The sequence below is a fragment of the Gobio gobio genome (genome assembly GCF_949357685.1).
Source record: "Gobio gobio genome assembly, chromosome: 18".
Classification (NCBI taxonomy): Eukaryota; Metazoa; Chordata; class Actinopteri; order Cypriniformes; family Gobionidae; genus Gobio; species Gobio gobio.
Genome location: NC_137111.1, coordinates 45,611,593 through 45,744,644, shown reverse-complemented (window position 1 = coordinate 45,744,644; position 133,052 = coordinate 45,611,593). Strand labels below are relative to the sequence as shown.

Here is a 133,052-nt window from a genome sequence, read left to right as displayed (position 1 = left end):
AGAATGGTATGTATGGGCTTATCTAACTCTGGGGGATACAGTGAATAAGCTAAAGTCCCAAAAAGTCGGCATGTTCCTTTAAAGGGTTAGTTCACCCAAAAATGAAAATTCTGTCATTAATTCCTCACCCTCATGTCGTTCGACACCCGTCAGACCTCCGTTCATCTTCAGAACACAAATGAAGATATTTTTGTTGAAAGCTGAGGCTGAGAAAGGCTTCAGATAGGCCTCCATTGGCATTCAGTACATTTACACTCACAAGACCCCTAAAAGGCACTTAAAACGTCGTTACAAAGTCCATCTCACCTCAGTGACTCTACAATAATTTTACGAAGCGATGATAATAGTTTCTATGCGCAAAAAAAATCTAAATAACGCCTTTATTCAACCTCTTCTTGTCTTCCGTGTGTGCCTCCATGACGCATGCTCGAGAATATGACGTAGCGCCAGTGTTCGGGAATCCATGAAATGCACACTTTAGCCCCATTTTGAGAACTACGCCGAGACCTAAAGCACGATCAATGTAGAATTCAACAGCTTAGATACGCACGTCTTCCTCTGCTTGTAAACAAATCGCTTCTGGGTCATGTGTCCGAGCGCCGGATCTGCGTCATATTCTCGCGCATGCGTCGTGGAGGCACACACGGAAGACAAGAACAAGTTGGATAAAGGTGTTATTTTTTTTTTTTTTTTGCACACAAAAACTATTGTCGTCGCATCGTAAAATTATTGTAGAGCCACTGTGGTGAGATGGACTTTGTAACAACGTTTTAAGTGCCTTTTAGGGGTCTTGTGAGTGTAAATGTACTGAATGCCAATGGAGGCCTATCTGAAGCCTTTCTCAGCATCAGCTTTCAACAAAAATATCTTCATTTGTGTTCCGAATATGAACGGAGGTCTTACGGGTGTCCAACGACATGAGGGTGAGGAATTAATGACAGAATTTTCATTTTTGGGTGAATTAACCCTTTAAACTGACCTTATAGTACAGGGCTGTTGAATGCTTGATTCTGATTGGTTGACGAACGTTCTAAGGTGTTATTTTCATGGAAAACTATAGTAGGGAAAAATACTATGGCAGACAATGGTTGCTCTCTCTGCTTGGTTACAAACATTGTTCTAAATATCTTCTTTTGTGTTCAGTAGAACAAGGAAACTCATACAGGTTTGGAACAACTTGAGGGTGAGTAAATGATGACAGAATTTTCATTTTTGGGTGAACTATCCCTTTAAGGCCTAGTCCAGGTTTTTTTTTAAATATTTATGATGCCAAGGACCCCCAAATATGATTAAACTTTTATTAGGGACCCCCTTCCTTAAATCCATCTATATATTTTTATGCATGAAAAAACATTTAAACTGTTAGATAAGGAGTAAGTGTGCCATTAAAAAAACAACATATTGTTACCAAACTTAGATCAGCTATGCTTAATGTTGGATGTATAGAACATTTTCAATTAAACATGATTGTTATAAGCAACTTTCACAATAAATGTATGTAAGCAGCTTACATACTGCACTAAGAATACTGCCTTACAGGCCCAGTGAGCAAGATTAAGGGCACTATAGTGAGAAAAACTCACTAGAAAGATAAAAAAACAAACATATACGATTCTGGAAAGTATGTATATGGCAAGAAAGGAGAGAAACATTTAGAAATGAAACGGTTAGAATGTTCGGTAGACTTTAAATGTCCCGTTTTTCCAGATTTTTTTAAGCTTTGATTGTGTTTACAGTGTGCAATATAACGTGTTCATGTTTCGCGTGTAAAAAAAACAGTATTTTTCACACAATTTACTTATCTGTTTACCGCTGTTTTCACTGTCCTCAAAACGGCTTGATGATTTCCTTATTCTATGAAGTCCCTCCTTCAGAAATACGTAACGAGTTCTGATTGTGCCAGCGGTTCCCGTGTTGTGATTGGACAGCAGTTTAGCCCACGTTTGCTGGAAAGGTCCCGCCTCTTACCATAACGGGGAGATGAACGCGCTCAAACTACAGCCCCTGAAGGCCAAACAAAGGTGATTTGACTCCGGGATGAAAATAACAGCGTCTCGACGACATGGCGACAAACACACTCTACAAACGCAACCGAACGCAGCACTTCCTCTTCTCCACGAGGGAGCAACAAGACCACGCCCCCTTTTTTGCGTATTCTCGTGGGCGGAGGTTAGTCGACCAACGGTTCTACTGACGTCATTAAAGCAGGAAGTACAGGGATGTAGAACAAACTGGCCGTTTGCTGTAGGCTTTGAAAGGGAACTTCTGTTAAATAAAATATCTTGCTTGGCATTGAACTTTGAGCTTTATAATTTTACAGGTATTATTTATGCTTTAACAGCAACATTACACACTAACTAAAGTTTGAAAAATGGGATCAAGAAGAACAGGACCTTTAAACATTTTTGCTTCGTCTTTTTATTCTCTGAAATTTTCTGGGGACCCCAGTTTGAAAACCCCTGGCCTAGTCCACACGTACACAGGTAGTTTTTCCCCTCCTCCGTTTCAAAAAATAATTTCATCCACATGAAAACGCAAAACACGCTATGAAGCGCTGTCAAGAGCATGCCAAACCAACAGGTGGCAATATAACCCTAACCGTAAAGCCATGTTGGCCAATCAGAAGCCTGAAAAAAAGGGAATAAGGCAACAAGCCGGTTCTGACACAACAAGCCAAAATCTCTGGTTTCACCCATAGACAGTAAAAGAAATGGACACAGCGACCCCATAGACTTCAACGCAGAAAAGTGAAGTCAATTAGAAGCACTCACTTCCTGATGGCTGATGTACTGCGGCTTCTACGGGGCGATAGTGTGAGATACAAGGTAATGGAGCCTTTTATACATTGTCGTGTTTCTTTAGAAATAAACAATGGACAAATTGAGTCTTTAAACACCTCAGATGTAAAGTTATTCGCTGTCAAAGTGATGGCAAAATGAATGGGAGTCAATGGGATGCTAACAGCAGGTGATGGCTTGGTTAGCAATGGCTGCCCCTACACTCTAAAAAAAAAGGCTCGTAATCATAGGGGAACCTTTTTTAGTGCTATATAGCACCACTTTTAGTGCTTCAGTGGTTCTTCAGTGGTTCTTCAGAGGTGCTATATAGCACCTTAGTCAAAGAACCGGTGAAGAACCTCTGAAGAACCGCTGAAGAACCGCTGAAGCACCAAAATTGGTGCTATATAGCACTAAAAAAGGTTCCCCTATGATTACGAGCCAAGAACCATTTTTGGTGCAATATAGAACCTTTTTTTTTTTTAGAGTGTATGGAAGGTACGCTTTCCGGGGGCTGGATTACCCCTTTGGGTTTCACCGTCCACACGACAACACTGCAACCGGAGTTTCTAAAAATGTTCACCATGGCAGGAGTTTTAAAAAAAGTTCGGTTTCAGGTTCCAGATACTGCGTTTACGCGTGGACGAACGGCCAAACCGCATAGAAAAAAGATGCGGTTTTGAAAATACCTGTGTTCGTGTGGACAGGGCCTAAGGCTGCATTAATTTAATAATTTTAATAAATATAATCATTTACACTATCTTTTTATTGCATCCTGTTAATGAACAACAATACTGAGGTGCAAATAGTATTTATCTGTCAAAATAAAGTATAAATTGCATATAATTACTATTTACACTTATTGCAAAGAACTGCTACTTTTACATGGTGTAAATAGAATATATCACTATAGTGTAAATATCATCTATGGCTAAGAAAATATGTTATTTGCACTTAGTGTAAATAGCCGCTGCCAATATTTAAACGGCCTGGAGTCAATTATTCCTTACGAAAATATATACAAATGTACATCAAATGTTATATATTTAATATATCTTCATTCCTGTGATGCTCTGCTATTCAAAACGTATTGTTAAGATTTGATTTTATTTAAAGAAATTAATTATTGTATTAAATAAGGAGACATTACAAAGAGACATTTACACAATATTTTTATTTCAACTTTCTATTCATCAAAGAATCTTGAAAAACATGTATCACCATTTCCACAATAAATATGAAACCGTTTTCAACACTGATAATAAATCTTCATATCAGAATGATTTCTGAAGGATCATGTGACACTGAAGACTGGAGTAATGATGATAAATACAGCTTTGATCACAGGAATACATTACATTTTACAATATATTCACATAGAAAACAGTAATTTCAGTTTTTAATAATATATCACAATATTCCTTTTTTTTACTGTATTTTTTTAATGAAATAAATACAGCCTTGGAGAGTATATAGACTTTGAACATTTTCTGTTTTGTGAAACATACCTTTCTGTAAATTAAAAGGTTTGATTGCTATACATTTTTTAAAAATACAGTCTAAATAGTTTTTGCCATCACTGTGTTGTTTCTGAGAGGGGAACGACCTCTCAGAGCAGGCGGATCAATAACCGCATCAGACTCGACATATACACCCGATGTGTGTGAAATGAAGTCTCAGATGTTCACAGAGGATACAGTGAAGGTGGAGGCTCTGCAAGGACAAAGACCAGCCGTTTGGGGTCACATCAAGTCAGGTTTGGGGTAAAACATTAGATTAAGCCGAGTAAAAACACGCTGTCCGGAAGAAGTCGATAACTGTGTCAGTACTGGTTTGAGAGCCACGGCCAGACAGATAGCATCACAAGGGCATGTGATTTTTACATGATACGGTTGTCATGGCAGCGGCCTAGATCACACTAAGAGAGCGGAGCGGAGAGCTAGAGGAAAAAAGACGATTAAGACGAAAAAAAAAAACATTCTGGCCACTGACAGCATTATGTATAACAGATAAAACATCTGATTCTGAATAAAATTGGAGTGGTATTTGCCTGTGCAAAAGTTACAATGCCAGGAGGTTGCTATGTGGTTGCTAGGCATTCTGAGAGGTTGTTAGTTTGTTGCTATGCAGTTGCTAGGTGGGGATATTATGGGTTTTCTCACCCATTTGATAATCCTTTCTACCCAAATCCTGGGTTGAGCCTTTTGAGTAATTTTTTTTTCAGTGTTTGGGTAGTTTTTGTGTTACCCAGATCCTGGGTCAGACGTAACAACCCAGGGGTTGAGTTATTTATTGTGGCATTCGTAGGCTTTTTGCGACCTCTTCAGGAGAGAGCAGTGCAGCTCCGTAGTTTTTAATTTAGAGCAAGCAATGTCATAGTTACTTTGCCAATTAGTAAGTCATGAAATTCAGGTTGTTATATATACACACACACACCGATCAGACATAAAATGATGACCTAATATTGTGTTGGTCCCCCTTGTGCTGCCAAAATGGACTCCTCTAGACCCCTGAAGGTGTGCTGTGGTATCTGGCACCAAGATGTTAGCAGCAGATCCTTTAAGTCCTGTAAGTTGTGAGGTGGGGCTTCCATGGATCGGACTTGTTTGTTCTGCACATCCCACAGATGCTCGATTGGATTGAGATCTGGGGAATTTGGAGGCCAAGTCAACGCCTCAAACTCTTTGTTGTGCTCCTCAAACCATTCCTGAAGCATTTGTGCTTTGTGGCGGCGCATTATCTGCTGAAAGAGCCACAGCCACCAGGGAAAACCGTCTCCATGAAAGGGTGTACATGGGCTCAACAATGCTTAGGTAGGTGGGACGTGTCAAAGTAACATCCACATGATGGAGGTCCCAAGGTTTCCCAGCAGAACATTGCCCAAAGCATCACTGCCTCCGCCGGCACGCCTTCTTCCCATAATGCACCTGGTGCCATGTGTTCCCCAGGTGAGCCACACACACACACGGCCATCCACGAGATCCATTCCTCCATGGTCCAGTTCTGATGCTCACGTGCCACTGTTGGTGCTTTGGGCGGAGGTCAGGGGTCAGCATGGGCACCCTGACTGGTCTGCGGCTGTGCCGCCCCATACACAACAAACTGAGATGCTCTGTGTATTCTGACACCTTTCTATCAGAACCAGCATTAACTTCTTGAGCAGTTTGAGCTCCAGTAGCTCGTCTGTTTGATTGGACCACACGGGCCAGCCTTCGCTCCCCACGTGCATCAATGAGCCTCGGCCGCCCATGACCCTGTGGCCGGTTCTCCACTGGTCCTTCATGACCCTGTGGCCGGTTCTCCACTGGTCCTTCATGACCCTGTGGCCGGTTCTCCACTGGTCCTCCATGACCCTGTGGCCGGTTCTCCACTGGTCCTCCATGACCCTGTGGCCGGTTCTCCACTGTTCCTCCATGACCCTGTGGCCGGTTCTCCACTGGTCCTCCATGACCCTGTGGCCGGTTCTCCACTGGTCCTCCATGACCCTGTGGCCGGTTCTCCACTGGTCCTCCATGACCCTGTGGCCGGTTCTCCACTGTTCCTCCATGACCCTGTGGCCGGTTCTCCACTGTTCCTTCCTGACCCTGTGGCCGGTTCTCCACTGGTCCTCCATGACCCTGTGGCCGGTTCTCCACTGTTCCTTCCTGACCCTGTGGCCGGTTCTCCACTGGTCCTCCATGACCCTGTGGCCAGTTCTCCACTGGTCCTCCATGACCCTGTGGCCGGTTCTCCACTGTTCCTCCATGACCCTGTGGCCGGTTCTCCACTGTTCCTCCATGACCCTGTGGCCGGTTCTCCACTATTCCTCCATGACCCTGTGGCCGGTTCTCCACTGTTCCTTCCTTGGAGCACTTTTGATAGAGACTGACCACAGCAGACCGAGAACAGCCCACAAGAGCTGCAGTTTTGGAGATGCTCTGACCCAGTCGTCTAGCCATCACAATGTGGCCCTTGTCAAACTCACTCAAATCCTTACACTCGCCCTTTTATCCTGCTTCTAACACATCAACTCTGAGGATAAAATGTTGACTTGCTGCCTAATATATCCCACCCACTAACAGGTGATGAGATAATCAGTGTTATTCACAGTGTTACTCATGTATGATACTTGAAATTTTTCCAGAATGGCTATACAGCTGATTAAAATTATGCTGCATTATTTTCCTGTTTAACACTTTAAAGCTGCTTTGAAACAATCTACATTGTTAAAAGCGCTATATAAATAAAGTTGACTTGACTTGACTTGGCCTGTCAGTGGGTCATAATGTTATGCCGGATCGGTTTATATATACAGTATATATATATAATAAATACTACTTTCTGTAGCAACTCCAAGGTCAAGAGTTTGATTCCCAATTAAGGAACACATCCTCATCTAATGTGTCTTAAACAAAGAAGCAATACGACTGGTAAAACATGATGCAAAAAAGCAACAACAAGGTCAAGGGTTTGATGCATGTAAGAAAACACCCGAATGCACTATAAAAGAGTTTATCAAACGTCTCAATGCAATCCATTCATTCAAAAGTTAAAAGAGAGAGTGTTTCCAGTCATGCCAGTGAATTCATTTTGAGTGGAACTGAGAGCCACCAACCTCAGTCAAAGAAATCTCAGTCGATCAGCTGTATTATTATAGTCTTGCAGAAATGAGCAGTCTCAGCCATGGCCTTGACAACAAGCAGTTTCGGTTCCTTTAGCGCCAACCATAGGGAACTGTGCATGTGTTCAACAGTTGATGCCACATCCTGCTTCACACACACAAACACAAGCAGCTTCCTGTCGCTGGCAGCACCAGCTGGAGTTCACTGATAGCCGCTTTGTGTGTGCCACACCCTCACACACGCGTATTAATATTCTCTGACAGCAGGTACACATGCATGCATAAAAGCACGAACTGGTCTGTTGCCTTCATACTATGCAATATATTCAATATTTGATCAACGGTTTCTGTTCATGATCAGCTGATATATTATGTGCACAAGAGCTGAGTTTAGAAGGAAGTCGTTTGCATGTTCTCAGAAAGTTCTCGCAAGGGTTTTCCAGCATAACACTTGGCAGTGTTATATTTATTAATGTTCTCACAACATGCATGCATTGTTCAAGGAAACTTTTTCTCCCATTTAAACAAACTGGACATTTTTATAACTTAATGGGAACGTTAGCAATGTTTTGGTTTGCTGGTTCTGCCCCATATTCGAGGAACACTTGATAAAACATCTGTAATCTAATAGCTTGATTAAAACTGTGGTCACATGCACAGTTTCTATGAGACGAGTATGACGGAAATAACAATGTAGGCTCTTAGAGTCCGCAACCAGAATATCACTGAGAACTGACTTGTGCCAATAAGAAAGCACAGAGTAAGCACATGGGCAAAAATGAACAATGCTAGATCATTTGGTCTGTTGTAATACAGTGATCTGCAGGGACATCTAGTGGCCAAACTAAAGAACAAGGTCATGCATAGTTCATCTAATCTGTAATATTTTTGTTTTAATATATCGAGGCAATGCATCAAGAAAATGCTTTTTTCATTGAAAATGATTTGATTATCTAATACTATTTACATATCTTGTTTATAATGTTACTTGCATCACTGTCATAATTACATTTACTTACTGCTGTGTTGAATGTGTCGTAAACTCACTATAACGCATATATAACGTTATTTAAACGTGTCATCAATTTGTTTTTGCTCAAGTTCAAACGTCAACAAACATGTTGTTTACATGAAGGCTGTTGCATTATTAATTTCTCTCAAAACATATTGTATGATTTAATTTTATGATCGTAAGTAACTATCACCTGCTGTGCAAATGGGGCACAAATGACTGCAACATTAATATTTAATCATTTATGAATAATAAAATTACCATTAGCAATCTGCCCTTTTTTTTCTAAACATAAGGGTTGAGCTAAATTCACAATTGAATGGGTGTGAATTTGAAAAAATGATACGTTGGATTTACTTAATTTTTTTATGCCAACAGGTTCCATGTAATTAGGTTATGTTGAATTTAATTAACATTGTTTATTTCAGTAAACGTTTACGTAAGGTTAATTCAATGTAATTTAGTTAAATCAGGTTAACATTCTTAATTTTGTCCAAAACTATTCAATTTAATTATCCTAAAATTTATATAAAAAACTTACCAAAACATGTAATCCAGTTTCATTGATTTTTTGTATTTAGTGAGTTATTATTTTTACAACAGTTACAATACCTTTTACAAGGTCTTATTGGCTTGCCAGAAGATGGTTTTATTACATCCATGCGTGCACAAAGTATTTGTTTTTTTAATATTAAAACAACTTTAATTGTTATTAGCAGGTCCTCATCCCAAGCACATGCTCTACACTTCACCACAAGGGTAACCTCCAAAAACACTAACATAACACACAGTTTTAAATACAAAACATTAAGCATTAAAAAGTCTCTCCATTTTCTCATCTTGTTAAAAATGCATCAAATAGCACTTTATTTAAACATTTACTCTCCAAATTCAGCCCCTTTGCATGATGGGAAATGAAAGTCTTGTTTGATTGGGTTACTTGATTGAAACATGTTATTTCAAAATTAAAACATCAAGTTATGTCAAAGAGTAACGGTTTTAAGTCAGTTTAACATGAATCAATTAAATTTGAACTAGAAACCTGATATAATTGTGTTAAATCAAGATGAATTGCTTAAATAACCTTTAACCGAATAACACAAGGGCATTATCTGTCACAGACACGTCAGGTTCCACCCTCCACCAATCACAGCGCACTCCTTCCCCAGAGTACTGATCACCATCACCTGCACCTCATCACCAGCACTACAAGACTCACAACCACACAGCACTCCACGTCCGGTCTCGTTCGCATATACTTCAGGCTATGCTTACCTCAAGGACTCGACTACTGATGCTTACCTGTCTCCAGCGTGTCTCCTTCCTTCCTTCCGTGTTCCTTGTCTGCTGTGTGGGTGTGTTCCTGTCCGTCCCTCAGTACTCCAGCGATCTCCAGTCTCCAGCGACCTCCAGGCTCCAGCGTCCTTCCATCTACAAAACAAAAGACAGTAACTCTCTCACTCTCGTATCACCTTCTAATCTACCAACAACCGGTTTACTCACCTGCTCCACAACACCTGCTCTACTGTGGTCTAATAAACTACCCTTACCTGTTAACATCTGTGTCTGCCTCCTGTGTACTTATAACATTATCATTGTTAAACACAGCTACAATAAATTCAGGCAACATACAATGAAAAAAAATATTAATAATGCATACAAAAATATATGAAAGCAAACTTCAAGTCATTTAGGGAGTTTTGAGGCTCTCTTCACCTTTAAGTTGCTTTAAGGATTATTGGAATTTGAGTGACTGGAAGTGGAATTTACTAAAAGGCAATTAAAAAAATCTACAAATGTAATGCATTCTGGGAAATGAAGTTTTCTGACATGAATGAGGATGCGGCCTACGTTCTGTGTGGAAGGATGTACTTCCAACACATAAACACTCATACACAATGCCACATGTCAGCCAAGAGCAAAGAAATAAACCAGAACTGGACCTTATCTGAGCCACAACATCTGCATATATTAGTAATATCAGCCTTAATACGTCTGTTAAAGGGATGGTTCACCCAAAAATAAAAATTAGCCCATGATTTACTCACCCTCAAGTCATCCTAGGTGTATATGACATCCTTTTTTCAGACGAATACAATCAGAGTTATATATATAAAAAAAAAAGTCCTGGCTCTTCCAAGCTTTATAATGGCAGTGAATGGCTGTTTTTGTTTTGAAGTCCATAAAAGTAAGTTAGTAAGTAATAGCTTATAGCAACTTTCACAGACATGGAGGGGTCACAAAGTGCTGTACAATAAAAATAAAATAAAAGCAAATAAAACAGCAAGTATACAAATAACATCATATACCATAGAAACTTTCAGTAAAATATCCAAAAACCACAAGGCCAGTGTTATATATTTTGTTCAGTTGAGTACTTACAATATCCCAAATGTTTCCAACTCTTTGAAAGAGTTTTGAGAGGCTCTCTCGCGAGAAGTGAATCACACTTTCTCTGTGTTGAAAGGCATGCAATTGGCTGCTCACAGGTGATGTCACACTTTCATGTGCGTTACACAAACTCCGGATCAAAGCCTGAGTTGACAGAGACAGCTGATGATCAGCATCATGTTACCAACAAAGCCGGATTGGATTGGTTTGGTTTTGTTAACTCGAAACTAAACCCTGAGTTTGTTCAGCCACCATCATGGTACAGGCCCCAGGTGATGTTTGCTGACTATTGATGGTGTGTATATATAATCATCATAAAATAATTTGTGTCTCAAAAAAACATAAGAGTGTTGTGCCATTAATACATTTTGCAGTGCAGTCCAGCAATCAGTTAATATGAGGGATTTCAAACACATTGTGCATGACAAAGTTTTGAATTACTGCATCCTCCAGACATCAACAATGAATCTCAACAATGGTGACAATCAACAAAAAGCTTCATGCTGCAATGCATGCTGGGTGCCAGCGTAGTACAAAACTCCCAGCAAGAATACGCAACTGAACTGTCCTATTATTTTCTTCAATTCCTACTATTTGCTTTCTTGTGACTTGTTAGCTTGTTTTGTGATGTTCAGAGCTGATCTGTTTATCTGAATGTTCTGTTGATTGTCTCCATTGTTGATGTTTGTATGTTGGTCATGTGTCTCAAAGACTTTCTGTTCACCTTTTCATATACTGATGCTTTACATTTGTCACAGCAGCTTTATTAACAGTTTAGAAACATCTCAAACTTTGAGTAAATCATCAAGATCTGGTTCCACAGACAGGGTTTAGATTAAGCCAGGATTAGGCCTTAGTCCAATTAGGACATTTAAGTAGCTTTTATAAACATGCCTTAGAAAAAACATTACTGGTGCATCTTGAGACAAAACAAAATATGTCAGTGGAAGTTACTTTCAGTTAAAACATGCATTTGAGTCTATAAGCCTTATCTATAAGTCTATAAGTCTGTGAAACCAGGCACAAATTACATAAAAAACATAATTCAAATGTCATAAACATTCAACTCCTGCAGATTTGTTTCCCCTTCAATCTCTTTCTATAACAACATACAATTGCCTTTAAAGGTGCACTATGTAACTTTTCCCTCCACTGGAGGTCGCCTCTTCAAAACCAAGGCGTAGTTTGATGACAATCTCACAGCCGGTGGGAAAGAATCAGGATAGGACTCGGGCAGAAATCATGTTGATGTGTTTATTAACGTTACTGTAGTGAAGCAGAGCAGGAGCGAGTGTTGTGGAGCTGAGGAACCGCTGGAGCGATTGTTAATTAGATGAACGCAACACACACCTCGCGAGTAGCGGGACTTTTATTATGACACAGTCGCCGGCGCCACTTCCGCTTTTCCGGTCATGAGTGTGAGGTAACGCAGCTCTGATGATCATATTAGACACATCTGAGTGTGTTAATGATGTTATGACTAGGGTTGGGTACCGAACTCGGTACTTTTAAGGGCACTGACTGAATTACGTCGGTATTACGAGTACCGATTCACATTAAATCAATCGTACCTGAGAACGCATATTGTGAATATTAAACCGCAAAAAGACCATTTAAACACGAATCATGCATGTCTCTGTGCGAATGAATGCGTAGACGCACTGTTTACAGTCTATGGGTTTACCTCACACACACTCTCACTCAGATCCTCTCATATGAGGACATGAACGCACGAACGTCATCTCCAGAGCCACTGAGTCACTTCATGAGCATTTTACCGTTTCATTAAACACAGAGAAACTCAAATTCACGGCAAACCGTCAAAATAAAAGCTTGGCTAACTTGACAAATAAATTACTGTTGTACAGTAGAATTTAGATACGTCTCAATGTAATAATAATACTAACACTAATGTAATAATAATAAATTATCAAAACTTAATTTTTTTAATTTTTTAATTTTAATTTTTTATAAATTAAATTTTTTCTTCATGTCTTAATTTTAACCATACAAAGCTCAGTTGTGCAGCACTTTGTTTGACAAAAAAAGTTTAATTAAATTAAAAGATAAATTAAATTAATGTCTTATGTCTTCATTTGATAAGCCTACCATAAAATACATAACACATAATTTGTGGGAAATCTTTTCACAGAAATTAAATTAAAAAGAAAAAATTATAATATGGTTGTTTTTCTTAATTAAATGAAGTAGCCTACCTAGTTGCCTACTATTTACTAGTAAATATTACACACTCTAAACAAAAAGGTTCTACATGGCACCAAAAATGGTTATTGGCTCGTAATCATAGGGGAACCTTTTTTAGTGCTATATACCACCAATTTTGGTGCTTCAGAGGTTCTTCACCGGTTCTTTAACAAAGGTGCTATATAGCACCTCTGAAGAATCGCTGAAGAACCACTGAAGCACCAAAATTGGTGCTATATAGCACTAAAAAAGGTGTAGTAATCAAACATCACAGACAATGGCAGACAGCGACCAGGGCAGCTCTGGCATAATGTAAATAACACTTTTATAAATGACTTATAGGTTCTTTACAGTAATTTATGTAAACATCCCAAAAGTACCGAAAAAAAGTACCGTTGGGTACCGAATTTCAGGTACCGGTACCGATACCGGTTAAAATGTGAACGGTACGCAACCCTAGTTATGATGTTACTCTGTGCGTTCTCTCAGCGGCTGCTATGACACTTGTTCACACTGCAGTGAGAGTAAACCGTTTCTGCAGAATAAAACCAGAAACCGAAGGGAACGCAGATATGATGTCATCGACAGGCCACGCCCGCACACGTCCCAGTTTCTCGGTTAAAATAGTAATTTCTCACGATTTACAAATAGTTACAGTTGGGATATTGTAAGTACTCTACTGAACAAAATATATAACACTGGCCTTGTGGTTTTTGGATATTTTACAGAAAAAATGTTAATGCATCTTTAATAAAACACTATTGCAATTGTTGAAAGATAATTAGTTTAAGCCAAGGGTCAAGAGCCTAACTAAAACAAACATTGATCACCATCATGGTGACTTCAAATGCAACATTTTCAATAAACCATCAACATTATCTCTAAACCAATAAATTATTGATGAGAACTTTTGTAGATGTACACTCTAAAAAAAAAGTCTCGTAATCATAAGGGAACCTTTTTTAGTGCTATATAGCACCAATTTTGGTGCTTCAGTGGTTCTTCAGAGGTGCTATATAGCACCTTAGTCAAAGAACCGGTGAAGAACCTCTGAAGAACCGGTGAAGAACCTCTGAAGAACTGCTGAAGAACCACTGAAGCACCAAAAATGGTGCTATATAGCACTTAAAAAGGTTCCCCTATGATTACGAGCCAAGAACTATTTTTGGTGCCATATAGAACCTTTTTTTTTTTAGAGTGTATGATATAAATTCATTTTAACTGGTTTGTTATAAGTGAAGCTGGTAATGCTGTATTTGGAGTCGTTTAATCAGATGTTCTTTTATTCGCAGTTGATTTCATCTGAGGCTGTGGCTGAAAGTCAGTTGTGGTTGTTTCTGCTCGTCTCTTTTTGTGCTCTCTTCTTTCCTTCGGTAATTCAGCTTGTTGACAGGCTTATTAAGGCTAAGATTACTCTATATATTATATACAGATGTACATTTCACGTGTGTCAGGTGTGGACCAGATCTGGGTCGACACAATGTTGCTATCTGCCCGTAAGCCGAAGTTTGGTTTCTACTATCTAGACTAGGCGTACGATGCTTTTGGGAAATGCAACCCAAAATGAGAACCACACTCTTCTTCATTATCTTGTCATAAAAAATGACCTTCCAACCAACTGCAATTTGTTAAAATCAAACAAAAACATGCTTGTCTTTATACTGTTTTCATCAAAAATGGTAAAAACCTCCATTTTAGGTGATTCTGTACAAAAACAGCATCTCAGATTATTTTAGGCTACACTCTTAAAAAAAAGAGGCTCGTAATCATAGGGGAACCTTTTTTAGTGCTATATAGCACCAATTTTGGTGCTTCAGTGGTTCTTCAGCGGTTCTTCAGAGGTTCTGCACCGGTTCTTTGACTAAGATGCTTTATAGCACCTCTGAAGAACCGCTGAAGAACAAGGTTGCCCTATGATTACGAGCCAAGAACCATTTTTGGTGCCATATAGAACCTTTTTTTTTAGAGTATATATGCACTCAATATGAAAGTCTAAAGATCTTTAAAAAATGATTAATCTAAAGACTTTCTAAATGACTGAAACTAGATTTGTTGACAATCATAAATATATGAAGATGCACCTCATGACGTTACATTGTTTACTAACAAACTAGCCTAACTTTTTAATGCTTATATAAATATATAGTTATTATCATATATCATACTACAATTTTATACATCAAAGTACTATGCCTTTATAATTATTTTACCATGTTTCTGTCACATAACAAATTATACTATGGCACTACCATGATTTTTTGGATTACTGTGGTATAGGCCTGTACCATAATGTTATTCTTTGGTACACTGATGTAGGAGTCATGGTGTAGCCCAGGGGTGTCCAATCCTGCTCCTGGAGGGCCACTGTCCAGCAGAGTTTAGCTCCAACCCCAATTAAACACACCTGTACCTGCTAATCAAGGTCTTATTAGGCATATTAGAAACTTCCAGACAGGTGTTGAGGCAAGTAAGAGCTAAACTCTGCAGGGCAGTGGCCCTCCAGGACCGACTTTGGACAGCCCTGGTGTAGCCTATATATTTATTGCTATCATGGCACATTGGTGGAACCATGGTACTGAATGCTTACCATGTTCATGTAGGTTACTATTATTCACTATAGTATACACACTATGGTGATGAGACATACTTCTTGTAAGGGGGAAATCTACTGTGATTGGTGGTGTGCTCCGCCATGTGGTTGAATATGGGAGTGTGTGCGAGTGTGTGTGTAAATGGCTCCTCCTGCCACTGAAAATCGAAATCGGAGCTCTCGGACTGGAGCGCCTGGACAGTAAAGCTTTTTCTCCGGAGCCCAGACCAAGCAGATTCTAAGTGCAATGCACTTTAGGCTTTTATTTACATTTCCCGAGCGCAGCACAGTGTAAGGATACAGAGGAAAGGGCTGCAGCGGTGTGTGTTTTAACCAGAAACCCGTCAAATGAACTCCGTCAGAGCGACTAACCGCAGACCCCGGCGAGTGTCGAGGCCGCGCCCGGTACCGCCGGACAGAAACAACGCAGAAAGGGGTGAATATATCTCTAACAAACACCAACATGGGCTTGATTCACTCCAGTCCCTCGTCCTTTAGAAGGCTTGTGTAGATTCCTGCAGCATTCGTGCGGTGATTGTTGTATTGTGAGGTTATTTGTGTTAATGTTCATTCGTCAGGAAACACCGAGGCTTCTGATCCCTCCGCAGGCCGCGCTTTGTTTAACGGGGCTTGATTTGCTCCCATGTCTACTATAAAGCTAATCTAACGTGTACATTTTGACAATGCGTATTTCAGAATGAACTAGTCGTGATTTAAAATCTGACATGAGGCCGAATGGTGGCACTGACGTTTATAAATTTGTGAGAAATGGCAGCGGTCAGTTGTTTTACAGCCCTGTGATGGTTAGCATCTGCTGTTAGCAGCATAACAGCTAAGGCAACAAAATACATCACAAACCTGAGTAAACACCACTATCACAACCATTATTTTTTAGATTACAACTTAAACACTTTATTTTTGGGCATTTGCAGTGAATACACTTAGCATAACCAGAAGTACCGTGATAATACCATGTTTTTACCTTGGTATTTTTTATTTATCATGTAAATATCGTTGTACATGAATATGCTTTCTTTCAGTACAGTAATATACACCCATGCACCATGGTTTTTGGACTTTTACCATGGTAATTTCCTTTATAAAGATGTACTGTGGCTGTACCATTGATAATAACATTGTATTTTGATATATTGCAATGCAATTTGTGTCATATGGATTCTCAGGGTTGCACCATGGTACATGTACAAGAAACGTTTGTATTACCACATCAGGTCAAATATTGACTATATTATGTTGGATATGTTCTATGGAAGAAGCGTGGTACTCTCATGTAAATATCATGGTAATTATTAAGAGTAACATGGTATACCGTCAAAGCACAATGATTCCATACGCAATTTGTAAGGTGTATGATCAACACTGCTGCCAGGTTTTGTTTTGGGTATTAGCATGGTAATTTGTTTTCGGTCATGGTTTAACCATGGTATTCTTTGAAGTATGTAAGCTATGAGTACTATAGTATACACACATTATACTCTAATGTACTTCCAAATGCACCATAGTAAAAGTCATGGGATTACGTTTTTTGCAAGGGCTTCCTGTTGACTTTTTGCCTTGGTTTAATTGGTCAGCTGTGCTGGATGCTGTAAACTTGATGCCCTCGTTGACTTGTTTATTGTTGTTGGGGGTTGATTGGCTTGTTGTAATGACGAGTTAAGTTGACCCGCACGCCTCTGGTGTTGATAGTTGGGTCTTGAACCTGATGAACAGTGTTGTGTTGGTCCTGATCCGGTTGATTGATTGGTTATGAAAGATTAAGTGCCAGGTTGTTTGACCATCCAAATGTTTTGAAAGTTTGTCCAAACTCTGATGCACCTCTAGTCCTTTTGGCCACCCAGTCCAACAGCTGTAATAGTTTGGTAATTTGCTATGCAAATCTAACAGCAGGACACCTTGTTTGGGATTCAGGCAATCAAACTGGTTGTACTAACCACATCTTAACTTCTAATTAGAGTGTTGTCATGGGACTCGAGTGAGACTGAAATTGAGGGATGGTTTCAGCACATAGAGCAGCTCTGGGTATGTAAATGAATGGCTGCTGTCAGCTTATGGCAATGTTCTGTAATCAAGGTTGAGAGACAGGTGTTGCATTGAAAACATGCTTTAATCGGCCGCAGTTGTTGAGTTGGACACAAGCTACATTTTTAAGATGGGAATGTCATTTCATCTCTACGATAAAAGACAGTTGTCTTATGTTTTCCCATTTATTCAAGTATGCATTAGCAGATTCTTCTTACAAAATGTGGCAACTTATTGCGATTTTGACATTATTACATTGCGTTGGGGTGTCACGGTACCAAAATTTCAGTATTCGGTATTAATATTACATTTTGCAGTTCTTGGTACCAATTTCGGGACTCTTATAAAAGCTGTTGAATGAAGTACTTTAAAATTGTCTCGTTCAATCATCAGTTTCTGATTCAGTCGTGCATTTAAATGCAGTTGTCAATCCAGGAACTTTGCAGTGTACTTAGTAGCATGAAAAACTAAACTTGTATTCAGATTGTGAATGTGAATTAGGGGTGGGAGTCACCTGAGGCGATAATATCGCGATACTTAAACCATGATACGATATTGCAATTTTAAAAATGCGATATGCGGAGTATTGCATTAATATTAATACAGCTGTTTTGAGTGGCCGTGCGCATTTTACTTTCACTTTAGAATTGGCGCCAATTCGGGGGCGGCAGTTGCTTGAATGGTGGGTTTGTTGTTATTCTTATTGAAAAACACAACAACAAAACGGTGCAATGACAAAATAGGTGCTTAACTAACTGGAAATGCTACATTTGGATGATCATAAACAAGGTCGGAAATTAACGGGGGCTTGGGGCAAAAATGCCACCAAAAATGTATAAAAAGACAAAATAAAGCCCCTGTATAAGATCTTGATTTTAGTGTTTATCGTACATGATGTATAGTTAAAGCTGCAGTCTGTAACTTTTTTTTGTTCAAAATGTATATAATGAGCGAGTAAATCATGAACCCATTTTCCAAACCGTGTTTTTGTCTTATCCTGAATCACTACGGTACAGGAACTAGTGATGGCTCTACAACAATTTTGGCTTCGGTACGGTGCCACAATCTAATACCTGAGTACCGATATTAAATCGATACCGCACAGGATCTGAATTTGGCGCGGGTATTGCGCATAATTTTACTCACTCTCGCAAATTTGGAGTTTAAATAGCGGGAAATTAATACAAATGTTTATTATCAAATGAATCAACAAAGGTTATCACATCAAATAAGTCATTTGAAAACGCTCTTGTGAAAAGTATTTTAAGCATTACTTCCCTAGCTCTCAAAATGAGCAAATTGCTTCTGTCTTTAAAAGACATCGCACATGCACTATAAAAGCAATCTGTGTGCTCCGATTCAACACTTTAGTTTTCGTTTCGGGACAGCTGATGGAAATCACTGCCCACGTCTTTTGAAACCGTGCCAATTTGAAACATGTTCGCCAATTTGAACATGCGAGCGATTTTTATAGTATTTCGTAATGCATGTGATGGGAGCTCTTTAAGAGAGTTTTCTTTGCGCTCATACCAACAACAAACACACAAGCCTAAAGAGCTCGCACAATCCAAATTAAGTTGTTTTTCCTTAGTCAAATACACACAAAATGATGTCAATGTCCATCATTAGTGAGTAGTCACAAACACAGCCGTTTGTCTTACGCGAATGTAAATAGTGCAATAGTAGCCTATGCGTGCACATATTATGAAATCTACACATCATTGGTTGAAACGAACGCTGGAGATTTCATTATATTTAAACGATACGATCTTATATATGTGCGTTGATCAGTGTGAAAAGAAAATTAAATGTCTAATTAGATTGTTTGATTTATGCACTCACCTGTCGATCTCTTAATTTCTTACAAGTCAGGATGGGCAAGTGACAGATGCTTGGCAAGGTTTGATGGTTCTTCATCAGTTTTATAAGCAAAGTTCCAAATTTCACGTTTACTCCTGTCTTTATTCATTAGTTTTGGGCGTGTTGAGTGAGATTCAACTGATGTTTTCATTTAGTTCTATGTTGCCACATTTGCCGGTTTCACGTCAGTTTGGGTAGCGCGCTGCCACATAGTGGTGAACTTCGGAACAGCAGCATGTACCAAAATGAGCAAAATCATGATATCGTACCGTTTGAAACAATATATATATATATACTGGTATTTTACCAGTACCGGTATACCGCGCATCCCTAACAGGAACGCACTCAGAGTAAAGGCCGAGCTCAGTATTTTGACTGAATAATACGGTTTCTTTCCTGCAAAACCTTAGTATACCTCCTGAACACTTTCCATATAAGGCACACGTCTCACTGTATCATTGCATGATACTTTTGTAAAGTTTTCGCTGATCGCCATTCATTGCCATTATATGGAGGCAGGACTTTTTTTTTTTTTTTTTTTTTTTTTTGCTTTTGAGGTCCGAAAAAGATAGAAAGGCATTGGAACGACAGCAGGGTGAGTAAAAGATGGCTTTATTTGAATTTTAGGGTGAACTATTCTTTTAATTAGTTAACCTTGTTGTAAAGTGTTACCTAATAAATATATATATATATATATATAAAAGCTCTTATAATGGTTAAAATACCCCTGAAAATTAAATTAATTTAAAGAGGCAAATATAACCCTGTAATGAGAGTTATTGATCAGAAAGTGAGCTAATTTGTTGTATTGCAGTGCGCAGCTGACAAATCAACACGTAACTAACACACAAACATGGACAAAGAGGTCCTCGTTCAGAAATATGCGAGAATGCGCTTCCGGCTCACACATCTCACTCACCTATCGCTGTTAGTTTTGTGAGCCAGCATTTTAACGTCATTAAGCATTTTAAAAATGTCCAACAACGGGGATTCCTGGAGTGTATGACGGCACAGTAACCCGTTACTGTCATTTATTTATCCTGTAAACAGGCTATACGGAACATCTTACAATTATATTCAATTACACGCTGTTATCCCTTTACAGTTGCTTCTCTCATAAAATATGCAAATTACATGTTGACTTTTAAACCTAAATTTAGCGCCCAACAGCAGATATTTCAGCTAAATTAATGTTTTTGCACTGAATATTAATTGTCTCCCTCTCTTCTTCTTTCTGTCTGTTTGACGCGCATCATGCGCGCCCCCGCTGGCACTCGTCCAGTGAAGTTTGAAGTTAACCACAGACTGTCAGGACGTGCTTTCATGCAAAATGGAAATTCTCACATGAATTAGTAGCATTTACAGATGAGGATATAACCACAGTTCTCTATATAGATCAGTGAATATATAACCTGTAAAATGAACGTTTTGCGCTGAGGATGCACACGCATCTGTCAAAGAGCATGGCAGGGTATGGTAAATGCTAATGCATTCACTTGAAGCTTAAAATAAAGAATTTCATGTTTTGGGCGCTTGGATCATGTATCTTTCCCACAGCAGCTCTCTCTGTTTCCTCCACTATTTTTAGATGCATTTTGTCCATAGAAAAGCGTTATTCAGTGCTGTACTGGTGGAAGTTTGTGGCAGACCTGACTAATCGATAATGAGAATCGTTGTCGATGATTTTCATTATTGATTATTATCAGCTGTACTAGTTGTTGCAGCCCTAAAGACAACGTCTATACAGCAATAAATAGTAAGTGCATTTTCTTAATTTCTCCAGAACCGATAGCATCAGAGCTTATCGATACTGTGGTCTTTCATAATTTAGCATTGGGGCTCATTTGATACCGGGTTTCGGTACTAAGGCTGAACGATTTTGGAAAATAATGTAATTGCTTTTTTTTTTTAACCAATATTTGCGATTTAATATGCAATTTATTTTTTAAGCGTTTTATCTTCTGTATTATATTTAACAAAGACAAACAATAAATCATTGTATGGTCGGCACTAGTGTTGTCACGATACTGGAATTTCTAACTTCGATACAATACCTAAAAAATGTATCGATTTTCGATACCACGGGGAAAAATACGCTTGGATGCTGTCAAGTAGATATTAGTAGATATAATTTAGTTTTTTGTCTGTCTATTGAAAGTCTAGGCAATTCAATTTCTTCAGAAGAGATCACTTTATATGATAAAGCTTTTAAGCTTTTTCTCATATATAAACGTTGATCAATTACCATTACAATTATCTCACAAATATTTGCTAACTAATTTTGTTGCAATAGCTTACATAAAGCACAAGGAAGCTTGATTTCAAATTGAATTTAAAAAGACGAGTAAATAGTAATAAAATAAGAACAAATAAACAAATTACAAACAATAGCACTAATAAATTAGACTGTAGGTCTAACAGTATTCAGGTAAGAAACTGAATTTAAAAACAAAACATAGTAATCAAATTTAAAATAACATTGGATAATCTTTATTGTAAAAAATTGAATGCAGGGAATGAGTAGATGTGCAATCCTGCCCGAAATTCAGACCGGTCACACCAACACTAAGACGCTGTCCGTGTTTAGAGGGTCAACCGGACTGAATGAGAGGAAGCGGGTGCAATTAGTAGATTTGGTTAGCATGTTGATTTACGGTGTGCGCCCCTAATATTTTCAGTTGGGGGCCACTGTGCTCATAGTGAAAAAAGTTAGTCTGGAGCCCAGGAATGACCAACAAAATATTAGATTGATTAAACATAAACTGTTCTGTTGCGTAGCGTGCCATGTGGATGCTTCCTCAGAGCTGACTGCTTTATTCTCGTGTGTTTTATTACGTTTTATCATATCGCAAATGCTATAAATTTTTTCAGCCCTATTCGGTACCCATCCCTAGTCCTAATTAGGGGTCGACCGATATGAGTTTTTCAGGACCGATACCGATTATTACAGATCAAGTAGACCGATAACCGATATTTTGAACCGATATATGTGTCAAGTGTAAAAATTTAAATTGATGTCAAAATTAAGAATAAAAAGGCCTCTGACAAAGCCTCCCTTTAAATTCTTTTACCATATCTTTTAATTGGAAGAACTGTTAATATTAACATAATTATTTTCTATAAATCTACATAGCCTAAAAACGGTGACTATTGCACATCAATGGATTAAATTAAAAACACACACACACACACACACACACACACACACACACATATATGTGTATGTATGATGTGTGTGTCATTTAATAATGTTGTAATATGCTATATTTAGCATTTTATTTGCTTTATTTATACCCCAAATCGCATGTAAATCACACAACCCGTAGTCTAATTGTGTTTCTTGATTATCTTTATTTTTTATGTGTAGAAACTTTTGTTTGACTGTTTATCACGGAGCTAAAAAACGTACTCGGTTACTTAACGTAACCTCGGTTCCCTGAGATAAGGGAAGGAGTACTGCGTCTTTAAGACGCTATGGGTAGGTTCTCCTACTCTCGAATATACTGAAGTAATTGTAAAATCACGCAGTGCTACTGCCCAGTCAAAACAGTGTCGAGACATCTCGCACGCTATTGGCTGGCCAGTGGGAACTGCATGAACCAATGGCAGAACAGCGTAATCTGAGCGAACCAATGGGCACAAAGCCCGCGAAGCTGAGCGCAAGAGCCCGCGAAAGGGGCATATAAAATACGCTGTAACTGTCAAAAACGTCAGGTTAAATCGACTGAAGCGACGATCACCCGAGTCAGCGCCATAGCACGGCCGTCTACGCAGTACTCCTTCCCTTATCTCAGGGAACCGAGGTTACGTTAAGTAACCGAGTACGTTCCCTTTCGAACGGTCAGTTCGTACTGCGTCTTTAAGACGCTATGGGAGCCTATTTAATCCCGCCGTGCTATGATAAGCGCAGTGACATGTACTCCCTCAAGTTTGAACACTTATTAGAAAGGGCTCAAGACTAGAGTTACTGACACATCATTTATATTAATAATATATATGTACACACGTCTTATACTACTGGGCTCATAGAGGCCGGTAACTATAAGGAATGTGTAAGCATTGAAGCATATGAAGGCCCCAATGCCAACTTATGACGGGGACGGGCTTACAAGGCCGTCTGATATTCATTAGGCCGTCTTAGTATTTTTATACAGCGAAGACTTGTGCCTGCAGTGCAGGGACATCCAGACTGAAGAATCTGGTTAAAGTAGATGGTGAGGACCAACCTGCCGATCTACAAATGTCACCCATAGAAAACTCCACTAGACCACGCCCAAGAGGAGGCCATGCCTCTGGTGGAGTGAGCTTTGACACCTATGGGGCATTGGAGGCCCATAGTGTCATATGCTAACGCTATCGCGTCCACTAGCCATCTGGCTAGGTTTTGTTTGGTGACCGGAAGTTCCCTAGTTCGGTCACCAAAACTTACAAAGAGCTGCTCCGACTGTCTAAAGTGGGAGGACCGCTCAATATATGCTCTAAGCGACCTAACAGGGCCGAGCAGGTGTAACTGTCTCTCATCCTCCGAAGTGGGGAGGGCAGAGAGAGTGATTACCTGTGCTTTGAACGGTGTTGAAAGCACTTTAGGTACATAACCATGCCCTGGTTTGAGGATGACTTTGGAATCGCCTGGGCCAATTCTAAACATGACGCGTTCACAGATAACGCTTGAATGTCACTGACACGCTTAACAGATGCCAGTGCTAGTAGCAGGGCAGTTTTCAGCGAAAGTGGCTTTAATTCAGCCGTCTGCAGCGGCTCGAAGGGAGGTCTTTTTAGTGCTCTTAGGACCAATGAAGGTCCCAGGATGGCACCGTAGGAGGGAGAAGGGGGTTAAGCCTCCTGGCTCCTTTTAAGAATTTTATGACCATGGCGTGTCTGCGTACTGATTGGCCAGCTATAGGCGTATGAGATGCGGCGATAGCTGCCGTGTAGACTTTGAGTGTGGATGGAGTGTGTCCTGCATCCAACATCTCTTATAGAAAAACAAGAATTTGTGATATCTCGCATGGCACTGGGTTATAGTTCCTGAATGAACACCAGTCAGAGAACACTGACCATTTAAGGGCATAGAGACGTCTAGTAGACGGAGCTCTAGCTTCACTGATGGTGCTCAAGACACTCACTGGGAGGTTCTTGAGCCCCCCTTGAGTTGCCAAACATGTAACGCCCACAATTTTGGGGTGGGGGTGCCGGATTGTCCCGTTCGCCTCAGAAAGGAGATCTTTCCTTAGGGGAACTGGCCATGGGGCTGCTGATAGTAACTGAATCAACTCGGGAAACCTGATGTGGGTTCGCCAGAGTGGAGCTACTAGCAGGACTGTGCTCGCATTCCCTGATCCTTTTTTTTTTTTAAATCTGGGGAATGAGCGGTACTGGTGGAAAAGCATAAAGTAGGCAGCTGGGCCATTTGTGGGCCAGCGCATCCTTGTTCTTTGAAAAATAGATTGGGCAATGACAGTTGTCTTCGGAGGCGAAGAGGTCGACCTCTGCCCTCCCAAAAACACTCCATATCATTTGAACCATTTAGGAATGGATGGCCCATTCCCCCGGGGACACGAGGCCCCTGGAGAGCATGTTTGCTCCCTGGTTCAGTCTGCCTGGCACATGCACTGCTTTTAGTGAATGTAATTTGCCTTTTGCCCATAGGAGGAGATGTCTGACCTGTTGGTTGAGCCATCTCGACCTGAGCCCGCCTTGGCGGTTTATGTAGGAGATCACAGTCGTGTTGTCCGTGCGGACTAGAACATGGTGACCTGAGAGACGTGGTAAAAAAGTCTTGAGGGCTAGCACTACTGCCAGCATTTCTAGGCAGTTTATGTGCAACCGTGACTCCGTGCTCGACCATGAGCCGAAGGCCGGTTCGCCCTCGTACAGAGCGCCCCAAACTGAGTTGGAGGTGTCCGTGGTGACCACCATCCGTCTGGAAACTGTTTCCAAGTGACCACGGGGCCAGGGATTTGACACAGCCGCGGCCCACTTTGATCCAAAGCTGGCCTGAATGCCACGCTTGGGAAGGAACCCGTGATTTCAGCCAGTACTGCAGGGGGCGCATGTGCTTCATACCCAGCGGAAGTACTGGAGAAGCTTTTGCCATTAGGCCTAGCATTCTCTGAAATTTTTTAGGGGTGTGTAGGTTCCCATTTTGAATGAACATGCAAGCTGCTGTGTAGTCAGAGCGCGTTCGTCCAATAGCCACGCCCTCATTTGGGCTGAGTCTAAAATCGTTCCCAGGAAGGAGGTTCTCTGCCTGGGAAGCAATAAGCTCTTGGCTGTATTTATTCTGAGACCCAGGCATTCTAGATGGCTGAGTAGCATAGATTTGTGAGATTTTATTTCTTCCTCTGACTGGGCCAGTATGAGCCAGTCGTCGAGGTAGTTCAGAATGCGCATTCCCGCTTATCTTAAGGGGGAGAGAGCTGCATCCATGCACTTCGTGAAAGGACAGGCCAAATGGCAGGACTGTGTACTGATAAGCCTTCCCGTCGAACGCGAATCTCAAAAACGGTCTGTGACGTGGGATAATTTGGATATGAGAGTAAGCATCTTTCTGATCCAATGAGAAAAAACCAGTCCATCGGGCAGATTTGCGCGATGATCTGTTTTAATGTCGGCATTCTGAAAAGCCTTTTGATAGAGCCTTGTTCAGGTGTCTGAGATCTAAGATGGGCCTGAGGCCGCCATCTTTTTTTTTTTTTTTTTTTTTTTTTTTTTTTTTTAACTCGCCTTTATGGCGGTAGAATGCAGGGGAGCACGCATTAAAGCGGACTCGTAGTTTACATTCATTGCATGAAAAACATTCAGAACAGTATTTTTCTCCCTGACCGGAACAAAAACGGGCCGAGGGGAGAGATGTGACACTGTGCGGACAGCACTTATGTGTAGCGGCACACACCTGTAGTGGGCGCATGCTCTACATATAGAGCGCTCTCGGCGTGAGCAGTAATCTGTTAGAACAGTGCTTATGTGCAAGGTGCATGTATTTTAGTAAAGTCATTGTTAAAACACAGCGTTGATGTGCAGGCGAGCGTGTTTGACAACAGGCTAGTTGACTGCAATATTTACATCTCCAGTCGCCTGAACCGAGGGGATTGAGAGAATGTAAAGTAAGTCTGTAGTGGTAATCCGGCCACTGCAGGACTTTTGAGTGGTTCTATAGCGCTGAATTAACAGTGCTTATATGCAGGGGTACACCCTATGTAGGGGACACACTGCCTGCAGTCATAACAGAGGAAAGAACTCTTAATTGTTTATTAGGATCACCAATAATACAGCGTTCTGTGTACAGGCGTGCATGTTTTATAACAGGCTCGTTTACTGAGAGAAGTGGTTGAAGGCTTGGCCGCCATTCACTAAATTGAGACTCACTGAGAAACCTGTGAGAGCTGGGCTCGAACCGGCAACCCTTTGTGCGAAGTACACCGTAACAGCAGAGGGCGCGGCTATGACGTAAGTCGCGCTCTTGACGGTGTTTTCAGTGTGTGTGGCGTGCGTGTTTCATAACAGGCTCGTTTACTACACTGTTGAACCTTTCCAGTCGCCTGAATAGGGGACTGAGAGAAGTGGTTGAAGGCTTGGCCGCCATTCACTAAATTGAGACTCACTGAGAAACCTGTGAGAGCTGGGCTCGAACCGGCAACCCTGTGTGAAGTACACCGTAACAGCGGAGGGCGTGGCTATGACGTAAGTCGCGCTCTTGACGGTGTTTTCAGTGTGTGTGGCGTGCGTGTTTCATAACAGGCTCGTTTACTACACTGTTGAACCTCTCCAGTCGCCTGAATAGGGGACTGAGAGAAGTGATAGAGTGAAAAAGACGCAGGGCTTGGCCGCCATTCACGACGCCATTATGCGCTAGACAGCGAGGCAGCAATGACGTAAGTCGCGCTCTAGATAGTGAGCGCGCTGGGAGAGAGAGAGGGGCGCACGCGCTGCCGCTGAGGAAGCGCGAGCTGCAGTGACAACAGCCTGTAGCGTAAGGCGCGCTCTCAATATCTCCAGCAGTCTGAGAGAAAGTAATGCAGGAAACTCCACTCCGGCATTCTCTGTCCGCGGCGCTTCTTAGCGCGGCCCGAGTGAGAGAAGAGGAAGAGCGAGACATTGGTAATAGTGCGGATTCGTCTTCCTCATTGCCGCCGAATGAGACCAAGCCCTCGGCGTCGAGCGGAGGGAGCAGGTCCGATCGAGGGAACGTCACAGGGGAAACGTCTCTCTGAGGTGAAGACGAGTCACGCGGGCACTGGGCCGACGTGAACTCGCTAGCCTCGGTATACTCAGCCCTCTGGCTCCGCCGTTCTTTCCCGCCGAGGCTTCGGGCGGAAAGGGGAACGGGAGAGCGCGAGGGCCGGGGTCGCGCTCTGAAAAGAGCGCTATCCGCGAACGGAGGGAGGAAATAGGCATACCCTCGCAGTGAGAGGGCAGCCGGACCCGGTGAGAGCAGCGTCCGCGTGGGCCTTGCCCAGACAGATCACGCACCCTTCGTGGTTATCCTCCTAGTGCAGGTAAGTACTGCACACAAGTGATATGTTTTTCTCAGTATTGTACAAAAAGGATACACCGTAGTGTTTCACCAAAGAGCGCAGGGGAATGGCGTGACAGCTCGCGGGATCGCTGGCGATTTGAGCGCGCTGAAATACAGCAGTCCGCTGACTCTCGCAGGACGTCCGGGCTGGTTAGTTCGCTATTCCGCTGCAGGCTCGTCAATTCACGGTGAAGGTGGTGTAGTTCGAGTTTATCAGCGAGGACCGTAGATCGTCGCTGAAGGAGATTAATCTGACGTTTTTGACAGTTACAGCGTATTTTATATGCCCCTTTCGCGGGCTCTTGCGCTCAGCTTCGCGGGCTTTGTGCCCATTGGTTCGCTCAGATTACGCTGTTCTGCCATTGGTTCATGCAGTTCCCACTGGCCAGCCAATAGCGTGCGAGATGTCTCGACACTGTTTTGACTGGGCAGTAGCACTGCGTGATTTTACAATTACTTCAGTATATTCGAGAGTAGGAGAACCTACCCATAGCGTCTTAAAGACGCAGTACGAACTGACCGTTCGAAAGGGAACAGGATGTGTACAGGACAGCCAGAAACGTGCCATGTGACATGATTGACAGCTATTCAGAATGAGAGAGCGCAGAGATCACTGACGCAAATCTGGAGACCGCTCATCAGATCGCATAATTCAGTGAGAAATGGTAGAAATATTTTGAACAAAGCAAAATTTCTCCAAATATGCACAATTTTTGAGTACAAGCCCTAATGGACACTGTTCAGTGAAGCTATGTGAACACAAATAACCCGCAGCGGCAGCAGACATGAGTGAATTCATTCGTGTTGATAATCTATTCACAATATAACGTTAAGATGGCCGAATAGCGAGCAGCTAAAATAGGTTTTAGTTACACTTGCAACGATGTGAGGCTATTTTCAACTCTCATGCTGTTGTTCCAAGTAGCTAAACTCCTTTAAAGCTATCACTGCAATGACGGACATTGACTGGGAATTCACAGTATAACTGGAAACGGGGTTGCTTGTCATTAAATAGATTATATTGAGGTGTTTTGCAACTTCAGTGTAGTGATCTCCGTGCATATGGAATTCTGGCCGTTTGTTGTGGTAGCGGAGAGGAGCGACGGTATCGTTAACGGAGTCCCAGTTATCATCAAGAAGAGACTAACGTTACGTGGATACAGCGATCTCTTCAAAAGGTATTTGAAGTATCTGATTGAAGATGGAGACGATCGTTAACTCATGTATCACTACAAGTTGATAGTGATCACTGCCGCCTTACCTTTGCGTGATCACTGCGCAGCTCCTGTTAGCAAGTGCTTTCGGTGTGAGAGCGCAACATTTTCAGTGCCTTCAACCTTCCACGTTGATTGGCCGGACTCGTGACTCCCAACAAATCAAATGGGTGATGGGCGGGCATTAGTCTAGGTCACAGAGCGGTGCGCTCTGACAGAGGTGGCTGGATCAGAGCCAGATTGCGTGCATTTCAAAATTAAATTATTTTATCGGCACATCGGTTTTGAAAATGACCGATAACTAGGGTTGGGAATCGTGAGAAATTTTCCGGTTCCGGTTCCGCCTAACGATTCCGGTTCCGATTCCGGTTCCATTAAAATTATTAAACAAATAGTGGTAAAGGAAAAAGGCACAATACGCAACTCAAACAATCCATTTTGTGTTTATTAGGGATGTGACGGTGAGGAAATTTTCCCACCGGTTAATTGATGTGTGACCACACCGGTAATACCGGTATCACCGGCGGAGGCTTTTAAATCTAAAGTAACATGCACACGACCGCTCTGAACTGAAAACGTGCCAGGGCGCGCACACCGTGAATGACAGCTCGTCTGTAAATGCGCGCTCTATGAGGCCATGGGCGCGTCTCAATCAGTTCCCTAGTTCAGTAGTCAGGGCACTGATCAAGCATTGATCAGTCTGATTGAGATGCACGCCATGAATGAATAACAGTTCGTCCCCTTGTTTATACTCGACGCGCCCGCACGAGCGCGAGGGTGCGCGCGGCAAAAAATAAATGCGCGGAGCGCGGAGGCTCGCACTGCGGAGCCAGGCGAAAGTAAACAATGCGCGCTCTGTGCGGCCGTGCACATTTTACTTTCAGTTTTGAATTAGCGCCAATTCGGCTGCGGGTTGCTTGAATTGTGGGTTCATTAGCCTATTATTTTTAATGAAAAACACAACAACAAAACAAATGACAAACTCCCTTAAATAGGCGCTTTTACGTTTCGCTTTGAAACCAAATCTTCCGCGATCATCTCAGTCAGCTCCTCACTCTAAAATCTGATGAATGACTCCTGCCGCTGCCGAGACTCACGGTCGGATCCTGCTTTATTAAGCAGATACGTTCAGTTTTTATTTGTATTGTCTGTTCTCTAACTGAACTAAATTATTTTATTACTATAAAAAAATCAAAAAGACGGGGGGCGGTGCCACGGTGGGCAAGTGATGTAACCGGTGTTGAGTCTGGACACCGGTAACACCGGCAACACCGACTATCGTAGCAAGCCTAGTGTTTATACTTTCTCTAAAATTAATTTACAGGTTGGCAATGTCAAAAAAGTCCTGTACTGTACATATATTACAGTATTAATTAAGCCATTCTTGCAACACATTTTTTTCAAATGAACACCTCTGAAATTGTCTTATTACATTTTATCTCTCTGTCTCTGAATAAAACCAAGTTATAAATTATATTTATTAGTTATATTTATTAATTAGTTGTATATTAATTTAATAGTAATTCAGTTATTCAGTGAACTTGTAAATAATAAATTGCAATTCAGCATTACAAAGGTAATTGTGCCGAAACGCTTACCTAAACCATGGTGACTCAACGGTTGACAAATATATATATATAGGCCTTTCACTATAAATCTGGTATAAGCCCTATGGCTCTGTGCTGTAGCAAATGTTTTGTCAAATTGCTAGTGCAGCCTCCTTTGCATGTTATTAACTTTTCACATGTGTTACATTTTGCTTCATTATCATTCATTCTTTGGAAATGAATCCATACTTGTGACTTTCTCTTCGCCATGCTGGTGGTTAACGAGAAAATATCTGACGCAAAACCGTAAATGTGTAGCGCGAGGGCTTTCAGGCTGAACTGCGTTGCACTCCTGGAAGCGGCAGGCAACGTAATTAATATTCATGATGAGGTGAGCCAGGGTTGCCAGGTTTTTACAAAAAAAAACACACAATTGCACAATCGCTTCAACCCGCGGACATGAAACACAGCCCGCGGCAACAGTGGAAAGCGGGAAAACCACGGACTTGGCAACACTGGCTGTCACTCGCTATGAAAGGATACGCTTCCAGCGCTTCGCACACACATTGCACCAGAACCGTTTTCGGAACCGAAACTTAGGAATTTTGCGCTGTTCTGGTATTTTTCAAAAATCTGTTTCGGTTCTGCATAAGAACCGGTTCTCGGTTCCCAACCCTACCGATAACCATAAAAATGCTTAATATCGGCGGCGATAATCGGCCACGCCGATAATCGGTCGACCCCTAGTCCTAATGCCCCGTACTTCCCATATCTTACCACCATAATCCAAAACACTGAGATGATTAACAGAAGGTCTTCTCATAGCAGGTGCTTCACCTTCCGGATTACTTCCTGGAAAACGTTAAAAAGCTGAATTTACTGTCGTGGTAATACTCCAGGATGTATGTTTTTTGTCAGATGTGTTTATGGCATTGGAGGTGCGCTACAGTTCTCTCCGGCCACATCTTTGGGGGTTGTGAGTAGCATGAATGATGCTACAGGAACTCTCACAAGGCATGTTAAGGTGAGTCTGGCACGTATTTTTATTTGGCCGGCTCCACTGGGGCACTGCGAGGGAATGCTTGGAAATAAGCCGGAATGTGTCTGTCTTACGAAAACTGGGTCAAACTGCAGAGCTTTAAAACCGGATGGGCCAGAATTGGACAGAGAGATACCCATAACTTAGAGGGTGTGTGTGGTGTTTAGTGACAGCAAAGTTTGCAACCGGAGTTTAGGAATTCTTGCTTAAATCGGGGCATGGAGTTCACACTAGGGGATTGGTAACTACTAGTTAGATGTTTCTTCTGGTTCCCAGTGGTAGTCTTTTGTGTTTCCACCGTTGTTCATGGCACTAGCAAGGTCATGGGTTTGATTCCTAGGGAATGCATGAACTGCAATGCAAGTCTCTTTGGGTAAAAGCATCTGCCAAATGTGTAAATGTTTATCAATAACTCTTAATTTCCATGCAAACTCAATGTAATAATAATGAGTTTGCTGCTTTGATGAACCAGTGAAGCTCACAGGCTTCATTAAGCCAATCTGATAAGATCTAAACCCCATTCGCCATCTATTCATGTGTGTCCTGTAGGGGGTCATGTGTGTCTTTGAAGCTTAGTGGCTGAAGTCTGAAAAGAATATTAATGAAAGGTGGGGCGATCCTGTATTGTGATTCAGACGTTACAGATTGTTTAAGCGCTATTCAGTGAAGCTTAACATGCTGTCAGGCGTATTCCCAGCGTGAGACTTTCTGAAGAAAAGGGACTTTGATAGAAGCTCTTTTAGTCAGTAGGTTAAGTGGGATTTACTTGATTACTCTCTTTTTCCCTTCTGGTTTTGGATGAATGGATTTACATTATGAAATGTTGCTTGAATAGCGAAACGAAACAAAAAGTTTTTATTCCATTTATAAATGGTTATTTATTATGGCAAAAATCTGACTCGCTTTGTTTGTCTAGTCACATGACCTGTGCATTATCTTTTTTCACCTTTTCAGTACTAATTATGTGGTAGCGTGTTATGGGCTATATGACATGTTATAGCCCAATATGACAGCGCTACTGAAGCACACACCGCCGCAGACGAGCCGCTGTGTATCTCTTCATCAAGCTAACGCACACACTAACGAAAGTAAAGTCGCAGGTGCTCAACATACAATCATATTCATTAAAAGTAAAGAAACTGAATGATCTTACCCAGGGTGGCTGGTGGATGCCCAATTTTACCAGCCAATTTTTCCGGAATTCAAATTTATAGAGATGCTCCGATCAGCATTTTTGGGGCGATTACCGATCACCAAGATCATGATCTGCCGATTGCCGATCACAGAATCGCAGGGGAATGGCAATCTTTTATCTATAATCTTGCAGAGTTTGCACCATTTGTAGAAATGAAACTAACTCTAAATTAACTGAGTCAAGATCTTGAAGAACCACCAAGTGTTTATTTTAGAAAATGAGATCACTTAAGGCTACTGTAGGCCATCTTTCTCAAATAAATGTATATAATTATCTCACCTAAATATTTGATCATGCAGTGCATTTTTGTTTTTAAACATTTTTTTCAGGTAGGTCTAACATTAGTATTGAGGTAAGAAATACTAAAGACATTTAATAAGGAATCAAATGTAAGTTAATATTGGTCTTCCCTGAATAAATTAAATTAGATTAATCCTTACACTTAAGGTTGCAAAAGTTAGTCATTCAAGAGCAGTGAGTGATTTTAAGGTAAAATAAAAATGATCATCCTATAGGCTACAGAACTGATAGTATTTCATTTCAAAAGTGCATGCATGTTCTTCTTTAGGCTACAAAAAGAAGTATTTCGGCTTTGTCACAAGTTAGTCTGTTTCGTTCTCATCCGATCCAACACGTGAGAAGCTGAGCTGAACAAACGCTCACTATCTGCTCTTGTGTAGGGCGCAACATTTTTGACCCGAAGTAGGGATGGGCAACAGTGGTCGAGTAATCGAGTACTCGAACGTGACAGCGATCATCGATCATGAGAACGATGATCGCCCTGACTTAAAAAAAATATTGTCTCTTTTTTATTGGTTATTGGTTATTGAGGTAAGAAATACTAAAGACATTTAATAAGGAATCAAATGTTAATTAATATTGGTCTTCCCTGAATAAATTAAATTAGATTAATCCTTACACTTAATGTTGCAAAAGTTAGTCATTCAAGAGCAGTGAGTGTCATAAAGGTTCATCAAACAACACAAGACAAAGAGAAACTCAGAGACAGCAGCAGTTTATTCGACAGCTGTCACTTTAAGAGTGAACACGGATACGGTTGCAGTTGCACAAACGTTCACTCGCGAGTCACGACGGGGTTTACGTGCACACTCGTCAAGACGGTCATTTAGTACATACATTTGTGTGTATCTGACCATTTCAGCGCAATTTGTACTCGCAAGCTTTTTGTGAGATGGCCTGTGTGTGTGTGTGTGTGTCTCTCCAGACCGTGCGCGCGAGTGCGGTTTGAACACTGGCAAGACTTAAAAATAAATGCAAATGATAAACTTTAGTGACGATGCGACACTGCCTCTATTGTGCAAAGTGGCAAATCCTGTGTCAACTGTGCAGCTGGATTTTAGTGCAGATGCGATGCGCTGATGTGAAGCCATTTGAGCATTATGAGAGGGAGAGAGAGAGCGCGCGCACGCGGTGATTCACGTGCACTGTTTGTGAACTTACGTCCCACAGAAAGTTTTCAAATGACTGCGTAAGTTATTTAATATAGAAATATGAATTGTACCTCACCTTCAGCATTATAATTATTTTACCCGCGCTGGAAAGAGAATGAGACGGTGTCGCTGCATATCATGCCCTCGCTCTCACGGCAGGTGCGGGTTTATGTGTCGTCAGCATGCGATCAGTTCATGAGATCGGCCTTTTTGGAGACCGCCGATCAATCATCCCAAAGCGATTATCGACCGATCGAGATCGGTTGCCGATCAATCGGAGCACCCCTACAAATTTATAAATGAACGTGCACTAGCATAGTATGGGGTGAATTCAGGTTGATTGGGACACTTTTCCCCCCAGTCATTTCAATGGCAATATTGTAAACTATCTGATGCACACACAATACTCAAATATAGACTATATCTCAAACTGGCTGTCAAAGTTTGAGATAAAATGTTCCAAATTTAACATCAAGAGTGCAAGAACAAAATGTATGCAACTTAAATGAAATCCTCAGGAGTCAGGATTAGTCTAAAAATGCAGGTTAAACTCACAGCACAACCGCCAGTCATGAGCTGCTCACGTGAACACTGCGCTTTGCTTTCTTTTCTTTTCGAATTGTTTCGTAATTGTTTAAAAGAGGACATTTCAAGCTTTCTAAGAAAATAAGCAGTACATTATGATCGGTTAGTGATGTACCGATCATGATTTTACATGGCCGATTCCGATACCGTTTTTTTTTTTTCAGAAAACTGGCTGATTCCGATTAGGGCTGTAATCAACCAAAGAAAATCTTGGTCGACTGAAGTCCTGAAATTTTCGACTAAAAATCGACAAAAATGACGTTAGGAAAAACGTTAAATTAATTAGCTGCGCACTGTGCGCAGTACTTGGTAGCCTTGTTGTCTGCCTAAATTAAAGGTCCCCTTCTTCACGATTCCATTGTTCAAACTTTAGTTAGTGTGTAATGTTGCTGTTAGATCATAAATAATACCTGTAAAATTATAAAGCTCAAAGTTCAATGCCAAGCGAGATATTTTATTTAACAGAAGTTCCCTTTCAAAGCCTACAGCGAACGGCTGGCTTGGACTACATCCTGGTACTTCCTTCTTTAATTACGTCAGTAGAGCAGTAGAACAGACTAACCTCCGCCCACAAAGAAACGCGAAAAAGGGGGCGCGGTCTTGTTGCTGTCCCACGTGGAGAAGCGGACGGTCGCGTGGAGAAAAGGAACTGTTGCGTTTGAGTGTGTTTATCGCCATGTCGTCGAGACGCTGTTATTTTCATCCAGGAGTCAAATCACCTTTGTTTGGCTTTCCCAGGGACGCTGTAGAGATTATTGAACGCATACATCTCTCCGTTAAGAGACGTGACCTTTCCAACGTGCGCTAAGCTGCTGTCAAATTACAACACAGGAACCGCTTTCATGTGCGCTAAGCTGTGGTCGAATCACAGCACAGGAACCGCTTGCACAATCAGAACTCGTTACGTGTTTCTGAAGGAGGGACTTTATAGAACAAGGAAATCACCAGCCGTTTTTAGGACAGTGACAACAGCAGTATACAGATAAGTAAATAGTGTGAAAAATACTGTGTTTTTTTACACGCGAAACATGAACACATGTTATATTGCACACTGTAAACACAATCAAAGCTTCAAAAAAACACGAAGAACGGGACCTTTAATTATAAATAAACATAAAAAACTAGTAGGCTATTTGCAGTATATTAAATAGTTTTTGAGCTGATTATTTTGCACTGCAATGAGTCTGACACACGAGTCTGTCGGCTCTGACAGCGTTGCATCACGTGCATCTGCGCAATATCATAGCCTATGACTTCCGAAAATATAGTACTATATGTTGTCAACTAGATATATCATCACAAGAACTTTTGAGGAATATGCAACATAATTTAGATAATTGTTTTTGTCATATGTATTATAATAACTGACAGACAGTATAATTCCAGCCGCTCTGTGCAGCTCGAACATATAACGTTAGGAGCTCAGCTGAGCGGCTGAAAACACGAATAGACTATTAACTTAAAGCTTTTACTCTTAAACACAAAAGGCACGTCCACTTTAATAAAAAAGTAATATTTATTAAACAAGCCAGATCAAGAGCAGAAAAAATTAGTACTCACAATTAAATAAATAAAATACAAGAAAACTAGCCTTCTTCAATCTGTCTCTCTTCTCCAGCGGGTTGGGCTAATCCAAAAGAAGTGGAAACAATGGGGGTGTTCTGAAGACAGACTGTTACCTGTGAAACAGGGGTGCTCTGAAAACACCCCCATTAGCAATTAGTGCTTTCCACCTGATGAAATGAACGCGGCGCGGCAAAACTGATGAAATGAACGCGGCAAAACTAATGAAATGAACGCGGCAAAAAATTGACCAATCAGAATTTTGGTCGAGCCAGAACGTATCGACTAATAATCGACTGGGAGATTACAGCCCTAATTCCGATACCGATTTTCTTTTTTAGAAAGCAGACAGCTTTTGCTGTTTCCTCTAGATTCCAGAAAATACTGGAAAAAAGTATTTTTGTCTGGATCATGTATGCAAGATTTATTCAAATAAATCTGAATGGAGGAATATGACCGTTTGTATGTAATTTCCGCCTTTGTATTTAGACCACTGTATGTGGGTATGGGAAGCGTTTCAATTTGGGTAGGCCAAATCCAGACGGCAATCCCAAAAATGGTCCCAGTGGTTAAATTACATGGTAATGATGCATATATGGGTAAAATGTTGTTTTAAGGACTTTTTTAGATGCTGTATTGGCACGCTGCAGGACACTGCTGGATTTTATTCAATAATAACATCAGTAATCCACAGAATGAAAACTTGAAATGCTGGATCACCTGAGTGTGGATGATCTTTGTTTGGACACAGCATGCTGTCTGTTGTGTTGAACTAGTTGGTGGGACACCGTGTTTGTAGTGGTTACTGGACTAGTAGCCCTGGAGAGCCCCCAGTGCAACCAGAGCAACAGCGCTGCGTTTGTGCAGGATGTGTGTCATTCACAGATGATCCTCCGTGCAGAATGGCATCCTACTCACCTGAAGGTAAACTAGATTTACTACAGATTATAATGCTTTATAAATAGCAACCTCCCATAACATGCGTAGTATGATAAAGAGCGTGTCGTGTTACAGCTGAGCATGTGTTTGGTGGCAGTCTAGTGCTGATATTGATGCTAATTTGAAATGTGGTGTTTGGATGACCATGATTATGACTTTCACCATTTGATGCCTCTGAGGGATCTTTAATCGCGCTGTATTTAAATCAGCAGTTTCCCTCGAGGTGTTAGTGGTGGATATTATAAGTATTGCTTTAAGTGTCTACTCATGCTCTAAATACACAACACATAATGTGCATTGAAAGCCCAAGTGAAGGTATTTTGATTTTTGACTCGTAGTGTACGGATGCTGCCTGATCTTGCTTGGCTCTTTGAGTGTAACGTGACATTTTATTTATTATCGAATGTCAGACTGTCTTGGTGTTATTGATGAGAGTGACGCTAAATTCATGTGAATCGCTTTGTACCTCAATCCTGCCCTTTGTCCTGACGCTCATCTCAGTGTATTGAGTTGCAAATGTCGCTGTTGGATTTGTAAGCTAATAGCTGATAGTGAAACATGTTAATTGTCTAAATGCTCTGAAAACTGAACTTGGCAATCCACAGTGCACATTTAGAAATGCATTAGAACAAATACATTAGACTTTGCCACTGAGGTTGTTGTTTGGTGTTATTTTTCGCTTAGGAAATCAGTGACCATCATCATGAACAAAATGTCTCTTAAAGTCGGTGTGAAATGGAAGTTGAGAGCGTCCTTTTCTCCTTATTGTGACGTATATCCGAGTGAAACAGCTTCTGAAATTAGAAAAAAATGTAGGGCGGGGCTTGATTTCGTCCTTTGAGAATTGGTTGGATCGCTGGATGTTGGGCGTTGCTAACAAAAGAGGCAGATTTGAATGCCAGTTTTCACTCACGCAGTTGTGGAGGAAAAACTCGATCTATCTCTTAAATACATTTCTTTTCTCTTTAAATCTTTTCTACATGTTACTGAGCATATTTCCTCACTTTTCGCTTCACTGATTTGTAAGCTCTCTGATCACTGTTAACCTTTTTTTCAGATAAAAAAAAACTATAGATGTTGCCTTTATTATATTTTTGTTAAATTTTTATGGTAATTATGTAATGTAATGTAACTATTGTTTTAACAGGATACTAAATATTAATCACAATGATTAATTATACAGTGAACATTTCAATATGCCTTTTAAATGGGGTTTCTGCATAACACTATGCATATCAGGATACCTAATAGGGCTGTATTTTCTACGTTTTTCTATTTGGATTAAAAAAAATCGATATTTATTTTAATAATTTTATTTCACATCCTGCCCAATGATGTCCTAAAAACAATGTTGATATTGAAGGCTTTAAACAAATACAGTGAATGTAATGTAGGCATGTATTAATATATTTTTTTTTTAATTCACTGAACTAAGAGTGAAAATTAAAAAACAAGCATATTAGCCTATATAAATGATTACCCAATTATAATAGTCTCTTTCATAAAAATATACATACTTGTAGGTTTAAAATTCTACATATGGCACTAGGGCTGGGTGATATATCGCAAGACATTGCTACTAATTATTAATACGATTTACTACTAATCAAGGAACCGGCTTTACTGACGAGATGCGCCTAACAATGTCATGCGATATATCGCCCAGCCCTAGATGGCACATTGTCCAACAACAAATATTTTAGAAATATGTATACTTTAGTCAGAATTATTGCAGAATTAAGTCTGAATTTTAGCGGAGATTCACATGCAGAAGGGCCCGTCCTCTCCTGACAGCAAAATGGACATATTTGCATGACTTTCTAACATTAACAGATGGAGAATATCCCTGTGATATGTAAGTTAATGCACTGAGGAAAGCATCGCATTTCAAACGCATTAAACACCGCAGGTGTCTGTCTGTCTGTCAGCACAAGTATCTCTTAGAGCGTCTGACAGGGCGAGCTGCTTTAAACTATACGTGTTAACTATATCTTACCAGTTATTTTAAAGCCCTTAATATAAAGCATGGGTCATGTTTAGGACAAATAGTATCATGCGTTTTCCCTGCATCAGCTCACTCTGCGTACTCCACTATTCAATTGTGAAACCAAAATTAAATGAACAAAGGTCTATCAAAAATGGCCCAAGCTAACAGAACAAAACTTTAACGTAACTAGGGATGGCTCGATACCACAATTTTGGCTTCGGTATGGTACCACAATCTAATACCGAAGTACCGATATTAAATCGTTACCATACAGGGTCTGAATTTCGATGGGGGTATTGCGCATAGTTTTACTCACTCTCGCAAGTTTTGTGTTTATGAAGCGGGAAATTACCGCAAATGTTTATTATTAAATTAATCAACAAAGATTATCACATCAATCAGTCATTTGGAAACTTTCTTGTAAGTAATTTCAGCATTACTGCGCGTCTCCATTCTCTCAAAATTAGCAAATTGCTTCTGGCTTCAAAAGACATCGCACCTGCACTATAAAAGCAATCTGCGTGCTCCGATTCAACACTCTAGCTTCCGTTTCGGGAGAGCTGACGGAAATCACTGCCCATGTCTTTTTAAACCTTGCCAATTTGAACATGCAAGTGATTTTATAGCATTTCGTAATACATATGGGATGGGAGCTAAGAGAGAGTTTTCTTTGCGCTCATGCCAACAGCAAACACACACACACACACACAAGCCTAAAGAGCTCGCGCATTCCAAATTAAGTTGTTTTTCCTCTGTCAAATACACACAAAATTATGTAAAAAATGTCAATCTTTAGTGAGTAGTCACATAAACACAGTTGGTTATGTCTTTCGCGGATGTAAATAGTGCAATAGTATGCGTGCAAATATTATGAGGTCTAAACGTCACTGGTTGAAACAAACGCTGGAGATTTCATTATATTTAAACGATACGATCTTATGCATGTGCTTTAATCAGTGTTAAAAGAAAATGTCTAAATTAGATGGTTTGATTTATGCACTCACCTGTCAATTTCTTAATGTCTTACAAGTCAGGAATTAAGTGACCGATGCTTGGCAAGGTTTGTTGGTTCTTCAGCAGTTTTATAAGCAAAGTAATTCCAAATTTCACGTCTACTCCTGTCTTTATTAATGAGTTTTGTGCGTGTTGAGTGAGATTCAACTGATGTTTTCATCTTGTTCTGTTGCCACATTTGCCGGTTTCACGTCAGATTGTGTAGCGCGCTGCCACCTAGCGGTGTACTTCAGAACAGCAGCATATACCGAAATGAGCAAAATCATGATATCGTACCGTTTGAAATAAAATATATACCGGTATTTTTCCAGTACCGGTATACCGCGCATCCCTAAACGTAACACAAATGCAGCATATTGAAATGAAAACCACTCTTACCATTTTTCTCGAAAACTGTATGGCTACTAAACTGCAACATGGGATCTATTTACATAATCCATCCTTCAAAGTTTAGGCTAATCCAGGTTATTATGCAGAAAAAGGATCGCATCAACTGTGGATGGCTTCAAGGCTGTCCTCTGCTCGATGGTCCTGCCAACAGCGCTGAAGTTGCGCACCAAGCCACATGTAGCCTAATAATATGCAATATGCACGCACGTGTTGTGCGCTGGTTGCGCGTTGTCACAGCTACATAAACAAATTTCTTCGCACAGGAAGACGGATGTTAGGGTAATATTTTTTATTTATTTTAATCACAAAAACATCAGGTTAAAAAGGCCTATTGGCTACCTACATAATAAGCTGTTTTAAATTTCAAATGTTCAATGCCTTATCGCGCTGACGTGACCGAGCCCGACCCGAACCCGAACATTATTTCTAAATATCTGTCCGAACCCGTCGGGCTCGGGTCGGGTATCCATCCCCTACAGTGGACTAAAGTAGGGAATAGTGATTGAGGGTTTAGGGGGCGATTTCGGATTCAACCAAAGTCAAGAATAGCACAAAGGTGAGCGTGTCGTGTATAAACACGTCCCCAAACGAACGAGTCGCGCGCGCACGCGGAGCCAGACGAAAGTATAACATGGCTGGTAAAACAAGTTTGGTGGGGACGACAGTCTTGCAGACGACATTGGTTGTTGTTTACTGTACCACAAACCACAGCTTCATAATTAATGGAGAATAATATGACTAATTCACACACACACAATCACTGTCTCATTAATGCATTAAAATAAATGTAAGGTAGGCCTACTGTGCTAATGTATCTGTATCTGATGTAGAGCAAACAGAAATCTGCTCCATAGACAATAACTGCTGAAAGTGAGCGGTTTGAAAGTGTTTTAAAATCACAAAGAAACACATTTTTTCATTAGAAAAAAAAAATCCTTTAAATAGTAGTTTAATAGTAGATTAATAATAGTTGAACATATTTACAATACAAACCTTATCAGTGAACTATGAGGGCCAAAAAAAAAAAGTTCAATTAATCAAGATTGATTTTAGGTCAAATCGTTCCAGCCCATTATTGTAGTGTCAATATGTTACCATCAGTGGTTAAATTGGCTTTTGTAGGGAGGGGGAGCCCTTATTTACGGTGAATGGTCATTCAAAATCGCGCCGGAAAAATACTTAATGTGTTTTTACACCAAAGGGGCTCTTTTTCCAGTATTACTGTGTAAGTTAGAGTTGAGTTATTCAAACAAAGAGAAATACTTTACAGTTCGCTTAGGACCATAAGCAGGTTTTTTTTTTAAATCAGTGAAGTCCCAAATTTGAGGTAGTTAGGGGGGTTCGGCCCCGAGAAAAATTTGATTTCTCTGATCTACATTATGTGCATTTTTAATAAGTTTGAAGGCCAAAAAATGAATAATAAATAGCTTGTCAGTGGGCAGTAGATTATTTGACAATACTCCCCTAAAGATGAGTGTCCCTGAAAAGGGTTGGGAACTTTTTTTGACCAAAGAGCCATTTTTTTTTTTTTCATTTTTGTTAAATGCATTTTTCCAAAAGAGCCACAATCAAAAATTATATAAAATTATTATTAAAAAGCTTTTTTTTTCTTCCAATAAAATGTCAACAATAGTAATTATTAGGTCCACAACTAAAAACAAACAATTATGCAGCAAACAATAAATAAGTTGCAATATGGAATTAATTGTGCAGGGCTCTCACTGTGAGGTTGACCAAATGATGAGTATAAATCCTCTTCGTGTGTGTGAATGCCCACAGTGCTTACATCTACTATGTTTATGTGAATACTCGAATACTTTTGATAGCCTATATTTCTGTGTTTATTTGGCCGTTTAGGCGCGCAACCGAAGACAAAGGCTAGAATGCTTGTCCGTTTGTCCGTGTTGCGCTCGGAGCGCGCGCAGCATCCTGTCAGTAATTCAGTTGTCTTTCGTGACTTATCATGCTTTTATTATTTATTTTATCATGACACTCGCGAACAGCACTGAACACAACTTGAATATTATGATAAACTTGTCATTAACTTCGGTAGGCTGCACAACAAGGGAATTGTAATTGGCTGCTTTTTTCTGCAGAGAACGGATCTCTGTTGATTCGTGTGTCTAATCTTTTTATTGATCATGTTAGTAAATGTTAGATATGTTGGTAAAGTGTGAGAGACCTGGCGAGCCATAGGTTCCCGACCGCTGCTCTAGCCGTTCGCGGATGTCCATGGTAACTCACTGTTAGAATTGTGACGGTTTTACCTTGATGGCTGTGGGCGCGGTGCTGAACCAGAGAACGCAGCGATTAATGCCTTATGGCATCTGATAATTCCATATAGCCTGTATTTGTCAGGAGACGAACAATAATTAAAGTCTAATAATAATATTTCGTGCTGAAGGAGACGGAGCTGAGCTCCAGCAGGGTGTGTTGTGGACCTGAGGAGGCGGAGCTGCGCTCCGGTGCGCTCCGGCCCAATTTAACCTCTGGTTACCATGATGGTGTTTTGTGTTTGACACCGTGCATCGCTTTTATATTATTTACTTCAGCTTCAGGAAAAAGAACTAGTCATGTGACTTTCTCTTTACCCCCTTTGTTTTTAAGGTGGTTGTAAGTGTATTATAAAGTAAAAAAAAACAAAAAACGATTTTAGTAAGTTGGTATATTAGTTAATGAAAAATGCATTTAATTTAAGTTAAATATGTTAAACTTAAAATGTTGCTTACGGCATCTGCCGTATTTTACATGTATATTAAATGTCAATTTTTTTTTACAGGTTCAGCCAATCACTAACTGTAAAAGATTTGCTTTTATGACCCTTAATTTTTAGCAAATCCAGTAACTAGCTCTTTCTTGAAAATTAATTTTGTAGCTTGGACTGCAACTATTATTTTGATAATCGATTAGTTTGGCCGGTTATTTCTTAGATTAATCGGATAAATAATTTTATTTTTATGACAAAACATTCACATCCTGCCCAATGCTGTCCTTCAAACAAACAAGCTAATGGAATGCTATATAGTAACCTATATAGTGAATATATCTATGCTATACATTATATGAAGCATTAACTGTATTTTTCTTTTTGAAGTGATTCCAATCATATTTCAAGCAATTCAAAATCATCATGGTGAACAGTGCACATCTGAAGTGTCTCAGCTGAAGGAAATAATACATTATTTATCAGCTTTAGTATATCTTAATATATATTTCTTATTAAACATTACGCTAATGCATTCGCTTGAAGCTTAAAATAAAGAATTTCATGTTTTGGGTGCTTGGATCATGTATCTTTCCCACAGCAGCTCTCTCTGTTTCCTCCACTATTTTTAGATGCATTTTATTAATAGAAATGTGTTATTCGGTGCTGTAATTTGACGTGACTGGTGGAAGTTTTCCGTGCACGGTCGGCAGATGTGGCTAATCGATAATATAATTCATTGATGATGATTTATTATTACTTGTTGCAGCCCTAGTTGTAGCACACTGGTAACTTGGAAAAACGTGCTAATCAGAGTGATGTTTGCATTATTGAGAAGGCTCATTTTTGTGTCCAATATTCATAAGACAGTCTGTCAACGGATATTTAATTTAATCACGAGTCTTCTGCTTTGGCTGCTCTAATTTTTCATGTTTTTCCAGAGCTCTTGTAAATGTCATATTAGAGGACATGTGGTGTAGAGGCTTGTTTGCTGCATGACATTGTGATGAAATGTGTTTGAAATCCCTTGTTAGTCTAATCATCCGTTTCACAACAGCAGTTAGTTTCACTTTCAGTTCAGGGAAACCTCATTTTGAGACCGTCCAAAAGGCTTCAGCAGGCCAACATACACTCAAGTCTTCACCCACTGCTTTGTTCACAAGGTTGGGTTTAAAGACGACATGATATCAGAATTAACCCATTTAACTCCCTTCAATTGTTCCTTTTCTGATGCACATCTTTCATTTCAACAGTAATACAACAACTGTTTTTCTTGCTAAAGGATCTTAACTAATACCTGATGGTGATTAGTCATTTTTGGCAGTCTGCAGTTTTGTAATGACTGCACAAGTTTCATGTCTTTGTTCTCGTTTGATGAAGTAAAAAATATTTTGTATCTATTGCAACCTCTTTATGCAGTTTTTGTGCTTCATTTGACTTAAGATCTGTCTGTTGTACAAGTCAGTGCTAGAAATGGAGAATAAATGGAGACGCCTGCAGAGATGCTGTCCTGTATGTGACCTCCATCAGAAGGGAAGGGTTACCATAGCAATGACCATTGAGAATATTACTGCAATATTGTGCTGTTGCAAGTGAGTGTATTGTCAGATGTGCCCTTTAGAGATCGCATCAATTATGAAGCCTTTTCTACTGAGAATTGGGACAATTAATGGACTAGTTCACCCCAGAAACCAGTATTTACTCAGCCTCATCTTGCACCAAAACTGTATGTCTTTCTTGCTTGTCGGGACGCAGAGAGAGAGATGTTTAGTGGAATGTGCATGTTGTGTTTTTTCCTTGTACAGTGAAAGATGGTGACCACGACTGACAAAACAAAATTCATATCGTAAAATTATTTGCTTGACTTGTGCACTATATCCCAAGAAAGTCTCTTTGTTTTTGTTGTAATGATCATAATGATGATAATGAATAATACTAATTTGCTCATATTCAGAAATGATTGTTGGTCTTATTAAATGGTTTAACTAATTTTTAGGGTTGGGTACCGAAATCTGTACTTTTATAGCCTGGCTCCGCCCTCCTACGTACTTCCGCTTAATTTTCATTTTCCTTCAGTACTCCGTCTGGGACTGCGGTATATTCTTAGGTTTTCTCCGAACAAATTTTTACCAGTCCAATCAGCGAACAGAGGGAGTGTCTGAGAACGATGACGCTAATGTCGTGCGCTAGTTTGAGATGTAGTTCAGTAATGGCGGCAAAAGATGCGAGCGAGGCCGCTCATTCCGTTGTGGCACCGCTGCCGAATATCCAGAAGTTAAAGCCGGAGCAAGAACAATCTTTGCTGAGTTTTGTTGGTGGCCATGATGTTGTTTCCCGGGAAAAGTTTGATTTTCCAGCTCGCTCCGTTAGTGGTGAAGGAGTTGCTGAAGCCCCGGTAATTGTTTCTCATGGGGTCGGAAGGTATTGTCATCATTTACAGCGGCTAGTCAGTGATTTTATTGCCGTCCGTCTCCCACCACCAGCGAAAAAATCCCCGGCCGAATTACCGACTTTTTTAGACAAACACCAAGGTCGTATGGTAATTTAATTGCTCTCCGAATCCACATCTCTGAGTTTTCGAGAATATATCACATCAAAATTCACTGTTTGTATCCTTTTTGACCCCTGCAGAGCACCGTGCGGATGCGTTTCGCCGTCATTTGGATGCATTTCTAGACTTGTACTTCTTTTTAAATGCTGGCAAGTATTTTCAAGAGCAATATATTTCATCACCGCTCAAAAAATAAAAGGAAGAAAAGCACGCAAACATTTGAATTGGGCCGTTATTTACGGCAGCATTTATTCTCATCATACCAAGCATATGGTTTTTTATTTACAGCATACAATCATGTTACGGACCACGTGAGCAGCGCGTTCCCCATCACAAAACTGAATAAATCACAATCCGAATGCACAAGGTTTTATCACTGAGGTGGCTGCACATTTATTTTTACGGACTTCCATGTGAGAAATAAAGGCGAACGGCGCATGACATGCGTCACGACCAAACGTTAGCGATTGGTTATGGCAGATCCAGAGCGGCTCTGGGCAGATCCAATAGTTTTAAACTTCAACAGAGTACCGCCTTCAAGGAAGTGAACACTTGTCAACGGAGAGTGGCCAGACTCTCTGAACAAATGAAATGTATGAGAGTCTGGTAGGCCCAGGCTAGTACTTTTAAGGGCACCAACCGAATTATGTCGGTACTACCGAGTACCGATTCACATTAAATCAATCGCTACCAAATTTCGGTACCTGAGAACGCATCGGGTGATTATAGACTAGTGTCTGTGAATATTAAACCACAAAAAACCTATTTCAATACGAATCATGCATGTCTCTGTGCGAATGAATCGCGCGGTTTAATTTACCCCCCGCTCTCTCTCACACACACACAAACAGACACAGAATTGCGAGTGACGGTCGCATGTTTCCATCTCTGCTGACTCATATGAGGACATGAATGCACGAACGTCATCTCCAGAGCCACCGAGAGTCACTTTATGAGCATTTTACTGTTTCATTTGAGAAAAACTACCGTCATATCATAAAAACACAGACTAGTTTATTCTCAACCCGCTCATCAAGCACCGCGCCGACCCACTCCGCCCTGCCCACCACCACAAGTCAATTCTCAACCTATGGGAAACACTGCATAGTATGTCATACTTTTCTCATTCAGTGTTTAATGCTTATGCTTTATTATGTGGGATACTATATAGAACACATAGTTTGCGAACACACAACATATGGCTTGTAAACGACTGGTAATCACGTTTCTACTCATCAGTGATGATGGTCAGTGATGTGTGAGACATGTTTGCAAAAGTGTCCACAATGTCACACATCGTATGTTTGACCATCAGCATAAAATTTGGCCCTTGTTGCATTTTTCTTTCTAACCAAGAAGGTTGCATACAATGCCGTTTAAGTGTGAAGTACGTCTTCACATTTCTTTGAGTCAGTCAGACTAAAAAATATTTATTTTAGTAACTAGGCTAATACCGCTGTGATGTCTATGGTTACCTATTTCTGAAAAAACTCTGCTTTTATGTTCTATCAGCATTCTCTGAAATGAATCTAATGTTTCTATTTGAAGAGGTGGCGTTCGACCCGCTGGAGTCTGGAGAGGAAATACAGTATGTGTTTGGGCTGCGGCAGCGGGGCGGCTCTGTCTCCGGTTTCAGGCCTGTCATCAAAGGGATGCCACACGGCTAATTCACCCCGGACTGGCCCATTCAACCTCTGCCTCTTTTGACCCGCGTGTGGCATCACCTGCTCCATTTGCTACAGCTGCCGAGGAGATCAGCCGTGTGTTTTTTGGAGGAGGTCACGGCCTCTCCACTGCTTTGCTTTCCTTCTAGGGCTGTAACGATTTGACCAAAAATAAAAACCTCGATTAATTGAACATTTGACCTCGATTACGATTAATGAACGATTATTTTGCTCTTCTTCTTTTTTTGCCCTCATAAGGTTTTGAGTAAGTTAACTGATAAGGTTTGTACTGTAAATATTTTCTACTATTATAAGGTGGAATTTTTTTTTTCTAATGAAAGTGCATTTCTTTGTGATTTTAAAATACTTGAAGGAAACGGTTCACTTTCAGCAGTTATTGTCTAAGGAGCAGATTTCTGTTTGTTGTACATCAGATACAGATAAATTAACACAGTAGGCCTAAATTACCTTTATCTGAATCAATGCATCAATGAGAGAGTGATTGTGTGTGAATTACTCATACCGTCTCTATTCATTATGAAGCTGTGGTTTGCACTTACTGCAAAGGTATTAAAATATATGCCTATAACGGTTGAGTTTCTGAGCTACTTTAGTGACTTTACTAGTCACAGGACAGCGTTGAGACTGCGTTTCTGCGCGCGATCTTCGCGTGATGTGTGAGCTTCTGTCTGAGGGTTCGTTTGTCACAATATATCAGGCATTAGTTCAACATAATACACATCTGATGGCCGGAACTCGCTTTAATGTTCAAACTGGCAGGGCTTAAACCACATACAAATGACAGCTTCGTGAGGACAGGTGAAAGAGGTCTGCCTTAAGGGCGCGCATGTCGTCAGAGACGCGACACAGCTCTCTGTCTCACAGAAAAAAGCTGAGCACTGAACGGATACGTTTTCCGTATTGTTGTTTTCGAATAGTGCACAATCGCTATAAATGTTGAAACTGGCAAGCCTTTAAACGCATGTACTTGACAAACTTTATGAGCACGAAAGTGAAAGCGATCTGGCTTCAGGGCTTGCGCGCGCTGTCTGTGTGTGTGTGCGCGCGCGTCAGCGGTAGGCTATATGAAGAACGGCAATTAACTTACCTGTATAAACTGTGTAAAACATGCAGTTACTATAGTGATTCTGGGCATCTATAAACACAGATAACCGCTCCTGCATCTGTGTGTGCCTGCAAACTGCACTTGATGTGACTGACGGGGCGGAGTCACGTGAAAACCGAAATAACCGACATGAGAAAAATACGTCGGTTAGAGGTTCTGAATGTCGGTTTCGGTTATTTTTCGATTAATCGTACAGCCCTATTTCCTTCCCAACTGTTTTGCCACTGCCTTACAAGCCTTTCATACAGTGGCTTGATGAGATTTCAATATGCCGTTTAACTCCGAAGTCCAAGTAGTTCCACCTTTTGCTGATCTGAGCGTTTATCTCTGGAAGTGCTTCAGGACGAGGACCGCAGTGTCCTTAATCTTTCATTTGGCTTGATTTATTCAAAGTCGCTATTGTTTGAGCTGTGATTGTCACTTTCACTGACACTTTGGGTGTCTGATTACTGGGAACACATGAGAGCTACAACAATTATGCAAATATTGATTATCCATTCATTCACCATATGGTGACTTAGATGCGTTTGAGTACAGAGGAAATGCATTCTGGGGCATTGAGGCAAGACCCTGGGAATTGATTTAGTAAGAGCGCATGCTGTTTTCTTTATTCCTAATGACAATCTTATACTAGCGAAGAACACAACAACAAAATCCAGCCTCTTGGATTCTGGATGTTAATTTCCCTGGCGCTATGTGATTTATTTTGCCTGACATTGTTGGGAAAGTTCGAGTTTTACCTCAAGTAGTAGTGCATAAAGACTTTTTGTTGGTGCATCAGATGCATACGTTTTCCCACTGTATCTTTAATTCCTTATTATCTGGCATGATCTATCCTAATTTTGCATGCTATATAGAAACGATAGTTTGTGAATGAAATGCCGCATAGGCTTCTGTCCAGAAACGTTATTAAATAATAGTATAGTTTGCAAGTACAATCTTATTATCTGAGCAGTTTTTCCCTAAAACATGACTGTCAAGTTAGAGATTTGCTTTTATGTGGATAAATTCCCACTTTATACGTGTGCTTTGAATTTTTTTTATCCACTGTGACCATTGGTGTTGATGTTAAATGTATAGGTGTGTTTTTTTTTTTTAACGAACTGTATATGTATTTCTCTTTTTACAGATGAGGCAGATCCTGCCGAGATGGTTGCAGAAGAATCCGGTCAAGGCGCTCAAAATAGTCCGTACCAACTTCGAAGAAAATCTCTGTTACCGAAGAGAACAGCTTGTCCAACAAAGACCAACATGGAGGTGCGTAAATGCTGCTCAACATCATATTAGCATGTTGTATGTAGGGCTGGGTGGTATATTGAGTTTGTACAATATATCGATATATCATTTAGAAACGATATGGAATGAGTGTATGCGCGGCAAACAGACAAAGCTTAATAGAATAGGAACGCACTAATTCAGACTAAAATATACATATTTCTAAAATATTTGTTGTTGGACAATAAATGTGCCATATGTGGAAGTATATTTTTATGAAAGTGACCTTTATAATGGGGTAATCAAATGTAGGCTAATGCTTTTATTTTCATTTTTAGTTTAGTGAATTATTAATTTTGTTTTTAGATTGTCATGTTACAATGTTAGAATGTGACGTGATTTTAAACCCCTTTTGGCACATAATATTTGGCATAGCCTACATTACATTCACTGTATCTGTTTATAGCTTTCAATATCAACATTGTTTTTAGGACATCATTGGGCAGGATGTGAAATCAAATTATTATTAAAATAAATGCAGTTTTTTTTTTTAATCCAAATAGAAAGACGTAGAAAATACGGGATATAGACTTTCATCGGACGCGCGCGCGTTGCGGTTATGCGCCTGGCCCGAAGTTGTCTTCTGGTCTGTGTTTGTTTATCGGTCTGGCAAGGGGATAGTATGGCGCACTACTCAGTAGAAACACATTTTTGATGTATTATTCTTGGATAACATGATATAAATATTAACGATCAAGCAGAGAGAATATGACACCAGCGCAAAAACAGTGTGTGCGACTCACCAAAAAGCCTTAAATCTTCATAAATCATAAAAAGCTTCATAAATATCCAGTCATACTAGAACAGCGTCTAATGTAATTTAGACTGTATGTCTAATGTAATTTACTTGTTATTTATTTAGCTTGTTATCAGAAATAATCTACTCTAGAGGTAACCGTGATCATCAGGACACAGCGAGTTTACATTTGTTCACATCAAGTGTTCGCCATCTGGATAAATTATCGGATTTATGTTTCCCGCAAAATATTTAAATGTGCCTTTATTACGGAGTGCAAAACAACTTTCGCTTTGTCCTCTATTAATGGCATTGAGCATGTGATTTTTTGTGATGCATTAATATACGATCAATATCAAATAGGGTACTTTATTTACAAGTTAACTTTCCCAACATTAATCTTATGTTATGAAACAAAGAAACATGTTATTCCGATGCATTGCATGATTGAAGGCGAGCGTGCAAGCACTTATTGATACTGTACAGAAAATGGCATTACACGGTCCTTAAAGGGTAAGTTCACCCAAAAATGTTAATTCTGTCATTATTACTCGCTCTCATGTCGTTCCAAACCTGTAAGACATTTGTTCATCTTCGGAACACAAATTAAGATATTTCTCTTCTTCTCTACGGTCTTAAGGGTTGGGGTCAACATGAGGGTGAGTAATTATTGACAGAATTTACATTTTTGGGTGAACTAACCCTTTAAGGGGGGCGTTTCCCCCACTCTATATTACAGACAGAAATAGGAGATTATTTATAATAAACATGCTGAAACAATAAAAACATGTAAATTAAGATAATGTTGCCCAATTAAAATGAAAGATGATAGCGCATAAGAAAGATAACGTAGCCTCTGTTGTTATTGATTCTTTGTGGACATCTACCGGAAGTTAAGTTTGGGCCACAAAAGCGTGCATGCGCTCTAACGTTTGTTTATGTTGTTGCCGTTTAAACCGTATATATATATATATATATATATGAGTGTATTGCCTTTCAACCAATTTAGTTTGAAACAACAGCAGTTTTAATGCATAGGACCCTATGAAATTGTTTTATTTTTCATGAATTTATTATATATTTTAGTAATTAAAAAGCATGTCTAAAATAATTTGAAATAATGAAACTTGTACAATTTAACATCAATTTATTTAAAGTTGATTAAAAAATAATTGTCTGTAATTGTTTTATTTTTCTCAATCTTTGTTTGTGTTTAAACATTGACTAATTAAATTAATAAAACTACATTTATTTTTAATAAAAGCTCCCTGTGGAATGTTTTAATTTTTGCGCTTTAATATTCACAGACATTAGTCCATATTGCGATTTAGATTAATTGAACAACCCTACTTTTAAAGAATTAATCCAAAATTTGCCAAATTCCATGTCATTACACATACTTCTGATTCAATTTATAAGACTGGATTCTGCTATATTGGCCAAATCATAGATTCCTGCATGAATGAAATAAAAGCAGTTCAGCATGATATGTTTTGCTGTAACTAACAGGTGAAAACTCTTCTTGTTCAAAGGGTGCTTCCACATCAACAACAGAAAACTTTGGCCATCGGGCAAAACGTGCCAGAGTGTCGGGAAAATCACAAGATTTGCCTGGTAATGGACTCTAGACTTGATGTTGCCTGCAGTTGAAATGGAGTGATATCAGCTTTAGATGACTTTTCATTAACGCTGGTTCTCTTCCGCCCCAGTCACCCCAGCCGAGCAGTACCTGCAGGTGAAGCTTCCGGACGAGGTGGTCCTAAAAATCTTCTCCTATCTGTTGGAGCAGGACCTGTGCCGAGCGGCTTGTGTGTGTAAACGATTTAGTGAACTAGCCAACGACCCCATCCTCTGGTAAGTTAGATGTTTGGTTTTCTCAATCATCAAAACAGCATTTTATAGCCAAAAAAGATTAAAAATGTTTAATGCAAGATATATAAATGCACTCATTTTCGTCAATCAGAATTAATCCAATCCGATTTCAGATTCTGAAAGTTCGGTTTATATGAAAGTTCCAGTGGGATTTATTCATATTCATTTACATGTATTCCAAATAAAACTTCCAGAACCAAAGAAAACCACAGTTCATAGGACACGAGACATAAAATAAACATAAGCACATTTGAATAATGTGAATAACTTATGTAAATATGTGCATCATGGCACTTTTTTTTTTGCATCTGATTGAGAAAATAGTCACATTCAAGCATTTGCATACTTTATTTCCCCCCCTGTTGATCAGATTACTTCAGGTCTACACAACCCCTTTCAGTTCGATCGATTTGTGGTGTTTACATGAAGGCTTTTCTGTCCGATTTAGCCATTAATGCAATTATAAATGGATTATTTGGGTGAAATTTCATCAAAAATATAAAAGAGTTCAGCATGAATGTGTTTTGTATGTGCTGTAACTAACAGGTCTTCTAGTTCAAAGGGTGCTTCCACATCAACAACAAAACTTTGGGCATCGGGCAAAAATGTGCCAAATTTTGTCAATCGGAATGAATCCATTTTCAGATTGTGATATTTCTGTTTATATGAACCCTAAACGTTCCAGTGCAATTCACATATTCATTTACATGTGCATTACATGTATTCCAAATAAAACTTCCAGAACTGAAGAAAGCCACAGTTCATAAGACATTAGGTTTGTCCGACTCAGAACGCAGATTTTGGTGCCACTTAAATTCAAACGTACTTTCGTGCTTTGGCTGACACGAGACAGAGACACACACACACTCAGCATTCATCACACATCGCAACTATTCAGTGTTTTCAAACACATCATGTTTATTTTAGGTTCCAGACATTTAAATGCACATACGTACTAGCAAAGCATACACACTTATGTCTAAGGAAGCGGCAATAACAATCCTTTCAGACAGTTATAATTTCTTATTTATATAGGATACACATTATATAGTTTACTCTATTCTTCTCCCACTTCACCGGTCACTTACTTTCATGTATTTCATGAGACGAGGATGAATTTATGTGATGTAAATCCGACATATCCGATTCTCTGAGGCGCAAGCTAACATGGCGGCGCCCATCGCGCATTATAGATCAACTAACATGATCATTATAAAGGGTTTTAAATGACAAAACACATTCACTTACACATTTGAAAATCAGAATATCAGATAGTTCATGACATGGTTAACAAGTTTGTGAATATTTTGAATAAAAAAGAAAAAACTAAATAAAAGCGATACATCTGTCATACAGCACTATCGCGGCTGCTGTGTGTGACGTGAGAAGCATGATGCGTCGCCATGGAAACAATAAGGCGATACGTTCTAAAAATATTTAGCCAGAGAATATGGTCATATTTCTTCAAAATAAAGCTGAACCTTGAGGCTGGTTTGTAGCAGACCAAGAATAGAGACGACTGCTCTTACCAGTACTGTAACTGTTATTTAGTGTTAAATTAGGCCTGTTGTAGTTGGGTTTGGTGGCTTAGGTTTTACGGTGAATTTGTTAGGTAAATTGTGTTTTGTATCTATTTATATTTATATATTTACGTGTGCTTTAAAGGGTTAGTTCACCCAAAAATGAAAATTCTGTCATTAATTACTCACCCTCATGTCGTTCTACACCCGTCAGACCTTCGTTCATATTCAGAACACAAATGAAGATATTTTAGTTGAAAGCTGATGGCTGAGAAAGGCTTCAGATAGTCCTCCATTGGCATTCAGTACATTTACACTCCCAAGACCCATAAAAGGCACTTAAAATGTCATTACAAAGTCCATCTCACCACAGTGGCTCTACAATAATTTTACGATGCGACGACAATAGTTTTTGTGCGCAAAAAAAAAATCAAAATAACACCTTTATCAAACTTGTTATTGTCTTCCGTGTGTGCCTCCACGACGCATGCGCGAGAATATGACGTAGCGCCAGCGTTCGGGAATCCATGAAATGCACACTTTAGCCCCATTTTGAGCACTACGCCGAGACCTAAAGCACGATCAATGTAGAATTCAACAGCTGAGATACGCACGTCTTCCTCTGCTGGTAAACAAATCGCTTCTGGGTCATGTGTCCGAGCGCCGGATCTGCGTCATATTCTCGCGCATGCGTCGTGGAGGCATACACGGAAGACAAGAACAAGTTGGATAAAGGTGTTATTTAGATTTTTGCGCACAAAAACTATTGTCGTCGCATCGTAAAATTATTGTAGAGCCACTGTGGTGAGATGGACTTTGTAACGACATTTTAAGTGCCTTTCATGGGTCTTGGGAGTGTAAATGTACTGAATGCCAATGGAGGCCTATCTGAAGCCTTTCTCAGCCATCAGCTTTCAACTAAAATATCTTCATTTGTGTTCTGAAGATGAACGGAGGTCTTACGGGTGTCAAACGACATGAGGGTAAGTAATTAATGACAGAATTTTCATTTTTGGGTGAACTAACCCTTTAAACCAGGGCTTAAAAACGGAAAAAAATATCAATCGGTTCACTCCGAGCAGAATCGATATTTTAGCGTTTCCGTTTTTGCGTTCCACATTACTGTTCCGAAAACGGTTTGATTTGAAAAAATACCGGTTAATAACGTTATTTTAATTTAGCCTATACTTTAAACAAATATGTATAAATAAAGACTTTCACTCAAAAATAAGATAACACATGATACTTACACTTGAACATTTATTTCATAACATTGTTAAAACCACAACAGAAATACCTGCATTAATTACAAAGCATTAACAGCTGGAAACATTTTAATGGACCGTTAGACAATCGAAAGTGGCCCTCTTATGCCTAATTCTTTTCAGAAGAGTGATAACATTCTTTGTACATAACTTTTTTTTCCAACACGACTTTAAAATTACATGAATAAAAAATAAATAAACTGGATAATTGCTCTTTTAATTCACCGTCAACTGCTAATTTCAAAGCAAACACTGCATCACATAATCAAATTCAGTCGGCTAATAAAGCTCGATCATTTAATGCAATATAACATTGTAAAACTACAACAAAATTTATACCATTTAATACGAAGCATCAACAGTCCATATCGAAAACAATGACCTGCCCTGTATTGGCTACCTGAAAGACTAGAAAAATGTGCGATATTGCTAGTACTTGGACAGGCTTAACGGAATCCATAAACTAGCCTAAATCAGTCTATTTGATCTTAAAGTCTGTACTACTTTTTTAAACGTAGGAAAAGAATGTCCTCCAATACCTGCGCATTCATTGAAGACCTCATTGGGGAAAGAATGTACTTGAGGCATGAAAATGCGCGCTCTACAATGACTTGCGTTACTGGTAGATTCATAGATGACTGACGGATTCACGCTTGATCCGTCAATGTCACATGCTGTACTACTTAATTCATGATTGGTCATTGCCAAATTACAATATTAAAGAGAACGATAAAATAACGTTATTAACCGGTTAATGGTCATTTCAAATAAATGTTTCTGTTCAGAACGATTAAAATTGATTTTTTTTCGTTTTTGTTCCTGTTAAAGAGCACCTATCATGGAATTTTGAAATTTACCTTTCATGTAGTGTGTAACATAGATCTAAGTGAACAAAAACATCCTGTGATAGCTTGAAATATGACAGTGCACCGTATATATAGTTATTTTCTTTCAAAAGTAAGAGTCGACTCGGAGTCATTTTTAAGAATCGTTAGAAGACCGAAGCTTTTTCTCTGACTAGATGACGTCAACTTGTCAAGTTATTTGAATACGATACGCCCACTTATTGCGCTCCAAGACGCCAGTGAAAACTAGAAAACATCATGGCGACGAGACGCTGTGTTCTGAAGTGCGACTCAAAAGCAAACTTCTTTCATCTGCCCAAGGATGAGCATTTGAAGACTAAGTGGCTTGAAGACAAACCATACATCGTCGCGATTGTGTGTTTATTAGTCGTCAAATGTATGTTTCGCGATCTCAGGAAGCTTTTATTATGGACTTCTATTATGGCACATGGTTCTTCTTCGTCTGTCTGTACCATACATGGACTACATGTGCACAGAGCGCCCTCCGGCTGCCAGGATGAATTGAAAACAACACATAAGAGACTCAATCGCTCATGATTAGGATACATCTGCCCATTTTGAGGAAGTATTGAATAAAAAATACTCCTCTGTTTAGAAATTTGACACAGACATATGAGAATCTATCAATATGTCTCCTCATCTGCACACTTTTGAACTAAAAGCCCTGAGGGATGTTGATTTGTCGCGAGTCTTCGTGAGGAGAATAGAGGAGTTTTTTTATGAATGAGATCAGCTGAGGCTCATATTACAATCAAACAGTACCGACGCGGTTTTCATATTCATAACTCCTGACACATATTAACAAATTACTGTCACTATAAGACTTTGATGGGCGTTCCGTTTCCGAAAATATCTGCACAGACTAAACCAATCACAACTGACTGGGTCATCGGACCAATCACCGCAGATTAGCGTCACGTAAAGGCGGGGTTTTGAAAAGTGAATCACTAAAGGAATCATTTGAGAATCGCTGTCAAAACAGGTAAAAATAAATGCATATTATAAGAAAACTAAAGTCTTTTTTGTCATTGCATGCATGCAAAACTGTTGTTGGGGACTTCTAAAACAATATTTGGAACATTTTAAATGCCATGATAGGTGCTCTTTAAAATTTCATTCGTTTCCGGTTTTCGTTCCTTGAACTGGTTTAGAGCCCTGCTTTAAACTTTTAATAAATTGTTCAATTTAAAGGATTAAAAAAATGCAATCAATAAAAAGCCATTCTTTAATGTCATCCACTGTTGTTTTGTGGCTTTTTCTTTTCTTTTGTTTTTTTTAAGTATCGGTTCAGGCACCGTTTAGGCACCAGTACCGTTTTAAAAGTATCGGTTTGGCACTGGTATCATTAAAAACCCAAACGATACCCAACCCTACAAGACATGAGACATAAATAAACATAAGCACATTCGAAAAATGTAATACACACGTAAATATGTGCATCACGAGACAGCGCATGTGCGCAAGTTTTTTTTTTTTGCATGCGATTGAGAAAATGGTCGCATTCAAGCTTTTACATGCTTCATTTCCCCCCTGTTGATCAGATTACTTCATTATTTCTGATCGAAATGTCATTTGTGTTGAGCTCAGTCAGATCGATTTGAGGTGTTTACATGAAGGTTTTTCAGTCCGATCAATCCAATTATTAATGGATTATTCTTGATTGAAATGTCATTGACAAAAAAAAGTTATGAAAAAAGCCTTGATTTACTTTCCATTTTCCCTGATATCCACCAATACAACAATACAGTAGTAATTCTCTACTTCAACAATTTAATAAATGCCTCATGGAAACTTCTTCGAAAAGATTTGAGTGATTACTCGAATGAATCACCGTTTTGAACCATTTGATTGAATCAGCCTTTTTGAACTGATTCATGGAAAGAATCAATTTTAGAAGCTCTTGAAGTTTTTTCTAAGAGTGTAGTGTTTTTGTAAGGGTCATTGATCTTGATTCTTCTCATCTGGTCTGCAGGAAGAGACTCTACATGGAGGTTTTCGAGTACACGCGTCCCATGATGCACCCCGAGTCTGGGAAATTCTACCAGATCAACCCAGAGGAGTATGAACAGCCCAACCCCTGGAAGGAGAGCTTTCAGCAACTGGTACTATTCCCCTGATTCATTTATGTGATTTGGACTCATCATTTAGCATTTCGAAACCCTTTCCATGCTCTCTCTGACCTTTTACAATTAAACAGGCTATTTTTGTAATTCTCATTTGACTGCAAGTGCTCGCTCTGAGGCTGTTAAATATTGTGTATTTAATAGCCTCAGAGCAAGCACAACACCACAAATCTGTGAATGAGTGATTTAGTCTTTTCCCCCTGAACCCAAAAGCGGACAGATGGTGTCGTAATGTGATAATTAGGGAGATCTTGATGTGTCAGTAATCATTAGTTTCATCTCTGAGCTTTATGAGAGCATATTACTGAAGAAACACAGACTGACGGATCCCTGACCTTTGTGTTTGCAGTATAAAGGTGCTCATGTGAAGCCGGGCTTCGCAGAACATTTCTACAGTAACCCGGCCAGATACAAGGGACGGGAAAACATGCTGGTAAGTTCCGGACCATCTGTAGATGGATTATATGGTTTGTTTATTCATTATATGGATGTTGTCATACCTTGTAAACACCCCTGAACTGTGGTAAAATCACAGTGACAAATAATTGCTTCAAATGTGGCTCAATCTTTATTTTGTAATGTTGAGTCGGAATGATTTTTGCAATTTTGCTTTTAACTCTTTCCTCAGTATTACGACACCATTGAAGACGCTCTGGGAGGGGTTCAGGAAGCCCACTTTGACGGTTTGATATTTGTCCACTCTGGGATCTACACAGATGAATGGATCTACATTGAGTCGCCCATCACGATGATCGGCGCTGGTATGAGAATATATGTGTGATTATTTAAGAACATTTGGTGGTCAGTAAGATTTCTTAATGTTTCTGAAAGAAGTCTCATGCTCACCAAGGCTGCATTTATTTAATCAAAAATACTGAAAAAACAGCAATATTATGAAATATTATTGCAATTTATAATAACCGTTTTCTACTTGAATATATTTTCAAATGTAATTTATTTCAGTGATGCAAAGCTGAATTTTCAGCATCATTACGCCAGTCTTCAGTGTCATATTAGCGATAATCAGAACCGATTTTTCAGGATTCTTTCATAAATACAAAGTTAAAAAGAACATTATTTATTTGAAATGGGAATATTTTGTAACATTTATAAATGTCTACCACTTTCCAATTGAATGCATCCTTGCTGAATGAAAGTGTTAATTTACTAAAAAATTATTGACCCAAAATCTTTGAATGGTATTGAGATTTTCTTCTGTATAACCTAAATTTTAATCGTGCATGTGCTTTTGCAGCTCCAGGGAAAGTAGCAGATAAAGTCATCATCGAGAACACTAGAGATTCAACGTTTGTGTTCATGGAGGGGTCAGAGGATGCGTATGTAGGATATATGACAATAAAGGTGAGTTTCTTCATATTAGGATGGTTAAGGACTATCTCGGCTAAATATGAAAGTCCTGTAATCATTTACACACCCTCATGTCGTTCCAATCCTGTATGTTCTTCATGCACGGGAAAACAAAAAGACTGTGTTGTAAGACTGTGATATTAAAATACCAAATTCATCAAATATCACCTTATTGATGTTGCATACTTTGTACAGGCAAGCAAATGAACACAGAATATTAATGCAACACGAGGTTTCTCATTAAGTGTTTTTCCCATCGAAAACAATTATAAAGAAAATGCGTTGCGTTCATATTCTACTCGCCTGTATATAGTATGCATCATCAAAAAAGTGTAAACTGAGTTTAATATTTTAATATCACTGTTATCGTACAATAAAGGGTTACTTCAGTGATTTATCATTAAGCTTTGTATCAGTAGAAACCAGATAGTATAATAAAATTATGGTACGTTCCCCCCTCATGTCCCCCTGAGACGAGAGAATTATGCATTTTATTTCTGGAAAAAATCCTCAGATGACGCAAATCTAGTCATTTTGCGTCATCTGAGGATTTTTTGGCCAGAGGCTAGAGACTACAGGAGCTAGTTCCACATGTTATCAACCCGCCCATAGGGGTGGGATCTCACTCACAGAATGTAAATGCTCACGGCTGTTCGGATCGGGCATTAATAACGGAGCGGTGCAGAGCAAAGTGAGTGTTTCAACTTTTCAATGAATTCCTATGAAAGTTAAGCTTCCATATGCGATCTGAAAACGCATCAGACTGGACACGCGTCATGAATGACTGCCACGCTTACCTCAGCTCTGCTCAGCTCTTCTCGTGATGCATGAAATCTGACTCCTGCTGCGCTTGTCCCGGGATTATCGTTCGGCTCACTCACACTTTATTGAAAAGACGCATTCAGTTTTTAACTGTAGTGTTTATTCTCTAACTGAACGAAATTATTGTATTACTATGAAAAACAAAATGACGGTGGGGACAGTGCCGCGGGGTGGGCAGGAGATGTAACCAGTAGCCGTGGCTTTGGGACTGGCCTTGTTGGTCGGCAAAGCAAGTGCATTCTGGGAGTTGTTGTCTTTCATCCACATGAGACAAATACGTTTTCTGTTTTTTCTCAGTCTAGAAGGCACCAAATTCAAAAATAATTTCACATTTCTACCACATAAATGACCCAGTTTAAATACATATAGATACATATACATTAAATACATAAATATCTTCCCAGTGCTGAAGTATCCCTTTAAGGCACTTTAAGGGTGGGTTGCACTAATGCAGATTCCTTAGCCTGGTGTCAGTTCATCCCTTTAATTCTAACAGTCTTTCTACGTGGTTAAAGGGTTAGTTCACCCAAAAATGAAAATTATGTCATTAATTACTTGCCCTCATGTCGTTCGACACCCGTAAGACCTCCGTTCATCTTCGGAACACAAATTAAGATATTCTAGTTGAAATCCGATGGCTCAGAAAGGCCTCCATTGGCACAATGGCACGGTTCACTCTCAAGACCCTTAAAAGGTACTAAAGACGTCGTTACAAAGTCCATCTCACTACAGTGGTTCTACAATAACTTTATAAAGTGACGAGAATAGTTTTTGTGCGCAAAAAACCCCTAAATAACGACTTATATCATGATGACCGATGAATCAGTGAGTCGATTCAGCGGTTTGAATCGCCAAAGTCACGTGATTTCCGCAGTTTGGCGGTTTGACACGCGATCCGAATCATGATACGACTCACTGATTCATAACGCTTTGAAGCTTCATGATGCATTATTTTGAAACCGTCATCACTATATAAGTCGTTATTTAGGGTTTTTTTGCGCACAAAAACTATTCTCGTCACTCCATAAGGTTATTGTAGAACCACTGTAGTGAGATGGACTTTGTAACGATGTCTTTAGTACCTTTTATGGGTCTTGAGAGTGAACCGTGCATTGTGCCAATGGAGGCCTTTCAGAGCCATCAGATTTCAACTAAAATATCTTCATTTGTGTTCCGAAGATGAACGGAGGTCTTACGGGTGTCGAACGACATGAGGGTAAGTAATTAATGACAGAATTTTCATTTTTGGGTGAACTAACCCTTTAATCTGTGTTTAAAATTAAGTGGTGCAACACAACTCAATTTAAAGTAAAACCCATATCAGCAAATCCTTGATTAGTGATAAACTCTGCTTAATTTAATCCTTATTGGTGCAACTCACCTATAAGTGTTTTTCACGTTAAGTGTTTTAAAAACGTCCCGCTGTTTTTAGCGATTGATATACTCTGCAGCAGGTGCTGTATATGGATCACAAGTGCCCAAAACTTGCATCTTGTTCACAAATTTAAAAAAAATTGACAGGCTTGTGCTGCAGTTCTATGGCTGTTTTGCCCTCCAGGGCTCCGCCACAGTCACGTGACTGAAAACTATTAATATAATGTGTGTGTCTGTTGCAGTTCAATCCTGATGACAAATCAGCTCAACATCACAACGCTCATCACTGCCTGGAGATCACCGTCAACTGCAGCCCCATCATTGACCACTGCATCATCCGCAGTACCTGCACAGGTGACCACAGCTGACTACTTTCTTCCAAATTAATTGGTTTTCCCTCCATTTATATGATTTTTTCTAATGTCATAGGACGCTGTACCCTGTACATAAGTTCAATGAAACGCTTACTTGGGAGCTTCTCGCATAGCAAGAAAACATAGTGTGCAAAAAGTTAATTTTACATAGACAATAGACTTAAACTACATAAATGCAGAACGCAAGAAACGTGCTTAAAGTGTATATAGTGCTGTATGCACATGAATGCATAATTTATGTATATAATATACACATACTCAATTTATCCAGAATCGTGCAGCTCAAGTAGTGTCACGATTCTGAGTAGAAACCTAAACAAAAAGTATGTAATTTACAAGGAGTTCTGACAAAATGTCAATTAATGAAAAAATATTTAGTTTTATTTTTTTAATCGGTTCAGTGAATGATTCAATGACTTATGGTGCATTTACACGGGGTGTCGGCGTAAACACTTCGCATTTACTTCGAATAGGTGAAGTCGTGTATTGCCGAACTGAATTGTGGGTTCCGTTGCGTTCCTTGCGTTTTTTGCGGCAGAAGTTGAAAAATGTCCCACTTTTGAAGCGTCAACGCAGGCGTCAACCAATCAGATCGCCTATGCAAATACCCTAGCATAGACGCTAGCCAGTTGCGTTCATGCAACACCAGAAGAGTAATGTGATTGGCTGTTGTCGCTATGACGGTCGTGTCAGCACCAAGCTTCAAACACGCCCTCCGTTAAGCGTTGACGCCAATGCCCTGTGTGAATGCAGCGTCACTCAAAGACTCAAGTTGTTTCTTTATTGGATTAATCAGTGTTTTTAACACATCTCTTGAATGAATGATTCAATGCCAAATACAACATTTTCACTTGTCGCCACCTACTGGTGTAACAATGTTATTGATTCGATTTAAAGCGTCAATTTACTTTCAAAGCATTAATTTACTCTATTTTGATCTCTACTGTAGACATCAGTGTTTATATCTGTAAACGTTTATGTCTGTATTTCTGTGATATGAATATTTGTAAGAGAAATAACGTTGAAAAGTCTGTTTGTGAGGCTGTTTCATACCTGTACATGACAGCTTCTCTCTCTGGCTCAGTGGCAGCGCAAACACAGATCTGAATGTTCGCTGTGATCGTACTTGTCAAAGGTTTTAATATACATATACAAATCCATGCTGTCTAGGTGGGTGTTTGAATCGAGATCCCGATCTTTTAACGATTAATCATGCAGCTCTACATACTACTACTATTACTACTAATAATATATTGCATGTTTGTAATATATTCACTCAATAGTGAATGTCCAGAAGTCAAGCATCATCATTACTATGGCTCATAATTGTGGTTCGAGTTTTTTGCGTTCCACTGCACTGCTTATTAATTGCTTTTCCTGAGTAAACGTGCATATGCACCTCAAATCTTGTGCATTTAGAGATTTTGAATTGCATTTGTATTTCTGAAACCCCTTCTGTCGAGTGTCTGATGCTGACGGTGGTGTGTTATCTGTGTGCAGTGGGCTCTGCAGTGTGTGTGAGTGGCCAGGGAGCTTCACCCACTATCAAACACTGTAACATCAGTGACTGTGAGAATGTAGGGCTCTATATCACGGACCACGCGCAGGTAATATGAAACTCTGTCCTGAATATACCGTCAGATTGGTCCTCTGTAGCAGATGAATCACTCCATCGCTTTCTCTCTCTGTTTGCTCTGCAGGGCATTTACGAAGACAACGAGATCTCCAATAATGCTCTAGCAGGGATCTGGGTGAAAAACCACGGCAATCCCATCATCAGACGGAACCACATCCATCACGGCAGAGATGTCGGGGTGTTCACGTTTGACCACGGCATGGTAAAAACCCTTTGTGTCTGTGGTGTTGTTGTTGTTTTTCTCTTAATCATCCACAGACTGATATTAAACATAAAGTCATGAGGGATATTCAGAATTAAACAGTTAGCAAACAATTTTAGTATTATTTATATACTATTATATTATTTATTTTTTAGTTTACTTGCTGTTAGTATTTTTATATATATATATATATATAAAACATTTATTTATTTAGCATTTATTTATTTAGCATTTATTTATTTATTTAGCATTTATTTATTTATTTAGCATTTATTTATTTATTTAGCATTCATTTATTTATTTAGCATTCATTTATTTTTTATTTCTGTTTTAGTAATGTTGGTACTTAAAATTATTTAATTTCAGTTTGTTTCCTAGGTAACATTTCTTATTTTTGTTGATCTAATATTTATAAATATTTTTTTTTTCAGCTCCATTTTCAATTAAATTATTTTTATACTATTGTAGTATTATTCATATTTTGAATTGGCTTTTATTATTTTATATTTTCAGTTTTCATTTAAATTCTAGTTTCAGTTTGTGTTATTTCTATTTAGCTTACATTTATTTGTTTTAGTTTTAGTACTTCAACTTGTTTTATTTAAGTTTAAAAAAATGAAGTTCTAATATTTTATGTATTTTTTTTTGGTTTTATTTTCAATGAACGAAAACAATTTTTAATAGTTGTGGTTAATTATTGTTATATGATTAGTTAATAACAACACTGGAATGGGATACTAACATAATGGATATGATCATAAAATGATCCTAGTTTTGTAGTTTACAGAAAACTTATACTTGTACTTATACGTATACTTGCACAGCATATTGCATTTCAAGTGAGAGTAGCATGTGATTGTGAACATGGCAAAAACACTGCTGCAGCTCAGTTGAAGTGTGTTTTTCGTGACTCTCTGGCTCCCTCTGCAGGGCTACTTTGAAAGCTGCAACATCCACAGGAACCGGATAGCAGGTTTCGAGGTGAAGGCGTATGCTAACCCTACAGTAGTGCGCTGCGAGATCCATCACGGACAGACGGGCGGCATCTATGTGCACGAGAAGGGCCGGGGCCAGTTCATCGAGAACAAGATCTATGCAAACAACTTTGCGGGTGTGTGGATTACCTCAAACAGCGACCCCACGATCAGGTGAGCGAGTGGTTTCTGAAGTCTAATCATATCCGGGCATACTGTTCTTGCAAAACGATAACCTCTCTTCCGACCAATCGCAGGGGTAATGCCATATTTAATGGCAACCAGGGTGGTGTTTACATATTCGGCGACGGCCGAGGTCTCATCGAAGGGAACGACATCTATGGCAATGCTTTAGCTGGAATCCAGATCCGGACCAACAGCTGCCCGATCGTCCGGCACAACAAGATCCACGACGGACAGCATGGAGGCATCTATGTGGTGAGTGCACAGATGAAAACATCTACCAGACATGTTCATGGTTCACTGATGTTGGTTGATGGTCATATGACATGCAAGTAAACAAAATAGCTCATCTTTTTTAGTAAATGGAGTACACGATGCAAAAAGTGCTACTGGGGTATAAAGCCTGTATCTCAGTGCTCTTTGGATGTGGGACAGTTCAACCTGTTTTATTTATTCATGGCTATAACATTTTCAAAGCGTCACATTTTTACAATTTCAGTACCGACTTGGTATCGCGGTCGGTACTTTTGACAACACTAATATATATATAATATTTCTTAAACATAATATATTATTAGAGACAATATTTTGGGGAAAAAAACAATTATAGCATCAAAAAGCTATTAATCGCATCCATAATAGAAGTTTTTGTTTACATAATGTGTGTGTACTGTGTATAATTATTGTGTGCATATATAAATACACACTCATGCATGTGTTGTACAGTATTTAAGAAATTTGTATATTTATATATAAAATATATATACACTACATAGTTACATATAAATATTTATTAATACATAATAATTATACACAGTACACACACACACACACACACACACACACACACACACACACACACACACACACACACACACACACACACACACACACACACACACACACACACACACACACACACACACACACACACACACACACACACACACACACACACACATATTATGTAAACAAAAACTTTTATTTTGTTATTTTGGATGCAATTAATTTATTTGACAGCACTAGCAATATTTTATATATATATATATTGAATATATATAAAAAATGATAATATACTATATCTCTTTACATAAATACTATTTTCTACTTAAAACTATCATTTCGTTATTTTTACTAACCCGAATAATGACTTGTCCGCTAGGTTGCACGTGAGGGGGAAAAAATAGGTTCCTTCCACGTCGCCATTTTCGCAGGGGATTATAAACGTTTCTTCCTTTCGTTTGCTTATAATTAAGTCTATTATAACTATTCACATCCTTTACTGTGGGAAAGTATAAAGAACACTGTAGGACGAATACCTTTTTACTTCAAATTTTATTTAACACCGTTTGTTCTTGTTATTAAACTTGGTAATGCGCGTCAAGTTTTGTTTATTTGAATAGCGCATTTCACACACACACACACATACACATACACACACATACACACACACATACACACACACACACACACACACACACACACACACACACACACACACACAGACACACACACACACACACACACACACACAAACACACGCCGGTGATTTTAGTTTTGTTTTCTCTGGCAGTGAATAATCAAACATTGCCTAAATGTCTTGACCTTGTGGAAGATAAAATTCGCTCTTTAGAACTTTTACAACAAGTGTTGCTTTGCAGCAGGAGAACACATGAAGATGAAGATATTCGAGAAGGTTTCTATCCAGCTTGTGTTCCAAAGCGCAGAGCGGTATATGACGCATCTTTGCGGGGAAATAGTAATGATCAAATATTTTTCTAACTAATATTTAATTTTCTTATATTCTTGAGGTAACCATTATTTACTGAAAATCGTTTAAATGTAAGGCTGTGTTGTTTCACTGACGGAAGTGCTTAAATAAACAAGCATGCTTATGGATGTTTCAGCCTCAAATGATTTCAAAATGTAGGCTATATATATATATATATGGCATAGATTACAGTATTTAACCCTCAGAGCCCGACGGCATCGCCCACGACGTCACACGGCACCTCCGATAAATATCTATATTATTTCATGAAACTTTTATCGATTTTCTTACCGTTTTTTCCAGCAGAAAGCTAACGAGCTAGCCATCACGGGGGTGTCTTTGGTGTCTTTGTAGCCTTTACAGAAGGTTTTCTATCCAGCCTGGAACATGTGCATCTTTTTGGAGTTGTTCAGCAATAAATCAAAACGCTTACATCCAAGATATATCCACTTGATGTCCATAATTTATACATTTTCTGTCATTTTTGCCGCTAGCGCGATGTTAGCTGCCATTTTGGATGAGGGTTTGACCAATGACAGGCTGATCCGTCATCCACGTTGGTGTGCGTCATTACGCATAAACCACAGCTCTGTTATTGTGGAGAGAGAGACGCACGGCTAGTGTTGAGGAGAGAGAGAGAGAGAGATGCGCTGCAGTTTTTAGTAGTTTTGTGGAGAAAGTTTGAGGAAAAAGTTTGAGGAGAAGTTCCTGATAGGAACTGTTTTGAGGCTTGGCACCAGTAAATATCCAAAATCCAAAGAGGCCAAAAGCGCCTGGACTTTTTTTGGAAAAATGTAAATAGTTTTGGTTCTGTATAAGTTATCATGTTTATTCCTGAGTTCCAGGACTCCAAAGACTTGAACAAACTGTTTTCCAGAGGAAATATGCTTAGCTTTTATTTATTTGTGTGTGTTTTCAATAAATATTTGAGTGATTCAATTTCCGTTTTATGTTTTCATTTGTATTTATAGTCCCATAACTTATTTTATATTCAGGTGACATCAATGCAACACAAATATACTGACAGAGCAACTTGTCTTGAAAAAAAAGAGGTGTGTCAATTGTCTGTGCACAACAGGGTTGATGTTTTACAAGCTTTTTTAGTACATAACACCAGGCGGAAAATTAATTGTAAAAATACCCTTAGGTCTTAAAGGGTTAAAATAGCATATGCATTAGTTACATTCTCAGTTTAATTTACAGAGCAATCCCTGCTAAGTGTTTAGTTTAACTAATACTATAGAAGAGGATTAGTGTGTGTCGCACTCACAACACACTCGTAACGGGGGCGTGGCATCACGATGGACGATGATTTCACCCGTCGGGGTGATAAAAGTATAAAGTATTCATTTTTATTTTGCCTCATTTGTTTTATTTTAATGTTACATTAGATTTAACAGCATGAAACTGAAGTTGCGCTAGTCTTTTCTTTTCTATAGTGACGTATATCTCAGTGAACCGGCTTTTCGAACAAGAACAAATGTAGGGCGGGGCTTGGTTTTCAATTGATTGGATGGTTGTGGTTTGCTATTGGTGGATCTCATGTGAGTGACAGGTAGCCCCGCCCTCATCATCAGAGAAGAGATGGAAGAGAGAGGGGAAGTTATTCTGATTCAAGATTACAAGGGCATACGGAAAAAAAAATGGTGTACACGGATAAATAATTCATAGTAAATAATGCAGTATCCTATAAAAAAAATAGGAATTGTCAATTTTGATTTCATGGTGACTTTAATTAGTAGCTTTTTATTTACATTTACATTTATGCATTTAGCAGACGCTTTTATCCAAAGCGACTTACAACTTGGGGGTACAATAAGCGATTGGTCGTGAAGAGTCGAGTGAGCGCAACAAGTGCCTGAAATACTTGGTCCGTGTACATTTCTCAGTGTAGCACAGGTTAGAGTAGGGCAGGAAAGAGGAGGAAAAGAGGAAAGGAATGTTTTTTTTTTTTTTTTTTAGGAGGTTAAGTGCTCACGGAAGAGATGAGTTTTTAGTTGACTTTTGAATGTTGTCAATGAATCGGCATTTCGGATGGCGGTGGGCAGATCGTTCCACCAGCTGGGAACATTGAATGAAAATGTTCTGGAGAGGGATTTTTTGCCTCTCTGTGATGGTACCACAAGCCTTCGCTCCTTAGCTGAACGAAGGCTTCTGGTGGGGGTGTGACGACGTAGAATCGAGTCAAAGTATGCAGGAGCTGAGCGCGTGGTGGCTCTGTAGGCAAGCGTCAGCGACTTAAACTTGATGCGAGCAGCGAGTGGTAGCCAGTGCAGAGAGATGAAGAGTGGTGTGACGTGGGTCCTTTTGGGCTCGCTGAAGACCAGACGTGCCGCTGCATTCTGGATCATTCGAAGTGTTTGGATCGCAAAAGAGGGGAGTCCAGCCAGAAGCGCATTGCAGTAGTCAAGTCTATCAACTCTGCAGTTTATCAACTCACGAACCCCTGTTTTAGTCATAACTAGGTTGGTCACCAAACCACCGGTGTAGACTCATCGTCCCTGATTTCTCATCTCTCTCTCTCTCTCTCTCTCTCTCTCTCTCTCTCTCTCTCTCTCTCTTGTTTGGCAGCATGAGAAGGGTCAGGGAGTGATCGAGGAGAACGAGGTGTACAGCAACACACTGGCCGGTGTGTGGGTGACCACGGGCAGCACACCTGTGCTCCGCAGAAACCGGATACACAGTGGGAAACAGGTGCGTACTCTGCCGTCCCCTGTATTGATCTGCAGTCAATCTGTGTGACCTGCTTCCAAATGGTCTCGTGCAAAGATTACCATTTGGCATTTCATGGCTCAAAAGATCAAACATGGCATAAGCATGACCGGTGGCATTTGGGACGGACTAGTTCTCAAGATAGCAGTCTCTTGATCTTCTGGCAGCGATGCATTAAATGTGTTTTTGTCCGCAGGTGGGCGTTTATTTCTATGATAACGGTCACGGTGTGCTAGAAGACAACGACATCTATAACCACATGTACTCTGGAGTTCAGATCAGGTGAGTGGCATCATTGTATCACAATTTCAGGTTTATGAGACTTTCAGCACCGTCATGCAGGGCTGAGAGATACTTGAATTTTATTTCAGTTATGAATTTCATTTTTAGTTATGATTTTGGCTTTCAACTAATATGATAATTGAGACGCAATGATTATTGTGCCAAATTACATTTCGCAATGATGCTCTAAAACCGAGTTTTCCGTGATGAAAGGGTGGGAAACATGGGCGCATTTATTCCTCCTGCATCCTGTACCAGGCCTGTGTGTCTCATTTGCTCTGATTCTGTTGCGGTTGTCAAAAGTGGAAACATTAAATAAAATGTTTCTTGCACTTTTTAAATTTTTCCAACACTGGTGGCACTTTATTTTTGCCTGTTTGTGTTTCTGAATGATATTGCTAATGATATTTTACCAGTGCAATTTGAAGCACAGAAGAGAGCAGTGTTCAATATTAGAGACATTTAGTTAAGTAGACACTATTCATGTGAATAAACATAAAATGTGTTATGAGATTTCTGATTTTCTGATCCGGGGGGGTTTGCGTTCATTGACTGTTGTTATTTATCTCCGTTCAGCAGGAAAAAGCACTTTAGTTGCTAGTAATGTTGAAATGAATGTATTTTCAGAGCAGATTTAGAGATAAAGGCTGCGTTCACACTGCAGGGCTTAATGCTCAATTCCGATTTTTTGAAAAAATGCAATTTTTTTGCAAGGCCGTTCACATTTCCAATTAAATGCGACCTTTTGTGATCTCCTGTGTGAACGTGAAATGACCCAGAAGTGACCCGCATGCGCAGAAGAGTACTCAACGGCCAACGACGTCACTTGTTGTTTACGGAAGTAGCCAAATATGGGTGTCAGCATTGGAGTTCGTTTAGCTTTATTAAAGTTATTTTCGCAACGGAGCCAGCACCATTACAACCTTCTCATGTTAAGAAGAAAATTAAAAAAGAGGAGGAGAGCAAGGTTTTTGGCCGTTTTGTGGAGCAGTGGTAGCAACGTCGGTACAGAGAAACGTGTGTGTGCGGAGTCGCAGCCAGGAGTGGTGGGATACTGATGTGAGTGGCTTTACTGATACCGAATTCGTCAGTAACTTCAGAATGACCAGATCCACCTTCAATTATGTTTGCGAGCGCCTTCAACTAACTTTGTCACGGGAAGAGACACGTCTGCGGCGGCCCATAACAGTGCAGAAACGCGTTGGAGTTGGAGTGTATTGGCTAGCGACAGGTGCGTACTTCTTCTTTTATTGGCGGTTAGCAACTATTTCTTGTGCATTACCGCCACCACTGGACTGGAGTAGGGAACGGGAGTTACAATGATGAAGTTTGTCGCGTATCAACGACGTGCGGGTCGGATACATGTGACCTGGCAGTTCAGACTGAAGACGCATTTCAAAAGATCGGATATGTATCGGATTTGGACCACATACCCAAGTGGCCTGGGTCGCATTTGAAAAGATCGGATCTGTGTCGTTCAGATTGTCATGAAAAGATCAGATACAGGTCGCATAAGGGCAAAAAAAATCGGAATTGGGTCGTTTCAGCCTGCAGTGTGAACGCAGCCTAAGACATTTTTAATTCATCATATTTTTGTCAGACGTGGTTACTGGTTGAATTGAGATATTTTGTACCAAAGCAACTTAAAGGACATAACAGAACAACAACAAAATTAGATCAATTTTGTGAAGGATTACCTATGTTTGCTTTAACAATATGAACAGACATGTTTTGTCCATATGAGAACATATTATATTTTGTTCAATTAAGAACAAATGCTATCTACACTAATTTTTTTAGTCTGGCAATAAACATAAATTATTGTTTTTAGGTATATAATTGTCCGGACCTTGGGTTCATTTACTGGACCTCAAGCAATTTTAGTTGAAGACCCCTGCTCTAAACTTTCAACATATTTTGATGTATTGAATAATGGTTTATAACATGACTTTTTAAGAAAGTATGACATAAAATAATGATTTTTTGTTTTTATTTTTGTAGAACTGGCAGCAATCCCAAAATTAGGAGGAATAAGATCTGGGGTGGACAAAATGGAGGAATTCTTGTTTACAATTCAGGTAATATTTCCGTCATTACCTTTTGATGTCTTGATTGATATAAAGGCTGATATTTGTATTTTGATCTGAAAAAATAAGCGTCCTCTGAATCTATTCTCAGGTTTAGGCTTTATTGAAGACAACGAGATCTTTGACAACGCCATGGCTGGGGTTTGGATTAAGACCGACAGCAACCCCACACTCCGCAGGAACAAGATCCACGACGGGAGGGACGGAGGAATCTGTATATTCAACGGAGGACGAGGTGACGGTCTTGTTCATTATGTCTCATTTAATCTCATACCCTCATAATGCTAATGCGGTCTCGTTGAGCAATGCAACACTGCACTACATTTCTCGTTATTTATCTAAATATATAAAACTATGCTCGTGAGAGAGAGACCCAGCGTGTGAGTGAGTGAATCAACGGTTTCAGTTTCAAAATATCTCAAAAAGGATAGATGAGAGTACTGGGTGTTTATTCGCTAGAATCACTCTCCGTACTGTGAACAGCCAAACAGGTACACTATATTGCCAAAAGATTTGGGACGCCTGCCTTTACATGCACATGACATCCCGTTCTTAATCCATAGGGTTTAAAACTGGGTTGGCCCACCCTTTGCAGCTATAACAGCTTCAACTCTTCTGGGAAGGATTTCCTCAAGGTTTTGGAGTGTGTTTATGAGAATTTTAGGCCATTCTTCTAGAAGCGCATTTGTGAGGTCAGACACTGATGTTGGATGAGAAGACCTGGCTCTCAGTCTCCGCTTTAATTCATCCCAAAGGTGTTCTATCGGGTTGAGGTCAGGACTCTGTGCAGGCCAGTCAAGTTCCTCCACACCAAACCGACGCTTATGGACCGACGCTTCGTCCACTGGTGCGCAGTCATATTGGAACAGGAAGGGGCCGTCCTCAAACTGTTCCCACAAAGTTGGGAGCATGAAATGTCTTGTTATGCTGAAGCATAAAGAGTTCCTTTCACTGGAACTAAGGGGCCAAGCCCAACACCTGGAAAAACAACCCCCATGCCATAATCCCCCCTCCACCAAACTTTACACTTAGCACAGTGCAGTCAGGCAAGTCCCGTTCTCCTGGGCAACCGCCAAACCCAGACTCCTCCATCGGATTGCCAGACAGAGAAGCGTGATTGGTCACTCCAGAGAACACGTCTCCACTCCTCTAGGGTCCAGTGGTGGCGCACTTTACCCCATGCTTTGCATTGCACTTGGTGATGTAAGGCTTGGATGAGCTGCTCTGCCATAGAAACCCATTCCATGAAGCTCTACGCACTGTTCTTGAGCTCATCTGAAGGACACAGGAGTTTGGAGCGCTGGAGCTCTTGACTCTGCAGAAAGTTGGCGACTTCTTTGACCCTCAGCATACGCTGACCCCGCTCTGTGATTTTATGTGGCCTACCACTTCATGGCTGAGTTGCTGTTGTTCCCAATTGCTTCCACTTTGTTATAATCCCACTAACAGTTGAGCATGGAATATTTAGTAGTGAGGAAATTTCACAAATGGACTTATTGCACAGGTGGCAACTGATCACGGTCCCACACTTGAGTTCTCTGAGCTCCTGAGAGCGGCCCATTCTCTCACAAATGTGTGTAGAAGCGTCTGCAGGCCTAGTGCTTGATTTATATGTGGCCATGAAGTGATTAAACACCTGAATTCAATGATTTGGAGGGGGTGTTTTTTGGCAATAAGTGTATGTCTGCCTCGTTTGCATGTGATCCGATCAACTAAAACACATCTTAATACCAGGTGTAACCTGGGCCAGAGGTGCCACTTGGTTATAGTCAGGTAAACAACACATTGCGGCGTTAAGTCTGTGGAAGTGCGTCTGGTTTGTGTCAGGCTCCAGTTCGCCTGGCTGAGAACAGACTGTGGCTCCAGAAAACATGAACCATTCTGGTAGAAAAAGGCTAACATGCCTCGTTCAGGTCAGTCCAAATCCAATTTTTGTGCATATCCGATTGGAATCTGATCAACGGCAAAAAACAGATCTATTTTGCGCTACATTCATATGTGGTTTGAAATTGCATTTCTGCAAACCCATTTCCGTCTGACCGTTCGAAACTGAGTTCTCGTGGTTTGTCACTTTCTCACGCCACGTAAACATGTCCGGCGTCGTTGTAGGAAACGGCTGAAAGTCGCTGCTGTTGAGCCAGTCGAGCAGAAAATGACACTCCCAATGGATACATTTTTTGAGACCAGCAGAGACGACAGCAAGGAATAAACATCCGCTCCTGTGTTTCTGCCACTGCCTCAGAAGACGCGAAGGTTACATATAGTCATCATGTAAATAAGACAACATCTGTATTGCAAAGCCCTTCACATCACTTTTGTTGATTTTAGCCTTCCGTCATTGCAGATTTGAGCACTTCAGCATTATGATGTTGAGTTTGTGTTGTAGGGCTGTTGGAAGAGAACGATATCTTCAGGAACGCCCAGGCGGGAGTCCTCATTAGCACTAACAGTCACCCTGTGCTGCGCAAGAACAGGATATTCGACGGATTCGCTGCTGGTAAAGCCATTTTTGTCACCCCCCCCCCTGTCTCTGTCTCCCATTCATGCATTTCCCATTTCTGTATTAGCAAATATGCACATTTCAAATGGGAAAAATTTACATAAGCGCTCTGTACATATTTTTTTTCAGAAAAGCTTTTCCTTTATATATATATATGCACACACACACGCATGCATGCACACACACACACACACACACACATACACACACACATACACACACACGTACATACAGAGACACACAGACACATATACATACATTCGTACACACACACACACACACACACACACGCGTACATAGATACACAGACACACACGTATACATACATACATACTCACACAGACAGATACATACATACATGCATACATACACATACATGCGCATGCATACACACATACATACACACACACACATGCATACATACACACATGCATGCATACACACATGCATGCATACACACATGCATACATACACACATGCATACATACACGCATACACACACATGCATGCATACACACACACATGCATACATACACACACATACATGCACGCACGCATGCATACATACACACGCATACATACAAACACGCATGCATCCATACATGCATACATGCACACATACATACACGCATACACACACACATACACACACACACACACATACATATGTATATGTAATGCACGCATAATATACGCATGTATACATAAAAATCATACACCGTACACACACACACACACACATAAATTATGTAAACACTTTGCATGCGATTTAATTGCTTGACAGCAGTAGAAATGTATATAATGCACTATTCTGTAAATGTCATAATTTTTTGTTTTTATCACTTGTTTTGTTAGGATTGTCAGCCCTGTTATTATGATTTTCTATAGTAAACTTTTTCTGGATATTTTCATAAATTGATTTTTATAGATTTGGCTTGAAATGACTTTAACAACACTATTAAAATCTTCAAGAAATGTATGACACTTTTCAAAACTGAAAATGATTTTTCATAGAAACGTGTAGATATTGTAATGCTAATAGTGGCTAACCTCTCTCTGTTGCAGGCATTGAGATCACAAATCACGCGACGGCAACATTAGAAGGCAATCAGATTTTCAACAACCGCTTCGGTGGCTTGTTTCTCGCATCTGGCGTCAACGTCACGATGAAAGGTAAACTCAAAACATGAAGAATTTGCTCAATGATCCAGTGAAGCTGAAACTAACTGCGTTCCCCTTTAATCCTCTCTCCAGACAACAAAATCATGAACAATCAGGACGCCATTGAGAAAGCGGTGAGCAGAGGTCAGTGCCTGTACAAGATTTCCAGTTACACCAGCTATCCAATGCACGATTTTTACAGGTAACGCTCCTCGGGAACCTCCATTTGAACTGTTTGCGTGGAACTTGAGCGGCTCTCTTTCTCACTGCTGTGTTTTTCCGTGCAGGTGTCACACCTGTAACACGACAGACCGCAACGCCATCTGTGTGAACTGCATCAAGAAATGCCATCAAGGGCACGACGTAGAATTTATTAGACATGATAGGTCAGTCATGCCCTCGAAATCTTACTACGAGCTTGCTTTACTAAAATATCATTTTCTCTTAAAGGAACACGCCACTATTTTTGAAAATAGGCTCATTTTCCGTCTCCCGTAGAGTTAAACAGTTGTTTTACCGTTTTTGAATCGATTCAGCCGATCTTCGGGTCTGGTGTTAGCACTTTTAGCATAGCTTAGCATAGATAATTGAATCTGATTAGACCGTTAGCATCTCGCTCAAAAATGACCAAATAGTTTCAATATTTTTCCTATTTAAAACTCGACTCTTCTGTAGTTACATCGTATACTAAGACAGACGGATTTTCTAGACCGATATGGCTAGGAGCTATACTCTCATTCCTAACTTTGAGCCGTCCCATGTGATATTGCACAGCGACTTTTCATTTTCCGATGATCTTAGTAAACGATGTAACTTCAGAAGAGTCAAGTTTTAAATTGGAAAAATATAGAAACTCTTTGGTCATTTTTGATAATCAGATTCAATGATCTATGCTAAGCTTTGCTAAAAGTGCTAACACCAGACCCGGAGATCGGCTGAATGGAGTCGAAAACGGTAAAACTCAACTGTTTAACTCTAGGGGAGATGGAAAATGAGCCTATTTTCAAAAATAGTGGAGTGTTCCTTTAAAAGAAAATAAAGCCTTTGGAAGTATACATCATGATGTCAGTGTTTGTTGTACTGTTAATCATTTATGCTGGGAAAAAAATCCAATAATGTCAATTTATTTTTACTGTTATAGATGGTTTTCATTATGATGACATTTGTAGAGATCATGTGCTGAAGTGCACAATTAAAAAAAAAAAAAAAAAGGCCATTAGATTATTTTATTATGTAATTAAATATGTATACAGGTGCTGGTCATATAATTAGAATATCATCAGAAAGTTGTAAAGTTGTATCATCAACAAAACTTGTATATTTATATTAATTTATTACACACGGACTGATATATTTCAAATGTTTATTCCTTTTAATAATTTTGATGATTATAATCATATTTATAAATTAATGTCATCAGTCATTCAAATTCTAAATAAATAAAAGGATAATTTATTAATTTTAATGAATTTATGGGATGTATGGTAAATAAGTAAATTATCCAATTATTTAATTTTAATTTATGTAATTATTTATAAATTATGAATTAATATAAATCTTTTAATTTATAAAGCGCATACAAAAACAACTTTGGGTTGACCAAATTGCTGAACATAAAATGACATTAAGAACATAGAAAACAAAATATAAATTGTTTATGTTTGGATATTTTACACACACACACACACACACACACACACACACACACACACACACACACACACACACACACACACACACACACACACACACACACACACACACACACACACACACACACCAATCTGCAATAATTTTACTTAAGATAGTTATGATAAGCCAAAAACTAGGTAAGTTAGCAACAAAATTATGTATATAAATTAGGGCTGTCAAAAGATTAATCGCATCCAAAATAAAAGTTTGTGTTTACATAATGTGTGTACTCTGTTAATTATTATTTTTAAATACACACACAAGCATGTATATATTTAAGAAAAAAATATTCTTTTTATATATAAAACATATATTTATATATATTATAGATTATATAAATGTATATACAGTATAAACATGCAAATATTTCTTAAATATATACATGAATGTATGTGTATTTATATATAAATAATAATTAACAGAGTACACACATATATTATGTAAACAAACTTTTATTTTGAATGCGATTAATCTTTTGACAGCCCTAATATAAATATAATTATCCTCCAAACATTTTTAAATAAAAGTATATGGTCCTACAGGCATTTTATTATAATTTATACAATTAAGAAACTATATATGAGACCACTTAACATCGATTTCTCTCAATTTATTCAAGAGCTGTATACATAACATTTTGTTGCTAACTTGCCTTGTTTTTGGCTTATCATAACTATCTTAAGTAAAATATTTGTCTTGTATGTATCATCATGACAGTGTACATTTATATGCAGATTAAAAAGATAACCAGACAAGATAATTGTATTCTATATCAATCTCTTTTATATCCACATCTTGTAGTAATTGAATGTGTTTGTCTCTGCAGGTTTTTCTGTGACTGCGGCGCAGGGACTTTGTCAAACCCTTGCACACTAGCCGGAGAGCCGACCCATGACACGGACACACTCTACGATTCAGCTCCTCCTATAGAGTCCAACACACTGCAGCACAACTGAAGCAGAGCCGCCCACCACAGACTCTGTGTGCTCAGTCCAGTGCAGATGAGATTACACGCTAGAAATAATTCAATTTTATATATAAAAAAAAAACTCTTTGAAAAAGAACGCATTGTGTAAACGTGGACAGAGAAAACATTTCTATTTAACAAATGCAAACGGTCAATCCTGTTTCTCCCGGCCGTTGTTTGCAAGCGGTTGCTCTCGGACTCAGGATTTATGGGACGACGGATGGCAAGCGCGTTTGAGCCGCACGGACCTAGAGCGTATAGACTCACAATGCTTCCCATGATGCACCTGTTCTCCAAGCAGCCGTCACCGCACTCTTGTATATGTACGGGGAAAAAAAATGACCCAGCACTTCAGTTTTGGTTTCGTTTAGTTTTTTTAAAGACTGAGTTATGGAGGTTTGATTTTAATGCTCTCTCATGTAGTTTTGTATTTTCAAGCAAAAATCTTAAATGTACTTGAATGTCTTTTTATTTTATTTTAAGTATATTAATTTTGGGGTTGTTTATACCTTAGATTGCTGTATTTGTTCTCATGTCGCAGGATGTATGTTCTTTCTGTGAAAGAGATTTGAGGATAAAAAAAAAAAGAAAAGAGAAAGAAACACTAAGTATTCTCCAGCAATGTTTTGATTTTAAAAGGAAAGTGTCCAAGTGAAAGATATAAAAGGTTTTTCACCAGGATGGTGGTATGGATTTGGCCCAAGTGATTTAAATAATTATCCCCGCCCCTTTATCCTGATTGGATGATCTCAGGATAGATTAAAAAAAGAAGAAAAACCCTTGCGAAAGCATGGCTTTCTCACGCCGTTTCACTCCGAATGCCGCGTGTGAGCCGAAGTGACATTGCTGGAGATTTTTAAGAGGCTTCTTGCTTATTTGAAGCTCTGATGAATATCTGTACAGTTTTTTTTGTGCTTTCCCCCCCTCCATCCAACTGTATTTGGTGACTGTGGGTTCTCATACAGCCTGAATTGTATGCATGTTCCATGACATCTAGACTTAATATATTGTGAAGTACTCAATAACCATTATGTAGCTGGTAGTAATTAATCAAAAGTTTAATTTCCTAGTCAAAGAGGAACGTGTTACATTTTTAAAAATAAACTTTATTAGATCATTTCAGTAGTGAGATGCTTGCTTGCTTTCTATGTGCTGAAAAATAACTAGAATTGTGAACAGAAACACTCAAAACGAAAGGTGTCCCGCCCTCACAGGCTGCCGGTCATCTGGAGCAGTGATGTGAACAGCTCGCGGTCAGCGCTGGGGTCTTCAGCAAATGAGCACAGTTTCCTGTCAAAACACACAACAATGTAAATAAAAGCAAATCTCCAACGCATACTCGCATTCAGAGGTTTGGAAAATGCATTCATACAGCTTTTATATTATCAAAATGCAATCATTTTATTAGGGATGAACATTTTTGCCGAAAACAGATCCGATAAATCCACATTTTTATATTTTTCAGAGCCACATTACAAAAACAAGCCTCACCATTAAAATCCATTCTCATAATTCTATGTAGCCTATATGATAGATGCACATGTTGAACTTTTTGAAGTGATTCCAGTCATATTTCACGCAATTAAAAACCATTATGGTGAACCTCTGAAGTGTCTCAGCTGAAGGGGAAATAATACATTATTTATCGGCTTTAATATATGGGCCAAATTTTTATTTTCCGGGGGATTAATAAAGGCCTTCTGAAGCGAAGTGTTTGTGTATGAAAAATAAGTCCATAGTTAACTTTATACACTAAAATAACTACCGGCGGATTCCCGTACGCATCGATCTACAGCGAAAGAGTAACCCTTGACCAGAGGTGTCAAAAGTATTCGCATTCATTACTCAGGTAGAAGTATAGATACTGGGGTTTAAAAAGACTTCTGTAGAAGTTGAAGTATCAACTCAAGCTTTTTACTCAAGTAAAAGTGTAAAAGTAACTGGTTTCAAAACTACTTAAAGTATAAAAGTAAAAGTAATGTAAGTGGAAAAAATGCCATTAAAGGGGTAGTTCACCCAAAAATGAAAATTGTGTCATAATTTACTCAAATTGTTCCAAACCTGTATGAGTTTCTTTGTTCTGAAGATTGAAGAATTTTTGTAACCAAGCAGATTATATGCAACCATTGACTGCCATAGCATTTTGCCCCTACTATGGCAGTCAATGGTTGCTCTATCTGCTTGGTTACAAACATTCTTCAAAATATCTTCAGAACAAAAACTCATACAGGTTTGGAACAACTTGAGGGTGAGTCAATGATGACAGAATTTTCATTTTTGGCTGAAGTATCCCTTTAAGGACAAAAGATTAGGCCGCGCCACAGTGCATACCCCACCTCCTCAAAAAAAAAATTTCTGAAGGCCATAATGACTATAATGTTATATTAAAAAGTTAATGTTGAACATTTTTAGATGCACTTGGCTACGCGTTTCAGCCGCATATATTCCCATTGAAAATGAACGCATTTTAGGACAATGCAAATACATTAAAGAACCATATTGTGTACTACTGAGCATTAACCTGTTTCATGGAGTGGAAGATTTGATGACTAGTTGCCTATAAATATTGTAAAGGTGCAAAAAGTCAAAATTCAGAGGCATGTTATCAATAACCATTTTTTTGTGTGATCAGTGTGGCCAGATTGGGTCAAAAATTTCCAGCCCAAAAACCTCACCAAATGTACATTTATATATATTTTTTAAAATGGTTATTGATAACATGCCTGGTTATTGATAACAAGTTTGCACCTCTTACAATACTTATAGGCAACTAGTCACTCCAAGAAAAAAAACCAAAACTTTAACTGCCAAAATAATGTGATTATTTTATTGCCATACCAATCAATGTTGATAAGTAAGTTACCATTTTATCTCCTTAAAGCATAAAAAAAATCCCAGTAAAACGGTTCAAATATGACTATATGTCCAGGTAGAAACTGTCAAAACAGCAATCCCTTAGAAAAAAACAAGATTTTCAATGTCAACAGTAAGAAGCCAGTTTACGTGCAAAAAGTGCCCAATTTAGAGATTGGAAAAAGCTATGTAATTAACAGGCATTTCACACGTTAATGCACACACCAATGTCAAAATGCGTAATTCATTTATACTGTACAATAATCCGTCAACAAATAAATAACAATGCGCTTACCCTTGTGTTGCACTTTGCTTTGACAAAACTACAGTATGTCTTTCGTGAAGTATATTGCACATGCACTTAGCACAGTCAAGACGGATTAATCGTTGATTTGAACCTCTTTCAGCAGCTGTCGGGGTTGCTAGTGTGGGATTACAAATTTTAGAAAGTACATTGCATTTAGGATTTTAGGTAAAAATTATGATGTCAGATGAATTAGTCTGCTACGCAAATCTCCCAGACCTGTTTTACTGACTTCAAAGGCTCTAACAAGAGTCTCCTTTCCTGCCAGAACTGTTATTCTCTATTGTGTTTTAAATGAGTCAGAGCCCACCTTTTGGGAGCCCAGACTTTAATGGCTTTTTGGCCTGGCTAGTATCAGCATACGAATAGGTTTGCTGATTCAATGGGACTGGTAGGGATTTCATAGTAGGGTTTGTCTTTTACCTACACAACATATGCATTTCCTTTGTTTGAATGTCTCCTCCTCTGCTGTAGAACCACTTCCCATGAAATGTAGATAAATTGCATTATCTTGTGCTGTGAAATCAGACTGTTTTCGGACGACCTGCAGCACAGAAGGTTCTCATTAAAAGAATAATTCTGTCTTGATCCGACGTCTCCTGGTCTATTCTTCAACAAACAACTGAAGTTCACAACAGATGGTGCCGTGACCCGGATGGAGAAAACGGAAACTCAAAGAATTTTAAGCTCAAAGAACTGAATCTTGAAACTTCAAGCCAGCTTCCTCCAGATTGAAAACTTCAAGCTCCAAAGAGATCTCAATGCCTGACTGAGTTACAGACTGAATCTTGAAACTTCAAGCTCAAAGATCTCAACAAAGCTGACTGAGTTCCAGATTAAATTTTTCTGTACAACCAACGATTCGGTGAGTTTCACTCCATTCAAAGAACCAATGCAGACCAGTACAAATGTGTTTTTCCTCTGCGCCGTTCAGAGAAGTAGTTAACAAACAGCTGTAGGTTTTGGTTAACTAAGTTACCCTCTAAAAAGATTGTTTTAGAGATGAAAGTTACCCTCTGTTTTCAGGCAGGCAAGATTAGCATTCAAAAGCTAATAGTTGTTTAGCCTTTGTTTTGGCAGGGAAGAATTGTTCAGCCTCTGTTTCAGGCAGGGAATATTAGCATCACAACCTAATAATTGTTTGCCTCGTCATAGAGAAGGTTAGCATCACGTGCTAATTTTTGTGTTTGTCCTCTGTTATCCTCTAAAAAGATTGTTTTAGAGTTGAAAGTTACCCTCTGTTTTCAGGCAGGCAAGATTAGCATTCACAAGCTAATAGTTGTTTAGCCTTTGTTTTGGCAGGGAAGAATTGTTCAGCCTCTGTTTCAGGCAGGGAATATTAGCATCACAACCTAATAAGTGTTTGCCTCGTCATAGAGAAGGTTAGCATCACGTGCTAATAATTGGTTTGCCTCTGTTTTAGGCAGGGAAGATTAACATTCAGTTAATATTTGTTTTGTCCTCTGTTTTGCTAAAAAAAGTTAACAATAGTTGAGTTGTGTTAACAAGATTGTTTTGTCTGCCTCTTCATAGAGAAGGTTAGCATCATGTGCTAATAAGATTGTACCCTCTGTTTGCAAGACAATAGAGAGAAGTTTTTTTAGTGTTTGTTTGTGGTAACAGAAATTCACAAAATGTTTAGGAAAAGTACTAGACAGATTACATCTTTTTGGACAGATAGTGAATTCAAGTCTTTGTTATCAGAGCACATGGACTCCATCGTGACTGAGCCAGTCAGATTGAATTTAACAAAGAAATTTGGCATTGATGCAGACAAAGTATGGTCAATTGAAGATTGTAAGAAGGTACTAGGAGAAAGTCTTCGCAAGAACAATGTGAAAGGTATTATCTGTTGTCACAGAGAATTTGGTTTAACACTAGCTACAGAACAGTCTAAGCGCAACTTAGAGCTAGAGAAACAGATCAAAGAGCTCCGTACTAGATTATCTTCTGTGACTAAGGAAGTAAACCGCAACAAAGATGCAGAAAAAACTGATGTGGTAGAAGTTAGTCAGCCTGATAACTATTATCCTGACTTAAAAGCTTTCTTTGAAACAGATGTAGCCATCCAATCAGTAACTGATGAGCCTGTAGATTCAGTGCAGGTTTGTGGGGCTAAGAGATCTCAGGGAACTGAAAGTGTTACTCACAACTCTTCTCTTGTCCAAATACAAACTGTTGTCAAAACATCTTTGGGTCCTAAGGATATTGAGAGAATTGCTGAAAGTTTGCCATCAGTGCAAAGAAATTTTTCTGAATTTAGAAGGGCATTGTTCAGTAAAATGCATCTTTACGACATGTCGTTGCCGGAAGTCACACAGCTGATGTCACAAATTCTAACTGAATCTGAATTCAACAATTTTGAGTCTGCTGTTACTTCCGAACTGCAACATGTCAGTAAAGGCGATTTGAGAGAAGGTGTTTTGAAAATCCTAAAGAATATCTTAGGACCCAAAATCAATTGGTCGAGAGTTACTAGCTGTGTACAAGAGAAAGAAGAAACTGTGAGTGAATATACTGAGAGGTTCTGTCAGGTAGCTGTAACGTACAGTGGAATAGTGGATGATTCCGAAAGTGTGTTAGCGGACAAAGGAGCTCTAATCCGAATTTGGGCAGATGGTCTTGTAGCTGAGTACAGAACAGCCTTGCCATTCCTAGATATTACGTGGGCTAAAAGAACTCTCAGAAGTAACCTAGAAAGTTTAGCTATTTGGGAAAGAGATTCTGATGTCAAAGAGAGAGTAAGAATTGCAGCAGTTTCTGTTAAGGTCAACTCAGAGAAGCCAAAGAAACGCAAAAGTCCTAGAGAAGCCAGTTGTTCTTACTGTGGCAAGCACGGACATTTTTGGAAAGAATGTAGAAAAAACAAAAAGAACTTTAAAGAAGTTAACAAGGTTAATCAGCTTCTGCTTAGCCTGCTTGATATTCTGAAGCAGCCCCTCCCCTCCTCGTTAAACTTGTGGGGCAACTTGATACAGTGTTAACCATTTGGGCTGTGGGTGCTTAATTTCCCCAGTAGCTCACAACAAAGATGCTCAGCCTTTGTTTGGGGGACATTAAGTAAGACTCACAGCCTTAAATGTTATGCCACAGAATATTGCAATCAGACAACCATCCTCTGTTAATGATGTCTATTAGGACTGATGTTTCACTGGAGAATGGAAATGTGCCAATTTTCTCACATACTCTACAGTGTGCACACAACACAGGGACAGAATAGGACACGGACAAGTGAGGTGCCCTGGGAAGAACTGAACGCAACATGCGTTCGGGGGTGAACCCAGGGTGAAGACACTACCTCATAGGTCTTTCCCGATTTAGTCCATCCTTTCCTCACTGGTCCATAGGTGTCAAACAAATTAAGAAATAGGGAAAGAATGATACGACAACAGTAGACTCTGAAAACGATAGAACCATAGTATTTAAACTGCTACAACCGTAGTGTTTTGAAGAAATACTGCTCTCTGTTTTTCTGTTTTCTGTCTTACAGTGTGCAGATAAAACTTGATGGCTGTCCCCAGATCCATATGCAACGACAGTCTCATCTGCATATGAAGACCCAACCTCCAGGAAACAACTAGATCAACTGCAGAGACTACAACCAACAAAAAAGAAAAAATACACAACGCAGAGAATAATCTACGGGAACTTCAGTCTTCCATCAACATGATCAAGATTGCCTTGCTACTAATCATCATGGCCATCGCACAAAGTGTAGACTCCAGAAACAACATATTCTTAGAGCTGATGAATATGTCAAGAAACACCTTGTTTGCTGGAAAGAACGTTTGCATGCCACACCTGCCTTCAGTAGGAGCAGGAATCCCATGGGTGGCACATGATGGGAGGAACGTCTGTATATAACATCCTGCTCAGCCAAGTCAATGGCATGTGCACCCTGGTTCTCTCCTACCACCAACACAGAAGATGGCTGCATTCAAGGACTCACTTATGCGCAAACATGGTGGTCAAGGACTCTTGAACAAAATCCAACAAGACATTCTTGATCTTTCAGCAAAATTACATCAGATGACTGAAGATAATTCTTCATGGTTCGGAAACCTGTAAGGTCAACAAAGATCTCACAAGGACTGTTCCAACCACAAAAGAACATTGCCCGTAATGAACTACACGGACCCTAGTGGCATGTTTGTTTCTGTGGCAGCATGTCATTCGTCACTACAGACAATCAACACAGAGCAAGTGAAATGTGCCTGTAACTTTTTCCAAGTTACATGACTGGAAGATGGGGCATATGTTAACAAACATAAGCTACAGAATGGACTGATGAAGGTTTAAATTTGTATTATGTGGGAGTTATTAGAACTCCCAAAGGGGGGAATTGTGGGATTACAAATTTTAGAAAGTACATTGCATTTAGGATTTTAGGTAAAAATTATGATGTCAGATGAATTAGTCTGCTACGCAAATCTCCCAGACCTGTTTTACTGACTTCAAAGGCTCTAACAAGAGTCTCCTTTCCTGCCAGAACTGTTATTCTCTATTGTGTTTTAAATGAGTCAGAGCCCACCTTTTGGGAGCCCAGACTTTAATGGCTTTTTGGCCTGGCTAGTATCAGCATACGAATAGGTTTGCTGATTCAATGGGACTGGTAGGGATTTCATAGTAGGGTTTGTCTTTTACCTACACAACATATGCATTTCCTTTGTTTGAATGTCTCCTCCTCTGCTGTAGAACCACTTCCCATGAAATGTAGATAAATTGCATTATCTTGTGCTGTGAAATCAGACTGTTTTCGGACGACCTGCAGCACAGAAGGTTCTCATTAAAAGAATAATTCTGTCTTGATCCGACGTCTCCTGGTCTATTCTTCAACAAACAACTGAAGTTCACAACACTAGTTGCAGATGTCCTAAGTGTGTGTATGATGATGGACAGGAGTCACGGTTATATTTAAAGAGTCTTCGAGTCACAGGTGTAATTCACGTTTGAGAGTTGAGTCACTCTCCCACTCTTTACTGTAGATACAACTTACTGTGTATTTATGCCACTGGCATAGCGATCACTGGAATATACAGCTACGAGTTATCGCGCTAAAAACCCGGCTAAAGTCATGAATGAGGCTGAGCACGTCTGCCTGCTGATTGCTGATTGGCTGAAAGTGCGTGCTCGTCGGCGAGAACCCGCCCTATCTGGCAGCATGGTGTGTGATTTGTGCAGGTGCAGGCGTGATTGATCGCCTACAACCCAATAGGGTGTCGGAATGGTTTGTGTTTATCCTTCTCATCCAACCACAATCATATTCACTCTGTCCGGATGGCGCGATTTATCTGGATAGTTGTTGTTTTTTAATGACAAGCCGGAATGAAAACATGCCGAAATGGAATAGGAGTAACGAGGCTATTTTTAAAATGTAAGGAGTAGAAAGTACAGATAATTGCTTGAAAATGTAAGGAGTAGAAGTAAAAAGTAGGCTGAAAAATAATTACTCCAGTAAAGTATAGATACTCAAAATTTCTACTTAAGTAAGGTAACGAAGTATTTGTACTTCGTTACTTGACACCTCTGCCCTTGACGCATGCGTATTGATGAGGAAAGAGGACAGAGCAAAACAAAAGTCGAATTGCGTACAGCTTTCCGCCGGAAGTTAGTCATTTAAGTCTTTAAAGTTTTAAATATGGATTTTTTTCGTACACAAACGTGCCACTTCACTTCAGAAGGCCTTTATTTACACCCCGGAGCCGTGTGGAGCAGTTATATGATGGATAGATGCACTTTTTATGGACTTCAAAAACAGAGCAACTATTACTGCTATTATAATGCTTGGATTGGCCAGAACATTTTTAATATAACTAAATTTTATTCGTCTGAAAGAAGAATGTCATACACACCTCGGATGACTTGAGGGTGAGTAAATCATGGGGTACATTTTTGGGTGAACTATCCCTTTAACTACTACCTTACTAACTATTAAAGGATTAGTTCACCCAAAGATGAAAATTCCTTTGTCCATGAAGTCATCCGAGGTGTATGAGACATTCTTCTTTCAGATGAATAAAATCTGAGTTATATTAAAAATGTTCTGGCTAATCCAAGCATTATAATAGCAGTAATAGTTGCTCTGTTTTTGAAAAATGCATCTGTCCGTCAAATAACTGCTCCACACGGCTCTGGGGTGTTAATAAAGGCCTTCTGAAGCCAATCGATGCGTTTGTGTAAGAAAAATATCCATATTTAAACATTTATTTCATTTTTTTTCTATGGCTCTGCATCAGCCGTCCCCGTGCCATCACTTCTGGCGAATAAGGTCGAAATACATGCAAAATACCGGCGCGATCATAGATATATATACATAGATTCCTCATTAGTGCCTGCACGGATCGGTCGAATGAGGCATCTACGTATATATACACATCTTCGATCCCGCCAGTATTTTGACCTTATTCGCCGGAAGTTATGGCGCTGGGAAAACTAGATGACATTCGTCTGATAAGAGGTAAAAAATATAACAAATACTGTTGGGTTTCTCGCAGAAACTGATCGTTTCGTGTCTTAAGACATCAATGTGTCGCCACGAGCCGCATGGTTTAATAAGGATTCGTATGTCTGTGTGTTTTTACTCTCATTGCTCTCATCCTCTAAAATATCCCCATTGACATGCATTATACGACTATCACACTGCAACGGTTGGTGTTAAAAATCTTCATTTGTGTTCTACTGAAGAAACAAACACACCTACATCTTGGATGCCCAGGGGGTAAGCAGATAAACATAAACATTTCGTTTTTGGGTGAACCATCCCTTTAAGAAGCAGAAATTAGGAGTTTATGGAGGCAAAAGTCGTAGTTAATAGTGAGAATTGGACCCTGATCTAAAGTGCGATCCATTTTTCTTCAATAACAGTCAGATGAATATCACCAAACCGGTCAAGAACATGGTTGGGTCATATTTCACCATACTAAAAATAAGATGAAATATCTAATTATCTTGCAAAACTCATAATGACAGCTTGAGACATTTTCATAATTAAAGCACATCTGCAATAGCACTGTATTGCAATAATTACAAATCATCCAATAATGGAATTGACATAAAAGGCATCTGGCCGTTTAAGTGTTGTTTGATGAAAAATGTGCTTGATAGTAGGGATGCAGTTTTTTTTTTTTTTTGCATTGCATTATTGCATTTTCAGTTTCTGGCTGAAAGAGAAAAAACAGCCGAAAACATATGCCGCCCCGCCCTTCAGTGTTCAACGCTTCGGTTTCACTCTCGAGCAGCAAAAATAAGTAATTTCCGGTTTCGGTTTTCGGGCCAAGTGCATCCAGATTTTTCATTTCAGTGCATCTCTACTGAATTGTCATGAAAACGTCACAATGCAAAATTGTTTAATCTGAACACTTTCATAAAGTGGCTTACTTGAATATCCTGAGAGACACGGTGCTCCTCTCGAACTCGCGGGCCTTCTTATGCCCAGACTGGATGACTTCCTCCGGGATGTTTGCCAAACGGGCTGCGTTGAAGCCGTAACTTTTGGGACATGCGCCACCGATGAACTTGTAGAGGAAGGTGATGGTCTCCTGACTGGGGTCCTCACATTCATTCTCCACCATACAGGCCTGAGAGGGAAGAACACGTAGATCTTCTCACTATTAGCCCTGTCACGATAACACATTTTGATGGATGATAAATTGGCCAAGAAATTATTGCGATAAACGATAATATTGTCGTTCTGAGACCATTTTCATCTAAAATAATGATAATGGCATAATAATGCAGGTACACCTTTTCAAAGATCAATAAACTTTTATTTCTAAAGACTATTTAACACTGAAAACGGAAAGCTTTTTAAATATATCCACAATAAATGAACAAAACAAAAAAGCAATGGACTCTCAGTCTGTTAACAAACAAAAGCTCTTGAATAAACAGCTGGAAAACTGCAACGGATGATTGTGTTTTAGGTAGTGCTGGGAATCGATTAAAAAAAAAGTACTAATTAATCTTATTTTTTTCTGTAATTAATCACAATTAATACGTTTTTAATGTTTTGATATTGTAATGATTTCAGTTACTCTCCAAATTAATGTAGAAACAGTTTATTGACAGCATATTTTAATTGTGTTGTATTGTCATCTTTTTATGAATGAAGGCCAGTATCACTGATACTAAAGTCTATGAAACATTAATGACGTTACATTATAGTATAACTGAAAGCTCCCAATTTCAACATTTATTAGGCTTTAAAAAAACAACTTTTAATTTAAGTGAACTTAAAAAAGTCTTTACATAAACCCATTATAATAAATGTTATATTTATCCATGGCCTTCCCTGTTATACATATACAGAAATGTAATAGTTATTAAACACCTTTCTTAACTGCATAAATAATAAATAAAATATAGATTAATCATCATTAAAGCTACAATTTTCTCTGTTCCCGTTGTTCTTTGATGAACATTAATGACAGGCATCGTCAGTGCTGCTGTCACTTTAAGAAGAGCCGCTGATCTCACGCATCTCATTTCCTCACAGCTCTTTAACTTCATTTAAGACGTTATTTAACTCATTTAAGACTCCTAATATGAGAATACTCAAAATTATCTTTGTTGTTGTTATTGTTTGTTCAAGAGCAAAAGAGAACTCGATGTGAGCAGGAGACTGACGCGAGTCTGTCTGTTCGTCGAGTGTGTGTGTGTGTGTGTGTGTGTGTGTGTGTCTGTCAGTGTCCCTCGATTAGCTGACATGAGAGACAGCCACACAGACAGACAGGACACACACACACACACACACGTTTGTTTTTGTGAAATGTGAGGACATTCCATAGGCGTTATGGTTTTTATACCGTAGAAAACAGTATTTTCTATCCCCTTACACTGCCCCTAAACCTACCCATCACACACACACACACACTGCCCCTAAACCTACCCATCACACACACACACACACACACACACACACACACACACACACACACTGCCCCTGCCCCTAAACCTACCCATCACACACACACTGCCCCTGCCCCTAAACCTACCCATCACACACACACACACACACTGCCCCTGCCCCTAAACCTACCCATCACACACACACACACACACTGCCCCTAAACCTACCCATCACACACACACACACACACACACTGCCCCTAAACCTACCCATCACACACACACACACACACACACTGCCCCTAAACCTACCCATCACACACACACACACACACACACACACACACTGCCCCTAAACCTACCCATCACACACACACACACACACACACACACACACACACACACACACTGCCCCTGCCCCTAAACCTACCCATCACACACACACTGCCCCTGCCCCTAAACCTACCCATCACACACACACTGCTCCTGCCCCTAAACCTACCCATCACACACACACACACACACACTGCCCCTAAACCTACCCATCACACACACACACTGCCCCTGCCCCTAAACCTACCCATCACACACACACTGCCCCTAAACCTACCCATCACACACACACACACACACACACACACACACACACACACACACACACACACACACACACTGCCCCTGCCCCTAAACCTACCCATCACACACACACACACACTGCCCCTGCCCCTAAACCTACCCATCACACACACACTGCCCCTGCCCCTAAACCTACCCATCACACACACACACACACACACACACACACACACACACACACACACACACACACACACACACACACACTGCCCCTGCCCCTAAACCTACCCATCACACACACACACACACTGCCCCTAAACCTACCCATCACACACACACTGCCCCTGCCCCTAAACCTACCCATCACACACACACACTGCCCCTGCCCCTAAACCTACCCATCACACACACACTGCTCCTGCCCCTAAACCTACCCATCACACACACACACACTGCCCCTAAACCTACCCATCACACACACACACACTGCCCCTGCCCCTAAACCTACCCATCACACACACACACACACACACACACACACACACACTGCCCCTGCCCCTAAACCTACCCATCACACACACACACACTGCTCCTGCCCCTAAACCTACCCATCACAGGAGACTGTGCAGTTCACTTTCTGTGAAAAAAAGCTTGTTCTGTGTGATTTATAAGCATTTTGAAGTGAGGACATGGGGAACGTCCTCATATTTCACCCTGTTTTTGTAATACCTGTCATACCTATGTCATTTTACACATTTGTGTCCTGATATTTCACAAAAACATGCCCACACACACACACACAATTGACATACAGCGCATTCTCTTGTGTCTTATCACGCTTAGAAGCATTTACATGTATAAGAGAGTGATCATATAATGTAACGCTCGGCAAAATTGGATATATAAACGGACGCTGGAAATTTTCGCAGCCGTAAAAATTAATCAAGCTCCTTTTTTTTTTAATTGTGCGATTAATTGATTTATTGACTATCGCGACAGGCCTACTCACTATCACTTGTTTCACAGAGCTTTGTCGTTCCTGATGAAGACGGAGAAACTGACCATGTGTCCGAGTCTCACGGCGGGGTCCTGGACGTGGTCCTCCACCAGGGAGTGGTAATGAGTGGAGAACAGGGTACGGCAGCAGATCTTCTCCGACAGCTCCTTCACCACTGCGCTCGCGATGGCGGTGCCGTCGTACGTGGCCGTTCCTCTGCCTGCGGTTCAAGTAGAACAAAAGGTTTGAACTTATTCAGCTCACACACAGGCTCATAGCTGCAGGTTAAAGGGTTAGTTCACCCAAAAATGAAAATTCTGTCATTAATTACTTACCCTCATGTCGTTGGACACCCGTCAGACCTCCGTTCATCTTCGGAACAGAAATGAAGATATTTTAGTTGAAATCTGATGGCTCAGAAAGGCCTCCATTGGCACAATGGCACTTTACACTCTCAAGACCCATAAAAGCTACTAAAGACATTGTTACAAAGTCCATCTCACTACAGTGGTTCTACAATAACTTTATGAATCGGCGAGAATAGTTTTTGTGCGCAAAAAAACCCTAAATAACGACTTATATAGTGATGACGATTTCAAAACACGGCCTCATGAAGCTTCGAAGCGTTATGAATCAGTGAGTCGATTCATGATTCGGATCGCGTGTCAAACCGCCAAACTGCTGAATCGACTCACTGATTCATAACGCTTCGAAGCTTCATGAGGCCGTGTTTTGAAATCGTCATCACTATATAAGTCGTTATTTAGGGTTTTTTTGCGCACAAAAACTATTCTCGCCGATTCATAAAGTTATTGTAGAACCGCTGTAGTAATGAACTTTGTAACGACGTCTTTAGTAGCTTTTATGGGTCTTGAGAGTGTAAAGTGCATTGTGCCAATGGAGGCCTTTCTGAGCCATCAGATTTCAACTAAAATATCTTCATTTGTGTTCTGAAGATGAACGGAGGTCTGACGGGTGTCGAACGACATGAGGGTAAGTAATTAATGACAGAATTTTCATTTTTGGGTGAACTAACCCTTTAACATGTTTAATGTGAGAGGAACAGATCATTTACCCAGCTCATCAAGCAGGACGAGGGAGTGGTTGGTGGCGTGCAAAAGTATGCTAGCAGTCTCGCTGAGCTCCACAAAGAACGTACTTTCACCTAGAAAACATGGGAGATTGAGTATTGAGAGTTAAGCTCACACATGAACGCTGACAGAAGAAAGCGGCAACTCACCTGACATTATACGATCAGAGGCGCCAAGACGAGTGAACACTCGGTCCACAGGAGTGAGACGCAAACTCTCAGCAGGCACATAACAGCCCAGCTGTGCCAAGATCACCACCAGACCACACTGAAAGACATGGGCATATGCAACAAATCTGAAACAATCTGCATATTACTTTATTTATACTTAACAGGAAGTCAATTATGTTTTTTACATGTTCATCTTTCTTTAGTCCCTCCAGCGGGAGTTCTTCTCTACATCAGTGTTTCTGAACTCTCTGAAACGCCTCCATTGTAGTCTTGAGTTCATCCGGGAACAAACACGTCACAATATTCCTCATTTAAATAATTCATACGCAGAATAAAGGGGTGGGGCCTGGTTGAGTTAGTTAGTAGTGTGAACAGAGCGTTACTGACAGACATAGGCCCTGTCCCAAATGGCACCCTAAACCCTCATGGTCTTCCTCTGAGTCTGCACTTTCACAACGTAATGCCGCTTTGAAGAAGTCCGCTGTGTAACACACACCAGTGCGGGCTTGGCAGAAGTGCGCATCGAGGGCGCATATCGACCTCAAAGGGGGCGCTCGAGAGCACCCTTCTGAGACCTAAAATGACAAATGGGACACCCTGCGGTCTCGTGGACTTGACACACACGCAGCGGCCATTGTACGTCCACAAGACCGAAAGTGCACATGAAGTGTGCCATTTGGGACAGGGCCTGAGAAGAGACGAGCTGCAACAATGGAGGATATATGGGGAAAATAATGCGTTTTTTGGACATTCAAGCATGAGAACCTTTTCTAGTAGAGCCTAAAAACAATCAAGACTTTGAAAAAGGGCATAATACATCCCCTGTAACATTTCAGGCCACTTCAATAGGTCTGCAGTAAGAGAAATGAATTCCTAAAAGTACATCCATCTATCCATACATCCATCCATCTATCTATCTATCTGGGGTGTAACGGAACAAAACTGACGGTTCGGTTCGTACCTCGGTTTTGAAGTCATGGTTCGATACGAGTTCGGTACAGCAGTTTCACAAAATTGCTTTTTGTTTATTTTTATTAAACAGTGGTTTACTGAAAAAAAGTGTCTGTCCTTAAATTAATTCAATTATAACAAAGTTTATTGAAGAGATTTCTGTAAACTATATAGGGAGCCTTTACTTGCACATTAATATTAAAGGTTAACAACAGAGCCCAAACTATTAGCCTAAATTCAGTTACTATTTATTTTTAGGTATAATAATCAACACTCAAATAATAGTACGCAAACATGCAAAAACTGCCTTATGTGAAGTAACTTCTAAATCTAATTATAAAAATAAAATTTTTTTTTTTTTTCCAATTTGTTGTTGAAATATAATCATTTATACACCGTGTTTTTTAACAGACACATTTATTTAAACATACATGAAATAATCCAGACATCACTAACAGGTTCAGTAGAATATAATGACTATAACGGCTAATATAATGAATATAACGGCTAATATAATGAATATAACGGCTAATATAATGAATATAACGGCTAATATAATGACTATAACGGCTAATATAATGACTATAACGGCTAATATAATGACTATAACGGCTAATATAATGACTATAACGGCTAATATAATGACTATAACGGCTAATATAATGAATATAACGGCTAATATAATGAATATAACGGCTAATATAATGACTATAACGGCTAATATAATGAATATAACGGCTAATATAATGAATATAACGGCTAATATAATGACTATAACGGCTAATATAATGAATATAACGGCTAATATAATGAATATAACGGCTAATATAATGAATATAACGGCTAATATAATGAATATAACGGCTAATATAATGACTATAACGGCTAATATAATGACTATAACGGCTAATATAATGAATATAACGGCTAATATAATGACTATAACGGCTAATATAATGAATATAACGGCTAATATAATGAATATAACGGCTAATATAATGACTATAACGGCTAATATAATGAATATAACGGCTAATATAATGACTATAACGGCTAATATAATGAATATAACGGCTAATATAATGAATATAACGGCTAATATAATGAATATAACGGCTAATATAATGACTATAACGGCTAATATAATGAATATAACGGCTAATATAATGACTATAACGGCTAATATAATGAATATAACGGCTAATATAATGAATATAACGGCTAATATAATGAATATAACGGCTAATATAATGAATATAACGGCTAATATAATGACTATAACGGCTAATATAATGACTATAACGGCTAATATAATGACTATAACGGCTAATATAATGAATATAACGGCTAATATAATGAATATAACGGCTAATATAATGACTATAACGGCTAATATAATGACTATAACGGCTAATATAATGACTATAACGGCTAATATAATGAATATAACGGCTAATATAATGACTATAACGGCTAATATAATGACTATAACGGCTAATATAATGACTATAACGGCTAATATAATGAATATAACGGCTAATATAATGAATATAACGGCTAATATAATGACTATAACGGCTAATATAATGACTATAACGGCTAATATAATGACTATAACGGCTAATATAATGAATATAACGGCTAATATAATGACTATAACGGCTAATATAATGAATATAACGGCTAATATAATGAATATAACGGCTAATATAATGAATATAACGGCTAATATAATGAATATAACGGCTAATATAATGAATATAACGGCTAATATAATGACTATAACGGCTAATATAATGAATATAACGGCTAATATAATGAATATAACGGCTAATATAATGAATATAACGGCTAATATAATGAATATAACGGCTAATATAATGACTATAACGGCTAATATAATGACTATAACGGCTAATATAATGACTATAACGGCTAATATAATGAATATAACGGCTAATATAATGACTATAACGGCTAATATAATGAATATAACGGCTAATATAATGACTATAACGGCTAATATAATGACTATAACGGCTAATATAATGACTATAACGGCTAATATAATGAATATAACGGCTAATATAATGACTATAACGGCTAATATAATGACTATAACGGCTAATATAATGAATATAACGGCTAATATAATGAATATAACGGCTAATATAATGACTATAACGGCTAATATAATGACTATAACGGCTAATATAATGACTATAACGGCTAATATAATGAATATAACGGCTAATATAATGACTATAACGGCTAATATAATGACTATAACGGCTAATATAATGAATATAACGGCTAATATAATGACTATAACGGCTAATATAATGAATATAACGGCTAATATAATGAATATAACGGCTAATATAATGAATATAACGGCTAATATAATGAATATAACGGCTAATATAATGACTATAACGGCTAATATAATGAATATAACGGCTAATATAATGAATATAACGGCTAATATAATGACTATAACGGCTAATATAATGACTATAACGGCTAATATAATGAATATAACGGCTAATATAATGACTATAACGGCTAATATAATGACTATAACGGCTAATATAATGACTATAACGGCTAATATAATGAATATAACGGCTAATATAATGACTATAACGGCTAATATAATGACTATAACGGCTAATATAATGAATATAACGGCTAATATAATGAATATAACGGCTAATATAATGACTATAACGGCTAATATAATGACTATAACGGCTAATATAATGAATATAACGGCTAATATAATGACTATAACGGCTAATATAATGACTATAACGGCTAATATAATGACTATAACGGCTAATATAATGACTATAACGGCTAATATAATGAATATAACGGCTAATATAATGACTATAACGGCTAATATAATGACTATAACGGCTAATATAATGAATATAACGGCTAATATAATGACTATAACGGCTAATATAATGACTATAACGGCTAATATAATGAATATAACGGCTAATATAATGACTATAACGGCTAATATAATGACTATAACGGCTAATATAATGACTATAACGGCTAATATAATGACTATAACGGCTAATATAATGAATATAACGGCTAATATAATGACTATAACGGCTAATATAATGACTATAACGGCTAATATAATGACTATAACGGCTAATATAATGAATATAACGGCTAATATAATGACTATAACGGCTAATATAATGAATATAACGGCTAATATAATGACTATAACGGCTAATATAATGACTATAACGGCTAATATAATGACTATAACGGCTAATATAATGAATATAACGGCTAATATAATGACTATAACGGCTAATATAATGACTATAACGGCTAATATAATGACTATAACGGCTAATATAATGAATATAACGGCTAATATAATGACTATAACGGCTAATATAATGAATATAACGGCTAATATAATGACTATAACGGCTAATATAATGACTATAACGGCTAATATAATGAATATAACGGCTAATATAATGAATATAACGGCTAATATAATGACTATAACGGCTAATATAATGACTATAACGGCTAATATAATGAATATAACGGCTAATATAATGACTATAACGGCTAATATAATGACTATAACGGCTAATATAATGACTATAACGGCTAATATAATGAATATAACGGCTAATATAATGACTATAACGGCTAATATAATGAATATAACGGCTAATATAATGACTATAACGGCTAATATAATGACTATAACGGCTAATATAATGAATATAACGGCTAATATAATGACTATAACGGCTAATATAATGAATATAACGGCTAATATAATGACTATAACGGCTAATATAATGACTATAACGGCTAATATAATGACTATAACGGCTAATATAATGACTATAACGGCTAATATAATGACTATAACGGCTAATATAATGACTATAACGGCTAATATAATGAATATAACGGCTAATATAATGACTATAACGGCTAATATAATGACTATAACGGCTAATATAATGAATATAACGGCTAATATAATGAATATAACGGCTAATATAATGAATATAACGGCTAATATAATGACTATAACGGCTAATATAATGACTATAACGGCTAATATAATGACTATAACGGCTAATATAATGAATATAACGGCTAATATAATGACTATAACGGCTAATATAATGAATATAACGGCTAATATAATGAATATAACGGCTAATATAATGAATATAACGGCTAATATAATGAATATAACGGCTAATATAATGACTATAACGGCTAATATAATGACTATAACGGCTAATATAATGACTATAACGGCTAATATAATGAATATAACGGCTAATATAATGACTATAACGGCTAATATAATGAATATAACGGCTAATATAATGAATATAACGGCTAATATAGGTCATATATTTAGTGAAAGAGTTTATTTCTCTAGTGAACTCACAGCTGTGACACTAAATGACTGCCTGAGGTAAATGTGATGCTACATGACATTGTTTAGTTTACACACAGTTATATTGACGTCTTTCCGCCGTTGAAACACTGATTGAGCGATTACACCACATATGATGCGTTACAGTTGTAATGTATCCTCAACACACCTTCATTCATGTTTATTCTTTAGGAAGAGATGATCGATCGCGTTCAGATGATCGCGTTCACGTCGCGCAGCCGCTTGAAATGACGGGCCTATACAGTGATCAGTCACGCCACATTAAAGAGCGCCAAAACGGCATTTATTGTTTGAATTTTGTGATAAAATGGACTGAATACTTAATATGTTCGTGTGGGAACTCGGATTGAAGTGTGTTCCGCGCTTAAAACAAGCCGACTGTTAACTCTTAAAGGTTGCATTCAGAAACCGTTCTGTACACACGTGCACCAGAAGCCCAGTACCGAAACGGTTCGGTACGAATACGTGTACCGTTACACCCCAACTAACTAACTTAACTATCTATCCATCTATCATTACTTTTTTTCATAATTTTTAACGACTTTAATATAATTGTTTTATCATCATGTTCATTGACAGAATTTCCAAGCCTAAACAACTTAGCATTCTGAAAACATGATATAGAAACCTGCCGTTCCAGAAATAGGAGCTCAAACCACATCCGTCTTCCTGCCTGAACATCTGCTGAACACGATAGATGTTTCTTGACTACATTAAGTCATTATTAAATGATTCGGGTTGTAAGGGTGAACATATTTGCTCTGACAATGATTCGATTACAATTCTTTACTACATGCACAACGAAGTCTGGAATTTGGTCACAATTCAGTTTAAATCAATTATTTTAGGCAGGTTCATAATTGTTTTTCAAATATAAGCTGAAGAAAAAATTTTAACATTTCATCTCCTGCCTTTGTGACACTGAACATTACACCAGAATAGACTGTGTATCTGGATTTTTAATTGAATTAACACACCATGAACCCCAGCACTCACCTGTCTCATTAGGGTGGACTTGCCTCCCATGTTTGGCCCCGTCACCAACACACATGGGGCAAGTGCTTTACCATTATCCTGACCCTCTTCTTCATCACCGCTAGGGCAAGCGATGAAGATGTCATTGGGAATGAAGTCATCACCGAAGAAGGTCTTGGTGACACAAGGGTGACGGGACCCTCTCAGATCCAGAAAGGGGAGCGACTGAGACCCGTCACCTGGAAGAACTATCTCCGGTCTCACCATGGGCCCGTCGCCGCTCTGACTGTACCGGGACATGCTCAACAGCACATCTGGGGTGAGAACAACAGGAACATCTTTTACCAGACGTCATTCTAGTACCAATACCACTAGTACTCAGTTAAATATCTTTTTTAACGCAAGCATGGCATTTGTTTTGGAAAATTTTCCACTTTTCTGTGGTCCAAAAAACTAAAATTCTGGAAAATTCCGTTTATTAGCTTGTTATTTTAGCTATTTTCAAATGGCAAACAATGCAACATGCCGCTTAAACTTCATTGAATTGACACGAACACTTTTTTTTCCTCAAGGAAAGATCTAGCCATCACTAGACTGATTTACATGTAAACCTTTAATACAAGTTTTCAGTGAGCCGTTTTACGATCAGCATTTTGTTATGCATTTAAATGCACTTGAAACTAGCTGAAATCAATCCTTTGAAAACCTATCCATGAAGAATAGCTGCATAAACAAACATAAAAAACTGCTTATTTTCAGCTAGGAGTAGGAAAAATATGAATGAATGTTGGCATTATTGATTTAAAGTATGGTATATGTAATGTTCTATGTGAAATAAGTTTTGATTAAAGTGTAAAGTTTTATGTATACCAACATTTTGAAAGTTGAAACAAAATACAATTGTTACCCACGCTGGCAAAATGTGTGGGAATGTGCACGGGCTGATTACAAGCTACAGGCTAAACAAATTGGTTGTCAATAAATGAGTTCATTAAGCCCTGGTCTAGCGTTCCTTCTAAATGCTCCAAATAGCAATTCAACATCTCAGAAATAGCACAAATAAAGATACTTTTAGGAGTACCTTTCCTTTGTCCATGAAAAATGGACTTCTTGCTTCTTGACCACTGGTGTTTCCCCTCAGCACATGTTCGGTATCATTTTAAAGCGCAGCATTCCAAATTTATGAATATTCATGGCGAATTGTCGATAGCATGAGTCTGAACAAATGAATTTCGATTTTCAAACTCAAGCTGATGTAAATAAAACGATCTTACTCTCGATGACTGATGCATCCCAATATACACATATTAGAGCTGCAACTAACGATTATTTTTTCAGCTTCATCTGATGATTCTTTTTTTCCGATTATTGTATTTCAAAGATGGTAGTGAATTTGTTTATTATTTTAACATGAAATCAATGAATGATGACAATATTAATTGTATTTAATGAAGGGTAGTGTACTTAAAGCTACACTGTGTAACTTTTTTTGTCTGTTCTTAGCTAAAAACACTTAGTTCTTTCAAAAATATATGTGCTCATTAATGTATATTTACTTCTTTCAAGTAATAAAGTATTCTCGTAAGTTTATAATATGCCATTGAAAATACATAAGGTAATGGGATCTAACGGTGGTCGCCATGTTGCCCCTCCATCTTGAAAGTACATTAGCCAAAGAGGGACATACCCGTAAATTCAAGCTTCGCCTTTCGCGTTGTTTTAATACTGATGGCACTGTACAAAATTCTCTGCCGCATGTGCGCGTCAACTTGTTCAGACTTGTCTGGTGCATGTGCAGATAGTTTTCATCTCAGCAGCGTCCAGTAACAGAGTTATACGGCGTTTTCCTGGCTTGTTTATTCCTCAAAAGTCTGTTTTTCCTTGTGTGGTATTTCTGTGCGTTAATAACTCCGTAAGTAATAATAGTTATTGTCATTGTAGATGTGTTTCAGAGTGTGTCATCGCGTAATTCAGTTGATGTCACCTCAGAAGTATTTTTGTGTCAACATACAATAGCGTAATGCTCACCTATTTGAATAATCATTCAGTTATTTTGTTATCAACAATGTTTATTCGTTTATAGAAAATATTTGCTTGTAATGTATGTTGATGGAAATATGTATCAGGTCTGATCGGCATAGTAACAATTGTTATACAGAGCGCACTGCAGTGCTAACGTTAAAGTGGCGCACACACTTTTGTAACCCGACACCGCTTGTTAGCAGCAGCAGCGGCAGCTCCGCTCCTTTTAATGCAGCTGCATTTAGCGCCTATATATGGTACAATAAGCTCTGGTTTACGGTTACATTATACAAATGTAACTTATAAGTAGTTATACAGTTCTTAACTGTGTATGTATATTTACCATCCTTATTTGTTATCTCACAGAAACCACATTTATGTACATATCCACGCAAACCTGTTTATGCCTTGCAATTGGATGACTGAATAAACATTACTATCATCAAAGTTCACTCTGGATTAGCTGCAGTTCTTTCTAGCCGAATAATTAGGCCAGTTGAGTTCCAACCATCCCACTGCGCACAGAATATCCCACAGGCACCGTGTCGAATGTGGACGAGGTCGAACTGGAAGCCTTATTAATCTTGGACTAAATCGGCCACCGTAGGAGTTAAAACGAAATCGGAATTGAACAGAACAGAAACTAAAATTCACTGGATGGTCATATACAAGTTCACCACTAGATGGGGGAAAATATCACACAGTGTAGCTTTAAGCCATTTTATAATGAAATATATGAACACAAGAAGCATTTTAAACATTATGTATAACTAATGATACTATTCATCATAAAATGTATACAGAGTAGGCCTAATTAGGAAAAGTTGTTTACTTTAATAGTTGAGTATGATTTACTTATTGATTTGTGTCAATTGTAAACGAAAATGCACTTGTATTTATCTGCAAAAGGTTAATATACAGGAGCTTTCAGCAGTGTTAATAGTCGTCTATTTTGAAGAGATATATGTGCATAAACAACGACTAAAGCTGCCAGAAGTTCAAAGACACATTTAAATGATTAAAACTAGAGGCATATCTTAACTTAATCTTTAATCATGATTAAATCATGATTACTTTAATCATGTTACTTTAGATTAAATGTTACTTTAATCATGTAAACTACCTATATACAGCATGTTATTATGCATATGTGTTTGGGACAGAGGGGAAGCTGGTCGCATTTGAAGCAGATATATGCTGCCCATAATAAATTAAAGCACAAGACATTCTGGGGTCGGAGAAGAACACCGGAAAATGTGACCGAATGGACAATATTCGTCGGTATTTGCAATACACACGCCACGGTTCAGCTGCGCGAGACGAACACTGGCAGTGTGAAAGCCCAACGGGCGCGCGGGGCTCCTGCTCTCCACACACACAGCTTCTGCTCTGCCACCACGCGCAGTGTGAAACCGGCGTTACAGAGCGTTATATTCGGCTTCTGTTTAAAGTACTCCCACACTTTTGAATGTCACGGTCTGGCTTTATATGATAAATGATAATTTTCACTTTGCCCGGGAGCAGAAGCCGCCATTATTCTAGATCTGTTCTATTCTAGAACGTAAATAATGTGACGTCGACACGACATCGATGACGTCGACGCGTCGTTGCAGCCCTAACACATACAAAGAATTACAGTATTTGAAAATATCTGTCTTGCCGTCTTTTCACGCACATCTGTTATGTCTTAAGTGAACGTTAGGGGGAAAACATCTGATGTGTAACATTATATTAGATCTGTGCGGTACAGTCGGTCTTAATATCTAGGCTATCTATCTCATTAATGTTAATCAAACATTGAATATATATTTTTCCTAAAGATATTTGGTTTTGACTTGGTGTGTGCCAAATTTGGTGTTATTAGCAGGGATTTTAAGGTATGGTTGCTGGTGATTTTGGTTTGGAGCCTTCAGAAAACCAATTAAATTTCTCTCAAAATTTACTTTGCTGACTCTATAGACTTCAAACAGGTCATTTTTTGTTTGATTCCAACAAATCATACATCATTTTTAAGGTTTTTTTAAAAAGAAAATGTGATCATTGCGACTTATTTTGCCAGCACAGGTCACATATAGAGTTTAGTTTTCTTACCAAGTACTGCCATGCACTCAACAGCTGTTTGCCAGTCTTTGTAATTCTTGTCAAAATTGTAGAAGAGTCTTCTCATGCAATCCTTCAGCGCCGCGTCTCTCTTGTCTTCCCAGCTCTGCATCTCTGAAAACAGTCGCTCGATCTCTTTGGTAGAGTACCGCTTCCAGCCCTTCTTAGTGGACCTCACCTCGTACTCCTCTGGCACGCTCCTCTCGGAAACACTTTCAGGAACTTCCATCTGGTAGCGGTTCCTTCCCGTTCCCCAGTAGGATAGATTCTTACAGCCCAATCTCTTCTTCTGTCGGTCCAGGTATTCCTGCAGGCCTTTCTCGCAGTCTTTAACGCCGCTTAGGGCTTGGTCGTACTCCGGATCAAAGCCAGCTTTGGGAGTTATGACACCTGTGGTTCGAGCTTTCTGATGGTCGAAAGCAGTGTCCCAACGTTTGAGTTCAGGCGAAAGATCGGGGAAAAGCCCATCTTCATTTTCTGTTTTGAGGAGCACCACTTGGCGCATCAGTTTCGATCGGAAGCCATCGGCGACGGGTTCCATGATCGACATGATTTCTTTCATAGTTTTAAAGCCCTCAAGTGCTGCGAGAAAGTCAGCGATCTTACGCTTGCTGTAGACGACCTCCTCGTACAGAATGGCTCGGGAGTCCGGGTGGTCCTGTCCTTTTAAAGGAGTTCCCATGCTGTGGATCTTGCTAAGTAGCCTTTCGAGATCCGGAAGCTTCTTTAGTAGGTCGGTGACTTCGGTCGCTTGGGACGGAGCGCCCATCAGGTCCTCCAGAGCATCCAAGCGATCACCAATGGAGGATGGATTACAAAGAGGGGCGCAGAGCCATTGCTTCATCAACCTTTTGCCGAAGGGAGTACAACACGTGTCCAATCGTTCAAGTAGGGTTCCCTCAGGACCACCAGTCGAGCTATTCTGAAGGATCTCAAGGTTAGCAAGGGTTACTCCATCCAAAACCATTCTTTGACGGGTCTGGGCAAAAAAACAAGACGCTCCTCCAGCCTGCTCCATCTCCACATCCACAGGAACATACTCCTCGAAGTTTCCCATGGAAAGAAGCTCCTGGTCCACAAGACATTTCTTGAGGTAGAACATACAGCCGCCAAGGGCAGAAAGAGCGAGTTCATAACCCGTCTTTGGTGTGAGACTTAGAGCGTCACATTCGGACGTCATAGCTTTGAGAGTTGGAGGCAGCACTGATCCCTTCTCATCATCAGCTGACGCTTTGCTTTCTTGGAAGTAGTCTTCCTCAGCAAGGACCTTTAAGGTCTTCTGGGCATCCCAAAACTGCGAACCAGCATTGAGGCCTTCTTGTAAAGTGGATGACAAGATGGCCTTAAAGATTTTCAACGTCTCAGCTGACGGGTTGCCCTTCTCGAAAAGAACCTGGGCAGGAGAATAGTGTGCCACAAGGGTACGCAAACGGGAACAATGACGGTCATCCTGGAATTGACCGATATGGAAGCGTCCCACCGAGGTGTCAATGAAACAGACCCCGTAATTGTGTCCATGGCCTGTGCTGTCCTCCTCGCTCTTCTCTTTAATGCTCATCAGATATTTACTTTGAGTTTCAGAAGGGGCACCGTCAAGCACGCTGTACGTCTGAGTACCTCGCGTGATGATTCGGCAAACCTCTCGCTTGACGACGCGGTCAAATTTGGTGGGACGCGCCAATGTCTTGCATCGGGCTTCCATCATATCAGGGGTCTCAGTCTGTTCCACACGAGCCACTTTGTGGCCCTTTTGCACAAGCACGTCTGAGAAGCGTCCGAAGCCAATCTCGGGGAAGCCAGAATGGGCCCAAGTACCTTTCATGAAGGTAAGGCCGAGTTCGTTGACGCCAATCACCGCGTCCATATGGTAGAGCTCGTAGAACTTTCCGACTTTATAGAAGAGAACGGCATCGAACATCTCAGACTTCAGCTGCCACCAACGACGCATTCCAGGCGTCGTCCTGTTAAGGAAATCATCGGGAACATAAAGAGTTGTGGGGTCGTAGTTTTCATCAGATTGTCGTTTTCGCTGCACATCCTTTCTCCTGCCGTCCTGCAGCCAGTCGAGTTTCTCATGGTCCCACACAGTAGATCCGCCCTCCGTCCCATTCGCTCCACTACTCTGACTTTCGAAGTTGTCTGGGGCAGAGAAAGCAGATAGTCGAGATTTGGTGTTGGACGTCACAGATGGTGAAGGTGCAGGTGCTCGTTTTGGGGTATCTGGTTTGCTCTTTGATTTAACAGGCTTCTCTGAAGAACGTTTGCGCTTGACCGGTTTCACAGGGCTGTCTGGTTCGGGCTCCGGCTCGCTTTCTTGTTCCTCAGCCCCGCTACTCACGCCCTCCTCGTCTTCCTCGTCACTGCTTTCTCCTGCTTTATCAGGGTTGAACTCTTCACCGGAGTCATCGCTGTCAGATGCCACCACAATACGCCGACGTTTCGACTTCTGGCCATTTTCAGCTGCAGCACGAGATGAACGCCGGCTGGCCTTCACCTTTTCTTCAGCCTCTTCCTCAGACATGTCCACATCTGATAAGGTGGATTTCTCAACCTATAATAAAACGTCACATGAAATTAAGATGGTTGCAATACTGTATGACTATTTCTTAGTTTTGAGAGAAGTTTTGGAGAATGTAATGCTTTTTTCAGATCATAAAAATATTAGTGACCAATAAAGGAAAATCCAGGCTGTATGGACATGACTTGAAAATGAAAGTCATTATTTACTGAAAAGATGTCAAGTCATATGAACTACTTTTATGGTGCTTTTCTGTGTTGTTTCTGCCTGTAGACACTATATGCTGCATGGTAACATTCTTCAAAATCATGGAAGAAGGAAAGTCATACAGAAATTTGGTTGAACTATCCCCTTAAAACTTAATCCCCCAGTTTCATAGACAAGGCTTAAAGGGTCATGAAAACACCTGTTTCAGCAGCCGTCAGTTCTCACCACAGGTTTGAAAAATGCTATAAAAGTGGGCGTGGTTAAGCTGCGGAATGGAGAGAGATGAGGGAAGACTGACAACAGTTTTATGAGCCGTTTGATCGGTTAATGGGCCGCAAAGAGCAGTTACACTCACATTGTGGATGAATCGCGTTTGTTTCGAAGACTCAGGATCTACTAAAGACAACTTATGCGAAGCAGAAACTCTTACAAAGCAAAAACAAACACTCGTTTTTGATCCATTAATGCATCTCTCACTTACTGAATGCGAGCTCACTCTTTGAAGCGCCTGTCAATCAACGCATGCTGCTGTGTTAAGCGAGACCTCTTCTCATAGGATAAGGACACGCAGACTCATGAATAATTAAGCGAGGCATCTTCTCATAGGATAAGGACACGCAGACTCATGAATAATTAAGCGAGGCATCTTCTCATAGGATACGGACACGCAGACTCATGAATAATTAAGCGAGGCATCTTCTCATAGGATACGGACACGCAGACTCATGAATAATTATGAGACCGAGGATTCACCTCCATACTGTAGTACGGAAAAATGTCACATTCTGTGATGTTGATACAAAGATGAATTTGAACCAGGAAGTAGGGCTGTGCAATTAATCGAATTTTGATTTCGATTTCGATTTTGCCTCCCAACGATCACCAAAATAGTACAATCGAGAAAAAACGATTATTTTGCCTTGCGTTCTGAATGAAACGCGCATGCGCTCATCCGCCCCTCCCGAAGCCACAAACTTTCTCAGTTCGTGAGTCTCGTGTGCATATCATCCGCTGGAATTTAAAAACTCGGCGCGAGTAAAGATGGCAGAAGGAGGGCAGTTACAGCAGCGTTTGGTGAGCAAAAAAGGCAAAACCAACTCCGTTGTCTGGGAACAGTTTGGCTTTGAGGAATCAGACGACGAGCAGAAACATGCTACGTGCAAGATTTGCTACATGGTAGTGGCTGCAACGCAAGGGAACATCACGAATTTGTTTAACCACTTGAAAATTAAACAGAGTGACCTATGACAATCTAATAAAGAAACAAAAACTGACGAGAGCAGGGGAGCCGTGTAAACGTCCTTTTTTCCCCTCATATTTTTCAAATAATTCTCTCTTTGTAAACTTTGTTCAATGCATGCGAGTGCTGCCGTATGTTTGAATATGACCAGTCGTTTTCCCCGTCATCACCCGGGTTTAGTGCCAGAAGACGCGAATGAGAAGCCGCGCGCGCAGTGAGAAAATGTATCTCTGTGCACTCATCCGAGAGCGCGCACACGTCTCTCAGCGCGCAAATACTGAGTTCTCTTTCAAGTAGGGTGACCACCATCAAACAAACCAAATGTGGGACGATTACTAAGTTTGTGTGGGACAATGTGGGACATGTTACCAACACTAAAACATAACCTGAAACTGTTGTATAATAAATTCAACATCACTGAGCCCAAAGGCAGCAGGCATCATGCAGATAACTACTTTTGAAACAGTTCTGACCAAGTGCAACTAAAATCCAACTAAATGAATAATGAAACAAATAAAACAACATTAAATTAGTTAATCATATATATATATATATATATATATATATATATATATATATATATATATATATATATATATATATATATATATATATATATATATATATATATATATATATATATATATATATATATATATATATATATATATATATATATATATATATATATATATGTAATTTTTTTGGGGGGGAACTGTAGTTTTTATTTTATTTTTTTATATACATATATAAATTTATATACAGAACTATCCATCCGTTTTCTGACAGGGAACACATGGAACGAATCACCGCTCCACATTTTGATTGACAGCCGTCACAACCTACTAGTGACCGTGTTTACTCCTTTCTTTTCAACCATTGGATATGGTTTAAAAAAACGGCTTTTGTATATTTGTGTAAGGCGGGATGTTACTTCTGACGAAGCGCTGTTAAAAATAGGTGAAAAACGATGCCGCGAAAATAATCAATAAAATGCTTTCTTAAAAAGGCAATAGAACGCATGCATGTTTTCTCAATATGATCATTAAAAATCAACAGACTGGTGAAAATGTGGGACATTTTCTCAATATGCGACACGCGGGACAAGGGGTGAAAATGCTGTGCGGTACAACGCAAAGCGGGACAGGTGGTCACCCTACTTTCAAGTCTTGCTCTTGAACGGACAAACTCACACAAAACGTATGTCAACATGTCCATCTTGATGAGTATCCTAGCAGACATAGTCTGTATATGCCTTAAGTGAACTTTATACAGTCGAGAAAGACGACGCATATCCGATCCGGATTGAATAGCTTTTGTAAGTTTAATAGGATTCATCTTTAATTTATGCACTCAAATATGCAATGTTATTGTACATTTGAGACATTTCTGTACCTGAAAACTAATGTTAGGCATACCTGAAAAGCATATCTAGCCGAACCATATTGTTGATCTTATTTATTTGTGATTATCATTTTTATGTGAATACTTTTATACTTTGATTTGAATATATGTTATATTATTTATTTTAATAGTTCAAAAAGTACAACAAATGTTACAATTTCAATTGAATTGTTGAAAGGTGTATTTTTAATAAATACAACACATTCCCAAAGTCATGTGAAATAATCGTGTTACATAATCGTGATTTCAATATTGACCAAAATAATCGTGATTATGATTTTTTCCATAATCGAGCAGCCCTACCAGGAAGCGAATATAGCGCACATTTTTTTAAAATAAACTTGTTTTCTCCAATAATCAAGACGAATGGATGGTAACATTGACTTAACACTCATAACTCTGTTAAAATCTCAGAAAATTTGGTTTAGGGTTTCATGGCCCTTATGTCTAGTCCCAGACGAAATTGCATGCTTGCTTACTATGACATATCTTAAAATATGCCAGTTAGGGTTGTGCCGATATCATCGTCCATCGTGATGCCACGCCCCCCGTTGCGAGTCTTGTTGTGAGTGCAACACGCACTAATCCTCTTCTTTAGTTAAACTAAAAACTCAACAGGGATTGCGCTGTAAATTAAATTGAGAATATAACTAATGCACATATGCTATTTTAAATACTGTAGTCTATGCTAGATATATATATATAACCTACATTTTGAAATTATTTGAGGCTGAAACATCCATTTCATAAGCATGCGTGTTTATTTTTGCACTGCCGTCAGTGAAACAACACACTACAGCCTGTGAAACATCTAAACGATTATCAGTAAATAATGGTACCCTAAAGAATATAAGAAAATTAAATATTAGTTAGAAAAATATTTGATTCATACTATTTCCCCGCAAAGATGCGTCATATACCGCTCTGCGCTTTGAGAGGAATGTGGGACACAAGCTGGATAGACACCTTTTCGAATATCTTCATCTTCATGTTTTCTCCTGATGTTGCAAAGCAACACTTGTTGTAAAAGGTCTGAAGAGCGAATTTTATCTTCCACAGGGTCAAGACATTTAGGCAATGTTTGATTATTCACTGCCAGAGAAAACAAAACTCAAATCACCGGTGTGTGTGTGTGTGTGAAATGCGCTATTCAAATAAACTTGACGCGCCTTACCAGGTTTAATAACAAGAACAAACTGTGTTAAATAAAATTTGAAGTAAAAAAGGTATTCGTCCTACAGTGTTTTTTATACTTTCCAACAGTAAAGGATGTGAATAGTTATAATAGACTTAATTATAAGCAAACAAAAGAAAGAAACGTTTATAATCCCCTGCGAAAATGGGTGCGACGCGAGTGAAGATTTGGGAAAGGAAACGAGACGTCCATGTCCATTGGGATAAAATGGACTAGGCCTATTGTTAAAATTCATGGAAAATTGGGAGGCCAGATCGCAAAACAGAATAAAGAAGTGCTAATTTATTTCCTTTGTAGGCTAAACAAAGCTTTGTGCTTCCCTCCTGTGGTAATATTCACGTGAAACAGCTTTCACATACAGAACATTGGGTTAGTAAAATAATGAAATTACATAAATACTATTTTCTACTTAAAACTATCATTTCGTTATTTTACTAACCCAAATAATGACTCATCCACGCTAGGTTGCACGAGGGAAAAAAGTAGCTTCCTTCCACTTAAGAAGAGTTGAGCTCTTTTTATTTTAATATATCTCTTTAAATAAATACCATTTTCTATTAAAAAATATAAAGAGATATATTAAAATAAAAAGAGCTCAACTCTTCTTAAGTGGAAGCAAGCTACTTTTTTCCCTCATGTGCAACCTAGCGCGGATGAGTCATTATTTGGGTTAGTAAAATAACGAAATGATAGTTTTAAGTAGAAAATAGTATTTATGTAAAGAGATATAGTAAATTACCTACCTAAAAAAAACGACCATATCATCGACCATCGCAATGTTTTACTGTAAACATCATCAACTGCCAATTTAGGGGACATCGCCCAACCCTAATATCAGTGCCTTTGTTTTGTCTCAAGATGCACACCAGTAATGTTTTTTCTAAGGCATGTTTATAAAGGCTACTTGAATGTCTTAATTGAACTAAGCCCCGTTTGTGAAACCGGGCCAATGCATCTTTTATGCATTATCAACTTTGGTCTAGTTTTCGCTCACCTCCATATCCTCATCATTCTCCTCCTCTTCATCTGAGGGATCCATGCACACGGACATCTTCAGTCTCTGCTCAGGACTCTGCTTCATTGCAACATCTGCCAGCTCCATTGCTTTACGTATCACAGGCTTACCGCTGAAGAACACGCCTCCGGATTTGGCATCTGTGCTATCAGAGCCTTGAAAGAACAACAAGAAATGATGTAAGGTGTATAATAAACTATACTACACATTTGAGCAATATTTGATATTCTAATGTTCCTGTGTAAACAAAGCCTTGCTCACCTTGGTAATCTCTTATGTATTTTGTGTTAACCCAGCCTCGGGTTGGTGGCTCATCGAAAAAGTGAACGTGAAGCCTTTGGTCTCGGCCGCGGCCCCTCATCTGCTGTCCGCTGAGAGGTTGAGGAACAACCATACAGGGCCACCAGGGATGTCCTTCCATCTTGGCCCATACCAGAGTGCCAGCACTAAACATGGACGACTGTTCTCTGGAGAGAAACAATGATTTTTGTGATACATTCATTCCAATGCAGTAAGTGCAAAATCACGTGTACATACGATGAAAATTAAGTACTTGCATTTTGGCCTACAGGTGAAATACTTTAATACTTTTTAATGGCAACGTTAAATATTTGAATGGTTCACATATGTACATACATATTTTATGTAGTAATAGGAACTCATAAAACTATGTACAATATTAAGCACTGGAGAATTGTAAAATAATGTTGAAACTAACTGAAATGAAACTAACTCATTCGCAAAATGAAATAACTATGTAAACAATGATAGATCTGACAGAGTATTAATAACATTTTAAAGAATACAGAACACTCCATACACTTTATAAAAAAGCAATTGGCAACACTTTATGCTCCAATACTACCGTTTTTGTACAATAAAATAAAATTTACTTGTTATTGCCATCACTGTCATAAAAATAAATAAGGAATCTTACCTTCTTTTACACTTCCTATATACCAATATATTGTATATATTGATCTTAAATCTATGCATGTATTATTACTGCGATATCGGGCGATAATAAGGAAATACATTTTAGCGATAACTGTAGTAACGGATTTTTAGTAGTAATGGACGGTTGCTGTGGAGAATTTTTGTAACGGACACTCCTATTGGACAGAAAATAAATAAATAAACATGTTAAGGAATCTTGCCTTATTTTTCGCCACATATATAATAATATATAGCATATATTGATCTAAAATATATTTATAATTATTTTAGGCTAGCGATAACTGTAGTAACGGATTTTTAGTAGTAACGGACGGTTGCTGTGGAGAATATTTGTAACGGACGCTCCTATTGGACAGAAAATAAATAAATAAACATGTTAAGGAATCTCGCCTTCTTTTTTCCGCCTCATATACTAATATATTGTTTATATTGATCTAAAATATATTTATAATTATTTTAGGCTAGCGATAACTGTAGTAACGGATTTTTAGTAGTAACGGACGGTTGCTGTGGAGAATATTTGTAACGGACGCTCCTATTGGACAGAAAAATAAAAAAAACAACATGTTTTAAGGAATCTTGCCTTCTTTTTTCCACCTCACATGTACTAATATATTGTTTATATTGATCTAAAATGTTATTATTTTAGGCTAGCGATAACTGTAGTAACGGATTTTTAGTAGTAACGGACGGTTAATGAGGAGAATTTTTGTAACGGACGCTCCTATTGGACAGAAAATAAATAAACATGTTAAGGAATCTTGCCTTATTTTTTGCTTCATATGCTAATATATTTTATATATATAGTAGGGCTGGGCAAATTAACACGTTAACGCGGGCGATTAATTTTTTCAGCTTAATGCATTAAAAATATTTAACGCACATAACGCAGCGTCCGTTTTTATATCCATTTTTGCTTAGCGTTACATGATCATCACGCTCTTATTCATGTAAATGCTTCCAAGCGACAAGACACAAGAGAACGCGCTGTATGCCAATGTCCTGTGTGTGTGTGTGTGTGTGTGTGTCAGTGTCCTGTCTGTGTGGATGCGTCTCATGTCAGCTAATCAAGGGACACTCTGAGACACACACACACTCGACGCATAGATAGACTTGCGTCAGTTTCCTGCTCACATAAGAGTTCTCTTTTGCTCTTGAACAAACAATAACACAGGATTTTGAGTATTCTCATATTAGGAGTCTTAAATTAGTTAAATAACGTCTTAAATGAACTTAAAGAGTTGTGAGGAAATGAGATGCGCGGGACAGTGCGTCAGATCCGCGTCATGTTCGTCAGCGGCCGATCTTAAAGTGACAGTAGCACTGATGATGCCTGTCATTAATGTTCATCAAAGAACAACGGGAACAGAGAAAATTGTAGCTTTGATGATGATTCATCTATATTTAATTTATTATTTATGCAGTTAAGAAAGGTGTTTGATAACTATTACATTTCTGTATATGTATAACAGGGAAGGCCCTGGATAAATATAACATTTATTATTTTGGGTTTATGTAAAGATTGTTTTAAGTTCACTTAAATTAAAAGTTGTTTTTTTAAAGCCTAATAAATGTTGAAATTGGGAGCTTTCAGTTATACTGTATTGTAACGTCATTAATGTTTCATAGACTTTAGTATCAGTGATACTGGCCTTCATTCATAAAAAGATGACAATACAACACATATTTAAAATATACTGTCTTTAAATTGTTTCTACATTAATTTGGAGAGTAACTGAAATTATTACAATATATAAAAATATTAAAAACGTAAAATATTAAAAACTTGCGATTAATTACAGAAAAAAAATGCGATTAATTCGTTTTTTTTTTTTTATCGATGCCCAGCACTAATATATAGTGATCTAAAATTAATGTATTATTATTTTAGGCTAGCGATAACTGTAGTAACGGATTTTACTACGTAATAACGGACGCTCCTATTGGACAGAAGAAAAACACAACATGTTTTAAGGAATCGAGCCTTCTTTTTTGCCTCATATATACTAATATATTGCATATATTGATCTGAAATGTGTTTATTATTTTAGACTAGTGATAACTGTAGTAACGAATGGTTTGCTGTGGAGAATTTTTGTAACGGACGCTCCTATTGGACAGAAAATAAATAAACAAACATGTTAAGGAATCTTGCCATCTTTTTCACCATATATAATGTATATATTGATCTAAAATGTATTTATTATATTTTAGACAAGTGATAACTGTAATAACGGATTTCACTATGTAGTAACGGTCGCTCCTATTGGACAATGCTGCTAGAAAAAAAAAATCCCGAAAGGCGCAAGAAATTTGAACCGCCCCCTTCCACACAATCTCCCGCCAAACAGGCAAAAGCAACACGTGGACTCATATAAAACATAATCCTTCGGCAAGTTTTCAGCATGAAACTTCTGGCAGAGCTGATACACTACACGCAAAACGTAAATATGGCACATGACAAAACAGTACTGCAGTAGTAACGCTACCATGGTATTTTAAAGTCATTAAACCATGGTACTGTCCAAATAACATGGTGTCACCATGGTAACCAGCGCAATATCTTCGCATTGCAGTTACTGTACCTGTCCTTTACAGTGTCTGCTTTCTCCCCGAACAGTTTGACATGTCCGGCTTTAGCATGAGCTTTGACCGGCTTCGCTGGGGTCTTCTTCCCGTTGACTCGGGCCTCTTCTTTGGGCGAGGTGTTGGATCTGCTCGCCGCGTCTGCCTCCACTGGAGAAGCGTTGGATTTGGCCTTCGGCGCGAGAGGCGGCGACTTTGTGAAGAAATTAAAAAGCGAGCTTTGCTTCGCCATGTCTCCCAAGGGGTGCTGTGCAATATGGTGTTTAATTAATCAAAAATAATTCATATGTATATTCCATACCAACAGACCCAGAACTGTCCTGCTCTGCGGAGTTATTGTGGAGCTGAGAGTTCGCGGGAAAATGCTGCTGGCGCACGGAAAGGGAAGAGGAGGGTCACATCACGTGACGACACGAGAATTCGGACCAATGGGAGCCTCTGTGTATCCTTTTTACACCACCCACGTGGCTGATATCACACATGCGTTTAGAACGCATGTCAAAAAATAAGTAATAAATACAAATGTATAATAATGTGGGATAGACAGAGTAGCGTGTTTACTAGTTATATTTTCTTATGGATGGAATCCCAAAGCTGCCAAAATAAGGAATAAATACATTAAAAAAAATATCTGCATCGATCTATTTGCATTTATTTCTATATATATTTATGTATTTATTTTGGCAGGTTTGGAATTTGTGTATTAAAAATATCTCAGGATGCTTTTTTTGTTGAGACTTTTTTTGCACTAAATTATGTAATTGTTTATATTTATTACTGTCTATGCAAACTACGTATTTGACTGTCAATGCGTTCTTTGTAAGCCGGCCATAATTATTTATTTAGTAAATTAATAAATAAATATAGATGTAAAATAATGGGAAAAAGACAGCATGTTTACTAGTAATATGTTCTTATGGATGGATTTCCAAAGATGCCAAAATAATACATAATAATACATCGTATTTATACTTTTATTTCCTTATGTATAATTATATTTTTACAATATTTTGACTGTGTCACATCCGTAAAGATTTAAAGATTAAGTTTGGGCCTATATTGTATAATAATTATTGTTAAATAATTAAACTACGTATTTGACCACCAAAGCGTTCTTTGTAAGGCAGCCATAGGACAAAATAAATAAATTAATTAATATAAATGTAAAATAATGGGAAAAAGAAACATGTTTACTAGTAATATTTTCTTATGGATGGATTTCCAAAGCTGCCAAATTAATAAATAAATAAATGCATAAATACATTTTTAAGAGAAAAAAAAGAGTATTTATACTTTTATTTCCTTATTTATGTTTTTTTTTTTTTTTTTTTTTTCAATACTATTACTGTGTCATATCCGTAACGATTTAAAGATTAAGTTTGGGCCTATATTGTATAACAATTATTAATGCAAATAATGTAAAACTTTATGTACAAAGCCAAAATATGACTCATTACCATACAGACAAAGAAATGTAGAAATAAAAGTGGAAAAATAAATGCATAAATAAATAAATAAATGTAGACATAAATACATATCTAAATAAATAAAAGTGGAAATAAATTAATTAATGAAAAGATAAATACATGTGGAAAATACAATTATACATAAATAAGGAAATAAAATTATAATTTATTTAGTTTTCTGCATTTCTTTGTATATTTATTTATGTAACTATTATTATTTAATTTTTTTGGCAGGTTTGGAATTTGAGATGTATTGAAAATATCTCACAAGGCTTTTTTGTTGCTTTATTAGAGACATCTTTGCACTAAATCATGTAATTGTTTATATCTATTACTGTCATGCACTCCTATGATACAAATTAAATTCTGGCCCAAAAAACACTATATATTTTAATCCTTGTCCTGGAATTACGATATAACTATGATTTAGTCCGTCATGACATGCGTGTGGAGAAATGTACTGTTACTCCGGGGCTGTCAGGATGGACCAATCACAGTCGTTCGTCGCTTCATCAAGGGTATGGACAGCTGATAGTGACACTGAAAAACATTATTATACATTGATCATCAAAAATACACTATGAACGTTTATTTTGAGACGTCTGACATGAGGGGACTCTGAGTTCTGCGTAGGTAGGAATGTATTCGTTTAGTTATTTGATGTAAGATGTTGGTTTGAAAGAGATATGATGGACATGGAAAAGAAAGATATTATTATGCCATTATGTAGTTGTCCTGTTACGTCAGCAGAGTGCAGTGTTGACCCATTTAACCTCCCACACCAAATTTGCATGATCACACAGCAAATGTTCGGACTCTACAACATCTAGGTGACTAATCAAACCCCAAACCAATCATGTGTTCTCCTACTTCCTCCCTCTGGTCATTTGTAATGTGAAAGCATGCATAAAATCTTTCATTATTATAAAGTATAGATAGTGTATAGACTGCATGGATCTGAAATTGCATATTCAATACAGAAACAACAGGATGGGTCAGAAGCTGTGAACTGTGTTGATTTATAAAACAAGGGTCTCATAATTGTTCTTCATGTGTTTTGGGTAGGTCAAATTTTTGATATGGGCCCTATCATACACCCGACGCAATGTGACGCCACAAGTGTTTTCATAGATGGTGTATCATTTTCACGTCCAGCTTTAAATAGTAAATGCATTTGAGCCCATCTGTTCGCCCATGGGCATCTGGTCTGAAAACCAGGTGTGTTCAGGAGCATTGTTGGTGTGTTGCTATTTTGAGGAACTGAAAACGACTGCGCCATTGGCCAACAAAAACCTGCTCTAAAGTCAATAATAGCGCAGTATTTTTAGTGTTATTTAAAGGGTGTGTTAGTAATATGCGCCTATAGGCGGTGCACAACGCGCATACATTCTGCTTATAACCAAGCGGCACCTTCCCCAGTTTCTCTTGAAGCCAATACGGAAGTGACGTAAACTGCAGTTCATCAACTGGCCACTAGAGACAGACTCCAGAAGGAGCAGAATCTCATTGAGCTCATGTTAAAATGCCCAACTTTACAGCAGAAGAACACATGTTTACAGTCTGGGACAAATTGTGGTTTTGGTCTATACGGCTAATTTTGCCCTTCATGACGACTGTGAGGGGGGTGAAAGTTTTTATAACTTATTCGTTTACATTATATAAAGCCTTAAAGTTCTGCATAATTAAGGGCGTGGCCACTTTGAGTGACAGCTGGATTGTCGTTTGTCTGCTGTCTGTTAAGCCTTGTTTATACTCGACGCGTCCGCACGAGCGCGAGGGTTCGCGTTGGGTGCGCAAGACCCCATTTCGCCTGGCGGTGTGCAGCGCATTTCTTGTAACAGCGCGCGCGACTCCTCATCCGAAGATGAACGAGTTCGAGGCGAATCTAGCCAAGCATGACGTCTCATCACACCGGCATCCAGTTTGCACATTAAAATGAGGTGCTTATATTTACAAATTGAGCCTACAAAAGTAGAAATAAGCCCTTTAAAAAAAATTAAAATTCACAAAACTAAATGAAAAAATTTAGTGAAATTAGGAAATATTAAAGAGATCGTTAATTTAGTTGTATACATGTGTCCATATACAATCACCTAAAGGATTATTAGGAACACCTGTTCAATTTCTCATTAATGCAAGCATCTAATCAACCAATCACATGGCAGTTGCTTCAATGCATTTAGGGGTGTGGTCCTGGTCAAGACAATCTCCTGAACTCCAAACTGAATGTCAGAATGGGAAAGAAAGGTGATTTAAGCAATTTTGAGCGTGGCATGGTTGTTGGTGCCAGACGGGCCGGTCTGAGTATTTCACAATCTGCTCAGTTACTGGGATTTTCACGCACAACCATTTCTAGGGTTTACAAAGAATGGTGTGAAAAGGGAAAAACATCCAGTATGCGGCAGTCCTGTGGGAGAAAATGCCTTGTTGATGCTAGAGGTCAGAGGAGAATGGGCCGACTGATTCAAGCTGATAGAAGAGCAACTTTGACTGAAATAACCACTCGTTACAACCGAGGTATGCAGCAAAGCACTTGTGAAGCCACAACACGCACAACCTTGAGGCGGATGGGCTACAACAGCAGAAGACCCCACCGGGTACCACTCATCTCCACTACAAATAGGAAAAAGAGGCTACAATTTGCACGAGCTCACCAAAATTGGACTGTTGAAGACTGGAAAAATGTTGCCTGGTCTGATGAGTCTCGATTTCTGTTGAGACGTTCAGATGGTAGAGTCAGAATTTGACGTAAACAGAATGAGAACATGGATCCATCATGCCTTGTTACCACTGTGCAGGCTGGTGGTGGTGGTGTAATGGTGTGGGGGATGTTTTCTTGGCACACTTTAGGCCCCTTAGTGCCAATTGTGGGCATCGTTTAAATGCCACGGCCTACCTGAGCATTGTTTCTGACCATGTCCATCCCTTTATGACCAGCATGTCCCCATCCTCTGATGGCTACTTCCAGCAGGATAATGCACCATGTCACAAAGCTCCAATCATTTCAAATTGGTTTCTTGAACATGACAATGAGTTCACTGAACTAAAATGGCCCCCACAGTCGCCAGATCTCAACCCAATAGAGCATCTTTGGGATGTGGTGGAACGGGAGCTTCGTGCCCTGGATGTGCATCCCACAAATCTCCATCAACTGCAAGATGCTATCCTATCAATATGGGCCAACATTTCTAAAGAATGCTTTCAGCACCTTGTTGAATCAATGCCACGTAGAATTAAGGCAGTTCTGAAGGCGAAAGGGGGTCAAACTCAGTATTAGTGTGTGTTCCTAATAATCCTGAGTGTATTTTGTTCTCATGTCACAAGTTATATCAAGGTTTACACAATTCTTTTGTAGTGTGATTTTCGGTGAAGTGTACGAAAATAAATATAATCACCTGTGTACATTAGCCCACTTCTTCTCGGACGCGCAGCAGCACACACATTTTTTAAATATTACAAATAAATCCACCATGGTGCGAGCGCAACTGGCTTTTAACGGGAATGGGAGATGAGACTCTGATTGGTTTATTGCACGTTATGCCCACTTGATGCATTAAAAGACTAGGTACGACTCTTTTGGACCATGTGCCTAGCGTGCCGACTGTTTTTCCCCTCGTTAATCTAGCAAAAGTGGATTCAGACACGCCTTAAGTGCACCTGCTCCATGCGCTCAGATGGTTAAAATAGGGCCCTGTGAGTTTGGGGGCCTGGTAATTGTGATAGCCTAAATCTCCAGAACTGTTTGAGGGAGTAGAGGCGTTGCAGTGGTGTTTTATACCGTCTGAGGTGTTTGTAAGACGAGTGCTGAACAGTGTATTCCTATGGGAGGAAGAGGTAAGTTAGTCATCATCTTCATGACTGTCTGTGTGTTCAGTAACACTGATTATTAAATCTGACAGGCTGAAGTATAATAGCACAGTGTAAATGACTTGTTAGCAAGCTGCACTTTGAAGTGAACACTTTCTCTGCTACACGCTCTCATTTGTTTGGTCAGGATAATTCCCAATCTCTGTTGACTCTCTCATTAAGTCGTCTGTGATTACGGCTCCCTATTCTCTCTATTCTTAGAGTGGAAGGTGTTTATCTGTCATGATGTGTTGAATGAGTTTTGTTTCTCATCAAATGGAGCTCGCTTTGTGTCTTTATTTAACCTTGACACTTTCACACAGAAAACTCCATACTGCTCTTTTAGCACCAAACCTGCAATGTTCCATTTGGCAAATTAATAATCGATCCATTTAAGTAATTAGTGTATGCGTGAAAAACACATCCAAAAACAGAAGTCCAAAGAGCTCTTCATGGCATGGATATGAAAAGCCCCATAAGCTTTACAACAGGTAAAAACAACACAAGCAGTGATGAGTCATCATTTATAGCCTGAGTCAGCATCGCATCACAGCCGTCAGCATCATGTGTTCAGATATTACAGATCACATTATTCTTTATCTAAATCTATCTGTCCGTCCATCCATCCATCCATCCGTCTGTTTGTCCATCCATCTGTCTATCTGTCTGTCTGTCTGTCCGTCCGTCCGTCCGTCCATCCATCCGTCTGTTTGTCCATCCATCCATCTGTCTATCTGTCTGTCTGTCTGTCCGTCCGTCCGTCCGTCCATCCATCCGTCTGTTTGTCCATCCATCTGTCTATCTGTCTGTCTGTCTGTCCGTCCGTCCGTCCGTCCATCCATCCGTCTGTTTGTCCATCCATCCATCTGTCTATCTGTTTGTCTATCTGTCTATCTGTCCGTCCATCTGTCTATCTGTCCGTCCATCTGTTTGTCCATCTGTCTATCTGTCCGTCCATCTGTCTATCTGTTTATCCATCTGTCTATCTGTCCGTCCATCTGTCTATCTGTCCGTCCATCTGTTTGTCCATCTGTCTATCTGTCCGTCCATCTGTCTATCTGTTTGTCCATCTGTCTATCTGTCCATCCGTCCATCTGTCTATCTGTCCGTCCATCCATACGTCTGTCTGTTTGCCCATCCATCCATCCATCTGTCCTTTTGTCCATCCGTCCGTCCGTCTGTCCATCCATCTATCCATCCAGCCATCCGTCAGTACGTTTGTCCATCCATTCATCCATCGTCCGTCCATTTGTCCATCCATCCGTCCGTTTGTCCATCCATCAATCTGTCTGTTTGTCCATCCATCCAGCCATCCGTCTGTCCGTCCGTCCGTTTGTCCATCCATCCATTCATCCATCCGTCGTCCGTCCATTTGTCCATCCATCCGTCCGTTTGTCCATCCATCCATCTGTCCGTTTGTCCATCCATCCATTCGTCTGTCCGTCCGTTTGTCCATCCAGCCATCCGTCTGTCCGTCCGTCCGTCCGTTTGTCCATCCATCCATTCATCCATCCGTCAGTATGTTTGTCCATCCATCCATCCATCCATCCATCCATCCATCCATCCATCCATCCATCCATCCGTCTGTCTGTCCATTCGTTTGTCCATCCATCCATCCAATATACTGATGGATGGATGGATGGATGGATGGATGGACAAACGGACAGATGGACGGACGGCATCCAATCATCTATCCATCCACCCGTCCATCCAAAACGTCTGTCTGTTTGCCCATCCATCCACCCATCCATCCATCCATTTGTCCATTTGTCTATCCATCCATCCATCTGTCCTTTTGTCCATCCATCCATCTGTTCGTCCATTCATCTATCCATCCATCCATCCGTCAGTACGTTTGTCCATCCATCCATCCGTCCGTCCGTCTGTCCGTTTGTCCATCCATCCATCCGTCCGTCCGTCTGTCCGTTTGTCCATCCATCCATCCGTCAGTATGTTTGTCCATCCATCCATCCGTCCGTCCGTCTGTCCGTTTCTCCATCCATCCATCCATCCATCCGTCTGTCTGTCCATTCGTTTGTCCATCCATCCATCCAATATACTGATGGATGGATGGATGGATGGATGGATGGACAAACGGACAGATGGACGGACGGCATCCAATCATCTATCCATCCACCCGTCCATCCAAAACGTCTGTCTGTTTGCCCATCCATCCACCCATCCATCCATCCATTTGTCCATTTGTCTATCCATCCATCCATCTGTCCTTTTGTCCATCCATCCATCTGTTCGTCCATTCATCTATCCATCCATCCATCCGTCAGTACGTTTGTCCATCCATCCATCCGTCCGTCCGTCTGTCCGTTTGTCCATCCGTCAGTATGTTTGTCCATCCATCCATCCGTCCGTCCGTCTGTCCGTTTGTCCATCCATCCATCCGTCAGTATGTTTGTCCATCCATCCATCCATTCATCCATCCGTCCGTATGTTTGTCCATCTATCCATCCGTCTGTCCGTCCGTTTGTCCATCCATCCATCCATCCATCCGTCCTTCCGGCTGTCTGTCGATCCATCCATCCATCCATCCGTCCTTCCGGCTGTCTGTCCGTCCATCCATCCATCCATCCATCCATCCATCCGTCCTTCCGGCTGTCTGTCTGTCCATCCATCCATCCATCCATCCGTCCATCATCCATCCATCGTCATCATTTTACAGTTTTTCTCAGTCGCTTTGGTTCATTTCTCGAATCATCCTCGACATTTGCAAAACAGTAAGTGCATTTATCAAAACAATTCGTACAAACAGCAAAACACCATGGATTACCTGCAAAAGCCAGTCTCTTGCTCAAAATCCTTAGTTCATCTCTCAAAAGTAAATATCTGTGTCAATGAACATGTCAGTGCCATCAGAATGACAAGTCCTTGTGTCACGGATAAGACGGTCAAATTGCTTAGTCATGTTGTCAATATAACTGTACTCTGGAGGGATGTTCTGATGTAAATATGGCTAAAGTTTTGATGACAATTATTGTAAATTGTTGGTTACACCTTAGAGTATGTGTGAGTTTGATTGTAAGAGACTGGACAAGATTCACATTTACGCTTTTACTGTTTGTACTGTAATTTGTTGACAGACCATGTCATTGCGATACAGAGAGAAAAAGACAGCACTGCATAGCACAAAGAAAAAAAAAGAAAAAAAAGAAAAGTAGAAATGTGAACGTCTAACGGAAATGTATAGAAATATTCTTGACATATTATGACAACTTGTTCAACCATTTTGCATGTAAAGACTTATGCAATGAACTAATGCCTAAATGTTGTGGGGGGTGAGACTATTCAACAGAGACCCATTATAATATATTTTGATCAACATGACATAAGCAACTGATAATGTAGGAAACAGCAGAGAATTGTACATAATCATTTGCATGGATGTACACAAGCATTTGCAACTTGTTCAAAGAAATGAGAAACTGCTTTTTTGATGTGCACAAGTGACACAATGATGTGAAGATTGAACAGGTAGTTTTGAGAATTTCAATTCTGATCTGAGAAATGTACCAAAGCGACTGAGAAAAACTGTAAAATTGAAATCATGCTTTCAAAAACATGGAAAATAGGCCAGATATAGTTGATCGACATGCTATATAAATGAAGATAAATGAACATGTTCTTTGTGTGGTTCTGCGCTGTAATAGTGTCTGATATGAGAGGCTTTTACTGGGTTTCTTTCTTGTTTTCAAGCCATTTGTTGCATCTATTTTTGAACACAGTTAACACAATGAGTTTATGTGCATTTTTTAAAACTATTAATATATATATATATATATATATATATATATATATATATATATATATATATATATATATATATATATATATATATATATATATATATATATATATATATATATATATATATATATATATATATATATATATATATATATATATATATTGTTTTATTAAATTAAAGCTGAAATAAAATATGAATATTAGTTTTAAAAAAAGCTAGAAAATTGTAATTGCAGCCTTGACAAATAACTGAAATAAAATAAGTTTAAGTTAAAAAATTTGCTTTATAAACTCACTTTTTAATACTAAAACTTAAACTTATATTAAAATCTGAAAATATAAGAATAATATTTTCAAATTATTAATAAATAGTCAAGTCAAGTCAAGTCAACTTTATTTATATAGCGCTTTTAACAATATAGATTGTTTCAAAGCAGCTTTACAGTGTTAAACAGGAAAATAATGCAGCATAATTTTATTCAGCTGTATAGCCATTCTGGAAAAATTTCAAGTATCATACAGTGACAGTGTGGGCTTTAGATCAATAATTTGATCAGTAATTTAGTTTAAATTGTTAATTTAGTTTATTATTTAGATGTATTTCGATGTTTAGTTGAAAAATGTAGTGTCCCCAACTGAGCACGCCAAGCCAGAGGCAACAGTGGCAAGGAAACCAAAACCCCATCAGGTGACCTAATGGAGAAAAATAAACCTTGGGAGAAACCAGGCTCAGTCGGGGTGCCAGTTCTCCTCTGGCCAATTAACAAACAGCATATTATTATTATTATTCTGGCAGCTTTACAGCTCAGAGGTCATAATAGATCAGAATATTCGAGGGACCGGGGGCAACATGCTGGAGACGGGTTTATTGAGGATGATGTTGATTAAATAATTATTAAAGTGCAATATTCGAATGATCGGGGGCAACACGCTGGAGACGGGTTTATTGAGGATGACATATCGATTTAAGTATTATTTAATTGTAATATTCGAACAATCTGAGTCAACACGTTGGAGACGGGTTTATTGAGATGGCGTGTCGATGAGGCAGTTGCAGGGGCGTCTAATCACGGTCTCTCAGACACTTCAGGGTCCTGTGTTGGTCTTCTCTGGGCGCAGGTCCACCATCTGAACTGGATACGGCCCGGATCCGGCTGACTGCAGTAAACCTCGGGATAAAACAGAGAGACTTTCATTAGTGTAGATGCCATTTTTCTGATGATGTAACGAGTACATCAGGTGTTATGGGAAGTGTTCCCGGTTCCGGCTGACCTAGTTAATGCAGCCTAACAATCATTTCATTGAAAAAGTGTTTTATGTGTATGCCACAGTAAAGAGATGTGTTTTTAGTCTAGATTTAAACTGACAGAGTGTGTCTGCTTCCCGAACAATGTTAGGAAGACTGTTCCAGAGTTTAGGTGCTAAATAGGAAAACGATCGACCGCCTGCAGTTGATTTGGATATTCTCGGTATGATCAACTGGCCAGAATTTTGAGACCGCAGTAGACGTGATGGAGTATAATATGTTAAGAGCTCGCTCAAGTATTGGGGAGCTAAACCATTTAGTGCTTTGTAAGTAATAAGTAAGATTTTAAAATGTATGCGATGTTTAATAGGCAGCCAGTGCAGTGTTGACAGAACTGGGCTAATATGGTCATACTTCCTGGTTCTAGTAAGAACTCGAGCTGCTGCGTTTTGGACCAGCTGGAGTTTATTTATTAAGCGAGCAGGGCAACCACCCAGTAGAGCATTACAATAATCTAACCTTGAGCTCATGAACGCATTAACTAACTGTTCAGCATTTTGCATTGAGAGCATGTGCCGTAATTTAGATATATTTTTAAGATGGTAGAAAGCAGTTTTACAGATGCTAGAAACGTGGCTTTCAAACGAAAGATTGGTATCAAAGAGCTCACCCAGGTTCCTCACAAATAGTGTGTAAACAATACTAAAATAAGACTGATATGTTTCCCTGCTCAGCATAATGTCATTATATTGCATGTGTTTTTATTAGGTATTCTTACACCACTGTACCTTGACTCTCTGTAATGATGTTATTGTTTTATCTTGATACCCAACAGTAATAATAATTATTACAGTTATTATGAGGGAGCATTTGATTTGACCTTGCTTTATATTACTCTGCTCTCTCAGTGGATTTGTATGGCATCATTGAAGCTTAATTGCTGTTTGTTTAATAGGTTTCCCTGTAGCAGTCAAAATGACACACAGCGTCTGGCCATGGCTGTGCGGGAGAGAGAGAGAGAGAGAGAGAGAGAGAGAGAGAGAGAGAGAGAGAGAGAGAGAGAGAGAGAGATAGAGAGTTTCCTTCTTCCTCCAGATCGTTCTGGTTCTCAGCCTGTTGGCAGATGCTTCATCCAGAATGACTTCCAGTACACTCATTGCAGAGAATATAATTATGGAGCAAACTGTAGTTAATAAGGAACTAAGGGGCCAAGCCCAACCCCTGAAAAACAACCCCACACCATAATAACCCCCCTCCACCAAACTTTACACTTGGAACAATGCAGTCAGGCAAGTCCTGTTCTCCTGGCAACCGACAAGCCCAGACTCGTCCATGGGATTGCCAGACAAAGAAGCGTGATTGGCCACTCCAGAGAACACGTCTCCACTGCTCAAGAGTCCAGGGGCGGCGCGCTTTACCCCACTGCATCCCACGCTTTGCATTGCACTTGGTGATGTAAGGCTTGGATGAGCTGCTTGGCCATAGAAACCCATTCCATGAAGCTTTACACACTGTTCTTGAGCTAATCTGAAGGCCACACTAAGTTTGGAGGTCTGTAGCTCTTGACTTCTGTGCACTGTGTCCCTCAGCATGCGCTGACCCCGCTCTGTGATTTTACATGACCTACCACTTCATGGCTGAGTAGCTTTTGTTCCCAATTGCTTCCACTTTGTTATAACACCACTAACAGTTGAGTGTGGAATATTTAGTAGTGAGGAAATTTCACGAATGACTTATTGCACAGGTGGCAACCGATCACGGTCCCACGCTTGAGTTCTCTGAGCTCCTGAGAGCGGCACGTTCTCTCACTGATGTGTGTAGAAGCGTCTGCATGCCTAGTGCTTGATTTATACAGTGGCCATGAAGTGATTGAACACCTGAATTCAATGATTTGGAGACTTTTGGCAATATAGTGTATGTAACTTGACTTTTCTGAGCTTTTTTTTATAATGGAAAGGGCATCATAAACATCTCTAGCCGTTCGCAAAAAAAAAAGTTACTCATCACGGTTCGGAACAGATGAATAAATGAGCAAACTCAGCTTTAAGGAGCTTATCTTAAAGTCTCCGTAATTAATTATAATTAAGTGTTCAGAATTTCAATAGCTTTCAGGGTTTACCAAGCGTGGATGTGCATGTCTCAGACAGCTTCATCATCTCACTGTCTGGAGTGTAAACATTTCCCGTACTGCCTGCTGGGAAGACATTTCAAAGAGAGAAAGACTGAAAGGACAGGGGGACCGAGAGCTAATCTGAGCGTTAATTGGAGATCTGAGACTTGGACGTCTCAGCAGAAAGAAGGTAATTATGAAGCAGCACCTGTGGACGAGGCTCTTTTAACACGGTCCAGCGTCACGCTGACCTTCAGCAACATTGAATTCATCTTCGCTCAGTTCATGTCGGAGGTTTAGCTCATAGTTCACGGGTTTGCTTTTATGAGATTTGCTTTATAGTTGATATTTAATAAGTGCTTTCATCCGAGGCGTCTTGTAGTATGCTGATTTCAGGGACAGACCTCTTGGAGCAGGCTGGGGTTAAGTGCTTTGTTCAAGGGCAGCCGCGGCTGTTATCTCGATTACTCCGGTTTCTGGGTCACCCCGGGTTTGCGATTTAACATTGCAACCTTTGTGTTAACAAAAAAAAACAAAACAATGCAGGATAAAGATTTTAACTAAAACTGTTCTGGCAAAGATGCATTATTTAAAAATTTGCATTGTGAAAAAAGGGGATTTAATAGCAAAATCAACACAAGCAACTTTTTTAGATTTTTATATCATATAATTTTTATTTTTTAACATTTGCAAAGTGAAAAAAAAACCTCATTGTAGCAATGTTTCAGCACATAACTTTCTTCAGAGCATTGCATTAATGTATGTTAAGTGCATTATTCAATGTGTTGATGAAATTTCCACTGAAACAGGAAGACAGGGCGGGACATATCGAGCAGCTCCTCCCCTTTTTTAAAATAGCCAATAGCGTTTCGTTTATATCACAGCTTAGACAAAGCCATTGAGCTCGGTAAAGCCACAGTTGCCTGCTGATCTCCTCCATATCACTTTAAAATATAATTCTGTGCAAAATTCAAACAGGTCTGATACGTTTTCTGGTCTGTGCCGACTCGATCACATGATCCACTATTATCCGCATTATCCGCTATGGTGACTTTAAACCAGGTTTTTGTTAAAGGGTTAGTTCACCCAAAAATGAAAATTCTGTCATTAATTACTTACCCTCATGTCGTTCGACACCCGTCAGACCTCCGTTCATATTCGGAACACAAATGAAGATATTTTAGTTGAAATCTGATGGCTCTGAAAGGCCTCCATTGGCACAATGCACTTTACACTCTCAAGACCATTAAAAGATACTAAAGACGTTGTTACAAAGTCCATCTCACTACAGTGGTTCTACAATAACTTTATAAATCGGTGAGAATAGTTTTTGTGCGCAAAAAACCCTTAAATAACGACTAACATAGTGATGACGATTTCAAAACACGGCCTCATGAAGCTTCGAAGCGTTATGAATCAATGATGATTCGGATCGCGTGTCAAACTGCTGAAATTTGGCGATTCAAACTGCTGATTCGACTCACTGATTCATAACGCTTCGAAGCTTCATGAGGCCGTGTTTTGAAATCGTCATCACTATGTAAGTCGTTATTTAGGGTTTTTTTGCGCACAAAAACTATTGTCGCCGATTTATAAAGTTATTGTAGAACCACTGTAGTGAGATGGACTTTGTAACGACGTCTTTAGTGCCTTTTAAGGGTCTTGAGAGTGTAAAGTGCCATTGAGCCAATGGAGGACTTTCAGAGCCATCAGATTTCAACTAAAATATCTTCATTTGTGTTCTGAAGATGAACGGAGGTCTGACGGGTGTCGAACGACATGAGGGTAAGTAATTAATGACAGAATTTTCATTTTTGGGTGAACTGACCCTTTAAGGTTTTGGAGTTTATATCATAGGCCAGTTTGCTCACTTGGCTCAAGTCCCTCCTTTAACGTCAGTCAGATTTGTTTTATCATCTGCTGGTGAAAATCACAAGTCATATTTCTTATTAAAGTAGCAGCACATTCATTGAAAAATGACACAATTCACCTTTTAATCTACACCTTAATCTGTTCAATTAAAACCGTAACGTGCTCGTCAGGGATTCATCCGACTTCTCTCGGTCAGTGTTTAATGCAGACGCACGGCATCATAGCCACTTGATCTGCTAAATGAGTCCCTGTAGGAGTGCTGGATTATATGGTTATCACTGCGCTAATCCTCGTATTAACCTGCGCTTTGCTCTTACAGTCAGCAGATAATCAGCTGCTTCATCATCCTTCAGCCTGAAGTGCACAATCCCTCACAATAGTCATAAAGATGTCAGACGTGAGTAACACACCTCCTAATTAAGAGAAAAGGTCAGTGATATAACGTACTCCTCATACACTCTGCGAAGAAAAGGTTCCATATAGAACCTTTAAGGGTTCCGTCAGGCGCATCATATTCAGAACCTTTTAGTGGTTCCATCATGGGATTAATTAATTAATTTAGTTCTCATTTTGAGTACATTTTATTAATTAAACTAGTCACTAATCACTGGAAAAAATGTATATACTCTAAAAATATGAAAGAAAACAGTATTATGCAATCATTTAAGACATTTCTCCTTATATAGGACCTTTTTTTCAGCATAAAATGTTCTTTTAAATTGAGTCAAGAGTTGACTATCCAACTTATTCTTCACGTAAATGTATCTGGCGTCCGGTGTCATTCGCCTCCAGGTGTTTTCAGCTCGTTTTGCTGCTTGATATTGCAAACTGGTGTATCTTACAATAGTATTAGGGGCCTAGCACCAAAGGTGTGAACGCACCTATTGAAATCGTTAGCGTTCTTATTCTTATTCTTATTCTTCTTCCGCCATGGCAGCCCATAGAACCGTACGGTAAAAAGTTGTGAAATTTGGCACTAATAGAGGACAGGCTAGCGCCACCACCTGTCCAAAGTTTGACTCATGTTTATGCTAATAATTTTTGAACCATAAGGGTTAGAAACAAAATTCAGTTTTCCTCTTGAGTCCTTGGCTCAAGCCGATTCGATTGCAACTTTTTCAAACTCCCATGTGTATCTGAAGGCATACTGAAGATAACTGCCTTTAGGACCCAGCGGAGCAGCTCATTTGCCCCATGTAGATCTAAGAGTCATGAAATGTCCAACCCGATCTCAATTCGTATGCATTTGACTTCACTCATACGAAATGGTATGAATTTAGCTAAATCGTACGTATTTGACAAGTTAATTTGACTAAACCTACCCATCACTGCAGTTTAGACAAATTGTACAAATTCATGCGAGTGAGGTCATACGAATTGGTACAAATTAGCCACCTCATACAAAAATGTACGAATTGGTTGTGAGATAGCGTTGGAAATATCATGTCATATTATTTTTTTCCACCCAATGTAAGATATCTTGAGCTGAAATAAAAGGATTATGCATGAAATTGTGAGTTATTTTGAAAAATGTGCTTAAATTACTATTTATTTATTATTTATTGATAAAAATAGTAATTTAAAAGGTAAATTAAAAAATTAAAATCCCCCCAAAAATTGCATAACATTTTCTAAAAAATATTATCAAAATGAAATGATAATATTTATTTTACAAACAAGTGTAATTTTAGGGCTTCGGTCATTTTGACCCACGAGGGAAGGATTTGTTACAAAGTACGAGGGTTAAATCATACAGCTTTTTGAGCTTGTTAGTAATAAGTACTAAGACTTGTGCTTTTTTTTCTTCTTCCCCCTGCCATATGATAAAACACTTTACAAAATCCATAAACCATAGGTTTATAAATGCAACCTGGGGTTTAGTGCCTTATTCAAGGGCGCAGTATTGAACGAGGATCCATTTGATGGGGTTTGCATTAAAATCCTTAACCACTAACCTACCATAATCACATTTTTAATGATCTTTTTGAGGTTTTATAGTATAAGAATTGTTTTGTTTTGTAAGATTCATTTTTATGTGCTCCAAGCAGGTCTACTTGTGTTGCAAGACTGATATTCTTTTGTTTTTGTGTGATTTATATTTGGAAAAATCCCATTGGTGTCCATTGATTTCTTTCCTCAGTTAGTAAATCAAAGTCCGTTTCCAGCAGTTGGAGACGTTTTGCCTGGAGACCCACTGGCTTTGGTCATAAATAGGAATACACATCTCATCTGGGCCGTATTTGTAATTTATTAGCATTTTATGAGGGATTTATTGTTTGCAATTTATTGTTTCTACCTAATTTATTTAATGCATTTTACAACTGCTTTGTTGTAGCTCCAGAGTTCCTTCGATTAGATGCACAGATATAAATAAATATTCTGTTACAGTGGATATTAATGCTGAAAAATTGTGAAATACTGTACACTCTAAAAAATGCTGGATTAAAAACAACCCAAGTTGGGTTGAACATGGACAAACCCGGCAATTGGGTTGTTTCAACCCAGTGAATGGGTTGTTTTTAACCCAACATTTTTTAGAGTGTAAGAAAACCTGCGAGTTTAGACTTTTGGAAGCATATTGGATGTGAAACTACAAGTGGATCACAAATCTGATCTGATGTGTTTATGCTGTTTGCTTGCATACTTTCTAAAAAAATGCTGGGTTAAATACAACCTAGGTTGGGTTGAAAATGGACAAACCCAGCAATTGGGTTGTTTTAACCCAGCGATTTGGTTGTTTTAACCCAGCGGTAATGTTAAATGTTTGCCTAAAACAACCCAATTGCTGGGTTAAAGCAACCCATTCACTGGGTTGAAACAACCCAATTGCTGGGTTTGTCCATTTTCAACCCAACTTGGGTTGCTTTTAACCCAACATTTTTTAAAGTGTAAGAAAACCTGCAAGTTTAGACTTTTGGAAGCGTATTGGATGTGAAACTACATGAAAGTGGATGCACAAATCTGATCTGATGTGTTTTTGCTGTTTGCTTGCATACTTTCTAAAAAAATGCTGGGTTAAATACAACGTAGGTTGGGTTGAAAATGGACAAACCCAGCAATTGGGTTGTTTTAACCCAGCGATTTGGTTGTTTTAACCCTGCGGTAATGTTAAATGTTTGCCTAAAACAACCCAATTGCTGGGTTAAAGCAACCCATTCACTGGGTTGAAACAACCCAATTGCTGGGTTTGTCCAACCCAACTTGGGTTGCTTTTAACCCAACATTTTTTAAAGTGTAAGAAAACCTGCAAGTTTAGACTTTTGGAAGCGTATTGGATGTGAAACTACATGAAAGTGGATGCACAAATCTGATCTGATGTGTTTTTGCTTTTTGCGTGCATACTTTCTAAAAAAAGGCTGGGTTAAAAACAACCCAAGTTGGGTTGAAAGTGGACAAACCCAGAAATTGGGTTGTTTTAACCCAGCGATTTGGTTGTTTTAACCCAGCGGTTGGGTTAAATGTTTGCTAAAAACAACCTAATCGCTGGGTTAAAACAACATTCACTGGGTTGAAACAACCCAATTGCTTGTAAATATCCCATCTGTGC

At 39.1% G+C, this 133,052-nt stretch overlaps 2 protein-coding genes across 2 annotated transcripts; one reads left to right on the top strand and one right to left on the bottom strand.

The window, feature by feature from the left end:
- The first annotated feature begins 15,685 nt into the window (after positions 1–15,685).
- On the top strand, positions 15,686–79,843 carry fbxo11a (F-box protein 11a). The gene is made up of 22 exons (XM_079843591.1): positions 15,686–16,011; positions 50,092–50,219; positions 52,506–52,587; positions 52,683–52,827; positions 58,469–58,598; positions 58,969–59,052; positions 59,248–59,380; positions 59,875–59,981; positions 62,426–62,537; positions 64,058–64,164; positions 64,258–64,395; positions 65,326–65,543; positions 65,627–65,807; positions 69,895–70,017; positions 70,232–70,317; positions 72,319–72,395; positions 72,496–72,639; positions 74,791–74,901; positions 75,970–76,077; positions 76,159–76,267; positions 76,353–76,451; positions 78,584–79,843. Exons 1-22 carry the CDS (start codon positions 15,924–15,926, stop codon positions 78,711–78,713), a joined length of 2,640 nt encoding a protein of 879 aa, XP_079699717.1. The 5' UTR covers positions 15,686–15,923; the 3' UTR covers positions 78,714–79,843.
- msh6 (mutS homolog 6 (E. coli)) lies at positions 79,763–115,608 on the bottom strand. Its single transcript, XM_079843590.1, has 10 exons — positions 115,206–115,608; positions 111,925–112,130; positions 111,643–111,818; positions 104,076–106,635; positions 99,984–100,276; positions 93,542–93,659; positions 93,377–93,466; positions 92,367–92,521; positions 89,259–89,458; positions 79,763–80,014 (listed from the first exon to the last, which is right to left on the bottom strand). Exons 1-10 carry the CDS (start codon positions 115,436–115,438, stop codon positions 79,933–79,935), a joined length of 4,113 nt encoding a protein of 1,370 aa, XP_079699716.1. The 5' UTR covers positions 115,439–115,608; the 3' UTR covers positions 79,763–79,932.
- Between the last annotated feature and the right edge of the window lie 17,444 nt (positions 115,609–133,052).

Excerpts from the sequence above, each read along its gene's own strand:
- fbxo11a (XM_079843591.1), top strand. The coding sequence starts at position 15,924 with ATGAACTCCGTCAGAGCGACTAACCGCAGACCCCGGCGAGTGTCGAGG. Across the intron at positions 58,599-58,968 it reads AGGAGAGCTTTCAGCAACTG|TATAAAGGTGCTCATGTGAA; the intron begins GTACTATTCCCC and ends TTGTGTTTGCAG. Across the intron at positions 65,808-69,894 it reads AGCATGGAGGCATCTATGTG|CATGAGAAGGGTCAGGGAGT; the intron begins GTGAGTGCACAG and ends CTTGTTTGGCAG.
- msh6 (XM_079843590.1), bottom strand. The coding sequence starts at position 115,438 with ATGGCGAAGCAAAGCTCGCTTTTTAATTTCTTCACAAAGTCGCCGCCT. Across the intron at positions 100,277-104,075 it reads TGAGTGCATGGCAGTACTTG|ATGTGCTGTTGAGCATGTCC; the intron begins GTAAGAAAACTA and ends TTCTCACCCCAG. Across the intron at positions 92,522-93,376 it reads CGTCCTGCTTGATGAGCTGG|GCAGAGGAACGGCCACGTAC; the intron begins GTAAATGATCTG and ends CTTGAACCGCAG.